At 40.9% G+C, this 129,029-nt stretch overlaps 3 protein-coding genes and 1 long non-coding RNA gene across 4 annotated transcripts; 2 read left to right on the top strand and 2 right to left on the bottom strand.

Moving 5' to 3' along the window:
- Positions 1 to 3,041: 3,041 nt before the first annotated feature.
- Positions 3,042 to 7,938, bottom strand: CDKN1B (cyclin dependent kinase inhibitor 1B). Its single transcript, XM_049882514.1, has 3 exons — positions 7,167 to 7,938; positions 6,519 to 6,648; positions 3,042 to 4,399 (listed from the first exon to the last, which is right to left on the bottom strand). Exons 1-2 carry the CDS (start codon positions 7,639 to 7,641, stop codon positions 6,527 to 6,529), a joined length of 597 nt encoding a protein of 198 aa, XP_049738471.1. The 5' UTR covers positions 7,642 to 7,938; the 3' UTR covers positions 3,042 to 4,399; positions 6,519 to 6,526.
- A 274-nt stretch (positions 7,939 to 8,212) lies between these two features.
- Positions 8,213 to 19,134, top strand: LOC126075206 (uncharacterized). Its single transcript, XR_007517131.1, has 3 exons — positions 8,213 to 9,269; positions 10,877 to 11,015; positions 17,802 to 19,134. It is a non-coding gene; the product is annotated as an uncharacterized LOC126075206 (long non-coding RNA).
- A 20,120-nt stretch (positions 19,135 to 39,254) lies between these two features.
- GPR19 (G protein-coupled receptor 19) lies at positions 39,255 to 62,597 on the top strand. Its single transcript, XM_049881504.1, has 2 exons — positions 39,255 to 39,450; positions 61,305 to 62,597. Exon 2 carries the CDS (start codon positions 61,327 to 61,329, stop codon positions 62,572 to 62,574), a length of 1,248 nt encoding a protein of 415 aa, XP_049737461.1. The 5' UTR covers positions 39,255 to 39,450; positions 61,305 to 61,326; the 3' UTR covers positions 62,575 to 62,597.
- Positions 62,598 to 80,914: 18,317 nt separating this feature from the next.
- On the bottom strand, positions 80,915 to 121,727 carry CREBL2 (cAMP responsive element binding protein like 2). Its single transcript, XM_049882513.1, has 4 exons — positions 121,406 to 121,727; positions 91,721 to 91,918; positions 87,460 to 87,604; positions 80,915 to 84,339 (listed from the first exon to the last, which is right to left on the bottom strand). Exons 1-4 carry the CDS (start codon positions 121,418 to 121,420, stop codon positions 84,335 to 84,337), a joined length of 363 nt encoding a protein of 120 aa, XP_049738470.1. The 5' UTR covers positions 121,421 to 121,727; the 3' UTR covers positions 80,915 to 84,334.
- Positions 121,728 to 129,029: the final 7,302 nt, after the last annotated feature.

Here is a 129,029-nt window from a genome sequence, read left to right as displayed (position 1 = left end):
ACACTCACACGCGCACACACACACACACACATGCGCACACAAAAGCAAGGAGGGGAGGAAAAAACAGGCGCTCGAGAGTGGGGGAATATGTTTGCAAAATCCTAGTTCGAGGCTCGCTGCCCTCGGCCGGAGCGCTCGGGGAAAGTGCGCGGGAAGCGCGGCCCGACCGGAGCGCCATGATGGTCGCCGCGGTCCGGAGCCCATTTTCTGGAGGGGGAGCTGCAATGATGCAATCCCCCGGCCCCGCGTCCCGGCTGCGCGCCCTTCTCCTGCCCTTTTCTTAACGTTCCTTTTGAGGCGCGTCGAGGTTTCGCGCCCATCGTGTTGATTTATTTTTTAACTTTGTGATTCCTGTCTATTCCGTGTAAGTCCCCACGAGTGACAGGCTGAACACACGGAGGAAGCATAGGGAGTCGACTTTACGTATATATACTGGACACTTTCGTTTCTGCGACCCCACCCCACCCTAACCCCACGCAAGCCGAGATCCAGGAGGGTACCCCTTAGGTTTTCTAGCACGACTGTGGCCCCTTTTCCCCCTCAGGTTCACTTAGAGGATTTTTAACTTTATTTTTGGCCGGGTCGGAGGAGGGTGGCGGGCGTAGGGTGTGGCTCAGGTGAAAGAGATGGCAAATTAAAGAAATTCATACTCTGAAAAACAGATCGGAGATCCTAGACGAGCTTTGTAAGCACATTTTTAAATCCGAAGTTTAAGCAGGACAAGTGTCTACGCTGACCGTGATAAGGTTGAAATGGCGAAGACAGCGTGCCCCGTCCGCCGGGGAAGGTCGCTCCCCGCTCCTGGGGAGGTGGGCGCAGAGTGGCCTGAAAGGTCACCCGCTCTTCTCCTCTCCTGTTGAACTCTACGGCTCTCCGCCCCAATCACGCCCCTGAACCCTCATTTCCCCAGTTTTTCCCTGCCCCAGTGCCCCGCACAGGGCAGCCGGAGATGCGGTGGGGGAACTTTGCAAAACGGGGGTAAGGGAAGAAGCGACCCCCGCAAGCGGCAACACTCGGCCCTTCCTGCGCGACGCTGCGGCCCTCCTCGGCTGCCGGCGAGCCGGTTAGCCTTTCGAAATGCGCGGGGCTGCGGATCATTGGAGCCCGGGGTGGGGTGGGAGCGGGCTACCGCCCTGGAGGGTCCACGGATTCCGAAAGGTTCTCCTCTTCCCTCAAAGCCCCCCACCTCTCTGGAGGAGGCAGGGTACCAATGCTGAGGGTTTGTCCAGAGGAATGGAGGTGGGGGGGGTCCGCTTCTTTCTTACGCCCAGAGGAGAGATGATGAGGGAGGAAAGTTTCTGAGAAACCGCCCAGCCCAGCAGCGCTGGCCGAGGCGCGGCCGTCCTACGCGGCCTGCGGGCGCCCCGGGCGCGGGAACTACGCGCGGCGACAGGGGCAGTGCAAGGACCTGCGAGTTGCTTAAGGGGAGAGAGACTTGATGGCCTTTTCGTCCCCAGGCACCCGCCAGGTCGACCCCGCAAATGCCGCGGTGGGCGAGCGCGGGGCTCTTGGGCAGTTTGGGGAGATGACGGCTCAGTGGCCCGGGTCGCGGGGCAAGGGGTGACTGGCGCTGGCGGCCGTATCCCCTCGGAGGAACGCCTGCTACCGGTCCCGCAGCTCCGGTCCGGGGGTAGGACGCTCCGAACCGCAGAGATGCGTTTGGAGACTTGTCACAGACGTGTAATGGAAGGAGGACACGGTGACTTGGGGGCTAAGTTCCTGTAAACGTGCCTGACGCGGCGAGCATCCACTTCTCCCTGGCCCTGCACTCCTAAAACGCAAACTCTAAAAATTCACATTAAACAGGCCTCTTTAGGAAAGGAAAACGGGGTACAGGCAGCAATTAAGAGGATTTTTTTCCTCTTTTAGAGACACTTTTTTAAAGTACCCTTTTTCGCTCAGAGAAACTTTAATTTTATTACATTTTTACTGACTCTCCACTCCTTCCTCCCCATTTTGACTTGTTTTTCTTGCCTTCTCAGTCTCCTCCTGACAAACACCCTGTATGTGTGCTTAAAACAATCACAAAAACACCCTAAATCTTTAATTAAAATAATACCTACTTGAAATATGTGGCCCAGCCACCAAAGGACCTAGTTTTCCCTTCCCGGCAGCCGAACAGGCAAACCCTGCATTAAAAAAAAATATATTCGGGTCAAATTTGCAGAAACGATTTTGTTTAGAGTCCCTTTTAGGGTACAATAGTGGAAATACAAGTATCTGAGGGAAACAATTTAACTCAAAGTCGAATTTTCACAATCCACCCATTTGCAGCCTCCTAGAATAATTTACTTTTACACCTTAGGTGACTTTTTGGAAAGAACGTTGGCATTACTGGAATCATTTTTAGTAAATCTGACTTTTAAATGTCGTTTTAAATTTTTCCTTTTTTTTTCTTATTCAAGTAAAATACATATATCTCTGCTATGTGGATACAAGGAGCCAAAACCCTCAAAATTGGTATTTAGCCAGTTTTTTGGGTGTGTAGGTTATGACCAGGATATTTAGAAATTGAAGAATCTGTGTATAACCACCAGTTTAATTTGAAAAGTATCTGTTCTATCTAAATCACACCAATTTCTTAAAGACTCACATATCTGAGTATTTTGAATAGGATGTATAGAGTAGATGATCTGAACAGTTGCTTAAATTCCTCACAACACTTAGTAATACTGTGTAAGTACAGATTTTAGAGAAGTCACTATGTTACTTTCATTTTCAATCCTGCAAATGCGTGATCGGACTACACTTATGTAAGGATTTTTGGTTCTGATACATACATATCCTAGGAGACAAATATTTGAACTAATGTCATAGGGACCCTGTTATCTTATTTATATGAAAATGTGACTTTTCTACCCTTTACAATTCAAAAGCTTTATCCACCAGAGCTAAGGGGAAAACAGTGACTGTATTCGGACCCACAAAAATATCATCTGAGTTGGGGGCCTAAATTATTCAGATATTTGCCAATTCACATTCTATTTGTGTAAATACAACTAGAATACTAGATCAAAAAGTTCAAGCACAGTTCACATGAGTCAAGAGCTATGGAAGTTTCTTTATTGATTGCTTGATGTGTAACAATAATCGGCATCTTTTTCACACATTACAAAAAATTATACTTGGCTCAGTATGCAATCTTTTAAGCATAGCCATATTATTTAACAGAAGAAAGGGGGGGGAACCCAACTATTCTACCCAATACAGCATTTACAAATGCATAAAACATGCCACTTTGGCTTTTGTATTGACTAGGTTTAAAAAAAAAAAAAATCTCTTTTTAACATAAATAAGTTAGTATAATTTTTCAGTGTCTTTACAGAGTTATGTACACAGGTACGCTTCAAATGGTTTTGTTTCATACACATACACAGGCAATGCAGAAATACTGTTTAAAGATGTAGTATCCATTTCACTTATCCCACCAGTGTGCTTTCCCTACACACTTTCCTGTCAAAACACCACTTTCCTTTGGGTAAATTAACAAACAGAATGAGAAGCTTAAAATTAAAAATTATTTCATTTTTTTTAGGTGAAGTTACTTACAGATTTCTAAAAATATTTAGAGATTTAGGATTATTTTGACTGTCCGCATAGCACAAAGTGAAAAGGAAATTAAGAAAAACGTTTAACAAATTTAAAAAAGTGTAGATGGATCAATTCTGATCATTCAGGACATTTCCCCTACATCCCAGATTTTTGTCCAGAATTACCTGGAGTGATTACCTAACTGCCGAATAATTAACTGGTAAATTCCAATTCTAAGGGGGGAGAGGGGACGCTGAGAGTGGCAGTTTTTTATTGTTCTTTTAAAAAAGCCATTTACGGCTACACAACGGAATCATCAGAGCTCCCAAATGAAAATAAGTTTCATGTAAAAATAAATAGCAATTATTTGTAGCCAGTGTTCAAATTTTGATGATTTTAAAAATGAAGTGCCAGTTCTCACTGAAAGGGACATTACATCTTTAACGTAAATAATTCCAATCCTTCCCCAAAATTGCTTCTCTTCATGCAAGTCAAATATTTTTTTTTCTTCTTGCTATAAATTGAAGCAAGCTCTTCAAACCTCCCCTGCCAATTCCTTGCCCCCACCCTACCCTCCCTTCCCCAAAGTTTATGTGCTACATAAAAGATAAAAACTATATACACAGGTAGTACAATGAAGCAAATAAGGAAAAACCTAATTGCACAATGCTACATCCAATGCTTTTAGAGGCAGATCATTTAAGAGTGCCTAAAATTTTAGTGTTATTGTGTTGTTGCTTTTCAGTGCTTATACAAGATGTCCATTCCATGGAGTCCGCAATATGTATTTAAAACTTTTCACTTAAATCTTCCTTGCTTCATCAAGCAGTGATGTTTATCTGATAAACAAGGAAACATATCCTTAATTCTGCAAAAAGAAAGAAGAAGAAAGAATTAGGTGGAAATACTAGAATAATATTATGAATAAAGTACAGGAATTATTTTGTCACTATCTTATTAGAAATTCCTGACAGACAAGGGCAAAAAAGTCTGTACCAAAAGTTGATGATTATAATAATCTACACCCAACATTCCCTTAACTGGATTTTTACTCTCCTCTGCGTGGGGTACTTCTGACTAGAGCAGTGGGTTCTTAACAGTGGGCAATTCTGTCCCCAGGGGACATTTGGCAGTGTTTGGAGACAATTTTGGTTGTCACAACTGGGGAGGGGGAGATGCTACTGGCATCCAGTGGGCAGAGGTCAGGGATGCTGCCAAAAATTCTACAATGCAGAGGACAGCTCCCACAACAAAGAATTATCCGGCCCAATATGTCAGTAGTGCAGAGGCTGAGAAACTCTGGTCTAGAGAATCTGGGTCAAAGATAATGAGAAAGAAAGTAGGAAAATTAACAAATTATATAACACTTAAGAGTAGCAAAATTTTCTAAATTTGAAAAACTAAATATAATTTATAAAGGCCCTTCAAATGAAAATTCAATCAGTATCTTTTTTAAAAACTCAGGAACAAATAAATATTCTCTTATTTACAGACAGAATATACACATACATGCTTTTGAACAGACCTTACTACTACTCCTAGGATTCTTTAAATTGGCAACATTTACTAACGAATGTCTCTCTGCATGTCAGAATGTGGTCAGAATTCAGTAGTTCTGATTCACAGCGGCTCATGTAATGAGCAAAGCCACAAGTCACAAACCAAAAAGAGCTGTATGTGTTAAGGTTGCTTCAAGAAAAATTTTCCTACTTCATACAGAACTGTATATAATAGAGAGATTTTATAGTGCCATTTTGTATAAGCTCTAAAAATATATACATGTGTGGAAAAGTCATACATATGACATTATAATGTTTTAAAAACACAACAAACCTGAACCCCGCTTTAATCCTTGTGGGAATTTATTTTAAAAATTTTATAAACTAGGATTTAAAAAGTTAATATCAACATCTACTATGATCTTTTTAAATGCTAGGCTTTAAGTGTGCTTTTTGGAGGAAAAAAAAAAGGGTTAACAGTCCTCGTTTTTAAGAAGCCTGTAAACTACTAGAATACATGCAGTTTGATTATCAGGCACAGCCAATCCACTTGAGTGCTAAAGTATTCAAATTAGCTATACATGGTGATCAAATTTTAGTAAATGGAAAAATCTCCACTTCTCTTGTGCCTGGTAGACCTACCCTTGGCAAGCCCTGATCTGTACTACCCATTTCCCCTACAAATATCTACATTGTCCTGTTATAGCATGATTAGCATACACATGCTGACGTGTTCCTGGATTGCTTACCCTGGCAGAGTTCATTTAACTTCTGCTTTGCAACTTTGGTGTTACCAGAATTCTACAGGAACTTTAGTATTTTTGAGCTTTCACTAGGGATTTTTTTTTAAAAATATGCAGGCTCCTTCTCTCCCCCAAATTTATCAGAAACCAGATAATGATAAGTGATAGTCTATGAAAACAGTAAAAAGAAAAGAACACAACATTCCACCCTATTCACATTTCTAATCACTTGATTAACCAAATGTGAGCTTTTTGTACCTAACTTCCCCCCTCAAATTTGAAAGCCAATCATTGAATGTATGGCCTCAAAATCTGTTAGTGACTCAACCTGAACCTCTGGGAAATGAGTCCTCATGAAGTGGGACTGAGGCTTACCCCAGTTCTCACTCAGATGAGGAAAGAACCTATTGTTCCCAGCATGTTTTGGTGGGACTCACAAGGAAATAACCTTCCTACTCATGGGGTCTTGGCTACAAGTACTTGCCTAGCACACTTGTTCTAGCTGTATAGTGTGTTAAGGGAAAATTATCTCAGGACGTAGATTTTGAAGAATTACAGTATTCCCACAGTGATTCCCCACGTTTCCCCATTCCTACTTTTTTGACCTCACAAAATAAAAACAAACACCCACGAGCTCCTTATCTGCCAGCAACCAGGAAGATCAGGTATCTTGGGGTTTTCTGACCCACAGGGTTCCTGCAGCCCCATTCGGGTGTCAGTTGTTTGCTCTTAGTAATCAACCCACCAAGCGGTTTATGTTTGACGTCTTCTGAGGCTCGGCTTCTTGGGCGTCTGCTCCACTGAGCCTGCGTTTGGGGACCCTTCTGAAACATTTTCTTCTGTTCTGTTGGCTCTTTTGTTTTGAGTAGAAGAATCTAAGGACAAGGGGAAATTCCAAAAAAAAAAAAAAAAAAGCACACACACAATCTTTATTAGAAAAAACAATGGCTCAGACAAGTTGACCCCATAGTCAGGGAATGAAAAACCCACTACCTCCACCCACAATCCTGGATCCTTCATCACAGTGCCCTTTAAGTGCACAAAATCAGATTGTTTTCACGTAACAAAAAGTGTATTCTACGCCCCAAATCGCTCTCTCCACAGGGTAGAGGAAGGCCGTTGATAAACATCTCAACATTGTCACATAACTAAGGCTGGAAAAGGAACTGCGATGTTTTAAGTTAGTGAAAATATCAGATATTACCCCATCGCTGGATTCTGGTTTAAAAAGCGTAAACAAACAAGCAGTCAGCAGGTAGCATTCACAGCCCAGGATTAATAAAGTTCGCTCCCAAAATCTAGATCAGAATACGGTACAAAGAGCTAAATTTAAGACCCTCAAGCAAGCAAAGCGCTGCCCCAGACAGGCATATACGTTTGAAAAGGTCATTACCGTCTGTTGCAGGTCTCTTCCGTATCCCAGGGCACTGCTCCGCTAACCCCGTCTGGCTGTCTGATGTTTCAGTCTTTTGGTCTACCAAATGTGTGTCCTCTGAGTTTGCCTGAGACCCTATTAAAGGCACCGCCTGACGGCTCCCGTTGACATCCTGGCTCTCTTGCGCCGGTACCTTGCATGCGCCTTTGGGGGGCCGCGGGGGTCTGTAGTAAAACTCGGGCAAGCTGCCCTTTTCCATCTCTTGCCACTCGTATTTCCCCTCCAGGGGCTTGTGATTCTGAAAATCAAAATTCCACTTGCGCTGGCTAGCCTCTTCCATGTCTCTGCAGTGCTTCTCCAAGTCCCGAGTTAACTCTTCGTGATTCACCGGGCCGAAGAGGTTTCTGCAGGCGGAGGGCTTAGGGTACTCCGCCTGTCTGGCGTCCATCCGCTCCAGGCTCGGGCTCCCGTTAGACACTCGCACGTTTGACATCTTCCTCTCGAGTCTTTACTACCGCCTCTCTGGCTCTCTCAAAAAACAAAACCGAACAAAACAAAACGCCCCGACCCAACCCAACCCCCTTTTAGAAGCTCTGCGACTGCCCTCGGAGCCAAGAGAAACAAACACCAACAAGTAAGTGCCCGAGCTTCAGGAGCGCGCTGGATCTGGGGGAGGGAGTAAGGGGAAGCCCCGGAGAGGCAGCCGAAAGTCTCCGCAGATCAAGTGTACCGGCGAGCGGGAGGGCGGGGAGGGGAGGGGAGGAGGAAGGAGGAGGGGGCGGAAAGGCCAGGCCAAGTCCCGGCTGCCGCTAGCCCGCGGGTCCCGCGAACCCAGCCGCTCTCCAAACCTTGCCGGCGTCAGAGTCGCGGAGCGGAGAGAAAGTGGGGAGAAGGGAAAGGGAGAAAAACACCCTGAAAAGGCGAGCCCCCTTTTTTTAGTTGCCCAATATGGCGGTGGAAGGGAGGCTGACGAAGAAGAAAATGATTGACACCGCAAGTCTATTTAAACAGAGGAGGAGATCCATTGGTTGCGGCGCCGGGAGCCGCCCAGCTGAGGCTGGCGAGCGCGGCCTTAAGGTGGCCCCGGCGCGGTTCCGCCGCCTCTCCGCCTTCCAGAGCGCGCCGACTCCGAGAGCGCAAGGAGGAGATTGGCTGGTCCCGTGATTGCTGGAGGTGTACTGCTGCCAGCAAACCTGCTCTGGCTGGCCTCGGAGAAATTAAAAATAAGACAAACAAACTAGCCAAACGGCCGGGAAGCTGGGGAGGGGCCTCTGCGGCGGGGCAGGCGGGGCCATGGGTACTGGTCCCCGCGCTGCGCTGGCTGGCCCGCCCGCTCGTTAGCCCAGACCTCCAGCTCCTGGCCGGTGAAACGAAGGGGCTGGACCAGATGATCTGTAATGTTGCTCTCCTCTCAACGTTTTGAGCCTCGGTGGCGATCTTGTTTTCCCTGCACTCGCCGAGCCGGAGGCGCGGGGGAGTGGAGGGCGGAGGCAGATGGTGCGAGCTGAGGCTTCTTCTGGGCTCGAGGCAGTGGCCCCCACCTCGTGCTCTGCGGAGGAGGTCAGGAAACCTTTGCCGAGGGCCAGGACCACCCCCCTCCCCGCGCACCCCATCCCTGCCTCCATGTCAGAGTGCCACAGGGGGTGGGCAACGGTTAGCTCAGGCTTAACCCAGAAGTTAAGGGGAAAAGCCAGGGCTAATGTCTTTCTATAAGGTAGCCAGGCGCAGCCTTCATACTGTGTTCTGAACCCAAGCTCTCACGCATTGGAAAAGAATCTAAAGATCAAAAGCTCGACTGCTTGCCCAAGTCCCTTAAACTTTGTAGCCGTTTCAGATACATTTAGTTTTGAAAACCGAGGTTACACCCTTGGCCCAGGTTCTTGCTTCCCCAGTACACTTAAGGCCACTGACATTGACTGCGTGTGGGAACTCGCCTCCTTCTCTTTATACTTTTCAATTCTTTCACGGGTTGTAGTAGTTTCCTCTACCTGAGTCCAGTCGCCAAAGGCAACAGCTCCTTCCTTCCTCCACCTTTCTCTCCCACCGGCTTCCTGCTCCAACACACCCAAACTACGTTCAGATGCAACTGGCTGCTTTCAGAGGACTGCAAGCTGTTGAAAGGTGAAAATATTTCCCCTAAGAATCAAAGTCTATGTTATGAAATGATTTATAAAACCACCACAACCATGTCCTCATGCCTGACGTGATTAGGTCATTTCTCCTCTCCGCTCTGCAAATTGAAACATATCAGTCAGTTTGGTCTTCAGCTCGGTGGTGGAAGTTAAAACTGGGTGGGCAGGGTTGTCATAGCTCAGTGGGTCTTTAACTGCCTTCCCAGTCCCACTCCCAATACACATAATCTTCCTTGGACCAAAGTAAATAAATTTTACTGGAAATTAACCTCCATTTCTAACACAGGGCCGCTATGAATCGGAATCACTCCACAGCAGTGGGTTTTTGGTTTGGTTCCAACATTGCACAGCAGCAATGTGTTCTCATGCACCTATGCTATCGATGAGTTTGATTTTTAACTTGCTTTCACAACCACGTCTTATTTGTCCTCTGTATACACTCTGGAATGTTAGTGTGGGGAGGGTCCCTGGGGACCCTGTGGTTCAACCTTCTCGTTTTACCACTGAGAAAATTGAGGCTCAGAAAAGTTTCCTGTCCAGGGACACACATTCAGTTGGTAGCAGAGCCAGGACTAGACACAGGTCTCCTATCTCACAATCTGATTCGTTTTCTGTTCCTTTCCTTCCTGATGGAAACCCTGGTGGTGTAGTGGTTAAGAGCTATGGCTGCTAACCAAAAGGTTAGTAGTTCAAATCTACCAGGCACTCCTTGGAAACTCTATGGGGCAGTTCTACTCTGTCCTATATGGTTGCTGAGTCAGAATAGACTCGGTGGCAGTGGGTTTTCCTTCCTGATGGTTCCAACTGGTTCAAGTTTTTGTCTGGATTAGCTTGTGCTACAGGCCTTCCTTTCCTACTCGTGGTTCAAAACGGCTCCTTCCCAGGCCCGGGACTGCTTGCAGATGTTTCCTTGACGTGGTCTGTGGTCACTGATATTTAAATGTTGCCATTACTGGCCTTTAATATCACTATCAACTAGTTCAACTAAACGCAGATTCCAAAAGGACAGAGGTGGCACCCAGGGAGCAGTGAGGGAATACAGTGTACAGAATGGTTTCAAAGTCAGGGCTTGCTACCTGGCTGACAGAAAAGAGTTCACCTAGGATCAAAGCAGGAGGTCTCATCCTCTTTAATTGTCTACGTTTAATGCCCCACTAAGTTGTTAGGTTAGGAAGGGGGGCAGGAAAGTTAAGATAGATTTCACGACCTTAATTTATATCCTAGCCCTGAAATAAGGTGTTTTTGCCCAAATTCTTAAATCTCTGCTAGACTACAGAGGAATTTTATATTATGTATGCGTATATGTGAATAATAACTACAAACTACTACATACATGAATGGAGAAATTCTAGAGTACTAGCTTGTCACAGAAGTTTAATTTTATAATGGGATTAACATTTTGTATAAAAGTAGAAAATGAATACTTCTATCCCCTACACACTGAATCTTCAGTTACTATGTGGGAGCACCATTTTGTTGCTTTGTTACTCTTGAGAAATAAACGAGCCACGGTGAAGCCACCTTAAGAAGTCTGGCTGCCAGCAGAAGGGCTGTGCTTACATGACCTTGCTATGATCTAAAGTGTTTTGTTTACAGTCAAGGCACCGGAGATCTGTACAGCAAATAATGAGAAGGCAGGCGTCTGCTGTAGTATCAGCGAAGCGTGAAAAAAATACTATGGAGTCCCCGAGGGAAGAGAGAACGTGGAGATCAGAGCGCCATGCTCCTGTGGAAAGTAGGTGGCTGCAGAAGAGTAAGCCAGGGAGAAATTTTTCAGATAAACAGTGCAAAGGCGGAGCCTGAGTAAAAAAGAGTTCCACTCACACTGCTCAGAAATGGGCTCTGCTTCCCCAAGACCCAGGATCTAGTCGTGTGTGGTGTTTTTGTTGTTGTTTTCACTTCTGGTGGTTTCCTAGTTAGAGCTGAGAAGTCTCACATAGCCAAGGCCAGATGTCTGTCTTTCATGTTCTGAGGAGTGAGGCAAAGACCAAAATAACTTAAAACACCTGTGAGTAGACAAGTGTCAAAATGAGGTGGTGGGGCTGTGTTAGCCCTGCTCCCAGATGGAGCCCTCTCACGAGGAAATTACGTAGCCCCAAATATTTCTCTGATGGTGCATGTTTCCTTGCCCGGTTGCCCCTTCCACCATAAATACATAATTTTAATCCTTCCTCAAGGATGTTTATAATGAGGTAGCTTTCACTCAATATCACCATTCCCTGTCTTTTTTTTTTTTTTTGCCATATTTGTAAAGAATTTGGAAATTTCACAGTCATCTGTATCTTAAATCTTTTAAATCAATTTAACAAATATTTATGGAAAACTTTTTATTAATTTGTTCGTTCTTTCTTTCAACAAATATTTTTTGAATGCCTACCCAGCCAGGCATTATCCTAGGCTCTGGGGATACAGAAGTGAACAAATAAAAACTAGAATGTAGCTTATGTCCTAGTGAGGAGAGAGGAGACAGAAAATAAATGCAACAAATGAGTAAAATATGCACTAGGAAGAAAGTGACGAGTCCTGTGGAGAAACACTGATCAAGGGAAAGGGAAAGCCAGGTGTGTGAAGGTCACAGTGTGAAGAGTGGTCAGGGAAGGCCTCACCCAGAGAGTGGCCTTTGAGAGAACCTTGAAGGACATGAGAAAGTGAACCATGCAGACATCTGGGGAAAGAATGTCCCAATAAAGAGAACAGCAAATGCCAAGGCTCTGAAGTGGCTCTTGCCTGGTGTGTTCAAAGAACAATAAGGAGGCCCATATAGTGGAGAGTGCTGAGCAAGGGGAGAGTGGTAACAGGAACAACAGATCACATCGGACCATGTAGGCCTCTGTAGGCTCTTTATCATTCACTCAGTGATATGAGACGCCATTGACACATAAGGAGGTTTTGAGCAGTGGAATGATGTGATCTTAGCATGTGTAAACCATCTTCCATGGCATTATTCTCAGCAGCCTGAGGAGTGAAGAGGTCACCAAGTCACAATCCCTGCATTTAGGGAATGTACACCTTAGTTGGGGAGGCCACCATGTGTACAAAAACTACAGAGATAGAAAGCAATAAATGAAAGAACATGGTGCTGTGGAGTACAAGGCGGGGAGAAAGAAGAAGGGTTCATGGAGGAGATGATACATGAATGAGCAGACTGTAGAGAAGATTGTAAGGGTCTTTGTGATCTGAGGTCATTGTGGGACTCAGGGGAGGCATGCTTTTTCCTGAGGCCGGATGGAAGTCATCACCAGGTGGACGATCCCTAGAAGTAGGAGGGAACTTTTGACTCCTCCACAGCAGTTCTTCTGCAAAATGCCTGAGTGCAGACACAAGCGCACTGGGTCTCTGTGGACCTCCTGTTGGGAGACAAGTCTCTCAAGGTCCCAGATGGCCAGAACTAGAAGAGACTGGATAGGTCATCCACCAGCAGCTGTCAGGCAGTCCCAGGGAATTCACACCGTAGTTCAGGATGTGCTGTCTGCTTTAGGGAAGCAGGGCCTGGCTGTGTGGCTGGACCCAGACCACTCCGATGTCTCCTAAGTGAAAAACAAGGAAACTTAATAAATATAGTTATAAAATTGTGATTCAAAAAAAAGATGATAATTATAAGGGTGTACTGGCAGGCGGCGTGATGGGGGGATGGCCGTGGATGACGTTATCCTAAAAAATCTGGGTTTTGTTTAGTAAGCAATGAGAAACTGGGCTTTTGGTGAAGAGAATGACATGATGATTGTCTAAACCTATAGGTTTGGATTCATGAGACGGGATGGTCTGCAGAAGGTGGGGCTGAGGGTGATCTGAGAGACAGTGTCTAGGGACAGAGCTAAGTGAAAAGCTGGACAGAGGGTCCCATTATGGTGGGAGCTGAGGGAGATGGGTGAAGAACAGGTATGAGGCAAGAGGGTAGAAATATAATCTGTAACACCAGGATGAGAAAGTTTGGAACTGAAAGTAGGAGGCAGTCTGGGGGAATCTCCTGAGCTGCAAAGGTACAGCTGCAGATGCCTTTTTTTTTTTTTCACAGCCTTACCTTTAGGGTAACTGATAAGGGGCCCAAGCTGTCTTGAACAACAAAATCTTTGTGTTTGAAAGTGGCATCAAACAGGAGAGTAAAGGATGGGTGTGATGAACCTTGAGAGACTGACACAGATAGGTGATTTTGGAGGCTGTTGTAGTTGTGAAGCAAGACAGGATAGATGTGTTTTGAAGAGACAGCCAACAGAATTTGCTGAAGGATTGGTGTGAGAGAGAAGAGTGCACAATGACTCCAAGGCTTATTGGCCTAAGCAACTGAAGAAATGTTTGATGGTTATTGTTATGTGTCAACTTGGCTAGGCCACGATTCTCAGTGATTTGGCAGACATTATGTAATCATCCTCCATTTTATGACCTGATGTGAACAGCCAGTCAGTTGGAAGGGGAGTTTCTTTGGGGGTGTGGCCTGCATCTAATATATATATATATATATATATATATATATATATATATATATATATATATATATGGATGTTCTGGCAAAGCTCCCCCTCCCCCTCCCCCTTCCCCTTCCCCTCCCTTTCCCTCCTGCATCCTCTGACCTACAGTTCTTGGAATGTGAGAAGCCTCCAGCCTGCTGTCTGACTTGCAGATTTTGGGTTCTTTAGCACCCCACCCCCAACCATTTGTGTCAGGATAAGCCTCCAGCCTGCTGCTTGACCCAGGATTTGGGACTTGTCAGCCTCCATAATTGTGTGAGCCATTTCCTTGAAACAAATCTCTCTGTATATTTTATGTATATATGCTTAACTGGTTTTGCTCCTCTAGAGAACACAGCCTAAAATGTGGGCCATTTACCGAAATGTAGTTGGTTGAGGGATGAACAAAGTTTGCTTTGGACATGTTAAGTTTGAGATGGCCATGGACATCCAAATGGAGATGTTGAGTTAGCAGTTGGATATACGAGTCTGGAATTCAGGGGAGAGAAGCCTGTGCTGGAGATACAATTTTGAAATTTTCAGTATTTAGATGATATTAAAACCTCAGGTATGATCACTAAGGAAGTGAGTTTAGACATAGAAGAAAGGAGAAGAGGCCTGAGCAGTAAGCCTAAGGTTCTATGACCTTTAGAAGTCAAAAAGATGGGAAATATCCAGCAAAGGAGACTGGAAAGGGGCAGAGACCAAGTAAAGAAAGTATTTCAAGGAGGAGAGAGAGATCAAATGGTTCAAATGCTGCTGATAGGTCAAGTAAAATGAGGACTGAAAATTGACTGCTTTCCTTCAATATTTTTTCTGAACTGTCATAAAAATTGTCATGTAGACAAATTACTTTAAATTTCTTTGAAAGAAACCACTTTTGGAGAATGTGCTGGTGGGAGGGGTTACACTTCCTGATTAGTTTTGCCTGTGAGTCTCAGTTTCAGCTGACTAATCTTGGAGTCTTTGGGTGGCACAAATGGTTGAGCACTTGACTACTAACCGAAAAAAGGTTGGTAGTTTGAACCCACCCAAAGCCACCTAGGAAGAATGGCTTGGCAATCTGCTTCCAAAAGGTCACAGCCTAGAGTGCAGTTCTATTCTGCACACATGGGGTCAATGTGAGTCAGAATTAACTTGATAGCAAAGGTTTGGTTTCGGGTTTTTAATCTTCTTAGGAAATCATTGTAGAAAAGCATCTTCTGATCCCAGCATAATAGATTGCCTTTTTTTTTTTTTTTTTACCAAATAAACAGCGTAAGACTTTATTATGGATTTCTAGCATATTAAAAAGGGCAGTAAGTTGCATTTCTATTTATTCTTGGCAAAAAGCCTTCCCCTGCACTGTAATAATGGTATTCTTCTTCAAGCCTCAGTAATCTGCTTAGCATCTTCCTGTATTAGTGGACCAATTATATCTCCAGTGTCAAGAGTAGTCACAAATGCAATTCATTGCCTTTTTCCTTAACTCTGGATGAGATTTTCTGACCTAGAATGTTTTCTTCTCTTCTTTACTGAAGAAACAGAAACATCCAGGATAGTTAGGCCCTATGGCCACATGAGGACAGAAGAGGGTTAGTAATAGGATAGAATTCCCCTCACAGAGCATTCATGAAGCAGGAATGTCATTGACCTGCTGCACTGTTTAAGCAGCACAGGAGGGCAGCACAAGGCCGGAACTGTCAACCCTAATCCTGCAAATATTCCAAACCACAACCACAGCTGTAATCTACTTTTCTAAATGCATACACAAGAGCTTTAATCCCCATCACATTTAATTGAACTCTAAATTTGCACAGAGTCTACCTGTTAAATATTTTTAGGTAATTTTCATACAATATCCACATACTAAACTGAATTTTAACATTTATTTTAACATATCAGAGTGTTTTAGCAATTGTCTGATATAATCTAGATATTATAACTCTTCACAAGTGAGGAAGTAGAAGTGACTTGTTTATGGTCACACACAATTTGTTGCAAAGTCAAGATAACAACCTAAATCTAATCCTCTTCTACTAAACCCAGCTCTTTCAGAGAGACAGCTCCCATCCCACCCCACATCCAAATACATATACTGCCTCCCTGACATATTTGTCTTGACTTCAGATGTAAATCCACAGCCTTTAACCTTTTGTGTATCCTCCAATGAGGCCAATTTCAATCCTCTAAACAAAATAAATATAAAGTAGGTAGCACTAAGTAGTACACATGATTTCGCTAAAGATACCAGAGATAGCCCTCAGTGCATTCTCTTAGGGATGCTAGACGAGACAGTCATGGAGCCTATCAAGTCTACAGACCCTTCCAAGAGAAAGTGCCCCACTCTCAGGCCATGGCATGAGTTCCCAACTAAGAGCCATGGTTTGTGGTGGGGCCTGGTATAGGCAACTCTCCCTTAAAGAAGGAAGATGGTTATTATCTAAGCCGATCTTACACCCTCACTCAAGAAGTACAGTAAGAATCAAAAGATCAAAGAAGAAGACAGATGCAGAGAGAGGACATGGAGGGACCATTGGAATAACTACAAGCTAGAATGACGGGCCATTGACTTCCAAGTTAAAGGTGTCCAGAGCTCCTAACAGTCCAAACAAACCTTTAATTCCTGTGTATTTGTGAATAATGACCTTTTTGAGGCTCTGTAGTTTGGCTTCCCATGTTCGTAAGAACTTGGCAGTATAGCTAAGATTCCTGTCATGCATATGTGAAAAAACACATGCACACACTTCACATATTACTTGAAGTACAAATGAGACAGTTCCTTACAACCAAACAGACCTAAACCATAACCACCACCTACACATATGATCACAGGCGTAAGTTCAAATTATGTAGAAGTTACTCTCCATATCCAATATCAGCACACATTTAACACCGACCAAGCTCATATGGAATATGTGATAATAGTGACCTATAGGACAGAGTAGAGCTGCCCCATAGGGTTTCTAAGTAGCGCCTGGTGGATTCGAACTGCCAGCTTTTTGGTTAGCAGCCATAGCACTTAACCACTATACCACCAGGGTTTCCAATTTGACCGTAGGTGTACTTTATTCACTCAATATGTATCTATTGAGTACCTACAATGTAACAAGCATTATGCTGGGTGCTGGAGTCACAGAGACAAATAAGATAATGTCTCTGTATTTGAAGGGCTCCCAGCTCAGTGGGCAAGGTATAGGAACGTAATACAAGAATGGGAACAAATTATAGAAAATTTAAGGAAATGGAGCCCTGGCGGCACAGTGGTTAAGAGCTCCGCTGCAAACTGAAAGACTAGCAGTTCAAATCCACCAGCTGCTCCTGGAAACCCTAGGGGAATTTCTACTCTGTCCTGTAGGGTTGCTATGAGTCGGAATAGACTCTACGGCAATGGGTTTGGGTATACTGATTGCCTAAGGCAGATAAGTTTTTGCTCCTAAGTCATTCTGGTAAGGGTTTTCTAGACAAGTTCAGCTTATCAGTCAACATGATATTTGTGCCAGTATACTGTACACACAAGTTAAAAAAAAAAAAAAGAGAGAGAACAGAATTAAATCATCATTCTTCAGTGCCTTGATCACTGGGATATAGAATGGTGTAATTAGATGGCCTGGGCTAACAATTACTAAGTTTGTCATGACCATTATTTAACATGAATGCTGGCTTCGCAGGATTTTAAATGTGGTTATGATGTTTTAGACTTAAATGTTAGACATCCCTTAGTGATTTATTGTTCTGAGTGTTTATCACAATGGAGAAGTAAAGAAAACATAAGGAGTTTTAAAAAGAAGAGGAAAGGGAGAGGGTACTGAAGACAGGGAAAGAAGAGATCCAGAAAGCCGAAGGCTTTCAAAATATGATTCATCACAATATGAATCCAGATTTATCACAGATCTATATTCAGTATGAATTTAGTCAGTCACTTAAAAGCATTTTTTAGAAACCTACCAGTACATACTCTAAAATGTTTAGTCTGATTTTCTAATGCTATTCTATACAGAGAGTTCTGTTGTACTTGTATTCAGCACTAGAGATGTGAGTTAAATACCAACCCATACTGAAAATTTAAAAATATTCTATTATTTAAATTATTTTAGGACATAGTACTTCTGGGAAGAACTACAACCAGAATGCTTCTTAGAAGCAAGGATGGCAAGACTTTGTCCCGTGTATGTTGGACATGTTATCAGGAGGGACCAGACCCTGGAGAAGGACATCGTGCTCGGTAAAGTAGAGAGCCAGCGAAAAAGAGAAAGACCCTCAATGAGATGGATTGACACAGTGGCTGTAACAATAGGCTAAAGCATAGCAACGACTCTGAGGATGGTGTAGGACCAGGCAGTGTTTCGTTCTGTTGCACACAGGGTCGGTACGCGTCAGAACCAACTCTACAGTAGCTAACAACAACAGGATATGACACAATTAAATTCAACAAATATTTACGTGTGCCTAACTTGTATGAGAGGAGCCATAGTGGCGCAACAGTTAAGTGCTCAGCTACTAACCAAGAGGTTGGTGGTTCTAACACACCCAATCACTCTGTGGGAGAAAGACCTGGCAATCTGCTTCCGTAAAGATTATAGCCAAGAAAACCTAATGGGGCAGTTCTACTCTGTCACATGGGGTTGTTATGTGTCAGAGTCAACTCGATGGCACCTAACAACAAGTTATATGAAGGTCCCTGGGTGGCATAAGCAGTTTGCAATTGGCTGATAACCTGAAGGTTGGCAATTCAAATCCACCTGGTGGCACTGAGGAAGAAAGCTCTGATAATCTGCTGTCTTAAAGACTACAGCCAAGAAAACCCTGTGGAGCAGTTCTGCTCTGTAACACGTGGGGTTGCCAGCCATAAGTCAGAACTGAATTGAAGGCAACAGGTTTGGTTTTTGATTTTAACTTGTATGAACCATAATGCCAGGCATCAGAGGAATTTTGAAAAGTGAATAAAGCACCTGACAGGGAGCACAACAGAGAACTCCTGAGGGAGCAGGAGATCAGCGGGATGCAGACCCCAAATTCTCATAAAAAGACCATACTTAATGGTCTGACTGAGACTAGAGGAATCCTGGCGGCCATGGTCCCCAGACCTTCTGTCGGCACAGGACAGGAACTATCCCCGAAGACAACTCATCAGACATGAAAGGGACTGGACAGTGGGTAGGAGAGAGATGCTGATGAAGAGTGAGCTAATTATATCAGGTGGACACTTGAGAGTGTGTTGGCAGCTCTTGTCTGGAGGGGGGATGGGAGGATAGAGAGAGAGGGAAGCTGGCAAAATTGTCACGAAAGGAGAGACTGAAAGGGCTGACTCAAAAGGGGAAGAGCAGGTGGGAGTACGGAGTAAGATGTATGTAAACATGTATGTGACAGACTGATTGGATTTGTAAACGTTCACTTGAAGCTTAATAAAAGTTAATAAAAAAAAGTGAATAAAGCATAATCACTGTCTTCAATGGGGGAGCTTTAGTCTATATTTGAAAATTAAACAAAGACACAATAACATTAAAACGAGACCAAATATGTGTACTGTAGAAACCAAGAGAGACTTACATAAATGGAAAAATATACTATACTTGTGGACAGAAAGACTCAACATTGTGAACATATCAGTCTACCCAAAGTGATTTACAGATATAATGCAATCGCAATTCAAATACTAACAGCATTCTTTAACAAAATGCAAAAACTAATGACTAAATTTATATGGAAAGAAAAAAGACCCTGGATAAGTAAAGCACTATTGAAGAAGAATAAAGTAGGAGAACTTGCAGTAGCTGACTTCAGAACCTATTACTATAAAGATAACAGTAGTCAAAACAGCTTGGTACTGGTGCAACGACAGACACATTGACCAGTGGAACAGAATTGAGAACCCAGATGTAAATCCATCCAACTATGGTCACCTGATCTTAGACAAAGACTTGAAGTCCATTAAATGGGGAAAAGACGGTCTTTTTAACAAATGGTGCTGGCAAAACTGGATGTGCATCTGCAAAAAAATGAAACAGGACCCATACCTCACACCATACACAAAAACTAATTCAAAATGGATCAAAGATCTAAATATAAAACCAAAAACTATAAAGATCACAGAAGAAAAAAATGGACAATGCTAGGGCCCCTAATATACAGCATAAATAGGATACATACCATAACTAACAATGCACAAACACCAGAAGATAAGCTAGATAACTGGGAGCTCCTAAAAATTAAACACACGTTCATCAAAAGACTTCACTAAAAGAGTAAAAAGAGAACCTACAGACTGGAAAAAAATTTTGGCTATGACATACGCAACAAGGGTCTAATCTCTAAAATCTGTAAGATACTGCAACACCTCAACAAGAACAAGACAAATAATTCAATTAAAAAATGGACATTTCATCAAAGAAGACATTCAGGCAGATACATGAGGAAATGGTCTTGATCATTAGCCATTAACCAAGACCAAACCCAAACTGGTTGCCACTGAGTCAATTCCAACTCATGGCAACCCTATAGGACAGAGTAGAACTACCACATAGGGTTTCCAAGGAGCAGCTGGTAGATTTGAACTGCCAACCTTTTGATTAGCAGCCGAGCTCCTAACCACTGTGACACCAGGGCTGCCATTAGAGAAATGTAAATCAAACTACATTCAGAAACCATTTCACCCTGATATTACCAGCACTAATCAAAAAAACAGAAAAAAGTGTTGGAGAGGTTGTACAGAGATTGGAACTCTTATGCACTGCTGGTAGGAATGTAAAATGGTACAATCACTATGGAAAACAATATGGCACCTCCTTTAAAAGCTGGAAATAAAAATGCCATATGATCCAGCAATCCCACTTCTAGGAATATATCCTAGAGAAACAAGAGTCGTCGCATGAATAGACGTATGCACACCCATGTTCACTGCAGCATTGTTCACAATAACTAAAATACGGAAACAACCTAAGTGCCCATCAATAGGTGAATGGATAAACAACTTATGGTGCGTATACACGATGGAATACTACCCAATGATAAACCACAATGATGAAATCGGCAAAATATCTCACAACATGGATGAACCTGGAGGGCACTTTGCTGAGTGAAATAAGTCAATCACAAAAGGACTAATATTGTGTGAGACCACTATTATAAAAACTCAAGAACAGGTTTACACACAGATAGAAACAATCTTTGATGGTTAAGAGGAAGGGGAGGGGAAATCATTAACTAGCTAGTGGATAAGCGTTAACTTTGGTGAAGGGAACGACAGTACACAATATAGGGGAAGTCAGCACGACTTGACCAAGGTAAGGTCATGGGAGCTTCATAGACACATCCAAATGCCCTGAGAGACTGAGTTACTAGGGTTGAGAGGGCTAGGGACCATGGTTTCAGGGTCATTTAGGTCAACTAACATAACAAAGTTCATAAAGAAAATGTTCTACATCCAACTTTGGTGAACAGCATTTGGGGTCTTAAAAGCTTGTGAGCAGCCACCTAAGATACGTTTACTGGTCCCATTCTGTCTGGATCAAAGGAAAATGAAGAAAAGCAAAGACACAAGGGAAATATTAGCCTAAAGGATTAATGGACCACAAATACCACAGCCTCCACCAGCCTGAGCCCAGAAGAAGTAGATGGTGCCCAGCTACCACCACAAACCACTCTGACAGGGATCACAATAGAGGGTCCTGGACAAAGTGGGAGAAAAATACAGAACAAAATTCAAATTCACATGCACACATGCACAGACACAAAAAAACCAGAGTTACTGGTCTGACAGAGACTGGAAGAACCCTGAGACTATGGCCCCCAGACTCCCTTTTAACTTAGAACTGAAACCTCTCCCGAGGTTCACCCTTCATTCAGCCAAAGATTAGATCTATAAAACAAAAAACAGCACATGTGAAGAATGTGCTTTTTAATTCGATTATGTATACGAGACTAAAACGGCAACACCTACCCAAAGGCAATGATGAGAAGGCAGGAAGGGACAGGAAAAATAGATGGATGGACTTGGGGAATTGGGGTGTTAAAGGGGAAAGTGTTGACACATTGCGGGCATTGGGACCAATGTCAGAAAACAATTTGTGTATAAATTGTTGAATGAGAAACTAATTTGCTCTGTAAAATTTCACCTTAAGCACGCACACACACACACACACACACACACACACAAAACAGAACAATACAGGATGGGAACATGAGATTTTGCAAACTCTTCTATACACTTAATATAACATTTTCTCAAATCAATAAAACAAAAAAAACCAAATATGTATACTGTAAAAAGACAGTACAAAGTACTATGGTTGCTATTTAGTTTTGTTTTATAGTTGTTGATTGCCTTGACAAAGTAAGCCGTCTGTATGAGTCAGTCTTAATTACTAAGGTGAACAAGGAATTCATTCACCTTATCTACATTTTCCTACGTGAAGAAAATGTCATTCCAATTCTAGCTTGGAAAAACTGGTCATCGTCTTATCTCAACCATGTCAATGTACCTTTGGACAATGGATTTTTTTCCCCCTAGACAATAGATTTTAAAGTCACTCCCCACTTTGTTATGAATTTGCCTTAAAAGATAAATCCAAAATGTGAGATTTACTAAATTTTACTATATATTGAACATAGTAGCAATAGTCAGATGAAGGCTTCTCTGTGGATGATGCTGGAAGTGTGCAGAGCCTTCAGAATTGGGCCCCTTTTGCATAGATACCATATATTTTCTCTAATTAACTTCATACTACATAAAAGCCTCTCCTTTTCTGTAGAAAATGTCTTATGTTACAAACTAACGACTTCAAATTTATCATTTTAAACATACAGAGTCCAATAAAATAACCAAATTGTTAACATTTATGCTTTCATTCGACTCTAAGATAAAGATCCAGGTTTAGGTTAATCTACCAGTTACTGAAGTTTTTCTGAGGACATTAAAATGTATCAGTAGAAATTCTTCCATAGGATACTTTTTTTTTTAAAGATCAGCTTGTCTGCTTTTTGTTTTTGAACTGACCTAGTCACACGTATAGCACAAAGTTGCACCAGATAACATTTTCTGTAAGCGTTGTTGCTTCCTAAAGCCAAACCCAAACCAAACCCGTTGCCGTTGAGTTGATTCAGACTCGTAGAGACCTTACAGGACAGAGTACAACTATAGGACAGAGTAGAACTGCCCCATAGGTTTCCAAGAAGCAGCTGGTGGGTCCGAATTGCAGATCTTTTGGTTAGCAGCCGAGCTCTTAACCACTGCACCACCAGAGCCCCCTCTAAAGCCAAAGGGACCGTCGAATCATTTAAAAAAAAATTCTCGTTGGCTTGTGCTTTTTTGGCTATTGCTTCTAGAGTCAAACCTCTTTTTAGTATCAAAATTTGCATGACTTCCTTTTTAACTTTGCTTCAACAGTCAGTCTTAAATCATGCAGGTATTGCTCGAGGTTTTCTTGAACAAGATGGCCTTGGGTTTAGACTTTATTTGCAGCTTTACAACAGAGTCCATATATATGTATCTAAGTACTACCTAATGCTTTTGGTTTTCTGTTGCTGTTTACTACCTCAGTTGCGGCTAGTGCTGCTATCATCTTCGAAACACTCACTGGAAAGATCTTCCAAGATAGGCTTAACATGGCAAGGATTTCTGAGCGTTCAGAGTTTTCACTACCATTCGTATTTTCACTGGTTTCAAGATTACACTTTCCTGCGTTTAACCCCTAATCGGTGTTCCTATCTGAAAACACGAGTTTCATTATGAATTACACTTCAAGGTAACGAAAGAAAGAGCTGTCGGCGGCGGTAAGCCGGGCCGAGCGCGTCGCCTAAGTTGGTAAACAAGCCCCGCGCAGGCGCAGTGGCAGGAGGTTAAAGTGGTCTGTTGGTAGCCAATGGGATTTTTCGTATAGTTAAAAGAGATAAAATTCTGGGAGCTAATAAACTGTTTTTTTTTTTTTTTTCCCTGCTTTTACATATATATTTGTTTGTTTCTGAAGAGCTAGCTGTGCAGCCTCCGGGGCCTCGGAGAGAAGTCCTTCGGAGAATTCCTCGGCCCCAGAGAACTGCAGCTAGCGTGCCGGCTAGTTGCGTTATCCTAATTTTGTCTCCCCTGAAGACCTTTTTTATTTGACTACACCACTAATCCTTTGGGGCCGCAATTTAAATTAAAAAAAAAAAAGGTATTACAATGCCACATAAAACATTTCTACTCGCTGAGCTTCCCCAAACAACGCGAGAACTGTCTGCGCGAAAAGCGGGATTCCTCCTGCTACCGCTACCACCGCCACCGCCACCGCCACCGCCACCACCGCGAATGTTTGTGCAAGCGTTTGACTAATCTTCAGCGAGCAAAAATTTCGAGAGTTTGCCCGGTTGCCAGGTGATAGTCAACTAAATTTGGCCCTCCAGGGAGGTGCGTCACATTGATCTGATTCAAGTACAGAACACCACACTTTTCGAGATTTTGTATAGTCGCCCCTTTGCATTACTTTTTGTTGGCTGTGAACTCTGTGAAAGGAGGAAGTTTAAACGAATCAAGTAGTAAAGGAGTGGGAGAGTTGGTCCAGGTTTTAAAATAAGGGTGACGACTTTTATGTGTTTGGAAATTCTGGGAGCAACATAAAGGAATTCTGAAGGGCCAAGGGATTTTTTTTCCTGGAATCCAAGAGGATGAGAATGTGAACTACGGTAATGCAGCGGAAAGAAGATGGGAAAATCTGAGAGGCAGATGAAGGCACTGTCTATATACAGCATAACCCAAGAGTTGAGACTAGAAGAACAGAGAGAACTGTTGGCATAAAACAGAGTTTTCCTTAGAATAGTGTGAAGCTATGTTGAGCAAATAATCCCAGAAGCTGGACTATATGAAGAAGAACAGGGCTTCAGGATTGGAGGAAGACTCATTAACACCCTGCATTATGCAGATGACACAACCTTGCTTGCTAAATGTGAAGAGGGCTTGAAGCACTTACTAATGAAGATCAAAGACCACAGCCTTCAGCATGGATTGCACCTCAACATAAAACAAAAATCCTCACAACGGGACCAATGAGCAACATCATAATAAACAGAGAAAAGATTTCATTTTACTTGGATCCACAATCAACAGCCATGGAAGCAGCAGTCAGGAAATCAAAAGACTCATTGCATTGGGTAAATCTGCTGCAAAGGACCTCTTTAAAGTGTTGAAGAGCAAAGATGTCACCTTGAAGACTAAGGTGCACCTGACCCAAGCCATGGTATTTTCAATTGCATCATATGCATGTGAAAGCTGGACAGTGAATAAGGAAGACCCAAGAAGAATTGATGCCTTTGAATTGTGGTGTTGCTGAAGAATATTGAATATACCATGGACTGCCAAAAGAATGAACAAATCTGTCTTAGAAGAAGTACAGCCAGAATGCTCCTTAGAGGTAAGGATGGTGAGACTGTGTCTTACATACTTTGGACATGTTGTCAGGAGGGATCAGTCCCTGGAGAAGGACATCATGCTTGGCAGAGTACAGAGTCAGCAGAAAAGAGGAAGACCCTCAACGAGGTGGATTGACACAGTGGCTGCAACAATGGGCTCAAGCATAACAACGACTGTAAGGATGGCTCAGGACCAGGCAGTGTTTCGTTCTGTTGTGCATAGGGTCGCTATGAGTCGGAACCGACTTGACGGCACCTGACAACAACAACAACATGCTGAAGAAAAATTGATGCCTTTGAATTGTGGTGTTGGCGAAGAATATTGAATATACCATGAACGAACAACTCTGTCTTGGAAGAAGTACAGCTGGAATGTTCTTTAAAAGCAAGGATAGCAGGACTTTGTCTTACTTTGGAGATGTTAACAGGAGGGACCAGTCCCTGGAGAAGGACGTCGTGCTTGATAAAGAAGGAAGTCAGCAAGAAAACAGGAAAACTCTCAACGAGATGGATTGACACAGTGGCTGCAACAATGGGCCAGAACAGCAATTGTGAGGATGGTGCAGGATGGTCAGTGTTTTGTTCAGCTGTACATAGGATTACTACGAGCCAGCACTGACTCCAGGACACCTGACAGCAACAATAACATGCATGTTTATAAACAAGAAGGAAAAAATGCCACACATTTAGTCCATGCTGTTTAAGCTGAAATTTGGAAAGTCTGTGGGTGAGTGAGTGGAGTACATAGTACTGAGCAAGGGCTGAGGTTGGGACTGGGAAGAGCAGCCAAGGTAACAGGAGTCAGAAATTTGGGAACTGTCTTGAAGGATCTGACTAATCTGACCTCTTTTTTCTCTCAGGACACGTGGACTATCTGTACAGGCATTGACTTTTGCCCTGCAGTATCTGAAAGGTAGCATCCAACACCTGAAGTGTCCTCTTCCCTTCCGATGGAATCTCGTGGCCCCTACTGCCACCCACTAATCCTACCCCTCAGCCAGAATGAAATATGCATTTCATGGAGTGAAATGGTGAAATCTAGCCACTGAATTGCTCAGATATGCCACTGGTGGTTACTAAAATACATAATTCTAGCCTCTGCCCTCCCGGTTCACTAGGTATTAGGATTCATTTTTATACTGACAGCAATTCTCATTCTTCTGGAGGGAACTTTTAGTGGAAGAGCTGATAAGAAATCAGTACAGCTTCATCTATAAGGAAACCTAAATACGGAAGGCCACAGGATTGAAGCTAGCAGTGACAGAGAAGGATCCAGGTATTAATATATACAATGGAATTATTTCAACAGAGAGCTAGACATGATAGCCCCTTACCAAGAAGCTCTTCCTGGAGTACTTAATTTGGTTTGAGCAGCCTAAAGTGTATCCTGGGAGCTGGGCTGTTTATGTGGAGTTCATGAGAAAGTGCTGCAGGGAAAATCCATGAATGCCATAAAATAGGATGTTATGGATTGAAGCCTGGGTGTCTTATTTTTAGGGAATGGGATCATCCAGCTGTAAGAGGTATTACATCTCAGTATAGTATCACAGAAAGTGTGTGGAGTTGGGAATCTGGCTTGACAATTTATTCTAGAGTCTACCAATCACTCTGTGTGATCTGAGCCTCATTTTCTCTGTAAAATAAAGACAACAGTGCCTATCTGATAGGATGGTTGTAAAGACTAAGTGAAGTACTGTTGAAAAGACTATATGAGTTACTAACATAGAACTTGGCAAATAGCATGTGATCCACAAATGAGAGTTTCTTCCCTGAGTCTGCACCACATTTATGCATGCCACCTATCCATCAAATTGTGGGTACTTTATGGAGCATAAGTTCATCTGTATTTAGAGAGCCTTAAAGACAGGCTCTCAACCGTGCTTGTACATTAGAATCACATGGGGGCTTTAAAAAATCCTAATGCCCAGGGTTCACCCTAGACCAATTACATTGGAATCTCTGGGAACGCAGCCTGGACGTGAGTAATTTTTAAAGCTCTCCATTATGCTGCTAAGGTTGATTACTGAAGCTTTAGAGCTCCCCCCAGAAGAAGGAGAGAAGAAATTAGAACTGTGGTTTTAGACCACCTGATCTAGAAAACTTTCTGAAAGAATAATGGGTAGAGCTTGAGATATGCAGATAAGTAGAGTATTGTGAGCCATATTCAGGAGAGAGGCCGCTATGATAGGAGTGGGGTAAGTATCCTGATACGGGAAATGTCAGTGATAAGGCATTAAGATAGGTCCCAAGATCATACAGAATTTGCCGTGAAGATGGAGGACTTTGGCTCTCCCAAGTTGGTCCTTTGATTTAGCACAGTCATCACAGATGATGACGTCTTTATTGCTTTACCACATGGTAAATCTTGGGCCATTAGCAGAGCTGATGACAGTGGTAGGTGGTGTGGGGCAATCTTTTATACCTGCTCCATTGGCTGGGGAGGGGCATCAAGGCATGACTGGAGTGTGTGCATTTGGTTGTTCTTCTCCAGTGGAAGGGTGCATGTGGGACTGCATGTGCAGCAGGCCATTGATAATGAAGCCTCCTCCCATGTCTTATCTAGGTTAATACGGCAGCTCTGACCATACGAGTTGCTTTGTTGGTACTGATAGATGAAAAGATGAGGTTCAAGCCTTCATTTATAGCCTTTAAGTGAAGAGAGGATTGCTTGGAATAGAAGAGTTGGCAGGTCTGGGTCAGGAATTTGAGCTTCCAAGAGACAGTGTACTTTCTAGGAGGACAACTCTGGTTTCTAGGGATATAAGTAATTCAGAAGTTGAAACCAGTATACCACTTTAGTTATGGGATGTAAAGACCCAAATGTAGCAGTAACAGCCAGGAATATCTTTTGCCGCATGGGATAACCTGTCTTTAATTGGGTCCTTTTTCTTGAGAAGAAGGCATGTATGAGTGAGAGACTAGATCCTAGAGTCTTTCTGGGACAGGAAGGCACATTGGAAGGACCGGTCTCTGTTTAAGATGGTTCTTAAGACTTAGGACGAGCCAGGACTGGGGTCAAAGACAAGTTCTTGAGAACCTTTCTAGCCGTTGGAGGCCACTAGAACTTTTGCACAGAAAACAAAGCAGAAAAGTGCTTGGGCTCAGCTGGAAAAAGACTATAGTTAGATCTTGTCTACTTTGTGGGATAACAAATGCCTGTTGGACTTTGTTCAAAAAGTTTCATCTTGTACTAATATGGAATTCTGGTCCTACATATAAGGAAGGATGCCAGGTCCATCTTTCTTCCTTCCTCTTTTTTGGGTGTTATAAAATTCTATGTAATTTATATGAGTTCAGTAATGAGACAGACTTCCCAGGACTCAAGTGGGCTTCTCTCTTGAATACAGTGTATTTGTTAATCTATGAAAGGTGGTTTGGGGCAGGTGCTTGGAAGCTTGATGATATAGTGGATCTTACAAAAATATGTCTGCCATTACTGCAGCTGTAGACTCCTGGAATACTGAATGGAGTGGTCCAAAATTTGACCATTATATAAGACTGGATATTTTCATTACTAACTAGAGGACCTTTTCTTAACTAAGAGTGACCAGAAAAAGTAATGAGACTGCTCAAGTTTTCATGAAGGGTTGGAAGAAGAACCAACAACTACGAGTGTTTTCAAAGGGATGGTTGAAAATAAAAATTAAGTTACTTGAGGTTTATCCCAGAAGTCATGCTTGTTCAATGTGCTAGAACATTATCATTGAGCACTTACTTTGGTTTTTAGATCCTGGAGGTAAAAAGATGAATTGGATGACATTCCTCCCCACAGGAGGCTATGAACACAATGCAGTGATATATGCAGTAACCTGTGAAAATTAAAGACGCATATACCAAAAAGGAAGGTATGAGTAACGTTGGAGGGGGAGGTGGAAGGGACAAAGCATCACAGGGAAGGTGAAATCCAGCAGGGTTTAAGAGAGGTAACGGGATGGAGTATTCACGAAGAGGAAAAGGCAGAGGAAGTTGTGCATCAAGCCTAAGCCGTGGATGCATGAAACGGCATGCTTTATGTGTGGGAGAACTACAAGCAGTGTGATGGGCCTGCATACTCAGGTGGGTGATTAAAATGGAGGTGAGATGGAGGTCATAGGTACTGAGGAGGTAAGACTGGGTCCCTTGGCGGCCTCACTAAACCAATTGCCATCGAGTTCATCCTGATCAGTGGTGACCCCATGTGTTTTAGAGTAGAACTGCTCCATAGGGTTTTCATGGCTGTGACCTTTTCCCACCCCCCACCAGGGGTTAGTTTTTTTTGTTTTATTTTTTATTGTGCTTTAAGTGAAAGTTTACAAATCAAGTCAGTCTCTCATACAAAAACTTGTACACACCTTGCTATATACTCCTAGTTGCTCTCCCTCTAATGATACAGCACACTCCACTCTCTATTTTCATATCCATTTGGCCAGCTTCTGAACCCCTCTGCCCTCTCATCTCCTCTCCAGACAGGAGCTGCCCACATAGTCTCATGTGTGTGACCTTTTTTAAACAGATCTCCAGGCCTTTCTTCTGAGGCATCTCTAAGTGTGTTCAAACTGCCATCCCTTTGGTTAGTACATAGCCCCACGTAGCGACATGCTTACTGTTTTTGCCACCCACGGACGGCAGGCTAGCTGTTGTTGTTAGGTGCTGTTGAGTCAGTTCTGATTCATAGTGATCCCACTGCAGTGAAATGAAACACTGCCCAGTCCTGTATCATCCTCACAGTCATTATGTTTGAGCTCGTTGTAGCCACTGTGTCAATCCACCTCATTGAGGGTCTTCCTCTTTTTTACTGACCCTCTACTTTATCAAGCATGATGCCCTTCTCTAGGGATTGGTTCCTCCTGATAACATGTCCGAAGTACATGAGACAATGTCTTACCATCCTTGCTTCCAAGGAGCTTTCTGGCTATACTTCTTCCAAGACAGATTTGTTTGTTCTTCTGGTAGTCCATGGTATATTCAATATTCTTGGCCAACACTATAATTCAAATGTATCAATTCTTCTTCGGTTGTCTTTACTCATTGTCCAGCTTTCACGTGTATATGAGGCTATTGAAAATACCCTGGCTTGGATCAGATGCACCTTAGTCCTCGAGGTGACATCTTTGCTTTTGAACACTTTAAAGAGGTCTTTTGCATGAGACCCCTTTCTCTAGTGGAGAATTAATGCAATTTTAAAAATATACACACATTTTATGATGCAGTCATTTCCTCCATCACTTATTTCCTCCCTCACCTTTCCGTTTTATAAAATTTTCCAACAGCCCCTGTTTAGAGAGTGCTGAGAGTACATCAGAGAGACCCTCCCTCCTAAGAATTTAGAATTGGAACACTGAAAGACCAGTTCAGTTAGATAGAAGCGTTGAACTTGTAAGGACATGTAGATTTCAGAGCCAGCGCTGCCATTTGGAGACAATCATTTTGGGGCCAGATCAGCAGAACTAGCTTATTTCTAAAAGGAGGTAGGTGAATGCACCTAATGCAGAGAGAGAATTGGAGACGAGAGACCATATAGCCTCAGGGAGAAAGAGATGGAGTCTGTGGCTGTCTGGGCTCATGACACCTTTCTGGCTCCCTGTTTCAATCCCACCTTAGGTTTGGTTCCCACTTCCGGTCTTGAATTCCCTGAGTCTTTATAATAAATCCGTCTCTACCTAAGTGGCTTTCTTTTTTTGACTTAGACAACACAGTATTGTGCCTCCCTTTCTTGGTGTTCTCAGCCTAATAAAACCATATACCTTCCACATCAGGAACACAAACATGTAACAAGGCCGTTTATTTAACTCACTACAGCTCAGATATCCATGAAAAAGTAGGTATTTTATCTTGTCTAGAGTTTTTACCTGTGCATTAGTAATCCTTTACAGTGTTAAAAATACCTCAAAACTTAATAACTTAAAACAATAAATATTTATTATGTCATACTTTTTGTGAGTCAAGAACTTGGGAGTGGCCTTGCCTGGCAGTTCTTGCTTGGGGGCTCTCACAAAGTTACAGTCAAGATGTTGGCTAGGATAATATAAAGAATGTGTTCAATATCCTACTTTGGTGGGCAGCATCTGGGGTCTTAAAAGCTTGTGAGTGGACATCTAAGATATATCATTGATCCTATCCTGTCTGGAGCAAAGGAGAATGAAAGAACAAAAGACACAAGGAAAGGACTAATGGACTCCATGAACCACAGCCTCCACCACCCTGAGCCCAGAAGAACTAGATGGTGCTCAGCTACCACCACTGACCTCTTCGATGGGGATTACAGTAGAGGGTCCCCAAATGGAGCGGGAGAAAAATGTAGAACAAAATTCAGATTCACAAAAAAGACCAGACTTACTGGTATAACAAAGGCTGGAGGAACTGCTGAGACTATGGCCCCCAGACACCCTTCTAACTCAGAACTGAAGCCACTCTTGAAGTTCACCTTTCAGCCAAATATTAGGCCTATAAAACAAACAATAACACCCGTAAGTAAGTAACGTGCTTCTCAGAAAAATCAAGTATATGAGACCAAATGGGCAAGACCTGCCCTAAAGCAAAGATGAGAAGGCAGGAAGTGGCAGGAAAACCAGACAAATGGAAATGGTAAATCGGGGATGGGAAGGGGGAGAGTGCTGACACACTGCAGGGATTTTAACCAATGTGACAAAACAATTTGTGTATAAATTTTTAAATGAGAAACTAATTTGCACTGTGAACTTTCACCTGAAGCACAACAAAATGTTAAAAAAAAAAAAGAACTATTGTAAAATAGCAGTAGGCCTATTCAAGAAATAGACCATGAAAAATAAAACAGACCCTCTGGGTTGCTTTCTCAGTTTTTGCCTTACTCAGTTGTATTAACGATTTTGCAAGATTAATTCCCAACCAATACTTTTATATCATTTATAAAGAAAAGAATATGTCTGTAAAATATTGAAGACTTTAAGGAAAATCACTGCAGACAAGAAAAGTAAAAGTTGTTGGCTATGGCTGTAGTCACCTGAAGGCTTAACTGGGGATGGAGGATCTACATCCAAGGAGGCTCATTCACGTGGTTGGCTAATTCATGCTGGTTGTTGATGACAGGCTTTAGTTTTCCACAAGTGGGCTTCTCTACAGGGCAGCTTGAGTGTCCTGATGACATGATGTCTGGCTTTTCCTAGAATAAGTAATCCAAGAGGGAGAGAGCTGGGGAAACTCTCCTTATTATCACCTAGCCTTAGAAGTTACATAGAATCACTTGTGCCACATTCTGTTCATTAGAAACAACTCACTGTCTGATCCACATTCAAGGGGAGGAGAATTAGGTTTCACCTTTTGAAGTGAGGCATATCAAAGAATTTTTGGACATATTTAAAACCACCACAACCTGATAGGTTGCACAAAAAAAACAGAAACAACTCTGGAATGTCCAATCCAGTTTTAGTATGCTGTTGTTAGGTGCCATCGAGTTGGTTCCAACTCACAGTGACCCTATGCACAACAGAAAGAAACACTGCCTGATCCTGAGCCATCCTTACAATCGTTGTTATGCTTGAGCTCATTGTTGCAGCCACTGTGTCAATCCACCTCGTTAAGGATCTTCCTCTTTTCCGCTGACCCTATACTCTGCCAAGCATGAAGTCATTCTCCAGGGATTAATCCCTCCTGACAACATGTCCAAAGTATGTAAGACGCAGTCTCGCCATCCTTGCCTCTAAGGAGCGTCCTGGCTGTACTTCTTCTAAGACAGATTTGTTTGTTCTTTTGGCAGTCCATGGTATATACAATATTCTTTGCTGACACCACAATTCAAAGGCATCAATTCTTCTTGGGTCTGTCTTATTCATTGTCCAGCTTTCGCATGCATGTGATGCGATTGAAAATACCATGGCTTGGGTCAGGCACACCTTAGTCTTCAAGGTGACATCTTTGCTCTTCAACACGGAAACCCTGGTGAGATAGTGGTTAAGTGCTACGGCCACTAAGCAAAGGGTCAGCAGTTTGAATCCTTCAGGCACTCCTTGGAACCTCTATGGGGCAGTTCTACTCTGTCGCTCTGAGTTGGAATCTACTGGGTTTGGTTTTAAAATAGTTCAATTTAATCATTGAAATGATTCCTTTAGTATAAATCTCGTTTGAATAAAAATGTTTCATCTTTCGTAACGCCTCTAAAGGAGGTCCTGTCATCTCTTTTGAAGATGACATCCAGTTATATAGGAGGGGAGCTGTCTTAGGCTGGGTCCTCTAGAGACGCAAAACCAGTGAAGTGTGTAAATATTATATTAATGGCTTGCGCTCTTACAGAGACTGGATTATTCCCAGTCTGTGGGTCAAGATAGAGGCTTCTCCAGATTGACGTAGCCACAGGGGGTGCCTAACCCAAGATCGGCAGGTCAGAGAGCAGGGCTGTTGTTCACAGACTGCGAAGATCAAGGAATCCGTAGATTGGCAGGCAAGACAACAGGTAAGCTGCCAGCTCAAGTACCAAGAACAGGAGGTCAGATGAACAGGAGCCAGCTGCAGGATCTGGAGTGAGCAAAAGCCCTGGAGCCTTGCCAGAAAGTCCACTAATATTCTATGCAGATCACACGCCCAAGGAAACTCCCTTTCAACTGATAGGCTGCTCACAGCAAATCTCATCATGGAGGTGATCACATTATATCAGATCTCATCTTGGAAATGATCATGTTGTCATATGACTGCCAAACTCTTATCATAAGTGCCAAACTACTGAGAATCATGGCCCAGCCAAGTTGACACACAACCGTAATGATCACAGGAGGTGACTTACACATCATTGTGGCATTGATGAGAGGGAGGATGCCCCCTGCCTTCATTCTAGACCTAGATTGTGCACTGGTTGGTGCCTTTAGGTTTCCTTCATGATATTCCTTGTCTTCCTCGCACTGGGGAATCTGCTGGTTTGTGATGCTGAAACCCTCGTTGGTGAACTCATAGCTTGTTCTTTGGCTTCAGCAAATCTCCCAGGGAGTACTGGCCACTTTCCTTTTACATATTCAGTTTTCCCTCATTCTTTGCTATGGAGTCACCTTACCTGGGCATCGCAGGCTCACAGTCAGTTTAGCATCTATGTTTCAAGAGAATGGAAGGTGTGGTATAGCTTACAATGCTATACTGACAATGCTGCAGGGGACTTATCAATGGCCAGAACAGCCATAGAAAGTGAGAGAATGAGGTGTGAGGATCCTAGACGATGGTCCCAGAAAGGGGAGCAAAAGCAAAGCCCCTTTGCCCAGAGGACTCCTGTCACCTAGGGCTAACTCATTGTGATAGGCAGAATAATAGCTTTCCAAAGGTGTCTATGCTCTAATTCCTGGAATTTGGGGATTTATTACCTCACATGGCAAAAGAGACCTTGAAGATATGATTAAGGAGCTTGAGATGGGGAGATTATGCTGAATTGTTCGTATGGGCCCAATCTAATCATATGAGTCCTTAGAAGAGCCTTTCCAGGCTCGGGTCAGAGGCAAATGCGACTATGGAAGAATGATCAGAGACATGCAAAGTTTTTGGTTTTGAAGATGGAGTAAGGGAATGTGGGCAGCCTCTAGAAGCTGGAAAAGGCAAAGAAACAGATTTTCCCCTAGAGTCTCCAAAAGGAATACAGTCAACACCTTGATTTTAGCTCAGTGAGACCGATGTTGGACTTCTAGCCTACCGAACTGTACCATAATAAATTTGTGTTTTCCCAAGCCACTAAATTTGTGGTAATATGTTACAGCTGCAATGGAATATAAATACACTCATATCCAACTTTGGCCTAGAAGGAGGTCAAGCCTAGTGAGTGACTGCTTTGCTCTCCTTTCTCTCTCCTGTCACCCAGACCCAAAAAGGTAAACTCTTACTTTCAATTTTTCTTTGCTTCAGTTTTTGTCCTTGATCCACCACAGAGCAGTTTTTCATTACTTTTTCATGTTTATTCATACAAAAAAGTTGAAAGTACAGTAAATATCCATATACTCTTCACCTAAATTTACCAGTTGTTAAAGTTTTGCTTTATTTACTTTCCCTTAATATTTTTTATTGAACCATTTGAGGTTAAGATGCATGCTTCCTGACACTTTATCCTTAATACTTCAACATCTCCTAAGAAAAGGAAATTCTCCTAATAACCACAATTTCTTTATCACATCTAATATGAGTAACACTTTCATGATAACATCTGATAGCCAGTTCACATGCAGATTTCCCCAGTCATCCCCAAAATATTTTATAGTTATTTTATATCAACTCTCCTTCCCTCCCGAATCACCATCTAATCAAGATACAGGCTCTGCATTTGGTTGTTGTTAGTCTCTTTTCATCTATAACTGCACAGCTTCCAGCCATCTTATTTCATGACGTTGACTTTGATGGATCCAGGCTAGTTGTATTGTAGAATATTCTATATTCTTGATTTAGCTGATTATTTCCTCATGGTGTCTTATAACTTGTTTCTCCAATACCTGCTTTTTTTTTTTTTTAGCTTGAAGTTGTATATAGAGGTCTGATTAGATTAGATCCAGGTTAAATATTTTTAGAAAGAATACTTCATCAGCAAGGTTGAGTAGGTCATATTGCTTCATGTTAGGCACGGAATTTCAGGCTGTCCCATTACTGTTGTTGTTAGGTGCTGTCAAGTCAGTTCTGACTCATAGCGCCCCTATAGGACAGAGTAGAACTGCCCAAGGAAACTTGGAAACTGCCCAAGTTTCCAGGGAGCGTCTGGGAGATCTGAACTGCCAATTTTTTGGTTAGCAGCTGAGCTCTTAACCACTGTGCCACCAGGGCTCCGTCCCACTATTAGTGATGCTCAGTTTAGTCACTTGGTTAAGGTGGTGATCCCAGTCCTAGCCTCTCCATTGAGAAGGGACACATTTCCTTTGCAGTTTGTAAGTAATCTACGAACATCCTCTTTCCCAGCAGCTTTTCATCTGTTGGTTTAAGCACCAATTGTGATCTTTACTGAATTAATTATTTCACTGGAGACCTTAAAAATGGCAGTTGTTAACTATAATATTCTGCATTTATTAGTTGGCATTCTCCTGCAAAGAAATGTTCTCTTTAGAAAACTACTTTAATCAATCTCTTGTCGGACAATTCGATAGTGGTTTGCTTTCAATATTTTTGAAAGCTATTGGAGAGCTGGTTTTTAAAAGGATTTGAAACTCAATTATTGGAGTCATTCAACTTCTCAGTACCATTCCCAATATTTCCAGTTGTTCCTTTGTTTGGTTCCCAGGGCCTTTTAAATCTAGGTAATTCACCATTGTAGGATTCAAGGCAAAAGGTGGTGAAAGGTTCACCATTATGTGGTAAAATGGAAGAAGAACTACTGGGTAGGAACCAAGAACCAGCACGGCACCTTGACTGCACTGGTTCTCAGTGACTAGCTAAAGGCATTTTGTAAGGGAATTTAGAGAAGGGCCTTCAAAATGATAGCCTGAATTTCAAGGCTGTTGTCTTGCTGCATGCTCTTAATTTGAATTTCAGAGCCCATTTCTCCCCATTTCTTTTGTAACTTGCAAACAGTGCCTCATTCCCCATCCTCAGATCCCTCATGCAGAGGAGAAAAAAAATCACATTAATCATTTTCAAAATATTTCTCCAGTTACCCAAGTGGCATGGGGTTATATGGGCTTGGGTAGGAAAAACTGTCTTTTATCTTATTCTAAATGGCCAGGGATAAGTTTGGTGATTCAAATTTAATATTTTTAAAACAGCATTAGTACATTACATAACATATTTCCTAGCTCTCCTTGATAATATTCTGGATTATGACTCCTTATAAAATTACTTTTATTATTTTATCATTTAGCCATGATGTACAGATGCAGTCATCCTAACAGGAATAAACAATTTGGCCCTTTTTTTTGTCTCAAACAGTTCAAAGCAATCTTTGTGGTTTCTCCTGTCGAAGGGCGATAGTAGTGAACCATGTCATGCTAAATCTACCAGTTAGTTTAGTCTGTTATTCATGATACAGAATCCACCCAGTGCCCTCGAGTCGATTCCGACTCATAGCGACCCTATAGGACAGAGTAGAACTGCCCCACAGAGTTTTCAAGGAGCAGAATAGTATAGTATAATGTGCCTACTCTGGAATTAGATTAAATGGTTCCAAATCTTAGCTCCCACACTAGCTGTGCAGCTTTGGGAACATGACTTACCCTCTCTGAGCTTCAGCTTCCTCCTCTGTAGAACAGGAATGTTCACAATAGCACCTCTTATCTCACTGGGTTGATAGGAGGATTAAATGATGTCATGTATGTAAACACATGTGAAATGTTAGCTGTTGTTGTTATTATTGACTAAGAGTAGAGATGATATCCAAGTCACCAGCCTCCTGCTCTCTAAGGGTTTTTTTCAAATTTTCTGAAAGTGGGGAATGTTAGAATTAGCAAAGTTGAATTTCTCTGTGAGTCTTACATAGAAAAGCTAGAATTGACCTGATTCTTCTCCTGAAATAAGAGTAGAAATCTTAAGCTATGGATGTGTGAGCCAGGAAGGAGCTTCAATTTCTTGAAATTATACTCTAGCTCCCCTATGTTGCTTCTTTTCTTACAGAGTTTACATTTCTGCACATTACGAGTCAACATTTATCTCACCACAATAGATATTCAGAGTTGCCTTGGTTAGGACACTTAGTTCAAAAAAATCAATTGTAAACGAGCCTTATGAGACAAATGTATAGCTAGTTTAGATTCCTGATTTGAGCTATTCCAAATGCTAACTAAGGGATTTATTTTATTAATGAAATTTGTATTTATTTTAAATATTTATCAGTTCACATTCAAAAATATTTATCTTTCCTCCTTTCAAAATTGTAAAGCTTTCATAAATTATTCCTAGTGTCACCAATCAGGTGTGGTTCTAAAATATCTCCCACTTACGGTTGTTAGGACTTAGATGAATGGCTTCCCAAAAGTCAAAATTCCCAGCCTAAGGAGAAATATGTTTCTTGTGTTCTTCCCACCACTCTGAGATGGAAACCCATGGCCAGTCTGTGACGCTGGCATTTTCATTCATTTGGACCTAAGTAGCTTCTTCAGGAAAGAAACAGTGGAGGATGGAGGGAGTTACAATTGCAGTGTCCATACTAATTCCTAGAACCCTTTCAAGATTTAGGGTCAGCAACAATCCAGTAATGAAAGGACCCATTAGGTAAAGTTGGCTCTGAAAATGCTCATTGAAAATCCTCCTCAGCAATTCTATCCTTTTCCCTCTTCCTTTCTTTAGTCAGCAGGGTCCCATGGTGACCGGTTTTGAAAGAAATCCTCCTTTTCAGCAGTTACCTAGTACCATGGCAACTGGGACGTAAGCAGAGCAGGATAGACCCCACACAAAACAGCTCCAACCGGGCTCCCTCTCTGCCTCTCTAATTTAGCCCTGTCTGAGGCCTGGGGATTGGGCTGAAGGCATCTAAACATGTCCTACCAAGAATCCGTACATATTTCTCTGATTTTGCCCATAAGCATAGCTATATGGGCATATATTAAACTACGTTATGAGAATTCCTGCTCCCCCTCCCCCCAAAAAAAGAACGTATTTAAAGGGTGGGAATGGGTGGTGGGACAGGGACAAGCAGGTAGGCTTTTGGGTTTATATAGTGAGATATGAAAGCTATTTTGTGTTCATAAGGTAGCAGTAAGTTGATGTTAGGGAAAGTCAGAGCCCTAGATATATGGCCTGGTCTGTATTTTGGCACAATACCTCAAGGGATATTTTTAAAATATTCAAGTGACTTTAAAATAGACAAACGACTTTAACAAATACTGAGGGGGTGTAATGCTGTCCGTGGTGCTGAACACTCGATTGTCCCAGATGGTGGTAAGGGGGCTCCGGCGTGCGGTTAAGGAACAACTTTGCTTTTCAGGGTACTAATGAGAGGGGCTGGGGAGAAAGGATCTTTTCCTTCCCATACCGAGCAACTCTGAATGCCCAGCACAAAGCCTTCAGGTGAAAAAATAAAAAAAGTGGAGAAATCTGAGGGTTTTGGTAGTTGAATCTTCCCCTTTTCATATGGAGATTTTTGGTCAGAGCCAATCAGGTCAGAGATTTCTGCTGCTTTGCTCCTGAAAGAAAAAGTGGGGGCAGGAAGAGAGAAGATGGCCACATTTTCCCCTTAAGCCACATGATCCATCTCCCATGTGACACATTCCAGAGCCTTGGAAAGAAGAAGGGAGGGGCACCAAGCGAGTGGGGCTGGGGGCGGGAAGATGGTTTAACAGTCAACCCTGCACAGCGTCATCTTGTCTTCCTACCAGGAAGCAGGCTGTGAGCCAAGGGGAAGGCAAAGGACAGATATGAATGTCTTCCCAAGCTTACTTGGTGGTTTATGGCATTCTCTAAACTTCTATGCAAGGGCTATTGCTGACCAAGAAGACCCAAGGAGACGTTCTCCGATATCAAGTCCAGATGAAGGTATGTGATAAAGATCCCGCGGGATCGCGGCTGAATTTTGGCTCAGAGGACATAATACCTTTTTTTTCCCCAGGCAGTTTGGAGATTTTGCCCTGACTTAGATGCTGGTTAGGGGCTTCTAGATTTGTTACAGGTTCAGAAAAGATGCCTAGGTAGTTCTGTAAAATGAATAATTTACCAAAGTGCCGGTTGAAGAAAAATTGGATGGGCATTTGTGTATAGTGATAATGAATAAAACAAAGCATTCATTGATAAAAAGGATTTTTTTTCCCTCTGAATACCGGAGAGAGGGAAAAATAATATTACCGAGACCAACGAGATTTCATTTTCACTGAAATAAAATCTTGTTTCATCGCTTTTCACGCCCATGTTCCCAGAGGTTATTGGCAGTGGCTTAGGGAGCCTGAGTGGGCACGCATGCCGTTGTTTTGTGCTATGCGCTCATCCTCCTTCTGATGTTCCTGGTACCAGGAGTGCTTGTGATTGCTCCCAGCTCTGGCCGAGGATAGTAGAGACAGTCACAGAATTCCAAATCTTATAAAATTGCTGCCAAGAAGGCCTCTGGGAAGTTCTCAAAGGAATCTACCAAAGTTACAGGCTAAAATAATCTGCCATGGACAGAAGTCTTGGCATCTTTAGTCGTTTCTACCCAATACGAAGAGGGGAGTCTGCAAATTTAAATTTTATTTCATCTTTCACAGACACAAAGTTTTTCATATGTGCAAGGCTCTGCTCTAAGCACCAATAATCATTCGTCTAATCTTTACAATAACCCTATGAGGGAGGTATTATTATTACCTGCATTTTACAGATGAAGAAACTGAGGCACAGAGAAGCTAGGGAACTTTCCCAAGGTCACACAGCAAATAGTAGGGCCAGGAGGTGGACCCAAGAAGCTTGATTCCGAGTCTGTGCTGTTAACCACTGAACATTCTGCCTCCCTACTCCTTTTATTTCAAATGATGTCAACAGTTTGGCTGCCTCAGAAATTTTTTTTTCTACTGACCCTCCTGGAAGATTGAATCAGTTTGCTCTGCTTAAACAGATCCCCAGTGAAATACATATTTAATCTTGAATTATCCCGACAGTCACATTCTGTACCCCCAAATAACTCATTAAGTAATTGCCTGTTCTTCCCTTGTACTGTATAGATATTTGGTAGTAAAACATGATGTTACTATGGTGACCAAGTGATGTCTAAAGGAAAAAAAAAATCTAGAATTACATCGTGGTTGATATTTTTTTAATTGAACCTGGAAATATTCTTCTATCCTCAAACCCTAGTAACAAGACTGGCTTAAGCGTATTGTGTTTAAAGACACTTACCTGGTTCTGAAGATAAAATAAATAGATTAAAAGCTTCTTTCAAATTACACATACAAACTCTGATGTCAAATCTACTAGATTTATTGTTTTAAAATAATGTATATCATTACACTTCAAAATAGATCGTAAATTATTCTAGATTTTTAAGGGTAAAAGAGGCAGTTTGTCAGGATTTTTTTTTTAATTGTGGTAAAACATATATAAAGGAATTTAATGCTGGAAATTTCTGAGAGGTAAGTATTCCAGGGTTTTGAACTAGTTCAAACTGATTCAGTCATGGCCAATAGCTGAACGGATCTGAATTTTGTTTTATTTTTATTGGGTTTTAGGTGAAAGCTTACAGTGCAAATTAGTCTCTTCTTCAAAAATTTATATGTACTTTTTTTGGTAACATTGGTTGCAATCCCCACAATGTGTCAGCACTCTCCCCCTCTCACCCTGGGCTCCCTATGTCTATTGGTCCAGTTTTCTTGTCCCTTGCTGCCTTCTTGTTTTTACTTTTGGGCAGATGTTGCCCATTTGATCTCATAAGCTTGACTGAACTAAGATGCGTGTTCCTCATGTGTGCTATTGTTTGCTTTATAAAAGACCCAAACCAAACCCACTGCCATCGAGTCGATTTCGACTCATAGTTTGTTTTGTAGGTCTGTCTGATTTTTAGCTGAAAGGTGGACTTTGGGAGTGGCTTCAGTTCTGAGTAAGCAGCGTGTCTAGGGCCCATAGTCTTGAGGGGGGGTCCTCCAGTCTCTGTCAGACCAGTAAGTCTGGTCTTTTTTGGTGAATTTGAATTTTGTTCTACATTTTTCTCCAGCTGTGTCTGGAACCCTATATCGTAATCCCTGTCAGAGCTGTCGGTGGTGGTAGCTGTGCACCATCTAGTTCTTCTGGGTGAATTTTTACAATTTGGGTGGTCTGGATCAGTAACTGGAACAGAAAAAATTACAGATCAAAGCCCTGAAATGGTAGACTCGGAAGAGGTGTAATGAGTCCTTTCAGGAGCCAAATGCATGAGATTGGATTATTGCTAGGACTATGGAGAGCGACATACATTCAGAGTGGAGCAGTCAGCCGCCATCTTTGAGCAGGACACCGTTTCCTACTCTGCTCAAAATTCGACAGGCAAGAGATTAGGTTGCTGTGCAATGTGCTACGTTGCCCTTGCTTCTAAGAGGGAGATTAAGTTTCTAGCAAGGCATCAACCTGTAATTCTTTCCATTCTGGTTACCATTCTGATTCACTCAAATTCTAAAAATTCAGGTCTGTTGTGGTATCGCTTCCTTGGCCATGACTGAATTGGGAAGAACGAGTTTGAAGCCCTAAATTATTACCACCCTTTGGTCTGTGTAGATTCCCTTCTGGCCCTTGACAATAAATGATGACTGGTCTCATTCCTGTATGCTGTGGGAAAACTAAGACAAGCTACTAGGTCTAAGATACAAAGAGACAGAAAAGGAACAGGAATCTCAAATATGTGTAATTCTTTACTAAATGAGGTGCTTCCATTCAGGGTTTCATTGCTGAGTTGACTCTGAGGAGTATCCCCTGCATTACCAAACTTTTGTCCTTTAGATTAAGTCTTTGATCCCTGCTAAAATCTACACTTCCTCGGGGCAAGTAACACTTGTACTATATCATGGTCACCTGAAGTGAGCTTCTTGAGAGAAGGGACTTTATCCTTCCATCTTTGTACTTTTAGCACTTTGCGCCGTGTCTGGTTTATGGTAAGCTCTTGCTCAGTTTATACTTTTGCATGAAGAAGAGGGAGACTCTAGACTGACAGCGTTCTGCTGGAGCCAAATTGGGGGCCCATGCCTATTTCGTTTTGCATATAGGGAGGACAATAAAGAGGCAAATGTGTAGTAAGAAAGATCTTGGTAGTAGTCAAAATTATTCCTAAAGTTTATATGTGGTAGTCATGGCTGGCCCTGGAGCAGTAGCAAACTAGGGTTCAGGAAGTATTTATAAATTCTTTCTTGGGGATCACCAATCCCCCTGATATTTTTATTAATACCTAACGTAAAGTTCTTATGATATTTTTATTTATATCTAGATGGAGGCACCCCTAACAGTCTCTTTTCCTCTGTTACTTTGCCGGACACCATTTCCTGACTCTGAAACAGTTTATCTTAGGGTTGAGAGTGGATGACTTTAGGTCCACACCTGCCCTAGGCAGTCCACTCCTAATCCAAGCTCCTAGTCCCCAGAACACTCCATAGAGAGCTCACAGGACTGCAGGACTCCTCCCTAGAGAACCCTGGGGTCTTCAGTGTCAAGTATGAGTTGGGGCCAGACTGCCTTTCCAAACCATGGCAGTTAGGAACTGAATGCAAAGGATTGTCTCAGGGCATATTGAAAGCATGTTTAGGATTTGAGTTCAAGGTAGCAGGCTAACTAGGCTTAAAATAGTTCCCTCCTAATAGTGTATGCAAATGTAACTCATTCCATTATCTTCCGTGTAACTAAATCATTAAGGAGAGGAAGATGGGGCATTCTTCATAAGCCACAGGTCCTTGAATCCTACCAGTCACGCTCCTTTGCCCCAGTGTTACCTGCAGAGTGAGCTGCAGAAAAGAAACAATAGCACTGCTGCAAGCACAGAACAGCTGGGGAGGGCTGCATGCCCAATACACAGGCACGCACACGCACGCAGCCTTCTCTGATAAGCAGGGCTAGTGCGCATGAGAGACTTAGATTTGGAAGCCTATATGGGCTTCCTACTCATCCCTTTGAAATCTAAAAGGGAGAAACCTACTCAACCAGCTAAATGAGAGAAGATAGAATACACAGAGAAAGTGGATAGTTTTCCTGTTGAGGTGAGTCCTTGCCAGGTATGCTTTCTACCTGGGGGTTAAGAGTACAAGAGGAATTAGGATGAAGGTCCATGAGCCTTGTTATGGATTGGATTGTGTCCCCCCAAAATGTGTGTCAACTTGGCCTTGATTCCTAGTATTGTGTGACTGTCTACCATTTTGTCATCTGATGTGATTTTCCTATGTGTTGTAAATCCTACCTCTATGACGTTAATGAGGCAGGATTAGAGGCAGTTGTATTAATGATGCAGGACTCAATTTATCAGATTAGGTATTTTCAGTCAATCTCTTTTGAAATATGAAAGAGAGACGTGAACAGAGAGACAGGGGGACCTCATTACCACCAAGCAAGAAGAGCCAGGAGTGTGTGTTCTTTGAACTGGTGGGTTCACTGTGCTGGGAAGCTCCTGGACCAGGGGAAGGTTGATGACAAGGACCTTCCTCCAGAGCTGACAGAAAGAGAAAGCCTTCACCTGGAGCTGACACCCTGAATTTGGACTTCTAGCCTACCAGACTGTGAGAGAATAAATTTGTTAGAGCTATCCACTTACGGTATTTCTGTTACAGCAGCACTAGATAACTACTATAGCACGGATGAAGGAAACAAGGGCCTGCCTGTCTTTCAGTCACAGTAACTTGGCCTGCAAGTGTACCCTGAAAGTCAGGCCCTGCCAGTCAGATTATCAAATCCTTTCTTTCCTACAGTGTATGTGTGCTGGGGTGCGGGGGTGGGGGGAGACGAAGGAATAGAGAGAAAGACCAGAATGTGGATGCAGTTTCTCCACTATGGACCAAGGCGGAAAAAACAAACAAAAAAGGAATGAGAGGGAAGGTGTCCTCTCCAAGAGGACAGTCCAAAAACTAAAAGGGGGGTTACCATGAGTATATTTTCCCATTTGCAGAGTCATTTTCTCTTGGTTAAACCTTTAAAGCAATCATCCGGAGACTTTCGTTTAGCACACTCTCCTAGGCCCTAGATGTATGCCGCGTTTAATCCTCATAGCAGTTCTGTAAGATAAGTATACTTAGCCCCAGTCATGCCTACCCGAAGCTCAGAGAGATTAACCTGCCCGAAGTCACACACAGCAGGGTCTCTCTAAGTCTGTCTGTTTTTACTATATTACAAGTGAAGTTCTTCCTGCATTCTTTAAAATATACATATATATGTATATATCTGGATATTAAATGAATACAAATAATAGTTTTAGGAAAATATGGAGAAATATTAAAGTACAATGAAGAAAATAAAAATCTTGCCACTTATAAACAACCACTTTTAAAATTTTGGTGTATTTCTTCCCAGTCTTTTTCAATGCATATAATGATAACAAAAACATTTGTTGAGCACTTACTTTGTTCCAGGCATTGTTCCAGGCATTGTTCTTAGCTCCTTCCTTGTGTAACTCATTTTATTCTCACAATGAAACAATGAGGTGGGTAGTGTTATTATCCTAATTTTACAGATGAAGACACCGAGTGAGAACAAAGATGTTAAGTAGCTAGCTGAAGGCTACACAGACGGTAAGTGATTTGAAACCCAGGCAGGGCAGTTTTAGAGCAGGACTTCTCAACCTCACCATTATTGGCATTTTGGGCCGGATAATTCTTTCTTGTGGTAGGTGCCTTGTGCATTGCAGGATGTTTAGCAGCATTGCTGGCCTCTACCCACTAGATGTCAGTAGCGCCCCCCAATCTCCACAGTTGTGACAAGAAAAAATGTCTCTAGACATTGCCAAATGTTCCCTGGGGGGCAAAATTATCTTTAACTGAGAATCACCACTCTAGAGCCCATGCTCTCAACCCCTACACTATACAGCCTCTTCATATTTAAAATGCACATGGAGTGGAATGTCAGTGGCTTTTGTTGTTGTTAGGTGCCATCAAGTCGATTCCAACTCGTAGTGACCCTGTGTACAACAGAACGAAACACTGCCCAGTCCTGCGCCATCCTCACAATTGTTACTATGCTTGAGCCCATTGTTGCAGCCACTGTGTCAGTCCATCTCATTGAGGGTCTTCCTTTTTTTCACTGACCCTGTACTTTACCAAGCATGATGTCCTTCTCCAGGGACTGATCCCTCCTGATAACATGTCCAAAGTATGTGAGACGTAGTCTCACCATCATTGCTTCTAGGGAGCATTCTGGTTGTACTTCTTCCAAGACAAATTTGTTGCTCCTTCTCGCAGTCCATGGTCTAGTCAATATTCTTCGCCACCACCACAATTCAAAGGTGTCAGTTCTCCTTCTTTGGTCTTCCTTATTCATTGTCCAGCTCTCGCAGGCATATGAGGCAATTGAAAACAACATGGCTTAGGTCAGGTACACCTCAGTCCTCAAGGTGACATCCTTGCTTTTTAAACTTTAAAGAGATTTGCAGCCGATTTGCCCAATGCAATGTGTCTTTTGACTTCTTGACTGCTGTTTCCATGGGTGTTGCTTTTGGATCCAAGTAAAATGAAATCCTTGACAATCTCAGTCTTTTCTCCCTTTATCATGATGTTGCTTATTGAGTGGATTTTTGTTTTCTTTATGTTGAGGTGTAATCATACCAAAGGCTGTGGTCTTTGATCTTCATCGGTAAGTGCTTCAAGTCCTCTTCACTTTCAGCAAGCAAGGTTGTGTCATCTACATAGTGCAGGTTGTTAATGAGCCTTCCTCCAATCCTGATGACCTGTTCTTCTTCATATAGTCCAGCTTCTTGGATTATTTGCTCAGCATACAGATTTAATATGTATGGTGAAAGGGTACAACCCTGTCACACATCTTTCCTGACTTTAAACCACACAGTGTCCCCTTGTTCTATTTGAACAACTGCCTCTTGATCCACATACAGATTCCTGCTTTATAAGATCATAAATAGAAGATTGCTTCCAGGAAAAAAAAAAAAAATCTGTACCGTTTGTCTAGTACTTAGCTTTTGCTTACCCATATTTTTGGTCACTCTAGTATTCACCTCATGGTCTCTGCACACTATTTCTTCCGGATCTTTGGGCTTCCACTCCTGCTACTCTGTCCCTATATCCTCAATTCTAATTCCTGAAAGAGAAATAATCTGATTGGTCCACAGCATTCATGCGTGGACAGGCAACTTCATAGGCCATTGGTCAGTTTACAAGTTGCTCCTTCTTGAGTAGATAGATGCCCACCCCTTATCCAATCAACTATGCACCATGGGGTCAATTACTACAGAACATAGCTCCTGGTGCTTAACAAGTTACATAGGTCAATTTGTCCCAGTAAAGAATCCCTAACAAGCAGACTAAGCATCAAGCTTTCAGAGCTTGATGCTTCTTCCTGTCATTTCTCTCTTCCTTCTCATCTTTACCATTGATCACCTTCTTCCATTGGTCCAAAGTTTTTTATTCCATAGCCTATTAAAGATTTTCTGTAGGGTCACTATGAGTTGGAATCGACTCGGCAAGTTTAGTCTTGGTATTCTATCCCATTATATACACACTCATGCACGTGCACCCCCTCCTAAAATGTGACTTTCTTTAAAAAAAGCATTACACCTGAAAAAAAACAAAAAAAGGAAACAACCTTAATGTCTAACGAGTGGGGGAAAATTAAATAAATTATGGTAGATCTGTACGCTGCAATATTATGCTGTCAAGTTTTTTTTAATTGAACTTTAGATGAAGGTTTACAGAACAAACTAGTTTCTCCTCAAACAGTTAGTATACACATTGTTGTATGACATTGGTTAACAACCCCAGGACATGTCAACACTCTCCTTGACTTCCCTCCTACTTCCCAGTCCCTGCCCCAGGGCTGGTGTGCCTCTTCAGTCTTGTTTTCTTCCTTGGGCCTCTTCAATCTTTGGCTGAAGAGTGAACCTCAGAAGTGGACTAATTACTCAACTGAAAGGGTGTCCAGGGGCCATACTCTCAGGGTTTCTCCAGTATCTGTCAGGCCAGCTAGTCTGGTCTTTCTTTTTGAATTAGAATTTTTTTCTACATTTTTCTCCAGCTCTGTCCTGGACCCTCTATTGTGATCCCTGTCAGAGCAGTCAGTGGTGGTAGCCGGGCACCATCTCATATTGGACTCAGTCTGGTGGAAGCCATGGTAGATGTGGTCCATTAGTCCTTTGGACTAATCTTTCCCTTGTGTCTTTAGTTTTCTTCATTATTCCTTGCTTCCAAAGGGGTGAGACCAGTGGAGTGTCCTAGATGGCCGCTCACAGGCTTTTAAGACCCCAGACGCTACTCACCAAAGTAGAAGGTAGAACATTTTCTTTATAAACTGTGTTACGCCAATTGATATGCTGCCAATTTTTTAAATGAAGTAAAGCTTTATGGTACTTCTAAATATATTCTTAATATGTTACAAGGGGAAAAAGCAAAATTGGGCCAATACATATAGCATGATTTCACTTTTTAAAATGTGTATGTAAAAATGTTTTTTGACGTATAAAATAGAAAATACTTGTAAAAGATACACACTAAACCATTATTACAGATTATGTCTGGAGAGTAAAACTCAATAGGTGGAAGGGGGTGTCGTAGTTATCTAGTGTTGTTATAACAGAAATACCACAAGTGGGTGGCTGTAACAAACAGAAATTTATTTTCTCACATTTAGGAGGCTGGAAGTTTGAATGCAGCCTCAGTGGCCCCAGAAAGTCTGAATTCTATGAGAATTTAAAATTCTGTTCCACTTTCCCCCTTTTGATCAACATTCTTCTATAGGATCTTTGATCAAAACATTCAGTTATGGTAGCCAGGCACCATCTAGTTCATCTGATCTCATGGAACCATTTAGGCACTCATTTCATTCCCTTCTCCTATTCCTGACTGTCTTTCTCTGTTGCTCCAGGCAACTAGAGACCAATTGTTGTACCTTGGATGGCTGCTTGCAAGCTTTTAAGACCCGGGGCACTATGTATTGAACTAGGAGGTAGAACAGAAACACTAAACACATTATTAGGACAATTAACTGGGATGTCCCTTGAAACCATGAGCTAAGCCTCCAAACCAAGAAATCAAATCCCATAAGGTGCTTGGTTGTATATAAGCAGGCTTAGCAGTGACTTTTTTTTTTTTTTTTTTTGTAGATATATATATCACACAACATTTGCCAGCTCAACTTTTTACAGGTGTAAACTTACAGCCATCAGTTATATTAATCAGCTGTACAACTCTTAGCCTTAAACAGTGTGAATTTTTCATTACCATAAACAGAAATTGAATGTTCCATAAGCAATGACTCACCTTCTCCCTCTCTCCCACCCCTGATAACTACTAATAAATTTTGGTTTCTATACATTTACCAGTTCTTGTTTTTTTTATATAAGTGAAGTCATACAATATTTGTCTTTTTGTGGTTGCCTTATTTCACTCAGCATAATGTGTTCAAGCTCCATCCATGTTGTAGCATGTATCAGGACTTCATTTCTCTTTCTAGCTGAGCAGTATTCCATTGTATGTATGTACCACATTTTTTTAATCCATTCATCCGTCGATGGGCATTTAGGCTGTTCCCACCTTTTGGCTATTGTGAATAGTACTGCAATGAACACTGGTGTACTATGTCTGTTCATGTTGCTGCTTTTGGTCTCTTGGGTATATTCCTAGCAGTGGGATTGCTGGGTCATATGGTAGTTCTATTTTTAGTTTTTTGAGGAGCTACCACACTGTTTTCCACAATGGCTGTACCATTTTGCCTTCCCACCAGCAGTGGATAATTATTCCAATTTCCACACATCCTCTCCAACATTTGTTATTATTATTTTTTTTATCTTAGCCATTATAGCCATTCTAGTGGGAGTGAAATGGTATTTCGTTGTCTTTTTGATTTGCATCTCCCTCATGGCTAATGACATTGAGCATCTTTTAATGTGTTTGGTGGCCGTGTGAATACCCTCTTTGATGAAATGTCTGTTCAAGTCTTTTACCTATTTTTTGACCAGGTTGTTTGTGTTTTTGTTATTACATGGGGTTTTCATTGGCTAATTTTCAGAAGTAGGATATCAGGCCTTTCTTCCTAGTCTATCTTAGTCTGGAAGTTCTGCTGAAACCTGTCCACCGTGGGTGACCCGGCTGGTATTTGAAATACTGGCGGCATAGCTTCCAGCATCACAGCAACATGCAAGCCACCACAGTACAACAAACTGAGAGACAGGTGGCAGGCTTAGATATCTAGTGGAAATTAAGTTTCTCCAAAATAGAATTATGGGTTTCCAGCTACCCAGTTTTTTCCCCTCAGACCCTTAAACCTAGCATTTGTCCCCATCCTTAATTCTATCACACATCAGTAAATCTTGTTGACTCTGTCTCCAAAATATTTTCAATATTCATCTATTTTTTTTTTTTTTTTCCACCTACACTGCTACCACACTGGTCTAAGCCACCAACATTTCTTACCTAGATGATTGCAATAGCTTCCTAACTGGTCTCCCCACTTATACTCTTGGCTACCTACACAGCAACTAAAGTTGTGTTTTTAAAACATAAATCAGGTCATATTCATATCACTTCTTTGATTAAAACCTGCAATGAATTTCACTGCAATAAGAATAAAATCCATGGCCTATAATGTCCTACGTGATCTTACCCCTGATTATATCAGGTGCCATATTCTTCCACATTCATATGCTCCAGCCACTTAACAAGCTTATTCCTGCCCTAGGTCTTTGCACTTATTGTTCCCTCTGCCTAGAATGCTATTCTAGTTTTTGCATGGCTGGCTTCCTGTCATTGGGGTTTCAGCTCCAGTGTCACCTCTTCAGAGAATACTCCTTTGACCAATCCATCTAAAATAAAACCCCAGTACAGTCAGGATGCTTCCAGATGCCAATAACAGAAAACTCAAAGTAGCTTAAGCCATAAAGACATTTATTGCATGTTTAATAAGATGTGTGGAGGTGGGTATTCTAGCAGCCCCACAATGTCAGGGCTCTAGTTGGTATATCTCTGTGAGTCTCAGGATTTCCTTTAACTGCGTAAAACACCACCCAATGTCCTGACATCTTCACAGGACAGTTCACAAAGGCAAGAAGCAGAGTGGTAGCCAGGCCCATAAGACTGAATGTTCCCCACATACCCCTTTCCATTTTATCAAGCAGGAAAAATTTTCCCAAGAGCCTCCCAACATCCTGTCAAGAGACTTTGTCTTATCTCAGTGGCCAGAAGCAGATGATGTTGATGTGACCATCTCTAACAGCAAGGGACGTTGGGGAAGTGATTATCTTGCCTTTTCAGCCTCTTGAGTGAGAGAAGGCTCAAGAGTTGGACAGAAGCTGGGAATAGCCATTGAGTGACCAACCAACCATATGCCATTCCATCCCCCATAGATCCTGGATTCCTCATTCTGCTTTATTTTTACCCATAACACTAACCATTTCGGAATTAGTTATATGCTCTTTATTATCTGATCCCCCTACTAGAGATAAGCTACATAAAAGCAGAGAACTTATCTGTCTTGTTTAACGTCTATATCCTCAGCAATTAGCACAATCCTGGTTCATACTAAGTGGTCAAAAAGTATTGGGTAATGTATGATTGAAGACTATTTTGCATACACCATCATAACAAAGTATGTAGTCATTTCTTAGGGTGAATTTTCTTGATGTTTATTTCTCTTTTTCTTTTCCATTTTATCTTACTTTAAAGACTTGGTGTGAACCCCAACCCTAATTGCCACCGAGTCAATTCTGACTCAAAGTGACCTTGTAGGACAGAGTAGAACTGCCCCATAGGGTTTCCAAAGATGTGATCTTTTCTTCCGTGGAGCAGCTGGTGGGCTACAATCGCTGACCTTTTCATTAGCAGCTGAGTGTTTAACCTCTGCACTACCAGGGCTCCTTTTTTGTGTGAATGGTAGAGAGAAAAGTAAGGTAAACAAACAAACAAAAAAACTGTTGCTGTCGAGTCAATTCTGACTTATAGCGACCCTATAAGACAGAGTAGAACTACCCCGTAGGGTTTCCAAGGAGCGGCTGGTGGATTTGAACTGCTTTTGGGATAGCAGCGAGCTCGTAACCACTGTGCTACTAGGGCTTCTCAAGTAAGGTAGGAATGCTTATCTGATCGAACTAATTTGGGAAGGACTTTCTTTTAGAAAGAACATTTTGGGTCATGTTTTATCCAGTATTACAAACCTGGAGCTGTATCCCTTCTCACAGAACCCAACTCAATGGCAGTAGGGCTGAAAATATAAAAACTAAAAACTTTACATGTCTATGGGAGTGGTCACCTACAAAAAGGTGGCAACATGAACTAACATTTTTCCCTGCAACATGGTTTGCAAAGAATTCTGGGGGAAATGCAGCGTATGGTCAACATAATCCTTCATGTGGGGAAAGGCTTCGGTTCCTTTCTGTTCTATTCCTTTGGAGACTTGTAGGGTATTTATCCTAACGGCTGTCTATTTCTACATAAAACTATCAAGTAGGTGAAATTTACCTTCTCCACCTCGGCCTTGCACCTTTCACTTACCCCTTCTCGTAATGGCACCCCATCTTCATCTTCTCAGATACTGAGTGTCCTTATGACTTTTGTTTTTGACATTTCTTCTGTTTTCATTTTCACCAAGATCATAGATCTTAGATATTGAAGTTTGGTCTCGGACATTACTACTGTACTGATAAAGTGTAAACATGTTCACCCTTTTAAAAACATTTACATCTTAATAGACACCTGGACTTTAAAAGAATGACGCTCTAATTGTGAGAAAGGTGGGGTGTTAGAAGCCTTCCTTGCTTCCTAAAATCATGCCAAGGATGCTGACCCTGCTTACTTCTGATATTTTAAGAATTCAAAGAAAGGTCGAGGTGATGGAAGAGTAATAGTTCCTTAAATCCAGGTATCCAGAATGCACCCAGGAATTTTCAGTGGGTGTTATGGCCTGTTTTGTGAGTTTGGAAGAGACTGTTTTGAAAACCTCTCTTTGCTCAAAAAGCAGGGCTTCGAATCTGTTCTTCCCAGTTCAGCCACAGCCAAGGAAGTCACATCGGAACTGATTCAGAATTTTAGAATTTGGGTGAACTGGAACAGTAACTGGAACTGGAAAAATTACAGGTGGAAGTCCTGCTAGATACTTAATCTCCCCTTAGAAAGCAAGGGCGGCATATGCATTGCATAGCAACCAAATCTCTTGCCCCTCGGATTTTCAGCAAAGTGGGAAACAGTGGTGTCCCACTTAAAGCTGGCAGCTGACCACGCTGCTTTGAGTGTGCGTGGCTCTTCACAGCCCTGCCAATAATTCAGTCTAAGGCATTAGGCTCCTGAAAGGGCTCACGACACCACTTCCAGGTCTCCCATTCTAGGGCTTCGACCTGTAATTTTTCCCATTCTGGTTACCATTCTAGATCACCCAAATGGGAAAAATTTGTGTCTGTTCTCGTTTCACTGGCCGTGACCGAACCGGTTCAAACCAGTTCAAAACCCTGTCAAAAAGTCACCCCTCAATATCCAAAAGCATCATCAATATCCAAATATAAAGAAAATGTGCCCAGCCTGATCTCAGGAAATTGCTCCCAGTTGGGAAACATAGGCACAGAGCTGGAAATATTATGGAGGAATATTTGTACGTACCATACATGAGGAATAAAGGCAAAAGAGGCATTAGAGAAAATGGCAGGCTTGTAAGCCTGTGACACCAGAAGTCTCAGGTGGTGGAGGGGAAGCTCTGTTTTCACTGGAAGTGTGAGTTTGCAATTACTCAAAATTATCTAGTGAAAATAATTTAAGTTCAATGGATTCTACTTGCTTATGGAAATGTTTTCTTCAAAAAGACATATTCAATCCAGTTATATTACATATTTTGATGTAGGATGTAGAAAAGAATTTGATCTGGCTAATATGTCACTATAAAATCATGCCCAACTTGGAGAAAGGTTGTGTTTATTTATTTGGAACCCGATGATTTTCCTTTAAAAACAAGGTCATAAATGATGATTATGCACCCAGGCCCCTTCATAAAAGTCACCTATCCTTCACAAAGCTAAATTCTGTAACTAATGTTAATATTATCACTGTAGTATGCGATGTGTGATATGGTTACTAAATTTTGGTTGTCACATGGCTGACAATAATAAGAGTGCTAATGTTTTGCAGCAGTTACTATATGCCAGGCACTGAGCTAGGTGTTTTATAGAACTACATAAAGATAATGTTTATCGAGTAGTCTTTCCAGGGAGGCTTACATGTATGAATTCCTTTAACTCCTATGTATACATTATCTCACTTAATCCTTGAGATAATCAAATGAGATAGGAACTAATTATCCTCATTTTACAGATAAGAAGACTAAGGCTCAAGAAGGTTAAGCAACTTGACCAAAGTTGCACAGCTAGTTAGTGAGTGACAGAAATGGGATTTATTTCAGCTGAACAACTTCAAAGCCCACATACACAAACATTATGCTGTACTCCTATACTGTGAGATGAAATTTTTTTTTTTTTTTTTAGCAAAAGATTATGTTGGGGGTGTAGGTTTGCCAGATTTAGCAAGTAAAAATACAGGGCAACCAAGGTCGAGAAGGGGAGAGTGTTGACATGTCATAGGGTTGGCAACCAATGTCACAAAACAATATGTGTATTGTTTAATGAGAAACTAATTTGCTCTGTAAACCTTCACCTAAAGTACAAAAAAAAAAAAAAAAATACAGGGCACCAGTTTAGTATTACGTGGATATACTTATACTAAAAAATTATTTGTTATTTGAAATTTACATTTAATAAATTATTTATTAAATAATATCTAGCAACCCTGTGTGGGTGGTACATTGTGAGAATATGTCTTACCTTCTCTGGTTTTCCAACCACAGTCAAGTGGTGGCTACCTGGGCCTTATGTAGTTGCATAAAGCACTTAGCTCAGTGTCCACACCAGAGCCAGAGCCAGGGCCAGCGCCAGAAAGCAAAATGGCTGCTCAGGGAGCTTAAGAAGAGCCTATGCGGCCTCCTCAGCCATTTGTAAATTCAGGAATGTGTATGAGTTCAGGAGCTTCGGGATTGGTTGCTCTGTAAGCCCTACCATACTGCCAATGGTGTGCTGGTAAATGTTTAACAACTGGCTCTCCAGGGAGAAAAAAATCCCTGATTTGTGGTGTTCGTTCATTTTTGTGGTGTAAATATTCCTACCATGGCTGATTCATGATACTAATCTGATATCATTGAACTTGGAGTTGGGAAGAGCTGTGCACAATTGAGTCTTGGGAGTGGTGGCGTCACTAGGGGGTAAGGACGACACCTCCTGACACTGCCAGAGGGGGTGACACGAAAATGGCCCCACAGTCCACAGCAGTGTGTGTATGGGGGGACCAGTGCTGCTGACGGAGGGGCTGCCAAGGCAGTGGTGCCACTGGGGTTGGTGTCACCCATCACCTAGTGCAGTAACTCACGACCCTCCAGCACCTGCCAGTCACTAGGGTTGGTGTTACCCAGTGCGGTAACTTGTCACTACCAACCCCTATCCCCCACCCCCTTCACCTGCCAGCCAGGGTGTGGGCGGCCACACAGAACACTTGCCATTGGGTGGAGAGGAGGGTCTCTTCTTGGCCAATGGGGCAGGAGAGGAGCTGTGGGGAGCTGCAGGGGGAGGGGCGAGGGGGTAGGACTAGGAGGGGTGGGGGTTCTGCCAACAAGGGGGGCGGGTTGCCGGCTGGCTCTGACCACCCCGGGCGAGGGGGTGGTGACACCATTAGTTACTGCACTGGGTGACACCAGTACTAATGACACCACTGCTTGGGAACCTTGCAAGCCAGTTTCGGCCCATCACTGTTACAGGCATTTCCCATTGTAGGCAAATAAACCTACATAATCATGAAGGATTTAAAGACAAAATATCTACCACCATGATATTTTCTAAGTTAAAACAATCTTTAAGAAGGTGATTTCCTACTTGGGGTAATATTGTTCATCAAACCTTTTCTCACTTCAGTTCAAACTGAAGTCTAGAGTTCTGCTTTCCTTCTGGGCTTAAAAGGTAACAATTAATCATCTGTCATATTGAATCTCCAATATTATGTTTTTTATTCTGAAGAAAGGCTATGTTTCCAGACCAACGTGTCTACTGCATTTGATGCTGAGCCTCCATGCAGTATATGGTAGGAGTGATCTTTTTTTTTGCCTTAAAATGTTCACTATGTCACATATTTCTGAGCTAGCATATTTAGCAGGTGTATCTGTGGGTAGGCAAGAAGGCTGTGGGTGAATAACTTTATATTCCCATGCTTGATTAAGGAGTCATGGAAGACCTACCTGTGTACAGCCAGTTTGACTCTCTAAACTCAAACCCAGCCCTTTGTGGCCTCCCTGGGCCTGATGCCCCAATGCTGGTTAACAGCATGGGCTTTGGAGTGAAGCATTCCTGGGGTGACCACTTTCCAACTGTATGACCTTGGAGAAGAACTTCATTTTTTTCATTTGTAAAACTGAGGCAATATTTTCCGACTCCAAAGTTTATATAGCAAGTGCAAAATAAGTATTAGCTATTGGTTGTTCTAATGCGGTAATTGTAATTAATCTAACTGCTCATTAGTAAATGACCTTGTGTATCTGTATCTGTTTAGGTCCAACAAATACTTCCCATTATACAGAAAATGTCCCTGTTTTTCCTCGACCAAATCACGTGAAAATTCAATATTATAAAAATTATAGTATGACATAAAATTTTTGAACAAGTTACAGAAATAAAAATGTTCTTCCTACCGTGTGAGAATTTCTGTGAATCTTTGTAATTTCAGGAGGGAAAAATCAGTTGTTAGGGTTCTTTAAATTGTATTTTTGGTAAAAATTTACACAGCAAATTAGTGTTAGGGTTTTTTGAGTCCAGAAGAAATCTAACTAGCAGTTGATGTGCTTTGCCAGGAGTAGCCTTTGGCAGAACTGTGAACTAAACAAAGTTTGCCCTCTGTGCCTCTCTGTTCCTCTTCTTTGTGGTCCTCCTCCTCCCTCGCATTAGTTTCCAGTCATTCATTTATTTGCCCATCTAACAAAGTATGATTTTCAAAAAGTGAAAATCATGACTCTCATACAAATATAGAATGAACATGTGTCAAAAATCTATTAACTTATTACTGAAGGAATCAAGGAATTAATAAACTTGGTTCCAGGAGCATTTGAGGAAATGAGTATTTATAGGCATTGAAAAAGAAAAAAAAAAAGAACGTCAGAATAGATTGCTGTTGTTGTTAGGTGCCTTTGAGTCAATTTTTGACTCAGAGCGTCCATGTGACAGAATAGAGCTGCCTAGATTGCTAGACACGAAACTGGTTAATGTCCTACAGAGTAATAAGACCATAACCTGTGGGGCTATTTTTTTCTGCTAGACAGAAATTTGCAGATCAACACGTAGCTTCACAGTGTCTGGGCGCTAATCAGATAGTAAATAGCAAAATCAGAATTAATCCTGAGAATTAAATAATCCTTCGAAAGACTCATTTAACAATGCCCCAGCGTGAGGTTCTTTAGAAACTCTATGGGGCAGTTCTACTCTGTCCTATAGTGTCACTATGAGTTGGAATTGACTTGACGGCAACAGGTTTGTTTGTTTCTCGGCATGACGTTAAAAGGTTATGCTATACTTTCTTTTTTTAGAGTTGTGATTTAGATGAAGGTTTACAGAACGGACTAGCTTCTCATGTACTTTCTTTTGCCTTCTTTCCAAGTATTGGATGATTTTTATTAACACAGCCATCCATTTCGTTGTTCTATAAATCTTTATTAATAACTATGTGTCCCAGGGATGTAGAGATAAAAACACAGTCCCTGTCCTCAAAGAACTCATAACCTAATGGGGGAGACCAACACGCAAAATAAAAATTACAGCACAAAATGATAAGACATATTCCCCCGCTCCAGGGTCCTCAGGACCCCATCACTATAGAGGCGCCCCCAGTCAGTATTTGCTGGGTAAAAGCCCCAGTTCTATACCATTTCAACCTATCCACCATTTCCCCCACCCATCGATTAAAATACACCTCTTAGACCTTAGACGGATGGCAAGTAAGTAACCTGATAAATGAATGACTCTTCACTTAGATAATATATTGAGATATATTTTAGTAAGAAGGGCCTTCAGTACCATAACCCAAAGGAGCGTGTCACATGGTAGTCTCAGAATTGGCAGGGAATAGATTGGTTAAACTGGAAAGGAGTAAAGAAGTCTTTCGTGTCACTCCTAAAATTACCACATGTGGATGGCCCTGGACAGCATTACTGACAGAGCAGTTCTTGTATTTCAGATACTCCCTTGAAGACATATTTCCAAATTAATGGAGCAGGGGGGTCATTTCTGAAACTTTACTTTAGGATCCTAAAATTTAGTTACAATCTGGCAGACTTTTTTCTGGAAGGGGGTGCAGGAGTCTGAGGACACCTAAACTGGCTTCACTCTCCCTTGGATGAGGGTTGCTTCATGTAGGAATTGACCTGAGTGACTTCACTCTCAACTGTCCTGCGCTTCTCAAGAGCCATGTTTTCCCCTCTCACCATGGTCACCAATGTTTCAGCTCCCTGAGAATACACAATGATTTTCTATCTCTGCATTTAATTTTCCTAGCAGAGCCACACAGAGCAGGAGTCATTTATTTCAGTTCTCAGTCCTCATGGGTTCAAATCAGTAAATATTTAATAAGCAATTATTAACGTAAAGAACTTCAATGGAAGCTGTGGGGCGTGCAGAGAAGAATAATACCCTCTTCCCAGCAGCCCGTGGTCTAGTGGGGGAAGACAGAAACAATGCAAGTCATTCTAGAGCAGTTGATTCTTAACGTTGGCTGCACATTAGGATCACCTGGGGGCTTTGAAACACCGGAAGCCAGGCCGCACTCCAGACCCATTCAGTTAGAACCCCTGGGGGTGGGACCCAGGCATGAGTGTTTTTTAAAGCTCTCTGGGAGATTCCAATGTGCTGCTCAACTTGAGAACTGTTGCTCTAAAGTAAAACAAACTTGGAAAATGCTGCAGTAAAAGACTAACAAAGTGCTCAATGAAAAAGGGTACCACAGCCATTCTGGATATGCTAATATTCTTATCCACTGTCTGACCACATTTCAGCCATGAGTGCAGAAAATAAAACCTCTCATTGTAACTGTGGGGAAAAATTAGGTCAGTCTGATTGTAGGGCGTTTAGACATTATATCCTCAGAGTGGTATGGTCTAGAGGAAACTACGTCTCTTAAGAGAAGGGCCCAAAGAAGATCAAGCCAGAAAGGTGGCTCCAAAATTTATTCCACATGCTATCTCTCCCCCTCATTCCTTATGCTAACTCTGTCTTCTGGAGTGCTTTTTAACTCTCTTGTCTTCCTGGAGAATTCTTATTCATTCTCTAAGCCCTCAGCTCAACCCTCGCCTCCTTTGTAAAGCCTTTCCTTCCCTCCTCCCACCTCAGGCAAAACAGTTTCCCTATTTTTTCCTGTGCTGCTTAGCTCATTGTAAACATATCTGTTTTCAGAACTTAATTATAATTATGATAGCTGTTTAGTTATACATTTGCCCATATTTATGGACTTTACTTAACCGTTGTTTCCCTAGTACCTAGCACAGTTTCTTGGGTTACTGAATGAGTAAACAGAGCTGCAGAAATTTTAGGTAGCATCAGGAAAGACATGCCATGATCAGGGAACCTGGACTTTGGAACTCCTTGGGCTCCCTCTTCATGTTTCTGAGCACCTAGGCCCTGTGCTTCTTGGTGGTGCTGCTGGAGAAATCAGCAGACAGGCTCATTGGTACAAAGCAGCTGGAGGAAATGATGAAAGGCAGCCTCAGGGGGTTTAGCTGTAGCCTGAGCTGGAGTTCCATTTGCAGTTTTGCTAAGAGAGGAAGACTGAAACAAAAGGGAAGTTCACAGGTTTTAAAGTACATGTATTGACTGAAAAAGTAACAGTGCCACCAATTCCTATTTTATTTAAGCCACAGGCATCCAAAAAAGTTTGGAACAGTGCCTTCTGTCTGGGAACATTGCTTGTTTGTTTTATTTTTTAAACTTTAAATCTTAAAAAAAAATTTTCCATGGAATTTTGTAGGTTTTACACATGTGAGAGTGAAAGATTATTTCAATTTTATGACAGTCACGCATTCCAGATTTTCTAGGACGGTGCTAATTTTAGATCTTATGTCCTGTTTTCAGGCTGTATATCCTGATTTTTCATGCGGAAAATATGGTCACTCTTCTTACAATTGGCTATCAATTGGCCAGCCATGTTTAAAGGCCTTTTAGTGGTTGCAATGTCTAATTATCTTACTTTTTTTTAATAAGAGCTTAAGTAGGGCAGCCTCCTGGACAAAAAGCCTGAAGGCAACATGTGGCACTCACAGTTAGTATATTGCTCTGAGCTCCAGACCTTTGTTGAATATGATTTCTTGTCAGGGCAATATATGTTGCTAACGCTTGTTTCCCTACCAAAAAGTAGTGCAAAAACTCTTCAGGAAGAGATGAGTCTTTAAGAACTGTTCTTTACTGTCATCTCTAAAACCTCAGAAATGGATCTTTCTGAGACCACAGGAGTCCACCGAGAGGGAAACTAGTTCTTCTAGAACCTGCTGTGCTTGTTCGCAGGCTGGCTGGAATCTAAACAACACGAGGGCTAGAAATAGCCCATTGCCTCATTTGAGCTTTTTTAGTTTTAGTGGATAAAATGTTGAAAATATCTATGTTTCTTCTTATCTCTTATCTTAATAACCATAACTGTTATGCTTTCTCTTTCTGTTTAATAGATTCAGGCCAAATTAAACCTTAATAAACAGACTGTGACCCAAATCACCTCAGTTTTAATTGACTAGCCCACATTATACAATCTTTTTCCCTTTGAAAAAGGTGTCTTTATTCTCACTAACACCAAAAAAGAATTAAAAAAAAAAAAAAAGGCAAAATTGTATGGTATTCTTTTATATCTAAGGATCATAAGCTTTTAAAAAGTTGTTGAGTACTGTTCACAGTTACATTTTGTTGTTTTTAATTATCTGACTGCCATAAGCCTCTAGTAACCTGGTTACGTTCTTTGGAGGACATCGTGTATATTTTTCAGTCAATACATTATTTTATAAAACAATAAGAACAGAATAGTGTCAAGATAGATGCTATTGATAGGTGGCCAAGCTATTGGTACATAATCTTTTGGAAAAAGCAAGCTATTTTCAGATGTCATTAAATTAGGAGCTGCTTCTGGCTCATGTAGCAATGTGATGATTGCTTCATGTGCTACCATCATGCTTCTATGATAGAAATTCTGCAATAAGTAAGGCAGGGTGCTTCCCAGTAGCCAGCCAGTCTATTCACAGACTCCAGTTAGTTATTTCCATAGCTGACGTATGTGTGCTTCCATCTGCCCAAGTTTTCTCCTCTTGCAGCCTCACTTCAGTGTTATGACATTCAGGAACTTCTCACATACTTGCCCAGAATTCCAACAGCTTTCTAACTGGAGGTAATACCCTTACCATGAGCCAGTTACGAACTCCCAAAGTCTTTGTGATCCCCAGCGAGTGAAGGCTTGGTATTAGTACTGTTACATTTGACTGAGAGTTCTGGAAGAGAGGGTAAGGCCACAGAGAACCTGAGCTAGGAACAGCTAAAACAACTCTTCGAACGAAAGAGAAATGGGGTCCAGAGCATTTTTAGGATAGACATCGTAAGGTAGTCATGTTATCCTGCCATTGCACAAGTCTTACTCATTGACAAGTGACAACCAACCTAAGTGTCAAATAAGATAGCCTTAGGAACCAACCATTTATGATGCTGTTTTAACAGGAGGCCTCATTCTTCTTTTCTTATCCAGAGCTAAGAAAAAAAAAGTGAATATGGTTTTTGCTCACAGAATGGATAACAGCAAGCCGCCTTTGGTTATTCCTACGCTTCTGGTGCCCCTCCAAAACCACAGCTGCGCTGAAACAGCCACACTTCTGCCAAGCCATGATCTGATGGAATTCTGTAAGGAGCACAGTTGGGAAAGCAACAGAACAGATCTGCGTTATGGACCGAAACCCGGAGAAGTGGCCACAGCCAGCATTTTCTTTGGGACCCTGTGGTTGTTTTCTATCTTTGGCAATTCCCTGGTTTGTTTGGTCATCCATAGGAGCAGGAGGACTCAGTCCACCACCAACTACTTTGTGGTCTCCATGGCATGTGCCGATCTTCTTGTTAGTGTTGCCAGCACGCCTTTCGTCCTGTTTCAGTTCACCGCTGGAAGGTGGACGCTTGGGAGTGCAATGTGCAAGGTCGTACGATATTTTCAGTACCTCACCCCAGGTGTCCAGATCTATGTTCTCCTCTCCATCTGCATAGACCGGTTCTATACCATTGTCTACCCCCTGAGCTTCAAGGTATCTAGAGAAAAAGCCAAGAAGATGATTGCTGCATCGTGGATCTTTGACGCAGCCTTTGTGACCCCAGTGTTCTTTTTCTATGGCTCCAACTGGGACAATCACTGTAATTATTTTCTCCCTTCCTCTTGGGAAGGAACTGCCTATACCGTCATCCACTTCTTGGTGGGCTTTGTGATTCCATCTGTCCTCATAATCTTATTTTACCAAAAGGTCATAAAGTATATTTGGAGGATAGGCACTGATGGCAGAACAGTAAGGAGAACAATGAACATTGTCCCAAGGACAAAAGTGAAAACCATCAAGATGTTCCTCATTTTAAATCTATTGTTTTTGCTCTCCTGGCTGCCTTTTCATGTAGCTCAGCTGTGGCACCCCCACGAACAGGACTACAGGAAAAGTTCCCTTGTTTTCACAGCTATCACTTGGATATCCTTTAGCTCTTCAGCCTCTAAACCGACGCTGTATTCAATTTATAATGCCAATTTTAGGAGAGGGATGAAAGAGACTTTTTGCATGTCCTCGATGAAATGTTACCGAAGCAATGCCTATACGATCACAACCAGTTCAAGGATGGCCAAAAAAAACTATGTTGGCATCTCAGAAATCCCTCCCACAGCCAAAACTATCACCAAAGACTCAATCTACGATTCATTTGACAGAGAAGCCAAGGAAAAAAAGCTTGCTTGGCCCATTAACTCAAATCCACCAAATACTTTTGTCTAATTTCTCAGAATTCAATTATTGTTATGCACCAGTTATTAAAAAGCTTTAACTATAAAAAACAAAAGCTATTATTTTTTTCACTCAATTTTCTGAGGGAAATGTTTTATTTTGTGAAATCCATTCGTCGATGATAGTTTTTGTGGTTTTTATTTTAGTTGCTTCTTGTTTTAGGGGAGGGTACTTTGAACTGCAACAGTCTTTTTAATATATTGTTCTTGTTGTTGTTAGGTGCCATCAAGTCGGTACAACAGAATGAAACACTGCCCAGTCCTCTGCTGTCCTCACCATCATTGTTATGCTTGAGCCCATATTTTGAGGGGCTCATCTTCCAGCAGTATACCAGTGTTCCACTGCTATTCATAAGATTTTCAGTGGCCAGTTTTTTCTGAAGTAGACCAACCAGGTCCTTCTTCCTAGTCTGTCTTAGTCTGGAAGCTCCACTGAAACCTGTCCACCATGGGTGACCCTGCTGGTATTTGATATACTGGTGGCATAGCTTCTAGCATCACAGCAACACCCAAACCACCACAGTGTGACAAATCACACACATGGTAGAGATAGACATACACACACACACACACACACACATATTCATATTCCAGAGTACACAGAGAATGTATATAAAGAATATATCCAGAATGTATAAAGAACTGACAGACAAGTGGTAGTTTAATATATTACATGCATTAAAAAGAAAATGATTTCCTACTCTTTTTTTTTGTTTACCATTAGGTCCAAAAAAGCATAACCCATACACACGCCCTTTATTAATGATTCAACCTAGTTTTATCCTGTTTTTTTCTTCTCCCCCTCTACTGATTTTTTGTAACTACGGGCTTCTGTTACTAACGAAATCCCCCGCCCCCTGTGTCACACATTTCAGAGACTTGTATTTCTTCTAAGTAAAATTTAGAAAGGGTTAATATTTTATATGTTTTTATACTTCCTTCTTCCAAGTAACTGGGGCCCTAGTGGCACAGTGGTTAAGCATTTGGCTGCTATCCAAAAGGTCGGCAGTTCGAATCCCCCAGCTGCTCCTCAGAAACCCTATAGGATCACTGTGAGTCCTTGATGGCAACAGGGTGGGGAAGAAAAAAGCGCAAGTTATCATAAGCAAAGAAGAGTTGGAGCTTGGCCATTGTCATCCTTTCTTGACCTAAGCAGCTGGTGAAGCTATGAAAATTTTGAGGTTAACGGGGGGTTGCCCTCACATCTGTGTCCCGTCTATGCTGTGTCTTGGGTGTTTACTTTCCTTCTTTGAGTTAAATACAAGCAAATGAGCAGGTGCCCTTGCTAAGCATGCCCAGAAAATGCCACAGAGAGAAATGGCAGATGGCGTTTCCCTGTGCTCTGCAATTCAGGCACAGACCTTCAGCTGTCTGGCCCTGTCCTTGTACACCAGGATGGCAAGGGCAAGGGCCACCTTCTTCTGTCTCCTAGATACCCTGATGTGAAACCGTTTCTCCGACCAGAGCCTCTTCCCCCTCACCTCTCCCCAGGTCCCATCACCATACCTTGGCTGAGCTCCAGCTCTTCTTTGCTTATGATAACTTGTGCTTTTTTCTTCCCCACCCTGGTCTTCAGGTTTCTATTAGTTCACATCTAGAATCAGCACATTTAAGAAATATTTTCATTTAAACAGTAAAGGGCTTACAGACAAGACTGGCATGCATTTTCATATCCTAGTTAACAAGAGCTGCATGTAATAACTGTAGTCGTTCAGTAATTTTACATGTGTTATTTAGTTTTATCCTCTCAACATTTCTGTGATATTTTTATTATCATCCCTGTTTATTTGTATGTATAGGTAAGAAAACAGGCTCTAAAGTTCTGTGACTTTCCCAAGATTATTCAGTTGGAATGTGACAGAGCTGGTAGTCAAACTCAAGTCCTCTAACTGCAAGTCTGTTGCTCTTTCCTTGACATTATAGATGTTTTCTCTAGAGAATACATGAGTGAACAAAGTCATCCAGGCTTTGGTGGGTCTCCTGGCTGCTGCCTTGGTGGATGTCTGAGGTCTAAGAAGCTGGCCATTCCTAAAAGGAGAGTCTAGATGAAATTTAATGAGCTGGCTCTCACCTTTTCCTTAGCTGTGGATGGGTTTCTAGACTCGCGGTGCTGAGTGTCTGAGATGTAGAAAGAAACTTGTACCTTCCTATCTCATAGATGCAGAGAAACAAAATGATATTGGGTTTGATATTTAGGGCAAGGAACAATGACAACAGAACACCTCATCTACAAAGCATCCACAGAGCTGATATTTTCAAGTTGATATGCTGGCTTCAATCAACAACTTCAAAACATAAAAAGAATATCTCCTATTTTTCTCTCTCTTTTCTTCCTCCTCCACACATTCTTCCTTATTCCATCAGCAGTGGGCACTCTAAAAGGACAAAACAAGCCAGATATTTACCTTACTTTTCCCTTGAATTTTATGGTTCAGACTTGTTAAAGAGTAGAAAAGGCTCCTGCAGTAGCTTTCTCTCCTTTCAAGTGGAATATTATTTTTAAAAGTTAAATTGTAAATAAACAGTTCAATTTAATTCATTTTAGTTTTATTTTTGTACGTTTTTCAAGCCTCAGTTTAAACTAAACGGGTTAGACGAAGTGATTTCTAAGCTTTCTTCAGCCTTTTAACATCTGTGAGTGTACTCTGTTGTTGTTATTAGGTGCCCTCGAGTTCCTGTGTACAACAGAACGAAACACTGCCCAATCCTGAGCTATCCTCACAATCGTTACTATGTTTGAGTTTCTTGTTGCAGCCATTGTGCCAATGCATCTCATTGAGAGTCTTCCTCTTTTTCACTGACCCTCTACTTTACCAAGCATGATATGTCCTTCTCCAGGGACTGGTCCCTCCTGATAACAGGTCCAAAGTATGTGAGACGTAGTCTCGCCACCTTTGCTTCTAAGGAGCATTCTGGCTGTACTTCTTCCAAGACAGATTTGTTGGTTCTTCTGGCAGTCCATGGTATATTCAATATTCTTCACCAACACCGTAATTCAAAGGCATCAATTCGCCTTTGATCTTCCTTAATGATTGTCCAGCTTTCTCACGCATATAAGGCAACTGAAAATACCGTAGCTTGGATCAGGTGCACCTTAGTTCTCAAGGTGACATCTTTGTTTTTTAACACTTTAAAGAGGTCTTTGGCAGCAGATTTGCCCAATGCAGTGTATCATGTGATTTCTTGACTTCTGCTTCCACGGGCATTGATTGTGGATCCAAGTAAAATGAAATCCTTGACAACTTCAATCTTTTCTCCATTTATCATGATGTTGCTTATTGATCCAGTTGTGATAATTTTTGTTTTATATTGAGGTGTAATCCATACTGAAGGCTATGGTCTTTGATCTTCATCAGTAAGTGCTTCAAGTCCTCTTCACTTTCAGCAAGCAATGGTGTGTGATCTGCATAACACAGGTTGTTAATGAGTCTTCCTCCAATCCTGATGCCCCGTTTTTCTTCATATAGTCCAGCTTCTCAGATTATTTGCTCAGCATGCAGTTTGAATAAGTATGGTGAAAGAATACAATCCTGGCACACACCTTTCCTGACTTTAAAACACGCAGTATCCCCTTGGTCTGTTCAAATGACTGCCTCTTGGTCTATGTACAAGTTCCTCACGAGCAAAATTAAACCAAAACCAAAGCCAAACCCAGTGCCGTCGAGTCGATTCCGACTCATAGCAACTCTGTAGGGCAGAGTAGAACTGCCCCATAGAGTTTCCAAGGAGCGCCTGGCAGATTTGAACTGCTGAGCCTTTGGTTAGCAGCGGTAGCACTTAACCACTACACCACCAGGGTTTCTGAGCACAATTAAGTGTCCTGTAATTCCCATTCTTCACAATGTTATCCATAATTTGTAATGATCCCCACAGTTAAATGTGTTTGTGTAGTCAGTAAAACACAGGTAAACATCTTTCTGGTATTTTCTGCCATCAGTCAAGATGCATCTGACATCACCGATGATACCCCTGGTTCCACGCCCTTTTCTGAATCTGGCTTGAATTTCTGGCAGTTCCCAGTTGATGTACTATTTTGATTGTTTTTGAATTATCTTCAGCAAAATTTACTTGCCTGTGATATTAATAGCATTGTTCAAGAATTTCCACATTCTGTTGGATCACCTTTTTTTGGAACGGATACAAATATGTATCTCTTCCAGTCGGTTGGCCAGGTAGCTGTCTTCCAAATTTTTGGATGATTGAGCACTTTCAGCATTGCATCCATCTGTTGGAACATTTCTGTTGGTATTTCATCAATTCCTGGAACCTTGTTTTTTGCAAATGCCTTCAGTGCAGATGGGACTTCTTCCTCAATACCATCAGTTCTTGATCATATGCTACCTCCTGAAATGGTTGAACGTCAACCAATTCTTTTTGGTGCATTGACTCTGTATTTCTTCCATCTTCTTTTGATGCTTCCTGTGTCATTCAATATTTTGTCCATAGAATAGTTCAGTATTGCAACTCAGGGTTTGAATTTTTTTCTTCAGTTCTCTCAGCTTAAGAAATGCCAAGAGTGTTCTTCCCTTTTGGTTTCCTAACTCCTGGTCTTTGCACATTTCAGAGTGTACCCTAGTGGAAATTTAATGAGACAATCTCATAGAAGCTCTTGTTGTAGAAAGTTTTTTATTTTTTAAAAGGCCTCAAATAATGACAAATTGTTTATAAAATCACAATCAATAGAGCCCCAAAGACTCGTGAGCTATGTTAATTTAGTGATCTTCCCTGAGGGTAGATCGTAATTTTCTGTGTTTTTGGTTTTTTAGTTTAGTTTAATATTCAGAATTCCCGTTATCTCACTTGATCTTGAAATTGGCGGGAACAGGGTATAATGTGCAATGATTAAGATTTGCATAAATCCTAGCAACACAAGAACAACATTCACCACACCTCACACTTACCTGGCAAGAACCAGGATTAAGTCCCGGGAGGCAGGCTGTTAGAGAGAATAAGGGAAACTAGTTTAACATGCACCACGAATTTGATTCACGTAGCCTCCAAACAGGAATTCAGGAAAGGTGGCAGTAGGGAACAGAGCTCAGAGTAGAGACAGTTCCCCTGCCTGGCTTCAGGTTCCCACATACCTTCCGGGAAAGGGACAGAGACTCATCTTTTGAAGTGGAATTTGAGTTCCCCCTTTCTTCTAATCCTCAGTGAACTCATTAGACCTACCACCCTGCTGCTGCAAGTCAATAACACACCCTGCTTGGATGCTCTTCCCTGTGAACCTTCCATGACAGGTTTATCCAGGATGGCCAAGGCTGATTCCCTGGGCCTGACCTGTTGGCTCAGTTTTACCCAGGTCAAACTATCAGGTATGTGGGGAGCAGAGTCATTTGCCAGATAAGGTTGATAATTCTGTCTCTTCTGGTGGAAAGAGTGGGCACAGTCCCTCCCTTTTACCCCTCCAGCCTTGCTGCCACTTTCTCCAGCTCCCTTTGAAGCAACATAACCAAGATCTATTGGAGCTACTTGGCCAGTGATCAGCTTCAAGGTTACGCTTCTGTGCAAGAATCACACGTACAAGAGGGCAAAGGATCAGACTTCCAGAGCAGAAAGGGATATTGGAGATCTAGTCTAAGCCCCTCATTGTTTAGAAGAGGAAACAGATCAAAAGAGGTGAAGTTAGGTATAAATTAAAATACCTCTGCCTCTTAGTCCAATGTTCTTTTTCAGCTTTGCCATTCTACTTGCTGTGACATGATTCATTTATTTGGAAGGGAAAAATCCTCACTGTGTGCAGAAAAATTATGAAAAGAATGGTTTCCTACCATTCACTTAACCTGCTAATTCATCTGGAAAAGAGAGAACCTTAGAGTCCCATTGTTAGGGAACAGTGGAAACACAAACCAACTTTCTCTGGCAGTTTTGCAGAATGACTGCTTGATGGCACTGTGGCTAGTGGGCAGGGCCCACCAACGACTCATCGTGATGCAGGTCACACTGGCGATTTCGAGAAGGACTCCGTCTCATAGCAACAGTGAAAATTGCTGAGCACCCAGAAGCAGCTATAGATTAGCTAACCAATCACAGCGTTCAAAACACAAAATATCTAAACCTTGGAGGAAATTCCAAAATAATTAATACCCTTTACAGACTTGAAGTCAGTAGTCAAAATATCGTTTAAATGCATTTTACAAATGCTATCATTTAAAAACAAAGCCATCAGACCACCAAATTAGCAGTAGTGCCACCCACACTTAAAAACTCCATTGCCAATTAGTCGATTCTGACCCTACAGGACAGAGTAGAACTGCCCCATAGAGTTTCCAAGGAGCATCTGGTGGATTCCAACTGCCAATCTTTTGGTTATCAGCCATAGCTAACCAAACAGCTAATATAACCAGCTAATATAAAAAAAAAAAAAAAAAATAGGCGGGCTTAAAAACCCCTTAGAGGAATTTTGAATGAATCCTCTATTCTTCTTTGGTGAATCTTCCCAAGGATATCTCTTTAAGATTGTATTTGGCTTGGCACTGCCAGTAGGACCCTGAATATGCTAGATAAGGCCATGGCACAGACACGAGGCTAGCAGAAAAGCAGATGTGAAGAGTTGTATAGTAGGGGAGACGACAGCATAATAGTCGAGAAGAATGGATTTACATTCTGTTCATCAGTCAACATCATTTAAACTTCTGGGCTATCTGATTCTCCAGGCAGACACACTGCGCTTAATGACCCTTTAAAAATCAGTTTATTTGGGATGGAACACAAATGATATATTTAGCCAGAACAATTTTCCTTAGTTACAGAATAATATGATGCTTGTTTTCAAGGGCTCTAGAGTCACACTTTCTGTGTCCAGGTCCAGGTTCTGTCACTTACCAACTATTTCAACCTGGCAAATTATTTATCAAACCCCAGCTTTTTCATTTTTAAAATGAGAAAAATAACAGTGCTCACCTTATAGGATTGTTATAGAAATTAAAGGAGCCAAATCCATGTAAACCACTCAGCACATTTGCAGACACATGATAAGCCCCTGAATAAAGGTTACCTGTTGTTATTTCTATTTAGTCACTGCTAACTCAACAGAGTTTTATATCTTTTAAGTCACTTTGCATTATATTGACATGTGTTAATTCTAGTAAAAACAGATTTTTAATACCACCCTCAAATTGTAGCCTTATGTTTTCCTCCTTTAGCTGCTTTTCCAGTTCTGCTAAGATTCTGCAAATTCAACGTGGAAGAAATAATTGGGAGTAGCAAATTGAATCAAAGCAAAGTAGGTGGTACAGCTACTTCTATTTACCATTCATCTTGATGCGACTTTTCTTTTCCCCCGTGAAATATTTCTTAAGAAGTTATGGCCTAAAATCAGGATACACAAAATACCTGAGGACATAGACTTCTGTCAGCACTCTTCCGTTGGGGTTTTCACTTATACAAAAGAGAATACTTTTTGACATAATTCAATTATTCATTCTAGTAGAATATGAAAAACCAATGAAATGTGACTTTATTATTGTAGACAAGTATGTAGCTAAAAACAAGTAATAATCATATATTTTCAGGTAAACCATAAGTGAATTATTCTATAAGGAGAAACAAATCTAAGCAAAATCAAGTGAGCTGAGATCAAGGTGTTAAAAAAAGAGAGCTATTTGGTAATTCAAATAGAAGAGAAAAAAAAACACAATGAAAAAGTAACAGGCTCAATTTATAAACACAAATATTGTAAGGAATGTTTTAGTTTGCTGAAATATTTTAAACTAGCAGATTGATTTATAGGTTTTTTTTTTTAAGGTAAGAAGTATGAGCAAAATACTGCTTATATTTAAGAAGATTGAGTTTACTGATTTAAAGAAACCCTCAATGAAAAAGGCCACGTATTAAAACTCCATATAACTTAATAGACTAGACGTAGGACCTGTTTCATTTTTTTTGTTTTGCTTTTTGATTGTTGTTACAGCTTGTGGAAGCTACAGATTACAAGCAGGATGGGTGGATGTCCATTCATCCTGAGATCTCAGGATACTGCGGACGATCTTGGTGTAATTATCCCAAATTGGCCTCACCTAAGGGAGCCCTGGTGGTACAACAGTTAAGCACTTGGCTGCTAACCAAAAGGTTGGCGGTTTGAACCCACCCAGAAACTCCATGGGAGAACAGGCCTGACAATCTGCTCCCATAATGATTATAGCCTAGAAACCCCTATGGGGCAGTTCTACTGTGTCACATGGGGTAGCTATGAGCCAAAATCAACTCAATGGCACCTAACAACAACAATATCACAGCATCCCAGAATTGATCTGTTACACCAAGGCTGTCTTTCCTTTCCCTACTCACCCTCACAGGAGACTGAAGTATATTAACTAGAGGGCCAATGTATTGATTTACAAGGGGGTATATTCTTTTCCACTACAGAATGGTTTCATGCACATTCTTTCCAGTTTTGGGATTATTGAGAACCTGGAAGTTGCTTGGTGAATATGGACTTAGGAAAAAAAAAAAAAAAGGTGGGTCATTATTGTTTTTGCTGTTATTGCAGTGCGATGGATCACTTTTGTGTGACATTTCTTGCCATGGTCTTGTAACTCCCATCCAAGTGACTGGGTGGGACTGTGCAAATAAGGTAATTGTGGCCCACCAAAGGGATTGGTGAGTTTTGCCATCCTGCTAGGCTTAAAAGAGAACCAATTCCAGAGCAGGGGGCGGATCCCACCATCACCTGCTAATTAGGGCCAAGAGAAGAACACATCCTTTGGATCTGGGATGCCTACTCTGAGAAGCTTCTGGAACCAGAAGACTGAAACAGAGCAAGAGAGAGCTGTAACACTGAAGATGGCGAGAAGCGAAACAGTGGTGGGAGAGATCGGCTGGAGATAGTGTGGTGGGCTTCCCCACCCACAGAGCAAGAAAGCTGAGTTCTTTGGGGCAGGAGGCTTGCTGGCAGAGTAGGGTGCCTCTGGGGACTTGGTGGAGCTAGATTTGCTAACCCACGGAGCTAGAGCTGAGTGCTTTCAGGTCGAGGCTTAACGGTGGAGTGAGGTGCCTTGGGGCACTTATTGGCAGAGTTAAAAGAGCTGTGTGTAACACTTGCCCAAGCAGGGCAGAGGCTGAGGGGCCAGGGACAGATGTGCCTGTGGCACGACTGGGAAGAGGCTGTCCTGACGGAACAGTATCCTGAGCGTTCCTGAACCTGAACTGTAACCTGTTACTTCCTATTAAACACCATAATGGTGAGTATTGTCTGTGAGTTCTGCATGGCCATTGCAATGAATTATCGAACCCAGCAGAGAAGTGGAGAGTGCCATGGGAGGGACGGTTGGTGTTGGAATTGGTAAAGATGGCAGAGAGAGGAGGCATGTCTGACCCCTGCCTCATAGGAATCAGCCTTGGGCTGTTGATCTTGATTCTCTTTCCGCCTGTGAATTTAGAGGGGGTCAGATACTGCCCCTACACCATTGTTACAGTTATTGTAAGAGGTATTTTAAACTAGTTTATGATTTTAATTGAATACGAAATATATGGAAACCCTGGTGGCGTAGTGGTTAAGTGCTACGGCTGCAAACCAAAGGGTCCGCAGTTCGAATCTGCCAGGCGCTCCTTGGAAACTCTATGGGGCAGTTCTTCTCTGTCCTATAGAGTCGCTATGAGTCGGAATCAACTCGATGGCACTGGGTTTGGTTTTTTGGTATGAAATATATGTTTAAAGGAAAAAATGAAACCTAACTGTATTAGTTATCTATTGCTGCATAACAAATTATCCCAAAATTTGGCAGCTTAAAACAGCACACATTTATTATCTCATAGTTTCTTTCAGTCAGGAATCCAGGCACAGCTTAACTAGGTCCTCTACTTGACAAGGCTGCAATCGAGGTGTTGACCAGGGTAGGGGTCTCATCTGATGGCTCAACAGAGGCAGGATTTGCTTCCAAGCTCATGAGGTTGTTGGCAGAATTCAATTTGTCAAGGGTTTTTGGACCGAGGACTTCAGATCCTTGCTGGCTGTTGACTAGAGGCCACCCTCAGTTCCTTACCCCATGCACCCCTCCAACATAGCAGTTGGCTTCAACAAAACCAACAAGACAGAAGTCATTATCTTATGTAATGTAATCATGCAAATGACTTCTCATTGTGTTTACTACATTGTTCAGAAGCATGTGAGAGGTCATGCTCATACTCAAGGGTAGGGGATTACATAAGGGTGTGAATACTGGGGGCCATCTCTTAGTAGCTGCCTACTACAACAACAAAATGATATATGTGGTGAAAAGTAGATCTCTCTTATCCAAAACCCCTTTTTTCCCATTCCCCCTTTCCAGAGGTAAAAGGTATTTCGATTTTTTTAAAAAGTAAATTGTTATAAGTCCAGAAATAGTTCATGCATATAAAAGCAGGTATATGAATATATATACCTTTAAAAATACAATTAAGAACATTATACAAACTATTTGCTACTATGCTTTTTTCATTTGTTATATCCATTGTAAGGATGCAACATAATTTAAGTAGTGCCTTATTAGTGGCCATTTAAGTTGTTTCCAGCCTTTTGCTCTTATAGTCAATGCTGCAGTAAACATCCTGTACACAAATCTTTATACATAGGGCTAATATATCTAATGGCTAAATCTCTAAAAATGGAGTTGCTGGGTCAAAGTGTATGTGCATTTGTATTTTAATAGATGATGTCAAATTACCCTCCAAAATTTTGCATCCCCTGCATTGCAGCTGGATTCATATGCTCACCAGTGGCACATGAGCGTAACTGTTTCCACATCTTACCAATCCAAGTTTTATTAACTTGATCATTGCCAGTCAGGTACATATAAGGCATCTTGTTGTTTTAATGTACATTTCTTTAATTATGAGTGAAGTTGAACAACTTTTTATATGTTCAAAATAAATTCTTTTTTCATGTCCTTGCCTGTTTTAGGTCACCTTTGATCTTAAGTGACAGACCCAAATTTGCTTGAGGAAAAAGGGGATGAATTGGTTTCACTGAGAATCATGGAATTAGAGCTCAAGACTCAAACAATGTTGAGAGATGGTTCTCTCTCTGTGCTTTGTCTTGCCTTCCACTGGCTTAGCTTTGTTGTTGTTGTTAGGTGCCGTTAAGTCGGTTCCAACTCATACCAAATCTATATATAGCAGAACGAAACACTGCCCGGTCCTATGCCATCCTCACAATTGTTGCTATGCTTGAGCCCATTTTTGCAGCTATTGTATCAATGCATTTCGCTGAGGTCTTCTTTTTCACTAACCCTCTATTTTATTAAGCACGATGTCCTTCTCCAGGGACTGGTTCCTCCTGATAACATGTCCAAAGTATGTGAGATGAAGTCTTGCCATCCTTGCTTCTAATAACCATTCTGGCTGTACTTCTTCCAAGACACATTTATTCATTCCTCTGGCAGTCAATGGTATATTCGATATTCTTCACCTACACCATAATTCATAGTCATCAATTCTACTTCTGTTTTTCTTATTGATTGTGGAGGCTGTGGTAGTTGTGGTCCATTCGTCCTTTGGACTAATCTTTCTCTTGTATCTTTAGTTTTCTTCTCCCTTGTTCCTGAAGGGATGAGACCAGTGGAGTATCTTGGCCGCTCACAGGATTTTAAGACCCCAGACGCTACTCACCAAAGTAGAATATAGAACGTATTCTTTATGATCTATGTTATGCCAATTGAGCTAGATGTTCCCCAAAACCATGGTCCCCACAGCCCTCAGACCAGCAATTTGGTACCTCAGGGAGTTTTTATGTGTCTATGGGGCTTCCATGACCTTGCCTTGTACAAGCTGTGCTGGCATCTCCAGTATTGTGTGCTATTTTACCCTTCACCAAAGTTGCCACTTATCTGTTGTCTACTTAGTGTTTTTCCATCCCTATCCCTCCCCTACCTCATAACCATCAAAGATTATTTTTTGTGTGTAAACCTTTTCATGAGTTTTTACAGTAGCGGTCTCATATATTTGTCCTTTTGTGATTGACTTATTTCACTCAGCATAACGCCCTCCAGATTCAGCCATGTAATGAGATGCTTCACAGATTCGTTATTATTCTTTATTGTTGCGTAATACTCCATTGTGCGTATTTTCCATGATTTGGCTTTTTAACACTTTTAAAGAGATCTTTTTTCTTTTTTTTATTGTGCTTTAAGTGAAAGTTTACAAATCAAGTCAGTCTCTCATACAAAAATTTATATACACCTTGCTATACTCCTAGTTGCTCTCCCTCTAATAAGACAGCACACTCCTTCTTTCTACCCTGTATTTCCGTGTCCATTCAGCCAGCTTCTGTCCCCCTCTGCCTTCTCATCTACCCTCCAGACAGGAGCTGCCCACATAGTCTCATGTGTCTACTTGATCCAAGAAGCTCAATCCTCACCAGTGTCATTTTCTATCTTATAGTCCAGTCCAATCCCTGTCTGAAGAATGGGCTTTGGGAATGGTTCCTGTCTTGCGCTAACAGAAGATCTGGGGACCATCACCTCCGGGGTCCTTCTGGTCTCAGTCAGACCATTAAGCCTGGGCTGTTTATGAGAATTTGAGGTCTGCATCCCACTACTCTCCTGCTCCTTCAGAGATTCTGTGTTGTATTCCCTGTCATGGCAGTTGGAGCCGGGCACTCTCTAGTTCTTCCGGTCTCAGGCTGATGTAGTCTCTGATTTATGTGGCCCTTTCTGTCTCTTGGACTCATAATTTTACCTTGTGTCTTTGGTGTTCTTCATTCTCCTTTGCTCTAGGTGGGTTGAGACCAATTGATGTATCTTAGATGGCTGCTTGCTAGCGTTTAAGACACCAGACGTCACTCTCCAAAGTGGGCTGCAGAATGTTTTCTTAATAGATTTCATTATGCCAATTGACCTAGATGTCCCCTGAAACAATGACCCCCAGACTACCGCCCCTGCTACTCTGGCCATTGAAGTGTTCCGTTTATTCAGGAAACTTCTTTGCTTTTGGTTGAGTCCAGCTGACCTCTCCTGTATTGTGTGCTATCTTTCCCTTCACCTAAATTAGTTCTTGTCTACTATCTAATTAGTGAATACCCGTCTCCCTCCCTCCCTCCCCACTCTCGTAACCATCAAAGAACATTTTCTTCTCTGTTTAAACTGTTTCTTGAGTTCTTATAATAGTGATCTTAAAGAGGTCTTTTGCAGATTTGCCCAATGCAATACTTTATTTGATTTCTTGACTGCAGCTTCCGTGGATATCGATTATGGATCCAAGTAAAATGAAATCCTTGACAATGTCAATATTTTCTCCCTTTATCACGATGTTGCTTATTGGTCCAGTTGTGAGGATTTTTGTTTTCTTTGTGTTGAGGTGTAACCCATACTGAAAGCTGTCGTCTTTCATCTTCATCAGTAAGTGCTTCAAGTCGTCTTCACTTTCTTCAAGCAAGGTTGTTTCATCTGCATATGACAGGTTGTTAATGAGTCTTCCTCCAATCCTGATGTTTTGTTCTTCATATAATCCAGTTTCTCAGATTATTTGCTCAGCATACAGACTAAATATGGTGAAAGGATACCACCCTGATGCACCTTTCCTGACTTTAAACCACGCAGTAACCCTTTTTTATGTTCCAAGGACTGCCTCTTGGTCTATGTATAGGTTCCTCATCTTGGCATTGTCATCAATAATTTGTTATGATCCACAGTCAAGTGCCTTAGTTTTAGTGGGAGCAAATGGAAACAACAGCTCTAGCTCCTACAGCCTTTTATGTTTCAAATTTGCTTTCCAGAGAACTTATAAAAGTTGCAGAATTGAGTGTATTTGATTCTAATTGGTCTGTCGTGGGTCATGGTTCCCTCCTTAAACCAATCACTTTCACCTAGAAAACACAATACTCTAATGATTTAAGAAAATTCTCTGTCATTGTGAAGCAGGTATTTTTCCTGTTTTATAATTAGTTTTTTAAAGCTTTGTTATAGTAATTTTTTCCAAACATTGTTACTTTTGTGTAGTCAAATTTATCAGTCTTGTGGGCCTTGCTTAAAAAGCCTTCTCCACTCTGATTTTCATGTTTTTAATTTCTGTATTTTCTTTCAGTGTTTTTTTTTTTTGTTTTTTTTTTTTACATTTCAATCTTTGGTCATCTAGAATTTATTTTGTCAAAGGAAAGAATTATCTTGTTAAAAGTATGAGATAGAGTTTATTTTTTTCCCATATGGCTAGCCAGTTGTCCCAACAGCAGTTTTTAAAAATACTAATACTGCTTTTCACCACTGATTTAAAATACATTGATTTAATCATGTATTAAATTCCCAAGTGTATTTACAGCAATTTGTGGACTTCTTATTTTGTTTCGGAGCCCCGATGCATTGTGGTTAAGCGTTCAGCAGTTCAAATTCACCAGCTGCTCCTTGGAAACCCTATGGGGCAGTTTCTACTCTGTCCTGTAGGGTTGCTATGAGTCAGAATCGGCTTGATGGCAATGAGTTTTGTTTCATTGATCCATCTATTCATGCATTAGTACCTAACTCCTTTAACAATATAGTTTTGTAATGTTTTAGTATTGGTAAGGTGGATTCTTCCTATTTCTTTTACAGGGTTTACCTGGCTATTCTTCCAAGTTTATGTTTAAACTTTAGAATCAGTTTCGAGAGTACTGAAGTATTTTGAAATATAAATCATCCAGGTTATGATAGGACCTTATGAATCGTCCCTGCCACACATTTGCACATACCTCTTTGGTAACTAGAATTTTGCCCACCATATTCAGTTTTCTTTCTTCTGAACAATGCTGAATAAACTCTGCCACCTTCTGAGTTTTTGGGCTTCCATTTTTCTATGCTATGATCATCCTCCAACTAGTCATATATTCTAACAAAGAATAATTGGTTTCTGTTTAGTAAGTTATATCACATTCAGGTCTACTTTCTTAAGATTCTACCAAAGTCACCCGGATTGGGACTTAGGGAGTTTTCCCAAAGCGTAGTCATTTGCTTACTGATGGTCTCTTGGTTTATTCCCATGGGTGGTTAACCACATCAATTTATTTTGGTAGACATTGTTGGTTGACTTCCTAACAGCTATCTCTCCTCCTTCTTTGTTAACAGAACACTGATTTTGTTCAGGTATGGGGTGGCAATAAAGGCAGGTAAAGTGGGCCCTCCATAGTCTTAGGTGATAAAACCATGTTTGATCTGAGCTAATCATGGTAATTCCATTCTCCCTTGTAATTAGTTTAGGGATAGATTATATAACCCAGTTCTAGCCTATTAAATGTAAAGAGAAGTTAGTTAAGGGGGTTTCTGGGAAAGTTCTTCTTCCCTGATAAAATGAGATGTGCAAGGAAAAAACTGCTAGCTCATGGATATGACAGAGTGATGCCTGGAGCTGTGGCAGTCATCTCACAACCAGGAAAGGATAAGTCAAGGATGAAGGCCAACCTTCTGAGAATGGCAGAGCGGAAGGAGGGAAAGATTCTGGGTCCTTGAAAACATTGCTGAGCCACTGTACCAGTGCTGGAACTGCCTGCATTCAGACTCACTGTGTAAGATAATATGTGTCCTTATTATCTATGCCAATTTTAGTTGGATATTCTTCACTTGCAGCTGAAAGCCTCTTAACTGGAGTCCCATTCTCATATCATAAAGGTTATCCAGTGGTATGCTGAAATCAGCTCATACAGGATCACAAGAGCCAATTCCTAAATTTTCAGAAGTTTTGGAAATTGGCTGATGTCACGGTAGTCTGAAATCGACCTTGGTAGGAGTATTTTCACCACATGAATTGGCAGATATTACAAATCAGCCTCCCTCACTGAGAGTCAGTTGTGAAACATCTGGCAGCATACCACTAGTTATCTCTTTTTACTCAACATAAAATGTTCCTAAAAACTCATGCTTACTCAAAAGGATACTCTGTTTTCACTTTATATGGTAACAAATGGATGAGCATATTTCAGCTTGAGGTCTTTTTGTCACCCCCAGGCACTTAATGATGTGGTTAATGATCTGTAAAACATTAAATTTCACTAAAGGACTGTTAAAGGAATACTATGCTTTGTATTTCAAACAACCTTCCCCTATTTCATACTTTAAGTATGTTTAGCTGAGTGTGGAGTCCTGGGTAGTGCAAATGGTTAAGCTCTCAACTATTAACCAAAAGGTTGGCAGTTTAGATCCACCCAGAGGCACCTCAGAAGACAGGCCTGGTGATCTGCTTCTGAAAGGTCACAACCATGAAAACCCTATGGAGTGCAGTTCTACTCTACACAAATGGGGTCACTGTGAGTTGGAATCAACTTGACAGCAACTGGTTTGGTTATTTTGGTCGGCTGGGTACCCCTTTATTGTCTAAATGAGTCATAATCTCTGAGCCCAGATTTGCTGTGGTTTATTTCTTGCACCAGCGTGTGTATACTTCTGATTTGCATCTCTTGCCCTTCGGAGAGACTCAAGGCTCCCTTCTCCCCACCTCTCCTGGCCCCCTTCACTCTGCCCCACTCTAGATGCTGCTAGAATTCAGCTTTAAAGACATTTTATTGGCTAGTGCTAAGTGGCGTTTTTCCTCTGCCTGGCTGAAAAGGCTGATGGGCACCTGGGTTTTTCACTTTTTTGGTCTGAAGTGGTAAAAAGGCGTGGCTACTTTCATAATAGAGCCATTGCCAGCTTTCATCTTCTGTTTGACCCCTATGTGACCTTGCTTCCTCCTTCTGGGAGAAGGCTTGGCCATCTTTCTTTGGCTTTCTTCCTTATTTTTTTGATGTGCTCTCCTCTCTATGTGGCAGTTGGGGCCCAGGGCAGTTCCGGCCTGAGAAGGATGGGGCAGGTTTGGGGGAACTATTATTTCTTTAAGGAGCCCTGGTGGAACAATGGTTAAACACTCAGCTACTAACCAAAAGGTTGGTGATCCGAACCAACCACTCCACGAAAAAAAGACCTGGCAATCTGCTTCTGCAAAGATTACAGCCTAGGAAGCCCTATTAGGCAGTCCTGCTCTGTCGCATTGGGTCACTATGTGTCAGAATCAACTTGAAGGCATATATCAAGAACATTATTTACTTGTTTCTTTGTTGTCATAAATCCTCTCCCTTCTTTTCTTGTGGTACTGGCAGGCATGGTCTCTGTTCCACTGAAATGGTAAGGCCCAAAACTTGATTTGGGCTTCAGGATGGCCTTTTGGCTTACTTGGTTTTGGGCCATTCAGGCCTATCTAGCTTAGGCCCAGGAGTTCTCTTGTCCAGCCTGCTAACTTGATTCCATGTTGGGTAAGGCATTGCTTTGCTTCTCACGAAATTTTTCCTACCCAAATATTTTATTGCAGAGTCAGAAAATAATAATAAAACCAGAGCTCAGCTCTGGCCCTGCCAAGGAGTGTTGGGGGCACTGTGTCACAACACAATAGGTGTTTTGGTTGTGTCCACTCTGACCCCAGGGCTTACTTTAAGAATCAGCTGATTTACCTCCTAGTCATTTCTAGAGTTGGACTGGGTATTCCTCTGCTACTTATCATAGTTTCTGAAATACAACTACATGTTATGAATGAATACGTATCTGATAGGGAGATCCAAGCAGCCTGCAGCTTTATAAAGAGTTAATCCAACTTTTTCTGTCCTTCAGTCATATACTTTTTGGGCCTCAAATTTACCTGCTCTTGTCAGGGCCATGCTAGCTACACTGGGTCGTTTTTAGTGATGTGCTAGAAGCCTGCTCCCTAGGGGGAAAATATTTGATTTGTAGCATTTACTGATTTCTGTGTTTTTTTTTTTTTTTATGGTATAAATGCTCCCACCATTGCTGATTAAAAGCTACTAATATGGTGTCACTGAACCTCGAGGAGAAGTGATGAACATAATCAGCTCCCCTCTGAGGAGCCAGCACAAGCCAGCTGCACATACCACTGCTTTGCGCCTTCATAAAAGGTCCCCCTCTGGGTGGAGGAATTAAGAAAAATGCCCCCTTTGGGCAAATTAGAAAAAGGTGTCTCTTCTGGGCAAAACTGTGCCGCATGTGTGACTTGGTGAACAGGTGGCAGGTGGCCCTTCCTCCACACAAGGGTTGCGAGCTAGATTTTAGGCCAATTTGCCTCCTTCGCTGGGTACCTCTGTGCAGTGCACGACCTTACAAAGCAGTCCTGGCTCTGATTCATGACTACTCTATAGTTAAGCAAAAGGGATGGAATAAGGAAGGAAGAGAACCGAGACACCTAGTAGCCTGAAAATGCTGCTTTATGTAGATAATTATAGGATGATATTGCCAGACGGAATACGCGTTGTTCTTAATATTAGTTTCATTAACAGAAGGCTAAAGATCTTTCAACTATACCATTCTAGGGATTGACGTAAGGATATAGTTAAAAAGACTTGAGAAATGTGATACCTGTAGTACTACATATTTGGATCCCAGTATACAGACAGACAATTTGAGGTATCTCTGGTGAAGGTATTTTATTTTTCATAAAAATATAATTGTACAATTCTTCTTCAGAGAAAGAAAAATTCCTTCAATGCCCTAAAATACCGTGTAGTTTAATAATAATCTTCTTCCCTTTTAAAACTAAATATGTAATTGATAATACGCAACTGATTTCCTGTGACATATAGCATTTATGTTCTTTAGCTTTCTTTGCCTTTATTTCAACTAAAGATAAATCCAGTTTAATCCTGTACTTTTTGTAATGAGCCAAATCAAGGCTATCATAACGATGATAAAATAAAATGCTAAATAGTGATGTTGGTAAATACTGTCAATTAGCTAGTAAAAAGTGATATAAATTTGCCACAGTAAGACAGATTCTGATTTAGACATAACAGAAAGACAGATTTTTAAAGAACTTAGGCTATATCCTAAAATTCGAGCTGGTCAAACTTATTCCATATTCAGTTGCTCTGCTCTGTAGCAGGTCTGTGCTAAATGAATGACAGAATAGGACTGGCTTAAATACAGAAATATGTTTCCTCCCTTATATCTCTTTCTTTAGGAAAAAAAAAAAAATTACTCTGCTTACTCAGAGAACAAGAACAGCACTATCCTAGAAAGCCTAAGCTCACTGATTCTCTCACCCTCTTCTGTTCTCTCTCAGCCCTTTGTTGCCATTACAGGTGAGTGAGAGATGCCAGGGTTTCATAACACCGCTCCTCACCTGAAATGGGGAAGGAAATGCTTCAGCTGTTTTAATCAGTGACGTTTACTAACGTGCTTCAAAGTGGCCAAAGCGTGCAGTCAGCACAATACCCAAAGCAATCAAATCATTCCTTTTTAAGACCAAGGAGCTTTCTCTTGGTTTGATCTACTACCAAATACTAAATAGGTAGGTTTAGGAATAAAGCCAAATTGTAATTTACTTTGACCTAAAATTATATGTCCTCTACCTGAGGACAGTGTCACTGCTCTTGTAAAGATACTGGAAAAAAAAAAAAATAAATAAAAGCTGAAATGACCCTGACCCTGTAATTCAGAATTATAACCAGGGAAGAAATACTTCAAGCACAATGGAAGACATTCCATTGAAGAGCCACATTCATTTTGGAATGTTTGCTTTGAAAAAAAAACTTCTGGGGAATTCAAAAGGTACTGAACAAAGCAACAATAAAGAAAGTCTTGGGATGTTTTGCAAAATAATACAATTGAGTAGACCAGGTGGCAAAAACATACCCATTAAAATCTGAACAGTATACTTAAAACACTTAAATTCTGAAGGCCTGAATATCAACAATCCTTTATCTGTCTGTATTTATGATTCTGAAAAGACATTAAATACTCTTAAACCCCCCAGTCCTCCAAAACAGAGAGAGACCCAACAAGCTGGGCTAGTGGTATATCAGTAGTCACACACGACTAGACTGGAGATCTGAGTTTGAAACCTAAGCACAAGAGGTCTTTAGGAACTTTATTCAAATTCATGACCTGAGAGAAGTGGAAATGTACCTTGTAATCTTTATATGGTCCATCTCATGTTCCACCCCACAATCTAGACTGTGATGCCTCCTTATAAACTGCCAGTTCATAACAAAACATTGTTCGTTTGGAAGCCAAATATTTGCTTCATTAGAGTGAAGAACAATTATAGTTTAGCAGCGATAGAAAACACAACTTCTGATTTAACAATGGAAAAGAGAGAGTGATAGTGTCTTATTGGGGAAATCAAAAGATTTCTAGGTTTATTTGTGTGTCCTATGATAAGCTTGATTCCTCAAGCATCACTCCATTTGCTAGTCAGGAAGAAAGCAAATATATCTGTGATGGGAACTGGAAAGGACTCCTCTGTTCCACTGCACCTCCTGCCAGGCCCACTAGCTGCAGTGCTGTGCCCAACTCGAGCACCCTCGCTAAACTCCACAGTAGAGGCACGGCAAGGACTGAATCAGATGCACACCCACAGTGTGTTTCCTTCTGGCTCAGAACACATTCATATGGACACTCACGTCAGCAAAGAAATTAAGTGTTCTGGTTACAGCTACAGTCATTAGATCTACCAGCAATTTGTCCCTCATTTTGTTCCAGATCTCTTGATGCAGAAACTCGATCTCGGCAGCTAGTTTCATCCTATCCAGAAAAATTCTCTGAGTTAGTTGAATACACACACAAAAAACGTGTGTGAACATTCACTCCTGCCTTCCCCACATACATACATATACATACAACATAAAAACATACATACAGGCAGTCCCCGGGTTACAAATAAGATCCATTCCTAAATCTGTCTTTAAGTTGAATTTGTAGGTAAGTTGGAACAGGTACATAAGGTTCTTAATTAGCGTAAGTTAGTCAAATGTTTGTCTTAGCATATAGGATACGTTTTACCTTTCTATGTATATAAAACACATAAGAAACACTTCCAAGCCTAGCAATGTTTTCATGAGTGTCCCAATGTAGTGTGTGCATTTGTTATTATGAATCATTGTATGTATTTAACTCAAATTTCTAATATAATAGGCTTTACGGCAGTCTGTTCTTAAGTACGAGTTGTCCCTAAGTTGGACATTAGTAACCTGGGGATTGCCTGTACTTACATATTTTGAGTTGTCAAGATGATGTATGCTGCTAAAATGCCTGAAAGGTTACTTCTTGCTTACAAATAAAATTTGACTATTCTCCAAGTATGGATTAGGCCCTAGCAAACTTTTAAGAATATAGTTTGAGAAGACAGCAACAAAGATTTAAAAAAAAAAAACTGTCTTGAGAGCTCTCTTAATGGATTTTGCTAGCATGTACATTATATAATACAGGCATACCATTATGGATTATAAAAATAGAAATGTATATATTTGTTAATACATATTCACAGCTTATGCTGGAATGGCTCACAGGAGAAATCATGGTTCATGCAGGAAGTATACATTACTCAAGTAAATATAAAGAAATAAGATTAGGTCCATAAAGGCTGAGAACTTGCAGTCAGTAATCAGCCCATTTGGTTTCTCTTTATAGGGCAATCAGAAACATGAAAGGAGGTGACACCAACCAGATACACACATACATACAATTACATGAATTACATGGAAAGAATATAAATAACCAATAAAGCAATGTGGAGTTAAGGTGCAAAAATACAATCTTCAACCCATTTTTCTCTACTCTTGTGTTTTCAAGCATCACAACATGTTAAATGCCATGGTGGCAACACTAACGAGAACAGGTCTGAATGTTTGTAAATTTTCTACGTATTGAAGGTTAAAGCAAGACCCTTTGAGATCTATGATCACCCATTTTGGTAGATACATTTTGCAGATTTACAGAGATGACTACTGAGCAGTAGGTAGTAAACAGAGCCACGAAGTACAATCTTGCCCATTCATCCTCCAATGGGAATCAGAATATTGGTTTCAATCACTGATTCATCATGTCATATGATCTTCACCCTGAAAAATAAATCAAAGTTACCCTTGTCAGTGAAGTTTGGTTACCCTGTTTTAAAATGCATGATGTTTTTTCAGTTTAGTATCTACACGAAGGCTATTTTTTTTCCTCCCCTCAGGTGTATAGTTGGCTTTATTTTGATATTTAAGTAATTCATGTGTACTAAAGAAAAATGATAGTGAAATACTGTTTTCAGATTCTGTTATGCTGAGCCTGTCAATTCATTTTTTTTTCTAATTAATTCATTTATTGTGCTTTAAGGTTACAAATCAAGGCAGTCTTTCATATAAAAAGTTACGTACACCTTGCTATGTACTCCTAGCTGCTCTCCCCCTAATCAGATAGCACATTCTTCCTCTCCACCCTGTATTCCCCATGTCCATTCAACAGCTCCTGTCCCCCTCTGCCTTCTCATCTTGCCTCCAGACAGGAGCTGCCCACATAATCTCATGTGTCTACTTGAGCCAAGAAGCTCATTCCTCACCAGTATCATTATCTATCTTATAGTCCAGTCCAAACCCTGTCTGGAGAGTTGGCTTTGGGAGTGGTTCCAATCTTGGGCTAACAAAGGGTCTGGGAACCATGACCTCCAGGGTCCCTCTAGTCTCAGTCAGACCATTAAGCCTGGTCTTTTTATAAGAATTTGACATCTGCAACCCACTGTTCTCCTGCTCCATCAGGGATTCTCTGTTGTGTTCCCTGTCAGGGCATTGATCAGTGGTAGCTGGGCACCATCTAGTTCTTCCGGTCTCAGGCTGATGTAGTCTCTGGTTTATGTGGTCCTTTCTGTCTCCTGGACTCACCTTTACCAAATGTCTTTGGTGTTCTTCATTCTCATTTGATCCAGGTGGGTTAAGACCAATTGATGCATCTTAGATGGCCACTTGCTAGTGTTTAAGACCCCAGACACCTCTCACCAAAGTGGGATGCAGAATGTTTTCTTAATACGTTTTGTTATGCCAATTGATTTATATGTCCCCTGAAACCATGGTTCCCAAACTCCCATCCCTGCTACTCTGGAGGAAGACTTTTTTAAAAAATACGGATGGAAAGAAAAATAAGCTGATTTGGCTTTTTTCTTTAATTCAATTTATATTATGGCAAATGTTACCAATCTAATAAAAGTTATCAAAAAGCCAATTCCTTCAATTTTATCAATTTTTTAAGAAAGATGAAAAGTTTATAACATTTCCTTATAACTATTTCAAGTGCAATCACAATAATGAAGAAATACACACAAGACATCTTCATTCCAAAATCCTTAAGAGTTTATTCAACAAATGGTGCTGGGAGAACTACATATCCACATGCAAGAGAATGAAGTTGACCCCTACCTCACACCATACATAAATTTAACTCAAACTGGATCAATGACTTAAATACAAAACCATAAAACTCTTAGAAGAAAACACAGGGATAAATCTATATGACCTTGGATTCGGCAATGAATTCTTAGATATGACACCAAAAGCACAAGCAACAAAAGAGAAAAAAATAAACTGGACTTTGTTATGATTAAAACTTTTGTGTATCAAAGGACATTATCAAGAAAGTAAAAGACAATCTATAGAATAGGAGAAATTATTTGCAAATCATGTATCTGATAAGGGTGTAGTATCCAGAATATAAACAGCTTTTACATCTCTACAAGAAGCAGCCAAACAATCCAATTAAAAAATTGGCAAATGACTTGAGCAGACATGTGTCCAAAGAAGACAGACGAATGCCCAAGAAGAACATGAGAAGATGCTCAACATCATGAGTCAAATCAAAACCACACAGAGATGCTACTTCACACTCACTAGAATGGCTCTAATATAAAAAAATGGAAAATAACAATGTTGGTGAGAATGTGGAAAAATTGGAACCCTTGTATATTGTTGATGGGAATGTAAAATGATTCAACCACTGTGGAAAACAATTCAAAAAGTTAAACACAGAATTACGATATGGACCAGCAATTCTACTCTTAGGTATATATATAGTCAACTGCAAACAGGTACTCAAATACTTCTGTACTCATGTTCGTAACAGCACTATTTACAATAGCCAAGAGGTGGAATGAATGGATACACAAATTGTGGTATACACTACCAAAAAAAAAAAAAGGAATGAAATACTGATGCACACTACAACATGGATGAACTCTGAAAACATGCTAAGTGAAAGAAGCCAGACACATATTATATGATTCCATTTATATGTAATATCCAGAATAGGTAAATCCAGAGAGACAGAAAGCAGATGGGTGGTTACAGAGGATGGGAGCCGTGGGAAATGGACAGCAACTGCTTAACGGGTACAGAGTAGTCTTTTTAGATGACAAAAATGTTTTGGAACTAGATAGAGGTGGTTGTTGTACAATACTGTAAATGTACTAAATATCATGGAACTGTTCACTTCAAAATGGTTAATTTTATGTTATGTGGATTTCACTTAAATTTTACAAACTCCTTACAGTGATGAACTACTGTACTACAGAGAGCCTGGGCTGGGTGAGGACAGGCTTTATCATTAGAGCTGTGTGACCCTGGGCACCTCACCCAGACCCTCTTTTATTTATTGATCTATAAAATAAGAGGTAGAACTCAACACAATTGTTGGAGGAAATAATTAAAATAAATATAAGTGAAAGTACTTTGTAAACTATAAATCAAAATACAAATAAAAGGTATTAATATTAACAATAACTAGAATAATGCATTCACATTTATGGACTAAGTTTACTTAATAAAAAATCTTCCATACAGTTTATCACTTGCTCTTTATAGGCCCCATGTCAAACACGTTTCAGTACTTAGACTCTAATACCATTTTACTTGCTTATTAGTGTATAACAAAGGATATCAATGTTTTATTTAAAGACATACTAAGGAAAACCGTCAACAGAAGCCCTGCCCTGAGACCAAAAACCAAAGCAAAACCATTGCTGCCGAGTAGATTCTGACCCACAGCTACCCTAGAGGACAGCGTAGAACTGCCCCACAGGGTTTCCAACGAGCAGCTGGTGGACCTGAATGCCAACATTTTGGTTAGCAGCCCTATCACTGAACCACTGTGCCATCAAGGCTCCACCTTGAGACAGTCCCCTAAATACAAACTCTCCCATGCACTGTACTCACAGGAATTGTTATTAGCTTCTGTCTTCCCAGCCTTCATGTGCCTGCTTGAGTTCTGCTGAGATTTGCTCTGCTCTTCTCCAGTGAGTAGGGCCTTTATTTCAGAAGGGATTTTTCCTTGGTCCATTGCCATGCACCACTGCTTATACTGAAATGTGTAAAATAAATTTGAGTAAAATTTTACCAATCAGAGTTCATGAACCACTGTTAGAAATCCTAGCCATAAGTACTCCCATGACTAGAGATAAGCTGGCTGCCAGCAATTATTCTCTGCTATATTTCTTATTTATAAGCTAGGACATGTATGAGATCTGCCACCTTTCAGAAGGGGGTGCAAAACTGTTGTTAAATCTTCTTTTTGTGATGCACTGAAGTGTTGTTAAGATTAAGAAGCCCATTCTGGTTAAAAGAATATCTCCCTACAGTATGGCATTAGAGATTTATTATGACTAATAAATCATTTTAAAATGGAAATACTCACAAATGGCTCACTATCAGTTATTCACACTTTACTGACAATCACTTTACCCAAACACTCTCTTAGCTAAGAATACATTTAAAAAAAACAAACAATGCAATTTTAGATAGAGTGAGGAGTGGCAATTTGAAAAGCCAGAAGACAATACAGGGAATTTAGACAAGGGATCAAGGTGTAGTAAAGGACCAAAGATGAAACAAATCCTGCAATTTTGCCTAAAGCCTTAATGACTGTCCAAGAGTTGGGACGCAGTCTGTGATTGGGGTCACTGCTGCCCATCCAGTCAGAGCAACAGGCATTTCCTTAACTGCTACCATGCTCTTCCAGATTTCTAAATCCACCAGTGGGAGCTTTACAATGTATAAAGCCATGGATTCAGAACTCGTGGAACCTCAGAGACTAAAATTTTGCTGAAGATCATTCAAAAACTGTTGCAACAGGACATCAACAGGGAACTCCAGAAATTCAAGCCGGATTCAGAAGAGGATGTGGAACGAGGGGTATCACTGTTGATGTCAGAGGGATCTTGGCTGAAAGCAGAGAATACCAGAAAGACGTTTACCTGTGTTTTATCAACTACACAAAGGCATTTGACTGTGTGTTTGCATTCTACTATGTGGATCATAACAAATTATGGATAACATTGCAAAGAATGGGAATTCCAGAACACTTAATTGTGCTCATGCGGAACCTGTACATAGACCAAGAGGCAGTCGTTTGAACGGCAAGGGGATACTGCATGGTTTAAAATCAAGAAAGGTGTGCGTCAGGGCTGTATTCTTTCACAATATTTATTCGATCCGTATGCTGAGCAAATAATACGAGAAGCTGCTGGACTATATGAAGAAGAACATGGCATCAGAATTGGGGCAAGACTCATGAACAACCTGTGATATGCAAATGAAGCACTTAGTGCTGAAGATCAAAGACTACAGCCTTCAGTATGGGTCACGCCTCAACATAAAGAAAAAAATCCTCACAATTGGAACAGTAAGCAACATCACGATAAATGGAGCAAGTACTGAAGTTCTCAAGGATTTCATTTTACTTAGATCCACAATCAACGCCCATGGAAGCATCAGGCAAGAAATAAAATGATGTCCTGCACTGGCAAATCTGCTGCAAAAGACCTCTTTAAACTCTTAAAAAGCAAAGATGTCACTTTGAGGACTACGGTGTGCCTGACCCAAGCCACGGTATATTCAACTGCCTCACATGCATGTGAAAGCTGGACAATCAATAAGGAAGACAAAAACAAGTCGATGCATTTGAATTACGGTGTTGGTGAAGAATATTGAATATACCACGGACTACCAGAAGAAGAACAAATCTGTCTTAGAAGAAGTACAGCTGGAATACCCTTTAGAAGGGAGAATGGCTAGACTTTGTCTCACATACTTTGGACATGTTATCAGGAGAGATCAGTCCTTGGAGAAGGACAACATGCTTAGTAAAGTAGAGGGTAAACAGAAAAGAGGAAGACTCTCAACGAGATGGACTGACACAGTGGCTGCGACAATGGGATCAACATAGCAACAACTGTGAGGATGGTGCAGGACCAGGCAGTGTTTCGTTCTGTTGTACACAGGGTTGCTATGAGTGGGAACCAACTAGATGTCACCTAATAACAATCCCTTTACAAAAATATTTGCTGACTCCTGCTGTAGATCCATTTATCCAGTTACCGCTGAATCTTTCTTCTTGGATCTTCTGCCAACATTTCAAATTAAACATGTCTAAAAATCTGAACTTATATATCTTTTCCTAGTAAGCCTACTCTGCATCATCTACATTCCCTATCTCAATATATAGGACCATCATTCATCTAGTGAGACATTAACTGTCACACTTAAGTTACTCCTACCTCACCCCAACTTCTGTGGCTTCTACCCTTGTAAGAACTCTTGTATTTATCTGCTTTGCTGCATCTGCACTGATACTAACTTGGTTCAGGCCAACTACCATAGCCTCCTAAAGGCTCTCTCTGCCTCTAAGCAGTCTCATCTACACACCCTTATCCACTCTCCACACTGCAATCACAGCGGTTATTCTTAGACAAATCTAACCATATCATTCTTCCCTTTAAAAGCCTTTAGATGAAGTTCTTATTCCTCATCATTGCTCAGAAGGCCTGTCTATGCCTGTTGTTGTCCACGCCCACCCAACCCTTATCAAACTCTTATCACTACCACCACCTCATTTTAAGATCTAATCACATTTCTCAGAATCTGCCATAGTTTCTCACTTCTGGACCTTAGTCTACAGCTACTGGCTTCACTGCTTAGTATGATTGGGGCCTTATTGTATATGCATGATAGAATCATGTTCCTTTCTCTCTCTCTGAGGTCAGCTGATAACAGGCCATGAGGTGGTCCTTCTGGTTTGGCCAGCTGCTCCCCGCCCTCATTACCACAAATCCTCAGGCATAGCCTTTAGGCCTAGATAACAAAAAGTACCTCGGGAAATTCCAAAGATTCTCTCTCAGGAACCAAGGATAAAGTCCAAACTGCTCTTGTAAGGTGATTCATTGTGGGAGGAAGATGTGGCAGCAGCTTCCATAAAAATTAAACCAAAAACAAAAAAAACCAAACCCGTTGTTGTCGATTCTGACTTATAGCGACCCTGTAGGGCAGAGTAGAAATGCCCCACAGGGTTTCCGAGGCTGTAATCTTTACAGAAGCAGACTGCCGTATCTTTCTCCCACGGAGTGGCTGGTGGGTTCAAACCACCAACCTTTCGGTTAGCAGATGAGCACTTAACCACTGTGCCACCAAAGCTCCTTCTATAAAGATAAAAAAAAAAAACCCTGTTGCCATCGAGTTGATTCCTACTCATAGCGACCATACAGAACACAGTAAAATGCCCCACAGGGTTTCCAAGGAGCTGCTGGTGGATTTGAACTACCAACCTTTTGGTTAGCAGCTGTAGCTCTTAACCACTATGCCACCAGGGCTCCTCTGTATTACTGCCACTATGGGGCAGTTCTGCTCTGCCCTATAGGATTGCTGTGAATCAGAATCAACTTAATGGCAATAGGGAGATGATTCATTACTTCACAGAAGGCAAGAAATAATTTATAGCACAAATCAAATTCAATATATTAAACAATCTACTGAATAGTGTATATCTGGATTCTCCTCATGTCCCAACCTTATTTCTTACCTTCTAAAAACTCGAGGCAGCCTACCCCAGTTTTGCTACCATCGTGGTAGTACCATCTTTCTCCTCTCCTACCTATCACCTCCCCTCTAAGTTCACAGTAATGGGGTTTTAGTTCTCTTTTACCTACTCTCTTCAATACTTCCACAGGCACTACACAAAATCTGAATGAATAAAACATGTTAAATAAATGTTTAAACACATACAGTACCATACTATGCATATTTTACATATTTGTTATATTGTTTTTTCAGGGCAGCAATATATTCTGAACATCTTTCTACATCAGTAAGAAAAATATGTGCATTGTGCTTTTTGTTGGCTGTGAAGTAGTCCAGTAGATGAATATAGTATAATTTATTTAACCAATCACTTGTTGTACATTTGGGTTATTTTTCCATTCTTTTATACCATAAACAATTCCTCAATGAAACAGTCATGTACATTCAGCTCCCACAAGCAGTGTATGAAAATGCTTATTTGTGTACAACCTCACTAACAGATTAATAACCTTTCCAAGGTTTGCCAACTGAATAGGTGAAAACTGGTATCTTCAATGTTTTGAAGAATATTTCTTTCATTGCTAAGTTGAGGTTATTTCATGCATTTATTGACAGACTTTCTTACCATTTCTAGTTCCTCTCGGAGAGCACATATGGCTCTTTCTCGACTGGATACCAACTCTTCCAAATACTGATATCTCAGCTTTTTTCTGGCCCGGCATTCTCTTGCACTCTGCCGGCTCCTCTCAAGCTTTGCCTTCAGGTCAATTTTTGCTGGCTTCCGACCACGTTTACCGGGCTTCTTTACTTTGCCTCCAACCACCTTCAGCAAGAGAGAGAAGAAATAATCTTTCTCTTAGTTCTGTGCCCAGGAAAGCAACTAGAGCTGCATATTAGCAAAGAGAACATATACAAATTATAAATAAATAAGACCCATGGAACTATGAGGTCTCTGGGTGGCACAAGTGGTTTGTACTTGACTACTAACTTAAAAGGTTGGTGGTTCAAATCCACCCAGAGGAACTTCAGAAAAAAGGCCTAGAGATCTGCTTCTGTAAAGAATACAGCCAAGAAAACCCTATGAGCAGTCCTACTCTGTTAACACATGGGGTAAACACATGGGGTCACCATGAGTTGAAATCGGCTCGACAGCAGTGGGTTTTTTCTTACAGAACTAATAAAACGTAATTCTGTCAGATGCCTGTGGGTCTATGCCTCATACTTTTTTTTCAGATACCATGGCTGTGAGAGAAGAAATAACGTAAGTTTTTACTCTTTCCTCAATAATAAACTTTAAATTATTTGACAATAAACTCTATGAACCATATGGAACTTACAATAAAAAACTAAAAGATCAGTGCTAAATATTTTGTTCACGAAAAATTTTTATTGACTTGAAAAAATTATTGGTAAGTTATTTCAAAAAGTAAAAAAAAATCAACATTCAAAATTGTAATTCAGTGTGATCTCAACGTTATAAAACATTACATAGGAGAAAGGAAGTTAATAAAAGGTTAATGAGGATTTCTCTGATAGGTGTAACTGCACATAGCTTTTTTCTCATCTGTACTTTTTATGATTTTTGTATGTTTACAATTAGAAAAAAAGAAAATATGTATATAAAATTATATATGTGTGTACGTGTATGTATCCTGAGCAATTTGGCTATTTTTAAGTTCCCTCTTCAAATTTTTTGAGCCCAAAGGAGCCACAGGAAGTCTCTGAAATGTTCGAGGTAATCTTCTCTCATCTTTATCAAACCAAAAAACCAAACCCAGTGCCGTCGAGTCAATTCCAACTCATAGCGACCCTATGGTGGCTTAGTGGGTAAGTGCTACGGCTACTAACCAAAGGGTTGGCGGTTCAAATCTGCCAGGCGCTCCTTGGGAACTCTATGGGGCAGTTCTGCTCTGTCCTCATAGGGTTGCTATGAGTCTCTTATCTTTAGAAGCCCATAATTACAATCCTAGACCGTCTCAGTAGATTTCTACTTGCTCCCACTGGTGGTCATAAGATATCCTCTCAACACTTCTATTATTCGTTTACCTTCCTAGGCCCAATTTTTTGGTGACTGACTATTTAGTTTGGAACCTCCTCAAGTTACAAGATGTAACAATGAGGTAAAGATGATAAATTTTTAAGTACATGAACCAGAATTCATACATCAAACAAACATCCTTTAAAGCAGTCACCGAGAAAGGGCATACATTTATTCTAACAATGCCACTGTTCAACGCTTTTGAGAATTGCTTTCTGATCCTGTTTTTACAAGCTACAACACAATATGCCTTGTTACCTTAGAGCCATACATTATTCCTTTAATTCCTAGTGTAATTATCCACTTTGTTTATCTGATTTTTTTTTAATTGTTGTCGTTGGGAATATGTACAGTAAAACATACACCAAGATGACATATTCTACATGCTGACATTGATTACATCCTTCAAGTTGTACAGCCATTCTCACCCTCGTTCTCCCGAATTTTCCTTCCCCGTTAACACGAACTCACTCTGAGGTGACTCTGAATGATGTTCAGCCCTCTGTGGAAACCACCCTCAGAGAAGAAAAACGTTGTACCTTCACTATACTGACAGGAATACTGCTGAAGATTTAAAGGCAATTCTAAATGAGAAAATGCAAAACTCAAAAACAGGCAAATCAGCAGAATAAAAGTATAAACCTTCCCAGGGAACAAGGGTCAATATCCATTTGGATCTAAAAACTCTGATTTGTTTTCTTGTTTGAAATCACTATTGTATACCAACAACACCCACTACCCTATAAAGATCAGTCATTACTAAGTATAATAGTTAGATCAGCAAAACCAAACTTTAAATGTGAACCAGCTACATTTACCAGACATCACTGTCATATCATGATGGCTAACCATTGTATTTAGTATTTTATAAGGTGGCTCTGATTACACCAAATCTCTGGGGGGAAAAATTCTCTCCTTTCTAGCATCATCTTAAAAGCTAGCTGTTTTAGGACTGCTCCCAAGTTAATTTCAACTTTTCCAAAACTGGTCTTTTAAAGCTTCTCTAACATGCATGTTTTTATTCCAATATAACAATACATACCTCAGACAGCTCTTCTGCAGAGCCGCATATTTGCTAGCAATTCCAGGATGACCTATTTGATCCAAAAGTTATTATAGCTAAATTTTAAATTATATTTAGTTATAGCTCATCAATAGCACCAAAAACAAAAAAACAAAAAAAACAATTCCAACTCATAGTGACACTATAGGACAGAGAACTGCCCCATAGGGTTTCCAAAGTTGTAAATCTTAACGGAAGCAGACTGCCAAATTTTTCTCCCTTGGAACAGCTGGTGAGTTCGAGCCACTGAGTGCTTTAACCACTGCACCACCAGGGCTCCTCATTAATTTCACAGTTCTAATACAATAATATTTCAAAATCATCCTGCATTAAAACCAAATGTATTTGCTATTGCTAGTTTTTAAAAAACAATGTATTATAGCATAAAATAATATCCTACAGTGAAACGAATGGATAATGACATCTTTATACAGGAGAATGAGTCATCAGTCACACAACACTGTAATCCAATACCTCACAGATTGTTGTTTTTAATTAATTCAGGAGTAGCAGCCTTTGAGAAGCCGCCAAGAGAGCACACAGTACTTCATGGGCTTCATTGATTTTTGAAATAAACTTAGCACAATAACTGTTATAGCCCTTTGTTTAATTTTCATAATAACAAAATATTTAAATTGGGACTATTTTATTCCTTTTGTTAAAATTAGAAATGCATAGTAAATGAATCCAGGTTTCCTGTATTTTATGTCATCGCCTGTACAATTACATTTAATACACCATAACCACTTCTCCAGCTTAATTTTTAGCTTTTAGTACCAGCAAAATTCTGATTAGTATACCAGTTTTCAAGAGAGTCAAGTACATCACAAGGTTACTGTAAATCTTTTTTAATTACTGTACTTTAGATGAAGGTTTACAGAACAAATTAGCTTCTCATTAAACAGTCAGTATATATATTGTTTTGTGACACTGGTTACCTACCCCACAACATGTCAACACTCTTCCCTCCTCCACCCTAGCTTCCCTGTTATCAGCTTTCCTGTCCCCTCCTGCTTTCTAGTCCTTGCCTCTGGGCTGGTGTGCCCCTTTAGTCTTGTTTTGTTTTATGGGCCTGTCTAATCTGTGGCTGAGGGTGAACCTCAGGAGTGACTTCATTACTGAGCTACAAGGGTGTCGGGGGCCATACTCTTGGGGTTTCTCCAGTCTCTGTCAGGCTAGTAAGTCTGGTCTTTTTTAGAGTTAGAATTTTGTTCCACATTTTTTTCCAGCTCTGTCCAGGACCCTCTATTGTGATCCCTCTCAGAGCAGTTGGTGGTGGTAGCCGGGCACCATCCTGTTGTACTGGACTCAGTCTGATGGAGTTGTGGTGATAGTTGTGGTCCATTAGATCTCTGGACTAAACTTTCCTTTGTGTTTTTAGTCTTCTTCATTCTCCCTTGTTCCCAAAGAGATGAGGCTAGTGCAGTACCTTAGATGGCCACTCACAAGCTTTTAAGATCCCAGACACTACTCACCAAAGTAGAATGTAGAAAATTTTCTTTATAAACTATGTTATGCCAACTGAGCTAGGCGTTCCCCAAGACCATGGTCCCCATAGCCCCCAGCCAAGTAATTCAGCTCCTCAGGGAGTTTGGATGGTTCTATGGAGCTTACATGACCTTGCCTTGTACAAGCTGTGCTGGCTTCCCCAGTACTGTGTATTTATCTTACCCTTCACCAAAGTTACCACTTATCTATTTAGTGTTCTTCAATACCCATCCCTCCCCTCCCCTCCCTCGTAACCATCAAAGATTGTTTCTTTTCGTGTGGAAACCTTTTCATGAGTTTTTATAGTAGTGGTCTCATACAATTTTTGTGATTCACTTATTTCACTCAGCATAATGCCCTCCAGACGCATTCATGTTGTGAAATGCTTCACAGATTCATCATTGTTCCTTATCATTGTATAGTACTTCACTGTGTGTATGTTCCATAGTTTGTTTACCCATTCATCTGTTGATGGGCATCTAGGTTGTTTCCATCTTTTTGCTATTGTGATCAATGCTGCAATGAACATGGGTGTGCATATGTCTATTCGTGTGACGGCTCTTGTTTCTTTAGGATATAGTCCTAGGAGTGGGTTCCTGGGTCATATGGTATTTCTATTTTAAGGAAGCACCATACTGTTTTCCAAAATGGTTGTACCATTTTACATTCCCACCAGCAGGGCTTAGGCGTTCCAATCTCCCCACAGCCTCTCCAACATTTGTTGTTGTTAGGTGCCGTAGAGTTGGTTCCAACTCATAGCGACCCTATGCACAACAGAATGAAACACTGCCTGGTTCTGCGCCATCCTTACAACTGTTGTTATGGTTGAGCTCATTGTTGCAGCCACTGTGTCAATCCACCTCACTGAGGGTCTTCCTCTTTTCTGCTGACCCTGTACTCTGCCAAGCATGATGTCCTTCTCCAGGGACTGATCCCTCCCGACAACACGTCCAAAGTATGTAAGGCGCAGTCTCGCCATCCTTGCCTCTAAGGAGCATTCTGGCTGTACTTCTTTTAAGACAAATTTTTTCGTTCTTTTGGCAGTCCATGGGATATTCAATATTCTTTGCCACACCACAATTCCAAGGTGTCAATTCTTCTTTGGTCTTCCTTATTCATTGTCCAGATTTCACATGCATATGATGTGATTGAAAATACCATGGCTTGGGTCAGGCGCACCTTAGTCTTCAAGGTGACATCTTTGCTCTTCAACACTTTAAAGAGGTCCTTTGCAGCAGATTTACCCAACGCCATGAGTCTTGATTTCTTGACTGCTGCTTCCATGGCTGTTGATTGTGGATCCAAGTAAAATGAAATCCTTGACAACTTCAATCTTTTCTCTGTTTATTATGATGTTGCTCATTGGTCCAGTTGTGAGGATTTTTGTTTTCTTTATGTTGAGGTGCAATCCATACTGAGGGCTGTGGTCTTTGATCTTCATTAGTAAGTACTTCAAGTCCTCTTCACTTTCAGCAAGCAAGATTGTGTCATCTGCATAATACAGGTTGTTAACGAGCCTTCCTCCAATCCTGATGCCCCGTTCTTCTTCATATAGTCCAGGTTCTCGAATAATTTAATCAGAATACAGACTGAATAGGTATGGTGAAAGAATATAGCCCTGACGCACACCTTTCCTGACTTTAAGCCAATCAGTATCCTCTTGTTCTGTCCGAACAGCTGCCTCTTGATCTATGTAAACGTTCCTCGTGAGCACAATTAAGTGTCCTGGAATTCCCATTCTTCGCAACGTTATCCATAATTTGTTATGATCCACACAGTCAAATGCCTTTGCATAGTCAATAAAACCGAGGTAAACATCCTTCTGGTATTCTCTGCTTTCGGCCAGGATCCATCTGACATCAGCAATGATATCCCTGGTTCCATGTCCTCTTCTGAAACCTGCCTGAATTTCTGGCAGTTTCCCATCAATATACTACTACAGCCGTTTTTGAATGATCTTCAGCAAAATTTTGCTTGCCTGTGGTATTAATGATATTGTTCTATAATTTCCACATTCATTTGTTATTTTCTGTTTTTTTCATTTGTGCTGGGGTGAGATGGTGTCTCATTGTGGTTTTGACTTGCATTTCTCTAATGGCTAGTGATCGTGAGCATTTCCTCATGTGTCTGTTAGCCGCTTGAATGTCTTCGTTGGTGAAGTGTCTGTTCATTGCCTATTTTTAAATTGGATTGTCTTTTTGTTGTAGAGCTGTTGGATTTTCCTGTAGATTTTAGAGATTAGACTTTTGTTGGATTCGTCATAGCCAAAATTTTTTTCCCAGTGTGCAGGTTCTCTTTTTACTTCTTTGGTGGAGTCTTTTGATGAGCATAAGCGTTTAATTTTTAGGAGATCCCAGTTATCTACCTTATCTTCTGGAGTTTGTGTGTTGTCACTTATGGTTTGTACCCTGTTAATGCCATGTATTAGGGCCTCTAGGGTTGATCCTATTTTTTCTTCTATGATCTTTGTAATTTTTGGTTTTATATTTAGGTCTTTGATCCATTTTGAATTAGTTTTTGTGTACAGTGTGAGGTATGGGTCCTGTTTCATTTTATTGCAGATGGACATCCAGTTTTGCCCAAATCATTTGTTAAAAAGACTATCTTTTCCCCATTTGATGGACTCTGGGCCCTTGTTGAAGATCAGGTGACTGTAGGTGGATGGATTTACATCTGGATTCTCAATTCTGTTCCATTGGTCAATGTTATCTGTCGTTTGTACTAGTAGCAGGCTGTTCTGACTACTGTAGCTGTGTAATAGGTTCTGAGGTCAGGTAGTGCGAGTTTTTCTACTTTATTGTTCGTCTTCAATAGTGCTTTACTTATCTGGGGCCTCTTTCCTTTCCATATAAAGTTAATGATTAGTTTTTCCATCTCCTTAAAGAATGTTGTTAGTATCAGGATTGCATTGTATTTGTAGATTGGTTTGAGTAGAATTGTCATTTTCACACTGTTGAGTCTACCTATCCATAATTATGGTATTTTTTCCATTTATATAGATCTCTTTTGGTTTCTTGCAGTAGTGTTTTGTAGTTTTCTTTGTACAGGTCTTTTAAATTCCTGGTTAGTTTTATTCCTAAGTATTTTATTTTTTTAGGGGCTATTATAAATGGTATTGTTTTCCTTATTTCCTTTTCATTCTTCCCTTTATTGCTGTATAGAAATTCCACTGATTTTTGTATGTTTATCTTGTATCCTGCTATCTGCTATCTATTAGTTCCAGTAGTTTTCTCATGGAGTCTTTTGGGTTTTCTATGTATAGTATTGTATCATCTGCAAATAGGAAGTTTTACTTCTTCAATACCGATTTGGATGCCCCTTATTTCTTTTTCTTGCCTTATTGCTCTAGCTAGGACTTCGAGCACAATGTTAAATTGGAGTGGTGATAAAGGGCATCTTTGTCTTGTTCCTGTTCTCAAGGGGAATGTTTTCAGCCTCTCTTCATTAAGAATGATTTTGGCTGTTGGTTTTATATAGATGCCCTTTATTATGTTGACAATTTCCCTTCTCTACCTATTTTATTCAGAGTTTTTTTTTTTTTTTTAATCAGGAATAGGTGCTGGACTTTGTCCAATGCCTTTTCTAAAGTGTCAACTGAGATGATCATGTGATTCTTTTCTTTTACTTATGTGGTGGTTTATGTTGATTGATTTTCCAATGTTGAACCATCCTTGCATACCTGGTATGAATCCCACTTGGTTGTGGTATATTACTTTTTTGACATGATGCTGAATTCTATTGGGGAGAATTTTGTTGAGAATTTTTGCATTTATATTCATCAGAGATATTGGTCTGTAATTTCCTGTTTTTGTGGTGTCTTTGCCTGGTTTTGGTATTGGGCTTATGCCGGCTTCACAGAATGAACTCGGAAGTATCCCTTCCTTTTCTATGTTCTGAAATAGTTTAGTACTGGTGTAAGGTCTTCTCTGAATGTTTGGTAGAACTCTCCAGTGAAGCCATCTAAGCCAGGACTTTTTTTTGTTATTTTTAATTATTATTATTTTTTCAATCTCTTCTTTTATTACAGGTTTGTCAGATTTCCAACATCATTTTGTGTTAGTTTGGGTAGGTAGTGTGTTTCTAGAAATTCGTCCATTTCCTCTAGGTTTTCAAATTTGTTATAGTTTTTCATAGTAGTCTGTTTATGATCCTTTTTATTTCAGTTGGGTCTTTTGTAATGTCCCCCATTTCATTTCTTATTTGAGTTATTTGCATCCTTTCCTGTTTTTCTTTTATCAGTTTGGCCAATGGTTTGTCGATTTTGTTAATTCTTTAAAAAAAAATTTTTTTTTTTTCTTTTCAAAGAACCAACTTTCTGTTTTGTTGATTTTTTTCTATTGTTTTTCTATTCTCTGTTTCATTTATTTCTGTTCCGATCTTTATTATTTCCTTTCTTCTGGTGGCTGTGGGCTTCTTTTGCTGTTCTCTATTTGTTCGAGTTGTGTAGCTAATGTTTTGATTGTGTCCCTTTCTTTTTTGATGTGTGCATCTATTGCTATAAATTGACCTCTGAGAACTGCCTTTATGATGGATCACCCCTTTAATCATTATATAGTGCCCTTCTTTGCCTTTTATGGAGGACTGTGTTTTAAAGTCTATTTTACCTGAGATTAGTATTGCCATTACTGCTCTTTTTTGGTAGCTGTTTGCTTGATATACTTTTTCCTATCCTTTGATTTTTAATAAATTTATGTGTTTCTAAGGTGTGTCTCTAGTAGATAGCATATGGATGGATCCTGTTTTTTAATCCATTCTGTCATTGTCTGTCTCTTTATGGTGCATTTAGGCCGTTTACATTCAGTGTAATTATTGATAGATGTGAGTTTATTGCTGTCTTTTTGTAGGTTTTTTTTTGTTTTTTTTTTTTGGTGCTGATGTTTTCTTTGTTCCTCTTACTCTTCCTGTGTTGAATTCCTTTTGTTTGTGGATTTTTTCATTTCTTTTGTTCTTGTAGATTTCGTGTTTACTAAGACTTTATGTTTTTCTTCTTTATTTTGATGAATAGGTTTGTTAAATTTCTTTGTGGTTACCTTGAATTTACCCTTATCTTCCTAGGTTTGAACCTATTTTTTATTACTTGGAATCACTTTGCCTCTCTCTCCTTTAGAAAGTTCTATAACTACATTGTTTATTCCCTCTTTTATTGTTCTGATGTTGTCGTCACTTACAGATTAACCTCTCTGGTTCCCTGTTGTAAATCTTTTAGTTTTGAATAGTCCTTGAGGGCTCACTTCCTAGGTTGGTATCTGGCCAGTGCGATCTTAGGTCCTAGATTCAGGCTGTTGTCTGATGTTGTTTGTTCTAAAACTGAAGGACTCCCTTGAATAATTCTTGTAAGTTTTTGGTCTGGTTTTTACATATTCCCTTAATTTCTGTTTATCTGGAAATGTCTTAATTTCACCATCATATCTGATTGAGAGTTTTGCAGGATATATTATTCTTGCTTGGCAGTTTTTTTCTTTCAAGGTTTTATATATGTCATCCTCCTTTTATATGACTGCCTTCTTGCCTGCATGTTTTCTGTCGAGTAATCAGAGCTTAGTCTTATTGTTTCTCCTCTGTACGTGACTTTTCATTTTTCCTCAAGCTGCTCTCAGCATTCTTTGTCTTTGGTTTTACCTAGTGTGATTATGATATGCCTCGGTGATCTTCTTTTGGGGTCTGTCCTATATGGCGTTTGTTGAGCTTCTTAGATGGTCAGCTTTTCATCTTTTGTGATATTAGTTTTCTGTCAGCAATTCTTCAATGATCCTCCCTGTGTTTTCCGTTTTCTCCTTCTGTTCTGGAGCTCCAATCGCTCACAAATTTTTGCTTTTGATTGTATCCCAAATTGTTCTTGGGGTTTTGTTTTTCTTTGTTTTTTTTTTCTGATCTTTCCTCAAACGAAGTGGTATCTAGGAATTTGTCTTCAATTTTATTGATCCTGCCTCCCATTGTTTCAGAGCTGCCCCTCAGCCCTTCTATGACACTGTCCGTTCCTGAAATCTTGTTGTTTATCTTTTGAATTTCTAACTGTTGTTTTTGTATGATTTCTAGTTGTGAATTTACTTTGACAGTTTGTTCTTGTATTATTTTCTTGACTTCTTCCATAGTTTTGTTTGTATTTACCATGAATTTGTTTGCCTTTTTCATGAATTTGTCTATCTTTCCTCATCTTTATCTGCTTTTTGCTTCAACTCTTGGATAGCTCTAAATATTAGAGATCTGAATTCCCTATCTGGTAGTTCCAGTGCCATTTCTTCTACTGGAAAATCACCTGGTGTTTTATTTTGGATGCCTACTGAAACCATCCTGTCCTGCTTCTTTTTACATGTTTTGATATTGTCTGCTGTCTTCTGGACATTCAGTAGTTATTTTCTTTGCTTTCTTTTTTTTATTGACTATAGATTGTTTTGTCCTGGTTTTTTGTTTTATTTGGTTATGTCTGAGCAGGTGGATTGTGTGTTCTTTCTTGTTTGCTCGTCTGTGTACACAATGCTTTTCACCTCCTTGTCCAATGGGCAGAGCCAGTCACTCAGCTATGATGCAGCAGGGCAGGTCCAGCTGAAGTGAATGGGCTGAGATGGGTTGTTTGTGGCAGGTACAAAGGCCAACAGGGCAGGCTGGGGATCAGTAGAGGGCAGGTTCCAGTAGGCCATGCCTGTCTTGCTTGGGGGTGCAATGTTCAGTGCACGGTGCAGATAGGCAGAAGGTAGGGAGGAGGTTGTGATGTGTGGAGCTAGATTGCGTACGGGAAAGAAGAGAAAGAGAGAAACAGGAGCCAAAAAAAAAAAAAAAAAGTGCTGAGGGAGGCTGCCATTGGAGTAGACAGACGAGAAACCAAGAAATGAAGAAAAAAGGAAAAAAAAGAGAAAATTAAAAAAAAAAAAAGAAATGCCCCCAAGGATCCCACTGGTGTGGCAGCTCAGACCGGGGAAGTGGCTCCCAAACTGCGAGGTACAGCCCATCTAGAAGAGGCAGAGATGGCACACAGTGCTAGGTATTCAGGAAACAGGAAAAGCAAGTAAGTAGAGAGAGATGAGAAACCGAGAAATGAAGAAAAACAAAAAGGATTTAAAAAAAAAAAAAGAAATGCCCCCAAGGATCCCACCAGTATGGCAGCACAGATCAGGGAAGTGTCTCCCAACCTGCGTATCACACAGCGCCAGGTATTCAGAAGACAGGAAAAGAAGGCAAGTATAGAGAGATGAGAAACCAAGAAATGAAGCAAAACAAAAAGAAAAAAAATGCCCCCAGGGATCCCACTGGTGGAAGCAGTTCCCCTGCTGAGGGACACTTCAGAGCCCGTCAAGAAGCAGCAGAGATGGCACACGGAGCCAGGTGTTCAAGAGAAAGGAAGGGAACGAGGTGAGAAAAAGGGAAGAAACTAAAAGAAGTTGAAAAATGCAGTAATGGCAATGAACGAGCCAGTTGGTGGGGGCGGGGGGGGGTTCGAATCTAAGCAGCATGGAGCTGACACCTCCCTGGGTAGCTGACCACAGCCTGCCAGGAAGCAGCATAGGCCAAGCAGGGGTAAGAAGAGTGGGAAAGTATGTATCGCTGGTTATTGGGTGCTCTGTCTCCTGCTGGGGGCTCCATGAAGCTGCTTTCCCGTACTATCTATCTGCCAATTTCTGATAGGAGTTCAAGACGGTGAATTCGTACTGTGTTAGCTGACAGGGGACCTCCGCTCCACCTCTGTCTTTGCTCTCTGTTCTCTGTCAGTTCCTTATTCCATTTGGTGCTTAGTTGAGTTTTTTATCTATTCATTTGACTCTTAGGGTTCCAGGACTGATGTCTATCTCTGTTTTACTTATTTTTTTGAGTCTTTGCTGTGGAGGGATGGCATGGTACTTCTGTCTATAGCACCAGGTTGGTTCCACTGATCCTATTGTAAATCTTAAGTATAATAATATATATGAAAGCATTTTGTAAAGCAAAAGTTATTATACAAATGTAGGTAGGTTTGTATACTAGTTGTAACAACGTTAACTTTATATATTTCGTAAGCCATAAAAATTGAGGGAAAGATAGCAGAAGTTAATTAGAAGCAAGGAACCAGAAACTAAAAGCTGAAATCAACCTTACAAATTCCTTAAATACCTAAGCTCCCTCCCCACCCCCCCAAATTCATATCATTTTCACAAACTCCATGATAACTATATTGTCCCCCTGCTCTCTCCTATTTCTCTAGTGAATTAATGTGGCTAAGTAAAACTACTGACTTTAATGAGCCAATACAAACTAAAAAAAATAAAGCTCTAAAAATAGCCCCAAAGTTTAACTTTCCCTTCCTGTTCCAAATGTATTTCTTTTGGCATAGAGCCACATGCAAATTTAAATAGCTAGCTTTAAAACACTACATCTTGCCCACTATTCATTTTACTTCTTTTTTCCCCCACTACACATTTGTGAGCTGAGCATAATATGCCTCTTGCTCTTCAACTCTGGCCTGAAGGGAACTACTCAGGAGGCCCGGGTCCCTATCCACCACCACGAAGAGAATACACCTGTCAGCCACTGATCCTCCCGTATCAGCCACAGAGAGCTTCTTTCATAAAGGTAGAAAATTAGAAATGTTAGATTTCAGTTTTCTACAATACTGTCTTCCTTACATGTTAATGTTAAAGCCTACTGAATGCAAGCAAGCAAGCGAGACTATCCTGCTTTTCTGTTGATTACGAGCCAGTTTTTAAGGAGACTCTTGGTGGTGCAAACAGTTAATGTGCTCGGCTACTAACCGAAAGGTTGGAATTCAAGTCTACCCTGAGTGATATGCCTCAGAAGAAAGGCCTGATGATCTACTTAAAAAAAAAAAAAAAAACAGCCATTGAAATAGTATGGAGCACAGCTGTATTGTGACACACATGGGGTCTCCATGAGTCAGAGGCAACCTGACAGAAATAAAAAGGATTACAAGGAAATACTATGAACCACTGTATTCCAATAAATTAGATACCCTATACAAAATGGACAAATTCCTAGAAAGACACAAACTACCAAAACTGACCCAAAAAGAAATTAAAAAACTGGATAGATCTATAACAAACAAAGAGATTGAATTAGTAATCAAAATTTTTCCCACGAAGAAAAGCCCAGACCCAGGTGACTTTAAAGTGAATTCTCCAAACATTTGAAAATTAACACCAATCCTTCACAAACTCTTTCAAAAAGGAGTAACATTTCCCAACTCACTCTGTGAGGCCAGTATTACCCTGATGCCAAAGCCAGACAAAGATATTACAAGAAAATACAGAGCAGTATCTCTTACGAATATAGATGTAAAAATCCTAGACAAAATACTAGTAAATTTAATCTAGCAAAATATAAAGGGAATTATACACCATGACTAAGAGGGATTTATCTGAGGAATGAAAGTTGGTTTAACACCCAAAAATCAATATATCAATACAAAAAAGGACATATCAATATAAAAAAGGACAAAAATCACATGATTATCTCAGTAAAAATAGATCCAGAAAAATCACTTGACAAGATCTAACACCCCTCCATGATAAAAACACTCAGCAAACTAGGAACAGGTGAGAACTTTCCTCAACCTGATAAATGGCATCTACAACAACCCACAGCTAACATCATACCTAATGATGAGACGCTGAATACTCTTCCCTCAAGATCAGGAACAAGACAAAGACATCAGCTCTCACCATTTACATTCAAAGTTTTACTTGAGGTTCTGGCCAAAGCAACTAGGCAAGAAGTAAAGGGCCTCTGAACTGGAAAGGAAAAGTAAACTATTTCTATTTGAAGATGATGTGATCTTATACATAGATAATCCTATAGACTCCCAAAAACTATTAGAGCTAATAAATTTAGCAAGCTTGCAGGATTTAAGATCAATACACAAATACCAGTTGTATTTATATAAACAATTTATAATTGTTTATATAAAACAATTCCATTTACAATACCATAAAAAAGAATAAAATACAGGTAACCCCCACTTTCTGAAAGTTCACTTCACACCACTTTTCTTTTATGAAAGACCTACATTAGTACCTGTTTTTGCTAACGGAAAGAAATTTGAAGAGGATTTTCACACTTACAAAAAAAGGTGAAAAGCAGAAACAGTGATTAGTGTTTGTTTTGCAGTGAGCTGTTAAAGCAGCAGCGTGTACCCTGAGCAGCGAGAGTGGCGTAGCTGAGCTCCTTTTCCGGTAACTACACTCAGCATCTCAGCTTTCCCTATATGTTAGTGCTATTTTAGGTCTTATGTGTCATTTGGTACAATTTGGTAGGTTATTTTTTGGGGTCTGGGAATGCTGAAAATTTTTTCCCCATATAAATTAAAGGTAATTGCTTCTTCGCTTTATGCCATTTTGGCTTACAAAAGGTTTCATAGGAATGCTACACTTTTGGATAGCAGGGGAAACCTGTACTTAAGAATAAATTTAACAAAAGAAGTGCAAGACTTGTACGCTAAAAACTACAAAATATTGTTCAAAGAAATTAAAGACCTAAAGACCTAATAAATGGACAGACCCAATTCCATGGGTTAGAAGACTTGATATTATTAAAATGGCAACATTCCCCAAATCACTACAGCTTCAACACAATTCCTATCAAAATCCCAACTGTTTTTTTTTTAAAATAGAAACTGACAAATTAACCGTAAAATTTATATATAAATTCAAGGGGCCCAGAATAGCCAAAAACAATCTTGAAAAAGAATAAAGTTGGAGAACTCACACTTTCTGATTTCAAAACTTATTACAAACCTACTGGAATGAAGATAGTATGGCACTGGTAGAAGGAAAGATATATAAATCAATGAAATAGAATTGAGAGTCCAGAGATAAACTCTTACATTTATGGTCAACTGGTTTTCAACAAGGTGCCAAGACAATTCTTTCCTTTTGGTTTTCTAACTCCAGGTGTTTGCACATTTCGTTTTAATACTTTGTCTTCTCAAGCTGCCCTTTGGGATTTTTTGTTCAGCTGTTTTACTTCATCATTTCTTCCTTTTGCTTTAGCTACTGTACATTCAAGAACAAGTTCCAGGGTCTCTTCTGACATCTACTGTTGTCTTTTTCTTTCCTCTTTTTTTTTAATGACTTCTTGCTTTCTTCAAGTATGATGTCCTTGATGCCATCCCACAACTTGTCCGGTCTTTGGTCATTAGTGTTCAATGCATCAAATCTATTCTTGAGATGGTGTCCAAATTCATGTGGGATATACTTAAGGTTGCACTTTGGCTCTCGTGGACTTGTTTTACTTTTCTTCAGCTTCAACTTGAACTTGCATATGAGCAACTGATGGTCTGTTTCACAATCGACCCCTGGCCTTGTTCTGATTGATATTGAGCTTTTCCATTGTCTCTTTCCACAGATGTAGTCGACTGATTCCTGTGTTTTCAATCCAGTGAGGTCCATGTATACAGTCGTCATTTATGTTGTTGAAAAGAGGTATTTGCAATGGATAAGTCATTGGCCTTGCAAAATTCTAGCATGCAATCGCCCATGTCATTTCTATCACCCAGGCTATGTTTTCCACCTACTGATCCTTCTTCGTTTTCAACTTTCACATTCCAATCACCAGTAATTATCAACTCATCTTGACTGCATGTTTGATCAATTTCAAATTGCGGAAGTTGGTAAAAATCTTCCACTTCCTCATCTTTGGCATTAGTGGTTGGTAAGTAAATTTAAATAATAGTCGTATTAACTGGTTTTCCTTGTAGGTGTATGGATACTAGCCTATCATTGACAGTGCTGTACTTCAGGACAGATCTTGAAATGTTCTGACAACGAATGCAAAGCCATTCTCCTTCATTTTATCATTCCTGGCATAGCAGACTATATGCTTATCTGATTCAAAATGGCCAATACCAGTCCATTTAAGCTCACTAATGCCTAGGATATCAATCTTTATGCATTCCATTTCATTTCTGAAGACTTCCAATTTTCCTAGATTCATACTTTGTACATTACATATTCTGATTATTATTGGATGTTTGCAGTTGTTTCTTCTCATTTTGAGTCGTGCCACATCAGCAATTGAAGGTCCCAAAAGCTTGACTCTATCCACATCATTAAGGTTGACTCTACTTTGAGGAAGCAGCTCTTCTTCAGTCGTATTTTGATTGCCTTCCAATCTAGGGGCTCATCTTCCAGCACCGTATCAGGCAACACTCCGCTGCTATTCATAAGGTTTTCACTGGTCAGTTTTTTCAGAAGTAGAATTCCTAGTCTTAGTCTGAAAGCGCCACTGAAACCTGTCCACCATGGGTGACCCTCCTCGTGTTTTAAATACCTGCGGCATAGTTTCCAGCATCACGGCAACACGCAAGCCACCACAGTACAACAAACTGACAAAGACGCATGGTGGATGTATATATATATTCATATTCCAGAGTACACAAAGAATGTATACAAGGAATATATTTAGTATTAAGAACTTCTACAAATAAACAATAAAAAAACACAAACAACCCAATTTAAAAACGGGCAAAGGATTTGAATAGACATTTATCCAAAAAAGATAAACAAATGGCCAATACCCACTTCCACTGCCATCAAGTCAAATCTGACTCATAGGAACCCTACAGGACAGAGCAGAACTGCCCCATAGGGTTTCCAAGGAGCAGCTGATGGATTAAAACTGCCGACCTTTTGGTTAGCAACTGAGCTCTTAATCACTGCGCCACCAGGGTCCATGAAATAAGCAATAACATTTTTTCTTTTCCAAATTTCTGGAACATGTAGTTGATATCACGCTGAATTTTTATGTTGTTATATTATCTTTCAGTGGTCTCACATATTTAAGTGCTATCTCCGCCTGGTGGTGCAATGGTTGGGAGCTCAGCTGCTAACCAAAAAAGGTTGGCAGTTCAAATCCACTAGCTGCTCCTTGGAAACCCTATGGGGCAGTTCTGCTCTGTTCTATAAGGTCGCTATGAGTCAGACGCAACACAAAGGCAACAGGTTTGGTTTTTTGTTTGCTCCCCCAAAAGTATGAACTCCTTAGGCGCAGAGGCTGTGTTTTATACTTCTTTTGCAAGCCCCATATTATTCACAACACAACTAGGCGTTTAGGAGGCATTTATTAAAAGACTGATAACTGAACGAATAAATGAAAAGAAAAAAACAGCAATATTTTGAATTGCTTTAAATCAATACCACTACCACCATCACCAACTTACAGAACTTGTTTAAAAAAAAAACAAAACAAAAAACCAACTCCCTGGCAAGGGATATAAAATCTGAAAAACCAATTAAGAATCTTATTATTCTACTACCCTTTTTGCACTTACTTACATCCTGATGCTCTCTTAAGGCAACTCATAAAAGTTTCACATTGTGAAGTCTAAGAGAATTACTGTATTTACATGAAGTGGTACCAGCAGCCCCAGTTAAAAAGGAAAATACCAAGAGGATTTGTTTCACCTTTCTTTCAAAAACGTAAGGTTAAAAGTTATCTCCCGCTGATTAGAGAAAAATAAGATACACATGAATGTGCCCAGCCACTGCTCTTTACCACTTGAAAGAAAAAAACAAGTAACGGCATTTTCATCTGGTGTCAACGCTACCATAACTTCCTTCACAGCTCTGGTTAGGCCTTCTCTCTTATTTACCAGATGTGCAGAAATCTAGAAAGTCTAATCTCATCTTCCTGCTGCTAACCTTTCTGCCAGTTTTTCTTGTCAACAGGACAAAGAAGATGACGTAGGCATCTCTGTACTGAGAGTTAATTCTTGTTACTCTTCTCTCAACCCCTACACCTTTTCTCCCTAAACAGCTATTATTTTTCAAAGCTAGAGTTAAGCGTAACTTTATCTCAATATACTACTACACATATTTTAGCAATGCCTGAAACTGTTACAAAACGACTCGGTAAGAATGCCCTATACTTACTGTCTTTACCGCCTACCTCTTGCTCAACCACTACGTTCTGGCTTCTGCCTATCACTCCACTGAGACTGCTCTTGCCAGGTTTATAAACAAACTCCTGTTTTCCAAGTTCAATGGATACTTTTTCACTACTTCACTTGGCCTTTTTTGTAGCACCTTACCTGGTACACTAGGTCCTCTTTTTAAAATTCTCTGCTCCCTTAGATAGATGGCATAACAGCTCTTTGTTCTGTTTCTCCTGCATCTCTAACATCTCCTTTTCAGTTTATTTTGCTGAGTCCTATTCCTCAGCCTCTCCTGCACATTTTGGAGTTTTCTGGGGCTCTGTCTCTTTAGCTGTCTCTCTACATTCTTCATCCTTAAGGGATTTTAGGCACCCTACATCCACCACTATCTACATGCTAACGATCTCCAATATGGTCTTCAGTCCAGGCCTTGCTTCTGAGCAATCTAACCAAGCTAGTGATGAGACAGAAAGGACTAGCATTTATTGAGAACCCATATGCACCTATGCACTAAGTTCCGCTGGTATGGGCTCATATATATATATATATATATATTACATTTAATTCTCATAATTACATGTAAAAATAATCCTTACAATTCTCTCAACTGGGGAGCCTGTTAAAATTCAAATTCCTAGGCCCAATCCCCAGAGATTCTGATTCAGCAAGTAGGGTCTCTTCTTTATTCTACACTTCAAAAAATACTGACCCAAATTTCTTAGGCTAGTTTGCCAGGCATTGTGATTTGACCCTGATATTCTTTCCATCCTTAACTCTGACCACAACCCTACCTGTGCCTTATGCTGCAGCTCAGGGGTCAGCAAAGTACAGCCCAGCAGGTGAGCCAAATCCAGCTTGCTGCCTGTTTTCTGTAAATAAATTTTATGGGAACACAGGCATGCCCATTCATTACAGACTGCCTATTATGGTTGTTACTGGAGTTCCTGGGTGGCGCAAAGAGTAACATGCTCAGCTGTTAACCAAAAGGCTGGAGATCCAAGTCTACCCAGGGGTGACTTGGAAGAAAGGCCTGGCACTCTACTTCCAAAAAATCAGCCATTGAAAACCCTGCAGAGCACAGTTCTACTCTTACACACATGGGGTCATCATAAGTCAAAAGTGACTTGATGGTAACTGGTTTATGGCTGCTAACATGCTATGGGTGGCAGAGCTGAGTAACTGTGACAGAGACCATGTGGCATATAAACATTTACTATCCGGCCCTTTACAGAAAGTTTGCCAATTCCTGTTCTAAACACATTAAATCCCTGGCTGTCAAGTTGATTCCGACTTATAGCGACCCTATCAGACAGAGTACAACTGCCCCATAGGGTTTCCAAGGAGTGCCTGGTAGATCCAAACTGCTGACCTTTTGGTTAGTAGCCAAACCTTTAACAACTACGCCACTAGGGTTTCCTATTCCTGCTATTCCTGTTCTAGCTGTACCAAAATACTTATTTACCTGCATAATATGCTTTAGTACAGGCTAGTCCCTCTTTCCTGTTTTCTGCGGACTCCTATTCTTCCTTAAAGATTCATTTCTACTCTGGGAACCCATCTCTGACATACTCAGTTAGGCATCCATTCTTAGCACCCACAAAGCACTCATCTCATTGTAATTGTTTTCTATATGTCTCCCTATACTACTGAAATTTAACTGTTCTCCAGCAAATGTTTGATGAATTAATGAATAAAGGACAAAACTTTTCTGAAAACCTTACAGAGCAAAACATCCTGAATAAGATTATCTAAATTTAGATTTCAACTGGTTTCTGTGGTGTTAAAGTTACTCTTTAGGATTAAGCTGTCTACTAAGATACCCTAGTTAAAATGTACAATAACCTGAACAGGAAAGTGAGGTACATTAACACATTAATATCTAGTGTCAGAGGTTTGTTTAATAGATTAGCTGGCTCTCTGTCTTGGTCCTATGGAAAGCACTAATGGAGTAGGACAGAAGGACAGAAAAAGGAGAGAATGTTGGAACTATGAGGCACCACCCAAAGAGGTAGCTCCAACTGTAGGAGAGGACAGCTAAAGGGCCAATGCCTCAGAAATACCACAAGTGGATGGCTCTAACAAAGAGAAATTTATTCTCTCACAGTCTAGGCTACAAGTTCAAATTTAGGGCGTCGGCTCCAGGGGAAGGCTTTCTCTGTCAGCTTTGTAGGAAGGTCCTTGCCATCAGTCTTGCCCTTGGTCTGGGAGCATCTCAGCGCAGGAACCTCAGGTCCAAAGGATGTGCTCTACTCTGGCGCTGCTTTCTTGGTGGTATGAGGTCCCCATGTCTCTCTGCTTACTTCTCTCTTTTATATTTCCGAAGAAACTGGCTGAAGACACTATCTAATGTTACCAATCTCATCAATATAACTGCCACTAATCCATCTCATTACATCACAGTGGTAGGATTTACAACACATAGAGAAATCATATCAGATGACAAAATGGTAAACTATCATACAATACTGGGTATCATGACCTAACCAAGTTGACAGATATTTTTGTGAGGCACAATTCAATCCATGACAGCCTAAATACGCGAGGGGTCCTCAGGGGCAAATGGACAGGTCTGGGAATGTCAAAGGGATTTTTTGGCCAAGTTAGAATTTTAGTGAGAACCAGCCCTACTCAGAACAACTAAATGGAGCAGAAGACCCTGGTGGAGAAGGGGCAAGGGAGGTGTAAGAAACCTCATTTACAGATATGTGTAGCACAAGGTAGAAAGGAAGTATGGAGGGAAGAGGGGCCTATATTAGCATATTGTGGCAAGTGGCTTGCGCACTCCCTCATCAGCTCCCTAACTGGGACTTGCCCTAGCCTGTTAGGCTGGGCAGTACAGCAGCGGTGGGCTTTTACCAGTTTATAGTCTGCAGAGGAAACGCATCTAGTTTAGGAAATTTAGATTTGCTCATTTGTTCATTCAATAAATACAACTGCCAAATATAAAATAAGACGCTTTTCAAAACCTCTGAAAACAACACGTTTGGATTTTCTTTGTAAGTGAATGCAGCATGTCAGGGAGAAGGGGCTTTCATAAAAACAAGCACTTTTTCTTTTAAGTGGTGGATATGTGCCAGGGCTCAGGAGACTACATTTCTCATACAAGCCAACAAACAGTTAAGGGCAGAGCTTAGGTTCATCTCATGTACCATCCCACTGCCCCTGTCCTATTTGAGGCATAGTAAGGAGCAAAGGGTAAGGTAGGTATAAAAACACGGCTGTAGGTGTTACATGCAACAGCACGCACTTAAATTACTAAAACGAGCTTCTCAGATGCTTACTACACTGTGCTAGGGACTAAGGAAGTCACTACTAGGGAACATAACAATAACGTTTTTGGAGTACCTACTATATGTTAAACTCAATGACGTTGTTAGTCGGTAACGTTTTATATGCATCATCTCACCTCGTCAAAGCCTGAGGGGAAGGTATTACCCTCACATAATACTTAAAGAAACAGAAATACAGAAAGGTTAAATAACTTAGCCAAGATTTTTTTCCTTCTCAAGAAGCCCAGTAGGAGTTCCACCCAGTCAGTATTTGAGTTCTGCTACTTTGCATTTTCCCAGGCCTCCACTGTTAAATATCCAATCTGTCTCTTGCTTTCTTCTTCCTATTTGCTATTGTCTAGGATTGCTGGGTTTGCATTCCTTGGCTGGTTTGCTCAACTGGAGCACACTGCTGATTAACAAAGCCTATGTATGTCAGGGCAACCTCCTTAATGACACTCTGTTCCAATTCAATTAAATCATTAATAACTAGTACTTTATACTATATCAGGCACTTAGCTAGATACCTGGGACGCAAAGCTGCACTCACATTCAAGTCTGTTCTGTTCTTATCCCAAGAGGCTAAAAGACAGTGTGGAGAGCTCCTGGCAAACTCATTCATCACCACTAGTGAAAACAACTAGAATACAGAATCTTTATAAAGGGAGAGTCTCACATCATCATCCTCTGCTCCTTGACCTGTTCATTCAAACACTGCCTCTCTATAATGGCTGTTCTTGCCCACTTCATCCTCCTTCTGACGCCCTGGGCCTTTGCTGTCAGCCAGTTGTCATGCTTAGCTCTTACAGGCACAGGCACCCTATTTCCAAGTCCCAACCCCACCTTCCCCTGTACGGGGAAAAATGGAAGCAAGGTCTCTGTGACTCACACACAATGTGAAGGAAGACTGTGTTTTGTGTGTGAGTACATATGGTGTATTCTGGGAAGAGGGTAAATGTTGCTGGATCGGAGACAGACAGGGAAAAGGATAAATGCTGCTGGACTGGGGATAGGACTGGGAGCTGCCGAAGTCTTAGCTCTTTTTTTTTTCCTTTAAGCTAGTTCATCCCGTGTGCGCTTGCTTTAGGTGATGGTTTACAGAGCAAATTAGTTTGCCGTTAGAGAGTTTATACACAGGCTGTTTTGTAACATTTGTTGCAATCCCCACAATGTGTCAGCACTCTCCTCATTACCATCTTAAGTTCCTCATTTCCATTTGTCAGGTTTTCCTGCCTCTTCCTACCTTCTCATCTTTGCTTTTGGGTAGTTGTTGCCCTTTTGGACTCATATAGATGACTGTTCTAAGGAGCACTTTCCTCAAGGGTGTTATTGTTTATTTTATAGGTCTGTTTATAATTTGGCTGAAAGCTGATCTCTGGGAGTGGCTTCAGTTCCAAGTTAGAAAGATGACAAAGGCCCACAGTCTCAGGGGTTCCTCCACTCTCTCACAGACCAGTAAATCTGGTCTTTTTTATGAATTTGAATTTTGTTCTACATTTTTTTTCCTATTCTAACTGGGATGTTGTATTGTGATCCTGTCAAAGCAGTTGGTAGTGGTAGCCACGCATGATCTAGTTCTGCTCTCAGGCTAGTAGAGGCTGTGGCTTCTGTGGTCTGTTAGTCCTTTGGACTAATTTTTTCCTTGAGTCCTTCGTTTTCTTCACTCTTCTTTGCTCCAGACAGAAAAAGACCAATAGCTGTATATTAGGTGGCCGCCTGCAAGCTTTTAAGATCCTAGATGCTACTCATCAAAGTAGATGTAGAACACTGTCTTTATGAACTATGTTATGCCAACTGACCTAGATATCCCCCGAGGCTATGGTACTTAGCCTTCAAGCTGAGTAACTCAGTCCCGCGAGGTGTTTGTCTCGTTACGTCTAGGATGTTTCCATGACTGTGTCCCATGTGCTCTATCATATATATGAATATACATGTAGCACATACAAATATGCAGGTAAAAACATCCATAGCCAAACCTATATATGCACGTGTGTGTACTCCCATAGAGCCTCCCACACCTATCCAGCATACATATTTGCCTATTTATCCACTCATAAATTATCGTTTATTATCGTTACTGCAGGATTGTGTATAGTATTTGCCGTCGTTGCCTCTTATTCTTGCGTACTTTTCACTGTCTTCCCTTGCCTTGGTCATGTGGTACTGACTTCCCCCATATTCTGTACTGCCGTTCCCTTCACCAAAGTTAACATGTGCCTACTCTCTAAGAACTTACTGAGATCAAAGACCATAGCCTTCAGTATGGATTATACCTCAACATAAAGAAAACAAAAATCCTCACAACTGGACCAATAAGTAACATCGTGATAAATGGAGAAAATATTGAAGTTGTACAAGGATTTCACTTTGCTTGGATGCACAATCAACACCCATGGAAGCAGCAGTCAAGAAATCAAACAACATATCGCACTGGGCAACTCTGCTGCAAAAGATCTCTTTAAAGTGTCAAAAAGCAAAGCTGTCAACTTTAAGGACTAAGGTGCGCCTAATCCAAGCCATGGTGTTTTCAATAACCTCATACGCATGTGAAAGCTGGACAATGAATAAGGAAGACTGAAGAAGAATTGATGCCTTTGAATTATGGTGTTGGTGAAGAATGCTGAATATACGATGGACTGCCAGAGGAACAAACAGATCTATTTTGGAATAAGTACAGCCAGAATGCTCATTGGAAACAAGGATGTGAGACTTCGTTTGTCTCACATACTTGGGACATGTTATCAGAAGGAACCAGTCCCTGGAGAAGGACATCATGCTTGATAAAGTAGAGGGTTAGAGAAAAGGAGGAAAACCCTCAATGAGATGGACTGATCCAGTGGCTACAACAATGGGCTCAAGCACAACAATGATTATAAGGATGGCGCAGGACTGGGCTGTTTTGTTCTGTTATACGTAGGGTCGCTGTGAGTCAGAACCGACTCAATGGCATCTAACAACAATTCTCTAGTGATTTTCCCTCCCTTCCATTCTCATCTCTGGTAACCATAAAAAATTTTTCTTTTTGTGTGTAAAGTTTTACTTGACTATTTATAATAGTGGTCGCATACAATATCTGTCCTTTTGTGAATGACTTATTTCACTCAGCATGATGTTTCCACATTCATCCATGTTGTGAAATGTTTCACGGATTCATCATTATTTTTTATCATTGTGTAGTATTCCATTGTGTGTATTCATCCATTGATGCGCACTTAGGTTGTTTCCATTTTTTGCTATTGTGAATAATGCTGCAATGAACATAGGTGTGCATATGTCTACTCTTGTCATTGTTATTTCTCTAGGGCATATACCTAGGAGTAGGATTGCTGGATCATATGGTATTTCTACTTCTAGCTTTTTAAGGAAGTGCCATACTGTTTTCTACAGTGGTTGTACCATTTTACATTCTGACCAGCAATATGTAAGAGTTCAATCTCCCCGCAACCTCACAGCCATTTGTTGTTTTCTGTTTTTTTGATCAGTGCCATTATTGCTGGGGTGAGATGGTATATCTCATTGAAGTTTTTATTTGCATCTTTCTAATGACTAGTGGGAAACCCTGGTGGTGTAGTGGTTAAGTGCTACGGCTGCTAACCAAAAGGTCGGCAGTTCGAATCTGCCACGCGCTCCTTGGAAACTCTACGGGGCAGTTCTACTCTGTACTATAGGGTCGCTATGAGTCAGAATCAACTCGACAGCAGTGGGTTTGGGTTAATGGCTAATGATTATGGGCATCTCTTCATGTATTTTTTAGCCGCCTGAGTGTTTTCTTTGAAGTGTCTGTTCATGTCCTTTGACCATTTTTTAATTGGGTTGTCTTTTGGTTGTTGAGGTGTTGGAAGTTTTCTATAAATTTTAGAGATTAGGCCCTTGTTGGATATGTCATAGCCAAATTTTTTTTCCCAGTCTGTAGGTTCTCTTTTTAGTCTTTTGGTGAAGTCTTCTGATGCACGTTAAGTGTTTCATTTTTAGGAGCTCCCAGTTATCTAGTTTATCTTCTGGTGTTTGTGAATTTTTAGTTATCTTTGGTATTCTATTTATGTCATATATTAGGGCCCCTAGCATTATCTCTATTTTTTCTTCCATGACTTTTGTAGTTTTAAGTTTTACAGTTAGTTCTTTGATCCATTTTTAGTTTTTGTATATGGTATGAGGTATGGATCTTGTTTCGTTTTTCTGCAAATGGATATCCAGTTTTGGTAGCACCATTTGTTAAAGAGACTTTCTCTTCCCCGTTTAATGAACTTTGATCCTTTGTTTCATTGGTCTATGTGTCTGTCATTGTACCAGTACCAGGCTGTTCTGACTATCATACATTCCTGAGATTGGGGATTGTGAGGCCTCCTAGTTTGCTCTTCTTCAGTAATGCTTTGCTTATCCAGAGCCTCTTTCCTTTCCATATAAAGTTGGTGATTAGTTTTTCCACCTCATTAAACAATGTTTTTGGAATCTGGATCAGGACTGTATTTATATTCGTAGATCGCTTTGGGAAGCACTGACATTTTCACAATGTTGAGTCTTCTTATCCATGAGCAAGGTATGTTTTCCATAGGAGCCCTGGTGGCGCAGTAGTTAAGAGCTATGGCTGCTAACCAAAAGGCTGTCAGTTCAAATCCACCAGCCATTCCTTGGAAACCCTAATGGGCAGTTCTACTCTGCCTATAGGGTTGCTATGAGTCGGTATTGACACAATGGCAATGCGTTTTGGTTCCTTGCGGTTGTGTTTTGTAGTTTCCTTTGTATATGTTTTTTACATCCTTGTTAGATTTATTCCTAAATATTTTATCTTTCTGAAGGCTACTGTAAATGGTATTATTTTCCTGATCTCCTTTCCGGGAGTTTTCTTTGTTGGTGTAGAGGAATCCAACTGACTTTTGTATGTTGGTCTTGTACCCTGCCACTTTGCTGAACTTTTCTATTAGTTCCAGTAGCTTTCTTGTGGAGTCTCTGCAATTTTCTATGTATACGATCATATCTTCTGTGAACAGGAATAGTTTTACTTACCAATCTGTATACCCCTTATTTCTCTTTCTTGCCTTATTACTTTAGCTAGGACTTCCAGTACAATATTGAACAAGAATGGTGATAAAGAGAATCCTTGCCTGGTTCCCATTCTCAAGGAGAATGCTTTCAGTCTCTCTCCACTGAGAATAATGTTGGCTGTTGGTTTTGAATACATGTCCTTAAATTATGTTGAGGAATTTCTTTTCTATTCCTATTCTGTTCAAAGTTTTTATCAAGAATTGGTGTTGGATTGATCAAATGCTTTTTCTGCATTGATTGGGATGATCATATGATTCTTATTCTTTATTTATGTGGTAGATTACATTGACTGATTTTTTAATGCTGAACTATCCTTGCATACCTGGTATGAATCCCACTTGGTCATGATGTATCATTTTTCGATATGCTGTTGAATTCTATTGGTTAGAATTTTGTTGAGAATTTTTCCATCTAAATTTATGAGGGATATTGGTCAATAATTTTCTTTTTTAGTGATTTTGGTATCAGGGTTACGCTGGCTTCATAGGATGAATCTAGGAGTATTCCTTCCATTTCTATGTTGTGGAATAGTTTGAATAATATTGGTGTCAACACTGAATGTTTGATAAAATCCTCCAATGAAGATGTCTGCAGCAGGGCTTTTTTGTTTTGGGGAGTTTTTTTTTTTTAATGACCTCTTCAATTTCTTCTTTTGTTATGGGTCTGTTCAGATTTCCTACCTCAGTTTATGTTCATTTGGGTAGGTAGAGTGTTTCTAGAAACGTGTTAATTTCTTCTGGGTTTTCAAATTTGTTGGAGTACATAATTTTTCATAATATTCTGTTATGATCCTTTTTATTTCAGTTGGTTCTGTTGTAATGTCACCCATCTTATTTCTCATTTCTTATTATTTGCATATTCTTCTTTTCTTTTGTCAATTTGGCCAGTGGTTTGTCAATTTTATTTATCTTTTCAAAGAACCAACTTCTGGTCTTCTTGATTCTTTTGATTGTTTTTTTCTGTTGCCTGACTTCTTTATTTCTGCTCTAATCTTTATTATTTCTTTTCTTCTGACAGCCAAAACCTTACTTAAGGGCTGTTTCACACTGTGTGACTGAAGGAATTGTCCAGTCTTGCTGTACACAGCATTCAAATATTACTATTTACAACTATGGCATGCATTCAAAGTGAAGGTTGTGTACTGACAGAGACAATATCCACCCAGAGACATTTAAAATGAATTTTCTTTACAGTAATCATTAAAGACTTAAGAAACTTCCAGTTTCTAAATACTCTCATAAAAACAGTGAATTGATAGAGCCAAATTCATTTTACTTATCTGTATACCCTATAGGAACTAAGTTATAGGTAGCCTCCCCCACAAAATGAAACTTTACTTTTAGGCAAAACAATGAAATTTTATCACTGTCCCCAATGCAATTTGTAAACTTTTTGAAATAACCTCTATCTGATGTTGTAGGTAAGTAAAATAACCAAAAACTCCAATGCATTTTTCTTGGACTAATTTTGAGATATTTGAAGACTTTGGAAAAGTTATTAAATGTTTAAAAGGTCTTAAAAGGCAACAACTGAAAATTAGGTAGACTATACTATGAGGGAGCCCTCGTGGTGCAGTGGTTAAGTGCTCAGTTGCTAAAAGAAAGGTTAGCGGTTCTAACCCACCAGCTGCCCCATGGGAGAAAGATGTGTTGGTCTGCTTCTGTAAAGATTATATTGGAAACCCTATGAAGCAGTTATACTCTGCCCTATAGAGTCATCATGAGTTGGAATCGACTCTATGGAAACCAGTATACTATGAGAATCTCAAATCAAGGAAATCAAAGAACAACATGTTATTTTAACATTCTGAAACAGCCATAACATTAATACTATTTTCTGGGAAAGGAAATGGGTACAGTATTCAGATTTAACTTCAAAATTAAACTGAAAGATCAAGCCAGCAAACACTTTTATGAAGATTATTTTCTGCAAAACTGTCAGAACTCCTCATTTTGTCTTGGAAATACCACTTTCTATTAGCAGGGGTCTGCTACTTCCCATGGAAACCCTGGTGGTGTAGTGGTTAAGAGCTATGTCTGCTAACCAAAAGGTTGGCAGTTCGAGTCCACCAAGCGCTCCTTGGAAACTCTATGGGGCAGCTTTACCCTGTCCTATAGGGTCACTGCGAGGTGGAATTGACTCAACAGCAATGGGTTAATGGGCTACTTCCCAAGCAGTCTGTTTAGTTGCTCTAAGTGAATCCCAATTCCAGAGTACTGTGTTGGGCTTTCCCTTCCATCACTTTTCTCAGAGCATTCTGGAGGAAAGAGAGCAAGATAAAGTGTAGAATAAATCAAGTAGCACAGAGAAACTGGGAATTAATTTTCAATCTCTCTGAGGATGGGTGAAACAACACCTTGGCAGCAACAAAGTTTTACTGATTAGACAGAGGAAAAAAGGCGACCTAGGCAAAGGAAAAAGCTGTAACAGGAGCATGCCAGAGATTGTGGAAAATAAGACCCTGCAAAGCATAGGAAAGGACTGAGTTCTTCTTCAAAACCTGGAGCTTTTTAGAAATCTGATTTCTTAAAAAAAAAAAAAAAAAAAAAAGTCAAATTTCATGAACATCGGCAAGTGAATTCCTGGTTGTACTTATTTTCATGAAATAAAACTAGGCAGCAACAGGGTGGAGAGACAAAGACATCCAGATCATACATACCAAAAACCAAAAGCCAAACCGGTTGCCTTCTAGTTGATTCCGACTCATGGTGACCCTACAGGACAGAACAGAACCACCCCATAGCGTTTCCAAGGATTGCCTGGTGGATTCAAACTGCCAACCTTTTGGTTAGGAGCCGGAGCACTTAACCACTACGACACTAGGGTTTCCACAGATATACATAAAGTATATAAATTAACAAGTGATGAACATTGCCTATTATCTTACAATCATAAGGATAAGGAATTTGGGTGAAGAAACGGCAATAGTGATGGAATGTTAAGAGAGATTAAGATGAAGGAATTCATTATTTTTTTTAACAGAAGGCTTTCAAGAGGAGGTTAGATTCCAGACTCTGGCGGAATAGCAGCATTAGTTTAGGAGAGTGTTCCATCCAACCACAGGAACACAGCTCAGAGGAGTGAACTGATTATATGAATGGGGCATTGAGTAAGGGAGCCTGAGAGAAGAAAGGTGAATGGCCAAGGGAAATAGGGCTGGTTCAGAATGCACTAGTTAAATCCTCCAAACTAGAGAAAGGCTAAGGCGAGGGCAGGGGAGGGCAAAATTAAAAAGCACAATAGTTTCTTCACTCATCTCAACAGGCAAGTCAAGAACTAGGGCTTGCACTATCTGGAAAAACTGGCAAACAGGCTTCCCTGGAAGTGAAAATTTCCGAGAGGGGAAGGCCCTTCTGATGAAATACTGCTGCGGTATTCCCTGAATTGCTAGCTAGGTACCGTCGGACAAAAACTGGAGAGGAGCGAGGATGTCGAGGGCAGGTGTTTCTTGAGTGTTGGCATGGATTACCGAGAGCGGAGGCTCAGTGGCGGGGCTAGTACTTAACGGCAAGCAGGAGGCGGCGGTAGCTGCGCGTGCAAACCACAGGACTTACCTTACTGTCATCCATCTCGGCCGACAGGTCGGCCGGCCCGGCGCTCCCTCCCCGGGTCCTCCCCTGGTTCAGCCGGCCTGGCCCGGTCCGGCCCCCGCCCCGGGGGAAGAAGGAGATATGGTTCTGACTGCCTTCTCCTCTTGCCTAACAGCTCGCCTCCCTGATGCCACAGTCACGGGGACAAGGGACCAGTTCAGGAATGGCAGAGCGGACCCTGGAGGCGGCCCAAAACACCTCCCTTCGCCGCCGCCGCCTCCTCCTCCCCCTCCATGACAGTCTCTGGGTGTGTTTACAGACGCTCTGGAGAGCGGCCGGGACCGGAGGGTGGGCGGGGTGTGCTGCGCGCGTGCCGGCCCCTTCGGCTTCCGTAACACTGCGGCATTCTGGGTACTATAGTTTCCTTTACCGCAGTCTCTGCGCGGCTGATAGGAAACAGAACTACAATGTCCACATACCCCAGGTACGGAGCGCCTGTTTTCCTTTAGCCAGAAAGCTCTAAGGAGGAGGGGCCTAGTGGGAGGAAGAAACTACGTTTCCCACAGTGCACGCGGATGTCTCGGCCTCTGAGTGAGGCTGCTTCGCTGGGAGAGGCGGGTGGTTAGGGCAAGGCGAGGTAGCCCTGAAGGCGGAGCTCTGGGCGCCAGTCTTGGTGCCTGGCTCTAGGTCAGCCCTCAATTTCTGGAACGTGGAGGAAACCCTAACAGTCCTTTTAATTAAAACAATAACTAAGAATGTAAAATGCTGCAGCCGCTTTGGGAAGCAGCTTGGCAGTTCCTCAAAATATTAAACAGAGTTGTCATATAGTCAGGAATTCAACTTCTAGGCATATACCAAAAAGAAAATAAATGTCCACATAAAATAATTTGTACATGAATGTTCATAGCAGCATTATTGGTAATAACCTAAAAGTGAAACAAAACAAATGTCCGTCAACTGATGAATGAGTAACAAAATGTGGTGTAACCATACAATGGAATATTATTCAACCATAAAAGGAACGAAGTACTGATTCACACTACAACATGGATAAAATTTTGAAAACGTGCTAAATGAAAGAAGCCAGTTACAAAGGGCCACTAATTGTATGAATCCATTGATATAAAATATCCAGAATAGGCAAACCCATGGAGACAGAAAGTAGATTAGTGGTTGCTAGGGGCTGGTTAGTGGCGGGGGCGCGGGGGGGAGGCGGGGAATGGGCAGTGACTGCTAATGAGTAGGAAATTTCTTTTTGAGGTGATGAAAATTGCTCTAAAATTGATAATGATCGCGCAATTCTGTGAATATACTAAAACCACTGAATTGTACACTTAAAATGGGTGAATTTTTATATCATAATAGTATAAAAATTGTTTTAAAAAAAGTATCTTTGCGTTCTACTGAATCAACAGCTTGTTTTTCAGTTGTTTTAACCTATCTTAGGCCTTTGAAAATTTGAAGAAGATTGTGTGTTTATTAACATTACTCCTGGGGAGCCCTTTGATTCACACTTTTTCAAAGAGTTCTAATGTGAGTTGCTTGATTGCTTTGGGTTACTTGCTAAAGCCTGCCAAAATTCACCTGAGGTTAGGTAGCAGTAAGAATACAAGACATTTGAATTTCAGGTAAACAGTATATATATATATATTCGTTATGTCTTTTAGCATAAGTATGTCCCCTGCAGTATTTGGGATACACTTTTACTTAAAAAGCATCCCTTGTTTACCTATTTTATTTGGCAACCCTAAATTGAGGAAAGGGGGGAAACCCTGGTGGCGTAGTGGTTAAGTGCTACGGCTGCTAACCAAAGGGTTAGCAGTTCAAATCCGCCAGGCCCTCCTTGGAAGCTCTATGGGGCAGTTCTACTCTGTCCTATAGGGTCGCTATGAGTCGGAATTGACTCGACGGCACTGGATCTGGGGTGGGAATAGGAAAGGGGAGCCCTGGTGGCGCATGGTTAAGAGCTTGGCTGCTAACTAAAAAGGCCGCAGTTCGAATCCACCAGCAGTTCTTTGGAAACCTTATGGGGCAGTTCTACTCTGTCCTACGGAGTAGCTATGAGTCTGAATCGACTGGATGGCAACGTTGTTTCCCCACCTCAGGGCCCTAGGGGTTAAAGCAATCAATTGCTTACCTAAAGGCCAGCATTTCGAATCCACCAGGGGCTCCGCAGGAGAAAGACGTGGCAGTCTTTTTCCACAGAGATTTACAGTCTCGGAAACCCTGTGGGGTCGCTATGAGTCGAAATCAACTTGACCAGCGGGTTTTAACAGGAAAGTAAGGAGCCCTGGTGGTCCAGTGGTTAAGCGCTCCACTGCTAACCAAAACGTCAGTTGTTGGAATCCACCAGCTGCTCCAGGGGAGAAAGATGTAGCAGTCAGCTTCCTAAAGATTAAACCAAACCTCTTGCTGTTGAGTAGATTCTGACTCATAGCGACTCTGTAAGACAGAGTAAAACTGCCCCATAGGGTTACAAGATGAATCGTCTCTGCTTACTGGGGCGGTCTGCATTGTCAGAGGTCAGCCCCAGCCCCAGGAGCATCAATAACCCCCAAACTGCATTCCTGGCGGCCTGAGGCAAACCGAGCTCTGTCCTGTTCCCCCTGACGATCAAGGGAGTAAAAGTCTGCTATTAAGGGCTCTCTTCCTCTTCCTCACCTGATATCCCTTTTCTTCCACGCCCTCAGGAGACGCTCTCCACCTTTAGGCGGTTACTTCTCATCCTGTGTCCAGCATGGCCTCAATTCCACTTCCACAACCACACCTTGCCACTGTTGAGTACTCTTCTTCGGAGTGTAACTATCTCCCTTTGGGTCAGCCCTTGCCACCCTCTCTTCCTCCATCCCAGCTGCAGTAAAGAAAGTGTCTCCGCTGACAAATGCGCATCCGGCTGCCCATCTGTAATGGGACTCGTCCTTCCGCCCACAGGAGTCACACTGATGGCCATGCTCGGCTGTGTATGAGTAGCTATTAGGCCCAATCGCCATCCTTCGGGAGGGAGGACCTTCTGAACCACGCAATGGAAATATTAAAATATGCAGGGAAAGTGTATACAGTAGCTTCAGGAGAGTGGTTAATTATTTCTAGGGAAATAGAGAGGGGACTGAAATGGAGAGGGTCGTGGGCAGTTAGCTGTATATTAAACTTTTATTTTTAAAGAAAAGAAGCAAATCTGTTCATTCTGGTGGTGTTAGATTCAGAATGATGTATTATTTTCTTTATATTTCTGTACATTTTAAATATCACATCATTAAAGCTGAAACACATTCAGTTTAGAAAGCGTGGAAATACTTAAGTTTTTAACTTTTTAAGTTTTGAAAATAAACCTGAATCGTCATAAAATAAGACTTTGTGAAGAGAATCTTATGAAGAAGAAATATTATATAGTCATATGTTAAACATTTACTGAAAAGTACCCAGATTAGTAACAAAGAAGTGAGATAAGAACAAGAGGGAGTTTTAGGTTCTGTAAGAATAAATCCTCAAGGACTTTTTAATTTAGGAGGGGGAAATACATACATACGTCAGACAAAGAAAAATGACAAATAAGGCATCCAGTAAAAAATAATACAGATCAAGTTTGATACCTACGTGCTGATAATTTGAAGCTAAAGGGGTGTTCAAAGCAGGTAGGAAGAGCCAAGGATCAGAATGACTGGGGAAAAGGAAAAGTGAACACAGTAAATAGATTTTCTTTAAGGGGGGAGGGGCTGGGTTAAAAGACTAATATGCTCTGAGGATCCTGGGCATATTCTATATCCATGGTTCTTAATCTTTTCTTCCTATACTGTCTTCTCAAAAGGAACCTCTGAAGCACGCAATTCCTTTAAAAAATGCAGTTTTCTCCTCCCCATCTTCCTCATCTCTCCCTCCACAACACACACAAACACATTTCATAATACTCTCAGACACCCCCCATAGAGGCACTGTTGGCCTATATCAAGCCTCTGTGGCTGCTTTGGAGTTTCTGCTAAGTGAGTTCCTAAGCAGCATGGCACACACCCACTCCCACCCGGTCTGCATGCTCTCCCTCTACTCATCTCTCTCTCCTGTCCTCCTTACTGCTTGGCTAAAAGACCACAGGTGTCTAAACAGAGCCAAGAGGATCATGTTACTCCCTGGGCCACATGGGTCTGCTTGGGCACATATCCCCTGGGAAACATCAGAGAGAAAGGCAGCTCATTAAAATAGCTTGTTAGGCTCCAGCTGACTTTCCATTAAGTTTGACACATGAGTCTGAGTATATAAAAATTATTCAGTCCCTTCCAAACCCCTATTTGTTTGAATCAGTTCTGGCATGGAAATTTTTGCTAGATCTATCTCCAATACAATCTAAAAGTGCAACAATGAAAAGCAACGCCTACCAAGAAAGAGACAAAGGTGATCATGAAATCTACCATGGTCACTTCTGATCCATTTTAACACACAGGAAGAAGACGGTATCCCAGAGTTAACCCAGAAGTGACCATTCATTACTTCTCTGTCCCTGGCTTATCTTTTCAAAGAGAATTGGTCATCTGTGGCTAAGTGATAAATATTTTCAAAGGCAGCATTATTCGCACAGTGAATTTGTGGATAGTTCAAATCATGACACAGAGGCTGTAAAAGGAAAGGAGGAGAATTATTCAAACAAAAAAAACAAACCACTGATTGAAGAGAGGTAGGGGGTGGCATGAGATTAAGTGAGGAGGGTAAAGGAACAAAAATTAACCTTATTATAGAAACCACAAACAAGGCAGAACAGTACAATATTCTACATTCAGGAATGTCATGGCTAAGTTGATATGTAAATCTGGTGCTTGAACAACAGTGTATTATTGCCGTTGATATGGTAATCTTCAGAGGTACAGAGAAACAGTGGGTGGGTCATGTGAGATTCATGAAATGCTTGAGGTGAGCTCACTGTTGAAGTATTAGTCATGTTTTGTTTTGTGCATTTTTTTTCTAATTTATGTTGTAGATGAATATTACTCTGTCCTTTTTGTTTTTCAAAAGTTTGTCTTTTCATGAAGCTACAAAATATTCCATCTCAAACGTTTGTTTTTGTACTAAAGGCATTTTGCAACATGCCACCCCTACTTTGGCCTACACGGACAAATATGCCTACATCTGCATAAAGCACAGTACCTATTACTTTCTGCAATGCTTAGAAAGTTCAGAGGCAAAAGCCTAAAGGAACATTTTCAGAGTGAGTACATAATTCAGCCTCCAGCTGGTCCACAAGGGCAAAATAAATAAATAAATAAATAAAGCCAAGAAGGACTGAAAGTCTGTTGACAGGGAAGGCAAAAGAGACCCAATCAGCATTAAAAATAGGAAGAGAAAGTGACACTCAAGGAACAAAACTTCCATGTCCAGACTTTCCCTCATATGACTATACAATACTTCTTCATAAGATGTTCTTCTCTTCACAAAGTCTTATGACAATTCGGGTTAAGTTTAAAACTTAATAAACTTTCCCCTTTACCAACATACTTAAAGCTTCTCCTCAAACTCAACAACAGCTATTCTTACATTGTCCACATTGCCATTTTCTACTTAAAATACTGCTGCTATTCCTAAGCAAAAACATACCTTATTCAGAAGAGTAAAGTGCACTTTTATTTGAGGAAGTAATAAAAAATTTATTTATCTGATCAACAAAATACTGTTTAAAACTGAATCACCCTTTGTAAGGGACAGCTGTAATTTCTATAGCCAATTACACTTTACTATAAATGAACTTAGGAGCCACAGTGGTGCAGTGGTTAATTAAGAGTTGTAAAGATGGCATGACCACAGCAGCTGACCTCTTCTAGCTTCACAAGGGGGAAGGAGAATCAAGATCAACAGCCCAAGGCTGATTCCTATGAGGTGGAGGTCAGACATGCCTCCCTCCCTCCAACCTTTTTACCTATTCTGACAGCCGTCCCTCCCACAACACTCTATACTTCTCTGCTGTGTTCGATAATTTGTTGCAATGGCCACACAGAACTCAGAGAGGTACTCACCATTATAGGGTTTATTAGGGAAGTAACAGGTTATAATTCAGGGTACAGTTCTTTGATTGGCATAGCATTTTCTTAGCCGTGCCGGCAGGCAGGCGTCTCTCTGGCCCTCAGCCCCTCAGCCCGGCTTCTGCCCTGCTCAGGTAAGTGTTATAGAGCTCTTTAGCTCTACCAATAAATACCTGGTAGCCTCAGCCCAAAGGAACTCAGCTCTCTTGCTCCGTGGTTCAGCAAGCCTAGCTTTGGCCAACAAGTGCCCAGAGACCCTCCATTCCACCAGGAAGCCTCTCGCATGGAGGCACTCATCTTTCTCACTCTATGGGTTGGCACACCCACTGTAACTGCCTTGCTCCATGGGCTGGGAAGCCCACCATGCCATCTCACACCAACCTCCTGGTTCTGCAGCCGCCGTCTCTTCCTGCTTCTTGCCATCTTTTGCTGTCTCTGGTGCTACAGTTCTCTCTCTGTCTCCTGGGTCTAGGAGGTTCCCAGAGCAGGGACCCTGGCTCCAAAGAACATGCTCCAGTCCCAGCTCTTCTTCTTGGCGGTAGTCAGGTCTCCCCTGCTTTGGAACTGGCTCTCTTGTAGGCCTCGTGGGATGGCAAAACTGAACAATCCCCTCATTAAAGTTCCATACACTTTATTTGCATGGGTCAACTCCCACAGGGTGCCATGTACCTTGTTTGCATTATTAGCAAGCTGTCTAATCCCTTTGGTGGGCAATAAGCACCTTATTTGCATAGTCCCACTTAATTCATTTGGTGGAAGTTACAAGACCATGGCGAGAAAGGCCATATAAAAGAAATCCATTGCATCACAAGAGCTCTGCTTGGTGGTCTGAACTCACCAACTGCTCCACAGGAGAAGAATGTGGAAGTTTGCCTTGTAAAGACTGGAGCCACGGAAACCCTATAGGGCAGTTCTACTCTGTCCTATAGGGTTGCTATGAGTCAGAATTGACTTGATGGCAAAGGGAATGAATGTACTGATTTTTCTCTTGCCTGCGACCTACAGGTTAGCTTAATATGGCATTTAGATAGGGGAGAAAAGAAGCATATATAGTTTTGAAGGATAGGTGTTATGAAAAGGGGGGTGATCTGGGCAGATCTGAATGCTACGGTGGAGCTTTGAGCATTTAAAGAACAGCAGGTAGACTGTGGATACTTACGGGGGTTGGAGAGGGGAAGATAAGAGAGGGATGAAGAAAAGAACAAGTGGCCAGGTACCTTCTTTCACAATTCTCCTGAGGGTTTACCCAACAGACATACACAGGACAGGCACATTTTATTCTACTGATTCAGACGTGACGGTGTCTAAACTTACTGTGGCACATGCCAGGGAGCAAGTCAAAAAACTCAGCCTGTGTTTACACTTAGAAAACTTTTTTGTAAAAAAGCTTCCTTCCATGAAAATTCACTTTTGAGGTTGTTGTTTGCTGTGTAAAGTTCAGTAATCCCAGAGTTTTGTTAGCTGAATGGAAATCTGACAGGGCTCCTCCTCTGGATCTTGCATTTTAAGGAGGAAAAGTCTGGAATGTGGACATCCAGAAGAAGGTGTGGTTTTGGTACCCGGAGATTCAGGAGAGCAGCAGAGGAATTATTTTATGAATAACCTTAACGACTCCAAATTTTGCTTCAGTCATCTCCATTTCTCAGAGA

The sequence above is a fragment of the Elephas maximus genome, chromosome 4 (genome assembly GCF_024166365.1).
Source record: "Elephas maximus indicus isolate mEleMax1 chromosome 4, mEleMax1 primary haplotype, whole genome shotgun sequence".
Lineage (NCBI taxonomy): Eukaryota > Metazoa > Chordata > Mammalia > Proboscidea > Elephantidae > Elephas > Elephas maximus.
The sequence above is the reverse complement of the archived record's forward strand: the minus strand, read 5'-3'. Positions and strand labels throughout refer to the sequence as shown.

What these genes read in the sequence shown, in the direction of transcription:
- CDKN1B (XM_049882514.1), bottom strand. Translation starts at nt 7,641, where the DNA reads ATGTCAAACGTGCGAGTGTCTAACGGGAGCCCGAGCCTGGAGCGGATG. An exon ending in GAAGAGACCTGCAACAGACG is followed by an intron (nt 6,649 to 7,166) that starts GTAATGACCTTT and finishes CCTTGTCCTTAG; the next exon opens with ATTCTTCTACTCAAAACAAA.
- GPR19 (XM_049881504.1), top strand. Translation starts at nt 61,327, where the DNA reads ATGGTTTTTGCTCACAGAATGGATAACAGCAAGCCGCCTTTGGTTATT.
- CREBL2 (XM_049882513.1), bottom strand. An exon ending in TCCGAGAGGAACTAGAAATG is followed by an intron (nt 87,605 to 91,720) that starts GTAAGAAAGTCT and finishes TACACATTTCAG; the next exon opens with TATAAGCAGTGGTGCATGGC.